Source organism: Pyrus communis, chromosome 15 (assembly GCF_041283825.1).
Source record: "Pyrus communis isolate YQ-2024b chromosome 15, ASM4128382v1, whole genome shotgun sequence".
Taxonomy (NCBI): domain Eukaryota; kingdom Viridiplantae; phylum Streptophyta; class Magnoliopsida; order Rosales; family Rosaceae; genus Pyrus; species Pyrus communis.
The window spans coordinates 15,875,121-16,019,299 of NC_142579.1; the positions used below are offsets into that span (position 1 = coordinate 15,875,121).

A 144,179-nucleotide genomic window follows, 5' to 3' on the forward strand; every position below is an offset into this window, starting at 1 on the left:
CACCATACATTGAAAAAATCCTGATATGATTTGGCATGGACAATGCTTATCCACTCAGCACACCAATGGTCGTTCGTTCTCTGGACATTAAGAAAGATCCATTCTGTCCAAAAGAAGATGATGAACTAGTCCTTGGTCCAAAAATACCATATTTGAGTGCAATACGCGCTTTACTGTATTTAGCACAATGTACTAGACCAGATATGGCCTTTTCAGTCAACTTGTTAGTAAGGTATAGCTCTGCTCCAACAATTCGTCATTGGAAGAGAGTCAAAAAATGTATTGCGATACCTTTGTGGGACAACAGGGATAAGTTTCTTCTACTTAGAGAAATCTATAAATGACCAAGTCATTGTTGGATATGCATATGCTCGTTTTCTCTCTGATCCGCATAAACCCCACTCACAAACTGGATATGTGTTCAAGAATAGAGATACAGTAATCTTATGGCACTCAACAAAGAAAACATTAGTTGATACATCTTCAAATCATTCAGAAATACTTGCTTTACATGAATCAAGTCGTGAATGTTCTTGGTTAAGATCAATGATCCATCATATTAGGAATTCATGTGGTCTATCTTCAAAGACAGACACTTCAACTGTCATCCATGAAGACAATGTAGCCTGTGTTGCCCAAATGAAAGAATGATTCATCAAGGGCTATAAGACTAAACACATATTTCCAAAGTTTTTCACATAAGCTTCAGAAGGCTAAAGTTATTGAAGTCAGACAAATCCGTTCTGATGAAAATCTGGCAGACTTGTTCACCAAATCTTTACCAAAGTGCACGTTTCAGAAGTTAGTTCAAAGATTAGATAAATTTGGAGAATGCGAAATCAGGGGGAGCATCTATGATACATGCATATTGTACTCTTTTTCCTTTGATTAGGATTTTTCCCACTGAGTTTTTCCTATCAAGGTTTTAATGAGGCAACATAAGCGTACTTAACACTATATCAACAATCAAGATAAAGTAGTACTCTTTTTCCTTCACTATGGTTTTTTCCCACTAAGTTTTTCCAAGATTTTAACGAGGCAACTAATGTTGATATGTGGGCATCTAAGGGGAAATGTTGAAAACATTGGCAGTATTGAAAACATTGACAATGTTGAAAATGTTGGCAGATTAATGAATGCCCACATAAATTTTTCAATAACCACGCATAGTAATGTAGACTTTGGAAATGAAGGAGATCATATTTTTCAAATGGTGTAATTAATATGTTTGGAGTTGCTCTATAAATAAAGCGCTCCGACTATTATCAAAATACACAAATAGTAAAGGAAAGATAAATAACATCAGTATCCGTCCCTCTTTTATTTGTCATCCCCTTATGTTATAGTTACAATGTGATATTTTACACCTGTTTCGCTCATATCACTAGTAAAGGTTATCTCTCTAACTTTTACCTATTTATAACACATTTTAACTATTATTATAATTTTTCATATTTATAATTAAAGTATGACATGAATATACTACAAATCTTTTTTTTTTTTTTTTTACAACAACAACAAAGCCTTTTCCCACTAAGTGGGGTCAGCTATATGAATCCTAGAGCGCCATTGCGCTCGGTTCTGTGTCATGTCCTTCGTTAGATCCAAGTACACTAAGTGTTTTCTTAGAGTCTCTTCCAAAGTTTTCCCAAGTCTTCCTCTACCCCTTCGACCCTGAACCTCTGTCCCTTAGTCGCATCTTCTAATCGGAGCGTTAGTAAGCCTTTTTTGCAAACCATCGTAACTGATTTTCTCTCATATTTCCTTCAATTTCAGCTACTCCTACTTTACCTCGGATATCCTCATTCCTAATCTTATCATTTCTCGGATGCCCACACATCCAACAAAGCATCCTCATCTCCGCTACACCCATTTTATGTACGTGTTGATGCTTCATCGCCCAACATTCTGTGCCATACAACATTGTCGGTCATATTATCGTCCTATAAAATTTTTCCTTGAGCTTCAGTGCCATACAACGATCACACAACACGCCGGATGCACTCTTCCACTTCATCCTTTCAACTTGTATTCTATGATTGAGGTCTCCATCTAATTCTCCATTCTTTTGCAAGATAGATCCTAGGTAGCGCAAGCTGTCGCTCTTTGGTACTTTCTGATCTCCGATCCTCACCCCTAACTCATTTTGGCCTCCATTTGCACTGAACTTGCACTCCATATATTCTGTCTTTGATTGGCTTAGGCGAAGACCTTTAGATTCCAACACTTCTCTCCAAAGGTTAAGCTTCGCATTTACCCCTTTCTGAGTTTCATCTATCAACACTATATCGTCTTCGAAAAGCATACACCAAGGAATATCATCTTGAATATGTCCCATTAACTCATCAATTGCCAATGTAAAAAGGTAAGGACTTAAGGATGAGCCTTGATGTAACCCTACAGTTATGGGGAAGCTTTCGGTTTGTCCTTCATGAGTTCTTATGGCAGTCTTTGCTCCATCATACATATCCTTCATAACTTGGATATATGCTACTCGTACTCCTTTCTTCTCTAAAATCCTCCAAAGAATGTCTCTTAGGACCCTATCATATGCTTTTTCCAAATCTATAAAGACCATGTGTAAATCATTTTTCCTATCTCTATATCTTTCCATCAATCTTAGTAAGAGATAGATTGCCTCCATGGTTAAGCGCCCTAGCATGAACCCGAATTGGTTGTCCGAAACCCGTGTCTCTTGCCTCAATCTATGCTCAATGACTTTTTCCCAGAGCTTCATTGTATGATTCATTAGCTTAATACCCCTATAGTTCATGCAAATTTGTACCTCACCCTTATTCTTGTAGATAGGCACTAAAGTGCTCTTTCGCGACTCATTTGGCATCTTCTTTGTTTTTAAAATCCTATTGAAAAGGTTTGTGAGCCATGTTATACCCATCTTTCCTAAGACTTTCCACACTTCGATCGGTATATCATCTGGGCCCACTACTTTTCTATGATTCATCTTTGTCAAAGCTACAACCACTTCTTCCTTCCTGATTCGGCGATAAAAATAGTAGTTTCTACACTCTTCTGAGTTACTCAACTCCCCCAAAGAAGTACTCATTTCATGTTCTTCATTAAAAAGATTATGAAAATAACCTCTCCATCTGTCTTTGACCGCGTTCTCTATAACAAGAACTTTTCCATCCTCATCCTTGATGCACCTCACTTGGTTTAGGTCTCTTGTCTTCTTTTCCCTTGCTCTAGCTAGTTTATAGATATCCAACTCTCATTCTTTGGTATCTAGTCACTTATACATATCGTCATAAGCCGTTAGCTTCTCTCACAGCTTTCTTTGCCTCTTGCTTCGCTATTCTATACCTTTCATCATTTTCATCAATCTTATCCTTGTATAAGGCTTTACAACATTCCTTCTTAGCCTTCACCTTTGTTTGTACCTCCTCATTCCACCACTAAGATTCCTTTTGGTGTGGAGCAAAGCCCTTGGACTCTCCTAATACGTCTTTTGCTACTTTTCGGATACAACTAGCCATGGAATCTCATCTTCAGCTAGCTTTCACCTCTCTATCCCACACACATTGGGTGATTACTTTTTGTTTGAAAATAGCTTGTTTTTTGCCTTTTAGATTCCACCATCTAGTCCTTGGGCACTTCCAAGTCTTGTTCTTTTTTCTCTCTCTTTTGATATGTACATCCATCACCAACAAGTGATGTTGATTAGCCAAGCTCTCTCCTGGTATAACTTTGCAATCCTTACAAGTTATACGATCCCCTTTCCTCATTAGAAGAAAATCTATTTGTATTTTTGACGACCCACTCTTGTAGGTGATCACATGTTCTTCTCTCTTCTTAAAGAAGGCTTTGGCTAAGAAGAGATCACATGCCATTGCAAAATCCAAGATGGCTTCCCCATCCTCGTTTCTCTCCTCAAAACCATGGCCACGATGAAAACCTTCATAGTTGCCGATAGGGCTGGAAAAAATTCTCGAAAATCCCAAACCAAACTAAAAAAGTCCCAAACTCAAACCAAAACCATCCCAAAGTTCGGTAATCCCATCCCGAAAAATACTAAAATTTTTGGTATGGGATTGGTTTCCAAATCCCATTTGTTCGGTAATCCCGAAATCCCCAAAAATACCGAAGTATTCAGTTTTCTATTGACTTTTGGGTTTCGGTTCCCATTTCCCAACTCAAAAAGCAAAGCCTTTTGGCTCCCACTAACAGAAGGCACAAAATAATATTAATAAAAAATAAAAAAAGTAAAGGCACAAAATTCAATTGGCTTTCGGACTTCCCAACTCAAAAGAAGGCTCCCACTTCCTAACTCAAAAGAATGAGCCTTTTGGCTCCCACTAACAGAATGAGGAAGAAGCAAAGAAAGGAATGAGCAGAAAGAGGATGGAGTAACACTCTTCGTGCTGAGAAGCAGAGAGAGGAACGAGCTACTACTGCCGAAAGCTCTCTTGTCTCTAGTATCGACCCATCTCTTTCTCTATCATCTCTAAAGCTTTCTCTGAATTAAGGTTCGAATGAGGATTTACAAATTAGGGATTTACGATTTAGAGCTTTTGATTGTTTCGATTTGGATTTCTTGATTAATTTTATGGGAATTTCTAGATTAATTTTATGGGAATTTCTAGATTAATTTTATGTGGATTTGGTTGGTTTGGATTTCTGGATTTCCATGGTCAATTTCTGCTTTGCATGTTCAATTTTTTTCTGCTTTACATGTTTGATTTCTTTTCTGCTTTGCATGCTCGATCTACATGTTTGAATTGAATTTATCAACTTCTTCCATTAACAAGAAGCCAAATTTCTGCCCTACTGAAATCCCGAATTTATTTCGGGAATCTCAAAATTCCCGAAATAGCGCCCGTGTTCAGTTTCAAAAATAGTTTAGTATCTGTGTTCAATTTCAGAAATAGTATGATACTCATGTTTAGTTTCAGAAATAATTAGTGTTCAGTTTTCATAAATAGTATTCAGTTTAAAAAATAGTGTGTGTGTGATGAACGTACGAGGTCCCGCACATCAGTTTTTTATTACTTTTTATTTATTTTATTTTTTTATTATACTAAACTTTTGTACTTTCATTAAAGTTTAAGTCATTTTCATTAAATAATAGTTTTTTGTAGTTTTTTGTTAACTTAAGGTTAGCCCAAATCATTTTCATTTTTTATGTTCTTATGTCATATTTACTTGAAAGGTGTTTGATCCTAACTTCTTTTCCCCTCACATTTATCTGTTGTTAAAATACAAATACATTCTTTTCAAATTGCTTCTTATACCAATATATAGATCTAGCTGCTCTAATTCTGATAGGTTACAACTTAAAAGTTTTGAATCAATGTGTTTTTCGTTTGTATTTCGTTATGTTTTGTGTGTTTCTGGCAAATAATTATAAACCAGTTATTGCTTTTATGGTGTGTTTTTAAGAATTGAGAAGCAACAGTTATTGCATTTATGGTGAAAGCTCTTTTCATCATCAGAAAAAACCCAGTTTTCGAGACCTCTTTTGCATTGCATTACCATAATGAAAACAAAAAAAAGAGAGAAATTTTTCTTGTGATTTGGAATGAAACTTTCTCAGTGGAAGAAAAGAAATAGCAATGGATTTCTATGAAGCATCCAGGAACAAGAAGGTTCAATCAGATGATGAATTCTTACGTGGTCCAAGGAAATCAAAGGCCCGCTTCCATGATTCATCTATATTGAATCTTGATAGGGTTTGTTGGGTCTTTGCACCGTAGCAAGCAGAGCTTTCGTGGCGGGGTAGTTGTAGCCATGGTTGCACCTGGGTCAACCTAGAAATCTGAGGAATGGTGGATTGTGCTATCTCGAGCAGTTTCGGATTCAATGTGCACCCTGGTTAGTTTTGCTTCAATTATCTACTTCAAAATTGATGGTATAACTAATTTTTTTAGAAAGGTGGAGTGCATGGTGCCAAAATTGGTTTTCATCTTGTTGCAAGAATTGGTGTTCATCTTGTTGCTGGAGATGGCGATGACCTTCCAACAATGGAAAACATATAGTTTGTAATTGTTTTAGTAAAGAGCATTGTAGTATATTCTTGTCAAATTTTGGTTAGAATTATAAAAAGTTATAATGGTTGGTTAAATTCTATTCATGGTCCAAAATTTTGGCTATTTTCTAAATTTCCCCGTGTTTTCTGGATTTGGATTATATTTCCTATGTTACCTATTTTCATTCTTAGCTATTGAAACAATTTCCTACGGTGAAGATTTATGTCACGTAAGAAAATGTTATTATCCTTACTAAAATGATGTTGTGCCCTACCAGAAACAATTCAAGGCATGGCGGTGCTCCTCGTCTCTCTATTTAATTAGAGCTTCAACGACACGGTTGTAGTCGTCATTCTGGGCTTGCTTGCTTCGTGGCGATGTGAAGCTTCTAGTCCACTGCACAGTTTGCACTTAACCCAAATAATTTTAAGGATTCTTCATGCCTTTGGTTTATTGGGCAATAAACAATATCGTTTTGGGTGTGTTTAGCTTATCATCATACGCTTTTCTTACGTGGCATAAGTCAGTACTAACACAACTAAAATGTGTTTTTATATTTAATTTTTTACATAGGCTCACCCTTTTTTTACAAGTTATTTAGCCAAAAATTAATGTGATATTTACTAAATAGTCATAGTATAACACTTGAGTAATCATCAGAACTATCTAAATAGTCATAGTATAGGTGGGGAACCTACGCCTTGTTAGTGTCATTGTATAAGTACAATTTCATTCACTAAATGACACAACTTGTCCAACTAGACGTTGACACGTGGCGTAGGGTTCCCCATTTATGTGGTCGGCTATGCTCCCTATAAATACCTCATTCTACACACTTCTCAAGTAGTTGAAGTTGATTTTTTTTCTTCAGAGAAACTAACTTAGGAATTGAAATTCATTGGCCAAACCCCCCCTTTCACTGGGTGTGTGGCTTTGGTCGCAACCAAGGTGCTTAATTTGTTTTGTAGGTACAATTTTCGTCATCGTCGTTGATGAGGCTGACAACCACCACCCCATCTTACAATTTTTGGGTTCTTGAGCAAAACCTTGCCCTTTGTTCGCCCATCGGTGCAATGATGGTTGAGCGGTGATGCTCGACCTTTCTAGCGACCCAAGTGTTCCCTATGGTTTTCACCGTCTATTGGCTAGTTTTGGACTCCCGTGAATGTATAAAAATTACTCTCCTCTTTGAAATCTACCTCTTAGTAAATTTTGAGTCATCTTGGTGATTGTTGAAAATTCCAGCAAGGCAGGGCCGTAAGCCACCGCGTTCGACCAGTAACCCGACCTTTTCTTTCTGACCTAATTGTGATCCTACGGATTGTTATGAAATTATATTATGTTGTGCATTTTATTTGAGGATCTTAAAAATTTATGTATCGAAAATCTTATGTACGGATATTCTAGATTGGATTACTAGGTTGTTGCCCTTAACCGATGGTTAACTTTTGGTTAACATGTTTCAAATCAACCTTAATTACTGAGATTAGTATTATTAGAGACCCAATGGAGCTTAGTGGGCCCACATTGATTAGCATGGGATGTACCACTCAGTTTGCATGTAAGTGGCACCTTACCGAGATTTAAATGTGTCCTGAACTTCTAAAGAAAATGAAGGATAATGTGTGATTGCAAGTATGCAAAGATGAGGTGATGACCATATTAGAAGTATTCTATAGGACTTATATGTCTGCATGACTAGATATTTTTTTTGTCATGCGAACTTAATAATGTATGTTCTCACAATGCAAATCATGGGTGTTGATGTATGCACTGTTCTAAAAATCGGCCTAGGTGGCTTCCCATGTGCTAGGCAATGGAAGACCGATGTGGTTTAAGCCAAAGTTGGCAAAAAAATTGGGTAGGGGCTAGGTGGCTGCCTAGGCGGTTAGGCGGGCTAGACAGGTTAAGCGGTGGCTAGGTGATTTTATTGTTTTTAATTTTTTTAATTAACTTAGAAGGTTTTCTAACCTCCTAAAAAAGAACCTAGATAACGAATTAGTGAATTTTCAATTTTGGTTTTTGGTTTGAGCTTTTTCTTATTTTTACTGCATTAATTTGTGATGATGGCAATGCCATGATGACTTAAGTTTTAATTTTTAACTTTCCCAAACTCTCAATACAAGTATATTTTTATTTTTTAAAGTATAAGTAGGCACTTATTTATATGTTATATAATAAATTTAATTAAATTCACCTAGTTCGCCTAAGTCCCCGACTAGGCCCCACCTAGCTGTATAGGCGCTAAGCCCCAACCCGCCACTTGACTAGCGCTTAGCGTCTTTAGAACCTTGGATGTATGATGTATGATGGATGACATATGTTGTATGATGGGTGATGATCAACTGCACTATGTAGCAATGTGGTACATGGAGAGTCTTGCTTGGTTAATTTGCAAAGGGGGAAAATATGCATTATATGATATATCCACGATGAGTGATCATTATCTATTATTATAAGAATTGGTCCTGCCTAGTTAATTCGCATTGGGGGACCACATTATTAGATTGTGATTATGGTTGGTTCTGCTTAGTTAATCCGCAATGGGGAACCATATGCATTATAGGGGTGATCATACTTGATATATCAGCGATGGGTGATCACTACCTAGTACTATAAGATATGATCCTGCTTAGTTAATCCGCACTGGAGGGGGGACCACACTATTAGATGATTGTTTCTGGTTCTGCTTGGTTAATCTGCATTAGGGGACTATATATATATTTTAGGGGTGATCATGCTTGGTATATCGACGATAAGTGATCATTGCCTACCTTGGTTAATCTGCATTGTGTAAGGAGCATTTGTGCCTGGTAAATTCGCAATGGCCGACCACTTTCTAGTTGGATTTCGTTGAGTGGTCCAGAATCTTTTTCTCTGTTTAGTTTCCTTGAGTGGTCTGGAATTCCTTTCTTTATTTGGTTTCATTGCGTTGGTCTAGAACCGTAGATTCTTGTGCATAGAAGTTGCTCAAGTTTATACTGGTTTTGTCACTTAGGGTTACAATGCTAGAGATTTGGATTTCAAGTAGGGAAATGCAGCAAACCTTACAGAGGTCAACTTTATTAAACATATTGAAATGATATATGATCTTAATGGTTGATTAATGTAGTTTAAGTTAATATTATCCACCTTTTATTCTTTAGATCGATCATTTATTGTGGTTGTGGAATTGTTGTTAAGTACTCTAGTTGTTAAATGGTTGCATTAAGTTTTCTAGAATCTAGTGAGTCGTGCTCGTTGAGTTTCATTGAGTGATTCGGGAACTCTTGTTTCTTGCCAATTAATGCCTTGAGAAATTGCAGAGTTTAAGAGAAAGGTGAACTACGAATGGTTTGATCTCATCTTTTGGGCACATACACAATCTAACACAAATGTTAGATGCAGCCATAACATAAAAGAAAACAATTTCGCCTTGTGATAGGAGCATATTCATGCGACTTAAATGGCTTGTTCTCGTGCATTTACGTTATGTTTCTTTAGTTATTTTAGTCCTTTATGCTTCTTTTGTGTGTTTTCAGGTTCTAAGGGCAAAGTATGCAAAAGGATGCCTTTTGGAGCCTTTTGGAGCAAATTAGAGTTTGGATTGGATTGCATATGCTTAAAGCCAAGTAGATGGACGAAATTGAAGACCAAAGGAGGCTAGGAATAAATAAAGGGATGAAGAAATGAAAATGAAGAACAAAGAGTTCACATTCATCACCAACACAACCATGCATCCACACATTCTTTATCCATCTTTGCCGTGCAAATCAGCCACATTTTAATCATAAACAACCTAGCTGTCATTCCACTTCATTGCACATGCATTCAATCTTTAATCCACATGCATTCATCATCATTCACCCTAGCTTTAATTCACATGCTTTCCCAACAAATAAAACAGCCATTCCACATGCATTTCCAACCCACATGCACCCTTTAATCATTTAACCTAGCTGTCATTGCACATGCATTCCTTTAATCCACATGCATCTTCCAAAAATCAAATCAGCCACATTCACTTCCCCTTTGCCGTGCAAAACACCTTCAATCTAGTTGTCCCTCACATGCATTCCATCCTTTAATTCACCCACATGCACTCATAATCATTCAACATTCCAGAAATGAAGCCATTCCACATGCATATTCAACCTAGCTGTCATTCCACTTCATTGCACATGCATCTTCAAATAAATCAGCCATTCCACATGCATTCATCATCATTCACCATAATTATTCCCTCACATGCTCTCCCATTTCAGATTGAAGCCAAATTCATCACCAAAGAACCCATCATTGCCGTGCACATTCACCTTGAAATTCCAGATTTCCACAAAGTTTCCTAGCTGTTTTGCACATGCATTCCCACATGCTATTGCAGCCACATGCATTCCCCTTTTGCATTTGCAGCTTTCCACCAAGTCCCTAGCTGTCATATTCCCTCTTCTTCACCTATAAATAAGCATCCATTGCAGCCACAATTGATTGACTCTTCCATATTCAGAAAATCATCAAAACACCACCAGAAATCATCCCCTTGTGCCGTGAGTTCCCTATCAATCCAAACACCATCACTTCCTTCACCATCCCACAAAACCTATCATTCTACATCATCCATAATCCCCAAACTCACCTTAGACCTTGTGCTACAACAAAGAGGAAGAGAAGCGGGCCTAAACGTTAATACAATTCAAGTTTGAGTTGTTGGAATGTTTAGGTGTTTCTTTTCCTTTGAATTCAATGTTTAATTTCAATTCTCTTTGTTTTATACGTATGAGGAACTAAACCCCCCTTTGGCTAGGGGGGATTCGAAATATATGTTTATGCTTGCATTTTGATTTGATTACTTCTAATTACGTTTCATAAGTTGTGGATTCAATTTGTTTAACCGTTTGATTGATAACTTATTTATGTATGTTTATTGAGAGTGCACGCTTAATTTTCATGCATGAATATGACGCTAGAATATAAGTGAGTTTCACCTAATAGTTATGAACTTATATTCACAAGTAGTGGAGGTTGCTTATAAACAATCGCGTTAAACGAATTCTTGGCATAAGTTTCATGCGTATTCCATAGTTATGAATGCCTAGTCGATGTTTATGATTTCCGTTGAACTTAATGATCTTTGTTGAATGTCTTTATCATGCGTATTCCATAGTTAGGGACTTTGATTAGGAATAATTTGGTTGTAATGCGTATTCCATTCAATCCAATGAATCTAGGGAAATCTGAAAGTTAATTTAAGCGGATCTAATTAACTTGGAGCATTGAGAATTCATGGTTTATTGAAATGCAATTGGAAATCTTTTTATTATGCAAGTGTAACATATGTAGGGATGAACCCCTTGGCTAGCATCCATTCATACTTTCATCATATTCATATTTACATTCTGCTTTAATTACAATCTGTTCATTTCGTTTAATTTCGTCAAAACCTAAATCCCCCTTTACTTTAATGTCCAATTTAGTTAGAAATCAATTTAGTTTGTGTTTATAAGTGTTTTGATTCAATTTGTTACACAAATTCGTCCAAATTTACCAAAGTGCTCAAAACTGCCCAGAAAGTGTTTTTAAGGCAGTTTTGAGTGTTTTGGGTGATGTTTGAGTCTTTTGGGTTGTTTTAGTGTTTTAAAGTTTAGTTTTGCATTCTTTGAGTCTAGTATAGTGTTTTATATTGTGTTTTTACGTTTTTGAGTCAAATCCAAGTAATTAACAATCCCTCCTAATCCCCGGTCCAGAACGATCCCTACTTAATACTTATACTACAATTGACAAAAAGAGGGTTTAATTTGTGTGCGTATAAATCTCGCATCACCTTGTTAAACTAATGTTTCATTTTAGTCATGTCTTGGTAGCTATCCGTGTTGGTGGTATAGTTACGCCTTGATATCATGTGTCGGTTTTGGAGGTATCTTAGGATCATGGCATGATAGAAAAAGTTAAGGAACAAAAGCAAGGACCATTCTCTAGCAAAAGAAGGCTCAACACTTAAGACATTCACCAATTTCTCAATTCTGATCCACCACATTCTCTCCGACTTCAAAAACAAACCTTGGTTCAAGCGACCACCACCCATAAAGTAAAACATCATCAGACTAGTCAAACAAAGTACACGCATTCCATCATGGTCTAGGTCATAATACCAATAGTTGCATAAAAAGGAAGAAGTACCTTGAGAAACTGACAAAGGAAGGTAGGTGCAACAAGTACCTAAGGGAGTGTTTGGTATGTGATTTGAGTCTAAAGTTTTTAACTAAAAAAAAATTCTTAAATTTCAAGCTGAAAAAACATCTTTGGTAAGCCCATTTTGCAAAACTAGACTAAGAAAAACTTAGAAGCAACCCATTATAATTTGTGACCAACAAAAGTCAGGTTTTAGGGTTTTTTTTCCCCTGCAATTCATATCTTCGCTCTTTGCAATGAAAGTCTGAGTGACTTAAGCTGCACTAACCACAACCAAGCCTTACGCTTCACCAACCACAAACGACCAAGAGATTGCAGTAGTAGGGTGAAGTTTTTGGCAAATAGCTTTAAGCCTCGAATCTTTGAGTGCTTGATTGAGGACGAGACTAGGCCATTATGTTCATTGCCATGAACTATCAAAGTATTGGGATGTTTTCTTACTACTTTTGACAGGAAAGTTGATTTATGTCTTTGCTTGTTGGGTTGTAAGAAATTGACTTTATTTGTCTGATTGGTTTGATTCATTTGTGTGTTGTGTATATATATTGACCTAACTGAGCTCAATCTAACTCATTTAGCTTGGTAATTAATACTTGCTTATGGACTTCAATCACAATTTGTTAATCTGAAAATCCTTCTGTTTATGTTTTCTAATGTGAGTTTTTTCCAATCTGGAATATTTCAGTCCTACTATCATTTTTGTTATGCTCTTCTTGTGCACTTTTTTCTTGTTAAACAAAATGCCAGCAGATTTACCACTTGAACATTGCATGAGGATATATGTAAGTCAGTTTTAAGCATATAAGTTATTGTGTTTCTATCGTGCAAAGGTGTATGTGAATCTCTGCCAATTCCATTGATGTGTTCTCTTGTTATTGCTCATTTGATGCAATTTGATCACAGATTGCAAGTTTGAGTCTATACCCATAAAGATAATAATGCAATTTTAGCCCAAGAATGATTATCGCAAATTGCAAGTTTGACAAAATAATTTTGGCATTTAAAATGTTTTTCGCCCAGTAGGTGAGTAAAATTATTTTGTAGTAAGGCATTTTGGTAATCAAAGCCAATTTTCAAACATATATGCGTTTGGTTTTCCAAGCTTGCAAGAGATGAAATATTCAAATTTAGTTTTGTTTTGTCTAACTAGATTTAGTTGTATCAAACTAACCTATAAACATGTGAATATTTCTGTAAAATCAAACACTGGAGATTGTTGCTCGAGGTATAGTTGTTTGCCTTGGTAGGTTAACTATTAGCATGATATGTTCTTTTTCAGTCACACAATAATATTTTTCTTAAGTTAGTTTAAACCCATAATATAACAAACAGAAGGTTCTATTTCTATCTTAGCTAAGAATACTGACATTGCCCAGATAGACTTTGTGTTGTAGTCACAATCTTATAATATTCAGACCAGTTAAAGACACTAATTAAGTGTACAGATTAGTTTATGAGTTTTCTGTTTGTTTTGTTTACAAATGTACCGATTAGAATAAAACTTCAAATACCTTGGATTAATACTACAAAGGTTTAGGATACATTCATACATAAAAGCTTGGTGATATGGTGCTTGTGATAATTCAGGATTTTACGTGAAGAAGCCATTGCTCAAATACAAGCTTCTTGTACTTTGATCTTTTACTCAATTTAAACCTTATGTTCGCCTTTAGTAATGGATCTAGATTTTATCTCTCAAAATGGAACGTATCTTTACTTGAGCAAGGACCAAAATATATATGCACATCTCAACATAACCACTTACTCCCATTAAGGATGGTAGTTTGATTGTCAAATGGTGTTAATAAATTTCCAGCTTAATTTTTTGATAATGTAACATATTATATATGATATATGCTTAGCATGTAATATATATATATATATATGCTCAAATTGTGATATATGATGAGGTTGTGATATATTATTGTGCATTATCAAGATGAACGGGTCTAGTAGCCAATTACAATATAATACACCTAGATCTCGATTTGAGTAAAACGAAAACCATAATATATTCGAAGTGATTATTATGACGAGTAAAACGAAAACCATAATATATTCGAAGTGATTATTATGAAGATTATTATGACGATGATTCGGATGTGGATGATGATATAGGATTAGAAGAATTAGAGGAAGAAGAAGATGAGGAAAGTGAAGAAATGGAGATGCAGCAGATGCCTTCGGTGGCCACGTTAGCAAGTAGGGTGGGTCAACGGAAAAAAAGAAGTAATTGGAGTAAAGGGCTAAGTCCAGCATGGAATGATCACTAAGGTAAATGTGATCGATGAATTTGGGGTTACAAGGGCAATAACGGAATGCAATCATTGCAAATTGCAAGTGTCGTCGAAGTCCTCCAACACATGAGACGAAATGTATTCTTAATCATTTAAGGAAATGCCCCTGCTTCTAATCTCTTCGAATGTCCGTATTCAAAATAACAAATGTTGTCACAAGAGGGATGGAGGTCCAGTTGTCGCTCACACTTTCAATAAGAAAAACTTGATATGAAATGTGTGAAGTGGATTATAAAGGCGGAGATGTCTTTTAGGGTGGTTGATCAAGAGGACTTTAGAGATTGGATCTATGACTTGAATCCAAAGTACAAACTTCCTACGCACAAGGTGGGGACGATGGTTTTGGACTTGTTTTTTTTACAGAGAATGGAAAAATTAAAAGTGTGGTTTATGGTTTAAGGATGAGTATCACTACCGATACTTGGATCTCAATCCAAAATATTAATTACATGGTGGTAACGGCCCATTTTTTGGACATAATTGCATGTTGCATAAAAGGATCCTAAACTTTGTCCAAATTACATCTCACAGAGGTGATGTGGGAGGTGTCTAAAGATATGCTTGAATGATTAATGCATAGACAAGGTATTTAGCATTACTGTTGACAATGTTAGTGCCAACAATATGGAGCCAAAAATAGTCGAGAAAAATACGGAGGCGACATTTGGATTCTAGGATGAAAAAGACAAAATTACCCTCGAGGCACACCGAAGCTTCTACGCGTAAGCAGCAGACAATCATGGCTCAATCAAGGTCAAAAGTGATCAAAATAGGTATTTATTCAAAACTTATTTCATCTATCCTCATCAAATCTTCCTCACACGGTAACTCCCAAATTATTTCTTCCAAATTATATTAATTAGCTAATTAATTGATTTATCACTCAATTAATTTATTAATTAGCTAATTGATTGTAATTAACACCAAAAAAACACCAAATGTGGCCGATCCCCATTCTCCTAAAAGGGTCGGCCACACCCCTATAAGTACCACCTTATTTTCTCCAAAAACCTAAGTTGAATCCTCTTGCAAAATTCTCTAATTAAAGATGGAATAACGGAACTTAGTCATGAGATTGAAGGGATACGAAATTGTGTCAAGTTTATATACTCATCCCCCCGCAAGGTTGGAAACTTTTGAGGAGTAATGCATCTTGATGAGATTTGATAAGATGTCGAACATCCCTTTTGATGTTGTCAAAGATGGAATGCCACCTATGAAATGCTTAATAGTACTTTCAAATTTAAGCAAGTGTTCTCAAGGATGGCCGATGAGTGCAACACTTTTATCTGTTACTTTCATGAGGATGTCCTTAAAGAACTTAATGGGGTCACAACCAAGGTGAAGAGGGTGGGTCCTCCGATGGTGAAAGATTGGGAGAAGGCATTGAGTTTTGCTAACTTTCTTAAAAAAATCTATGATGCCACACTGACACTTAGTACAACCCTAACTCCAACATCAAACTTAATACTCTGATGATGATTGCATTCTAAGTGGAGATAGAAGAAAAAAATTGTAATTTATGTAATGCCACTTTGCAAAGTGTAGCTACTTCCATGAAACTTAAATTTGACAAAAATTGGGTGACATCGAAAAGGTTAACCTTAACCTAAGCACTCGACCTGAAGTACAAATTTGAAATGTTAGAGGCAAGCCTAGAGGAACTCTAGCTATTCATGTGAGACAATCTTTTGAAGTGAAGGCAAGTATTAAAAAGAACTTGACCAATTTGTAAAAGGTGCATAAGGAAGGAGAAGTTTCTAGTAGTAGTATTACATGTACCAAAGACCAAGTGTTGTTGTAGTAGATGATTCTTTGAGGGGTGTGTATTGTCTACACACCCCAAATTACTTCTCACACACCTCTTGTTAATTTTTGTCCGTTGATCTTCTTTAATTCATCCGATCAAACGGCCAAAAATTAGAAAGGTGTGTGAGAAATAAAATGGGGTGTGTAGATATCACACCCCTTCTTTGAGGGTGCAAGATGATGATGTTGCTAGAACGATGCAAAAGAAGATCCAACAAAAAAGAGTGGCGTCCGAACAAAATGAGATATCCAATAAAGTGGATATGTACTTTAGTGATCCACATCAAAACCTAAAATATGAGGGTTTCAATATTTTGGATTGGTGGAAAGACAATTGTGAAACATATCCAACTCTTAGTAAGATTGCTAAGACTGTTTTTGCTCTTCCTAGTAACACCGTTGCTAGTGAGAATGCCTTTATTCTTGGTTGGAGAGTTATAGATCCTTTCAAAGCTCCTTAACACCTAGAATGATTGAGGTTTTAGTGTGTACTAGTGATTGGCTAAGGGGAATGAAATGTCCTACAAGGAGCTTACAATCAATGAACTCATATTCTACAAGGAACTTGAAGACTTAGAGAAGAGTAAGTGAAGTATTTGATTTCATGTTTTTATTTTCTTAGTATTCATTATTTATACATTCACTTTCTAAATAGATTGTGATTTATCGTTTAATTTGTTTTAGGGTTGCTTAATTTGGGAGGTGAGGAGAATTAACAAAAAGTGAAATGCCACCTCCTCCACTACCTCAAGTTCAACAACGCCAATCGTATGAATTCATGTTTTGCTTTTGGTTTGTAACGTAATCTAAATTTATTTGGAAGTTTGGTTTGTAAAACTTAACTTATTTCATTTTGGTTGCATGCACTTTTAATTAAGTAGTTTGGTAGACGATTGTGAACTTTGGTCCCATGAACTTAAGCTTAACATTTTGCTTTGTATGAACTTATGAGATTGTGAACTTTGATATGAAATTAGAAACAGGCGGGCTATGCAATTGGTTTTGTACAATTTTGGTATGAACTTGAGCTTATTATTTATATTGTGGACTGGGCTATCCAATTAATGAAACAAGTGGGCTAATAGTTTAAAAAGTTAAAAAATCCAAAAGAGTTTAAAAAGCCCAACATTATCAAGGCCTAATCACGAATTGACCCGAAATCACAAAAAAATTCAGGCATCCTAAAATTCGAGAATCAGTGTTTGGTTTGATTTTGGGATTCGGGTTGAGTTTCAGTTCGGGATCTCGACCCAAACCACCCCTAGATATATTAACAATGAAGAGTATAATTATACATTTTTTTTGGGGGGGGGGGGGGGGGGGTTGGGGGGCGGGGTGGTGGTAATGCTATGAATACCAAAATTTTAAACCAAATTTGCAAATGAAATGACAAGAAATGAGTACATTAATCAACGCTTAACTAATAATCCAATCATCAACAACCACATCATTTGGTTTGCAAATTTGGTTTAAAAAATTTGGTCTCCCTAGCATTATCCATTTTAGAGAAGTGTTATCCATACACCCATTTTGACTTCTCACACATCCTTCTCAATTTTTGGCTCTCGCATAAAATGAATTGAAGAAGATCAATGGCCAAAAAATAACAAGGGTGTGTGAAATTATCACTTTTTTTTTTTGGTACAAAGACAAAGCTTCATTGCCAACAAAATGAAATTTACATAGCAGATGCCCCAAACAAATATACAAAGAAAACATGGGCCTGCAAAACAAAACACCAAAAGCCTAACCAAAAGATTGGGCTCACAAATAGAAACAAACCAATAGAGAGAGAAAACCCTAGCCTCCACTGCATCACCTTCCAATCAGCACGAGCCATCGACCTCATCGATCACCATAAATCTGGTTAAACAACGCCTTAGAGATGAAAGGAATAAAGACTCCATCATTCATCAAAGAAACCTTCTCCGATTGCAGCCACCAAGTAGAAAAAATCAAAGAAGCTAGTGGGAAACCCATTTGCGACACTACCAACGAAAGCAGACCAAGAGAAGGAGGTGGTGCGAGCACTCGAGCCGGTGTGAAACTCTGAAACTTTACACACTTTCTTGATGTACCGCAACAGATTGTGGTTTAAAGTGATTGCAAATCAAAGTTGGTATAATATTGATGAAGGATGGAGCCAAATCATAAAAGATTAAGAAGGATGGAGAAGGGCCTTGAAGATGGAAGGGTAGCATGGATTAGAAAAAAGATAGGAATGGTTCTGAGGACATTGGTGAGCAAGGCCAACGACTTGTGGGGTGGACAGAATACACTGGTGGGAAATGATAGTAGGGGAAACTAGTAGCAGAAGGTAAGGAAGAAAAGCAGAAATAAATGACTGCCACCATCCTTAGGGAGACAGAAAGTTGCCAAGTTTTGTATCAACTCTAACCATCCATATTTTATCTTGTTTGATATGATTATATGTCATACACACTTGTAATTGCATGCAAACATAGTCTTCTTTATAGATTAATTAGAAGTATACACAAATACAAAACAATATTTTATTTTTATTTAAAAAAAAAAAACTGAATGTAAATACATAATAATTTGAAAATTTCTAAGATCTTGCAAAATGTAGGAAATCTGAATTATGTTATGAAACTTCAAGATAATACTGATTTCAAAAAAGCTGAATATTCTAACATTGGTACTAAAGTTTGATTCCGATTTTTTAGGATTGGCATTAGAAACCTCCTATCCAATTTGATAAAAAAAATCATCCTTAAGAATAACCACGCTTATGTGTTGCATTTTCTAATCTCTTATATTTAGTTTTTTATGATCGCAACATATCTAATTCCTTGAAATTTGGAAGTTCCTAATCCACAAGCATATGCATGAAATTTTGTCTCAAAAATTTGGAAGTCGCGTATATGGACACACACATGATTTGTAATTTCTCTTGTGGACCGCGCGAAAGGCTAGTTGGAGGGTAAAATGGGGAACTCCACAAATTATTCATAAACGGGTTCGACTAGGACGCGCCCTAACCCTATTTACTTCTGGTACCTTCTGCTCCCTCTCCCTCTCTCTCTCTCTCTCTCTCTCTCTCTCTCTCTCTCGCGGAGTAGCATTTGAGCAGAATCCATTACAGGCCAACTAAACCTTTCCTCTGTTTCGGAGCTAGCGTGCTTCAACAATGGCGACTCTGATGCAGAAAATCAAGGATATCGAAGATGAGGTACTTTTGCCTGCAACCCCAATACCCTCTCTTCTACTTTCTCTGCCAACGACAAACCCTACATTAATTTAGGGAAGATTGAATACTTTATGTATAGCCTTATCACTTGTTAGATGCTTAGGGTTTCAATGTATTTTTTTCTTTTGCAGTTCCTTTTATTCGGTTTCGAGTAATTAACAAAAAAGTTGAATAAAATGTAAATTAGAAGAGGAAACAAAAATTTGTCAAGTAAAAATTTTATTATAGCATTACCAACTCAACTCTCTCCAATCAAGGAAAACGTAATTTGAAAATTTAATTTATTATCTTGTTTTTGTAGACCTGTATGATTATTGATTAACATGTAAAGTTTAGTTTTGGAATAGTTATAGGTCCAGATTTTGGTAAATTTGATTTCTTGTAGTTTCAATTTTCCGTTGAAATGCGTTTATTGTTTTGGAGGTGGTGTTTCTGGAATCTGGATATGTCAGATTCTTTGAGTAGTAACTAGAATTTTAATATTTCTTTACTTATTAATTGCAGATGGCTAGGACTCAAAAGAACAAAGCTACTGCCCATCACTTGGGTTTGCTGAAGGTGAGTTATATTATTTTTCATCATAATGTTCGTCTATATTTTGCCGTGCATGGTCAAATTTTTTGACAATAGTGATCTATCAATTTTTGCTAGGCTAAACTTGCAAAGCTAAGGAGAGATCTACTTGAGCCTCCGTCAAAAGGCGGTGGTGGTGCTGGTGAAGGTTTTGATGTCACTAAAAGCGGAGATGCAAGAGTTGGTTTGGTGGGTTTCCCTTCAGTTGGGAAATCTACACTGCTGAATAAATTAACTGGGACCTTTTCAGAGGTAGAGAACTCTCCATTTATCTCATTTTACACATGATCTATGCGAGGCAAATAAATTTTTTATTTGAAGAGAGACAAAATTATTTTCCAGAGATTCATTATGTTAGGCATGAAAGCATGTAGATTTTGATTGAGATCACTTATTATGTTTAAATGTGGGTCTCCAATATTATGCCAAATTTGATCTTCTAACAATCTGTGCAGTCTACTGGGACTCATTGCCTGGTCTCCCAGAGATTATTTAGAACCGGTTTCTGTCTGTATAGAGATCTTATATACTGTGGAAATTCGTCATTAAAAGTGTAAAAGTTTATTTTAAGTGATGCTATTTTTAAAATATTAGCTGAATTTTCTTCTCTTAGATGGATTAACTTAATGGGGAATTCAGGTCTGCACTAAAACTAATTGAACATAGTGATAAGCCCTCTTTCAGCCTTTGATCTATTTATTCGACAACTTGGCTCATGGACCATACAATTTGCTCTACTCTGATTGATGTTGTTAGAACAGGATGATCTGAGATTATATAGTGGAATGAGATATATGATTTATGTCCAGTGGGAACGTTCTGCTTTGCTGACCTTCATCTTAACTTTTGTATATAAAAGTGACCCTATAGTTTGTTTTTAATATGTAAATGTGTATATTTAGCTGCCTTAGAGTATACATGGATAAGGAAAAATGACATCCCAAAATTCAGAGGAAACTGAAGACACAAAGATGCCAAAAAGTAACACACTACCCTACCCCATAACCTTCCTCCTCCCTAGATTTTTTGAAAGTCAAGTTTCATTCCATTCACACTGCCCAAAAAGTAGCCAGCCCACAACTCCAAGAATTTTTCTCTCCACTTCTCCAAAAGCATAGTGCTTCTCAACAAGCGTGGAAATGCAGAGTATAGAAATCATCTGTTACACAATCAATTTCTGTTGAAGCTTTAAAGTGGTATAACAATGAAAAAATAGGTGGTCAACAAGTGCAACCTCATTCTTGTAAATAAAGTCAAAAGGAAGATAAGCAAACATAGGGCCTCCTCTGGACTATGTCACAAGTATTGACTGTGTCATGAGCTATAATCCAATCTAGAGCTAGAACATCGTGGGAGAGGGTGAGGTTTTTGTCATCCCCGTGGTCTTCAGTTACATCAGAAGTCAGACATCTTACATTCTTCTTTCCTTCTAGTTGTTTTTTTTTTTCCTTGTAATCAGTTGTACTTTTTTATCAGTGGACCTCCTTGTTCACTGATTTTGTGTACCTTTATTTGGTTGAAAGGAGCTATTTTCAAACAAAGAGAATGGAGAGACAGCTCCCATGCCTCCAGATTATTTAAACTTCTCTGGAAAAGAAAGTTCTTACTGGTTGGAAAAGGATTCAACAGAGATCGACAAACAAATTGGCAGTGTTTAGAGTTTAGAGTCCTGAATCCATTATGGCGTAGAAGTTATATGAATTGGTTACTTTTGGATCATCAATCCTCCTAGAACCTAATATTAATGCAGAAATGATAGAAACAATTTATCCTACCTGGAGCCTCAACCACAATATTAGGGCCCCACCCATTTACAGGTTCCTGATATTCTCTTTGGTCTGATGTCTTCCAGGCTTTATATTGCACTGAAACTCCAGGGAACTGTTTGGGAATGGAGGATTGTATTGAAATCCTTTCGAAATTTGATTCCATTTGTACCTTCTGTATGAAAACTTTGGGGTTGGCGGTTTCAAGATTCCCTTGTATGCTTCTAATGTCTATGTGTGTGATAAGACCTAAATTATTGCTTGCTATGTGAAACCTGAATGTTATTATTGTTATTCTTTCCTTCGTTGTGCAGCCATGCAATAAAATGTAGGCTGCCTACTAAGATATATGCTATCATTGCTAAGAAAATTCTTGATATTTTTTGAAGACCACCTAATGTGTTTGTGTACAGGTTGCTTCCTATGAATTCACTACTTTAACTTGCATACCAGGAGTGATCGTGTATCGAGGTGCGAAAATTCAGGTACTATAACATTTTGCTTTATTTGTTACATTTGCTTATATAATTGGAATTTTTATAATTTAGTTGGTGGTTACAGTTTTGCGTTTTTTTAGATTTGGAATTCTTGTACGTATGTCTGTTTGTTTGTGCGTGTGTGTTTTATAAGCTCTTTCCCAATAAAGAGAAGTTTTTGATATACCCAAAATAGCTGTTCTAGATTTATGATCCATTTGCTCCCTTACAATAAATATTTTTTAATTGTCGCACTTCAATTTGCAGTTGTTAGATCTCCCTGGAATTATTGAGGGTGCTAAGGATGGAAAGGGTAGAGGAAGACAGGTAAAATGTGATATTTATTTCTCATTGTGCTACCGTAACATGCTGATTTATTTAAGTGCACTTATTTCTTATACTCTTTTTTGTTTTTGATGTCTGCATTCCGATGTTAAATCATAGAACCCGTATAATAACATTTCTCCTTTGTCTTTTTGATAACCGAAACTCATTTAAACCTTTTATAACTTCAGTCGTTATCTTTAACATCATCCTGTGTATTTCCTTCGTCCTTCCTCACTTCTTTCACATCTTCCTCCTCTTCTCTCCTTCTCCCCTCTTCCCTGTCACTTTTCCATTAAACAAATTAGAAAAAGAATAAAAGTGTGTCACCAAACAGGCCCTTATTTTATTTTTTTTGGTTTGAACTTGCTGTTTTCTTTCTCTTCTGTCTGTCCTTTTTTCGAGCAAGGATTATATTCATTTTACATCAGTACAATTTTTTTTCAGTCAGAAGCCTCTCATATAATTGTCTTCTTTTTTCTAGCCAAACCATACAGTTTGTATATATGCTTCAATAACCTGTCCATGTCCATGCAAAGTAGGCTATAATTTACAAGGCCGCTGGACAAGACCTGAACAAGGGTGTTTTCTATGAATATAGACGCTTGCCCTAAGAAGCTCAGTTTTCCTTGCAAGAAATTTATACATTATGTTGTTAGATAGACCAAACAACTTTCGAATAATTAGATGACTAATATTGCACCCTTGCATGGATTTACAAGTGTTCTGATGGTTTTTGATCATGCAAGTGTATGGAATGGCTTCCAGAAAGATAGGTTTGCATAAAAATGATCTTGGGTAGTTTATAAGGATCTGGACTAACATACTTTTGCAAAAGGACTTTCCTTATATGTTATGAACTTTTTCTAGTAGTGAAACATGCTTGAGGTATATTTTCATTTTGGCTGTGATTAATGTTGTTATAATTTGTTTGATATGTCGCACTAATGAAGGCTTGAGATATGTCAGAGATTGTTGGAATACAGAAAATGAGTTGTTCTTCTTCCCCTTTTTCTCTGTGCATGGGTGTTCGTTATATGCTTTTAGATTCACTTGTTGAACTTTCATGGCATCCAGGTTATCAGCACTGCTAGGACATGCAATTGCATTTTAATTGTTCTTGATGCAATAAAGCCAATAACTCACAAGCGTCTAATTGAAAAAGAGCTCGAGGGATTTGGCATAAGGTCAGCTATAGCTTTGTTTCTGATCGCTATAGCTTTGTTATTTAGTTACTTCAGTTTAGCAGATCTTAAGGTCATTTATGCATTGGTCAGTATGCATAACTTTCAGAAGTTCTCCTTTTCATTTACATAATTTGAATCTGCTGGATTTTCAAAATTTGGTTGTACCTTTGCTCTACGTTTTGATAACATCATATAAACTCTTTTTGCAAGCCTTCACGTGATACTGATTCAACATTTTTTTAATATAAAAATAAAAATTTGATTGAAATATTCCTGGGATCTACATTTCTGTGGATTATGCGTTGTTGAATTAGCTGGTAAAGGCTTGTCTGGATTTGAAACCTTTTTCATAATGCTTCTTCAAAGCTTTTTTCCCCTTTAGTAAACGTCAGAGGCTATTAATCCTTCCTTTTATCAAATATGGATTGTTTTGCTGCAAACACCATGCCTAGTGAGTTAGTTGACAAAACCTATAAGTTACATGCTGGTGACAGTTTATTCAAGTGTCCACTTATGTACACAGGTAATGCTTACAATATTTTTTTTTATGTGTATATGAGTATATCTAGATGTATGTGCATGTAATCTTTCTCACATTGTCTAGCCTCTTTGCTCGTACATTCTCTTCCTAGATAGTTTATACTTATAATTAGCTAAATGCTTCTTGTGAGCAGGTTAAACAAGGAACCACCTAACCTTACATTCCGGAAGAAAGATAAAGGTGGTATCAATTTCACTTCAACGGTTACAAACACACATCTGGATCTTGAAACTGTGAAGGCAATATGCAGTGAATACAGAATTCACAATGCTGATATCACTCTTAGGTTTGATGCAACTGCCGATGATCTCATTGATGTTATTGAAGGCAGTAGGATATATATGCCTTGCATCTATGTTGTGAACAAGATTGATCAGATTACACTTGAAGAGCTTGAGATTTTGGATAAACTTCCTCACTACTGTCCTGTCAGGTAATCTTTTATTTAATACCATAGTTTATGGTTTCATACTGGATTATTGTAGCAAAATCTTGGTTATTTGAAATTTTTTGATGATCCATCTACCTCTCTTTAGAGAATTTGAACTTCAGTTTATTGTTGAGACATAATACGTTGGAAACTCTAATTCAAAATATTAAAGCCTGTTAGGGGAGTAGGCCTAATGTAATTTTGAAACATTACTGGCAGAGGACATTTTCGATGTTTGAGAACTCTACAATGCATCAGTAAAAAATATTAAAGCCTGTTAGAGGAATAGGCCTAGTGTCGAAACATTGCTTGCAGAGGACACTTTCAATGTTTGACTGCTCTACAATGCATCAGTTATCAGGAGTTTCTATGGAAAACATTGTAATTGAAGCATATATAAAACATTGGAATTGAAGCACATGAAAAACATTGTAATTCTGAATAATGCTTAATTAAACACCAGACTCGGTGTTAAAACAGTTTGCAGTTACACGAAGCATGGCAAAATGAATAAATTTCAATAATAGTGCACAGCTTCTAGTCATTGATCCAGTTGGAGTTGGATTGTGTAGCGCCCATGAATCATTGTTTAGATTTGTTTTTCCTTGGAAAGATTTGTTATTATATTAATGCTTCTGTTTCTTTTTAACTTTTCTTCATTTTCTGGTATAGTTTGGCTGGCATATAATTTCAGAAATTATTGTTTAGTAGTTTTGTTAACTTGTGCAATTTTCCATGACTGATCTGCAGTGCTCACCTGGAGTGGAACCTTGATGGTTTGCTGGAGAAAATATGGGAGTATCTTAATTTAACTCGCATATATACAAAACCTAAAGGGATGAATCCAGACTATGAAGACCCTGTGATCCTATCATCTAAGACAAGGACTGTTGAGGATTTCTGCGAACGGATTCATAAAGATTTTATTAAACAATTTAAGTAGTAAGTACCTCTCTTAAATTTTCTTAATTTTGAACCATTTAATGTTTTATTGTTTTTTAAAATGATATCAAGCACTCTGAAAACGGAGAAGGGTTCTTTAGGCACTTGTGTCAACAGCTGTGCAAAATTAGAGCTTTAAGTAAATATAGGCTTCCATGTTCTTTGGAAGTTTCAACTAAATGGTATGTTACTTCTAGACATTAAAAGACTCTTCCATCTTTTTCGGATTTGAAAATGATAACACCAGCTTCTTGGGAAAGGAAAAAGGTGCTTGTGTCAACTTCCATGCGAAGTTAACGCTTTAAGGTGGACACAGATTTTATGTTTGCATTGTAGTTTTAATTTGGTGGCGGTATGTTACTTTTTGGACATTGAAGTATTTTTCATCCATCTTCAAATATATAGCAGTTCAGAATCTGTTTCTTTCCTTTCTTTAGTGGTTCAAAATCTGGCATTTGTTTATTCCCATTTAAATCTGGTTGCTATACTTGAGACGTTCCGCAGACACTTTTATATGGCTCATTGTTTCATTTACAGTTAACTTTGGTTTCTATTTTGCAGTGCTCTTGTTTGGGGGTCAAGCGCGAAGCACAAGCCCCAAAGAGTTGGCAAGGTTGGTTAGTTAAAATATTAAATATATGCAACACCATGGTCATCTCTTCGACTTGCGACTACTTGATTTATTTCTATTAATGGACGTTGACTGTTAAATAAGATGCAAATTTGCTGCATTGACACAACAGGAACATCTGCTTGAAGACGAAGATGTTGTTCAGATTATCAAAAAGGTGTGATTTGGTGCAAAGTCGGAAAGTCTTATAACCAGCATATCAGGAAGCATCTTGAGATGAAGCTTTTCTTTTCTCCCGACTGGATCATTTGTATTTTGTAGACCGTACAGCACTCCTCCGGTGTCTGCTTATTTGGGGTGTAAGGCTAGCCAGAACTTGAGGCAGTTTGATATTTAGTATCATACTGCACGTCATAAAATTTGTTTAGTTTGTAGTATAAAAAGTATCATCCATTACAAAGTTCAGAGGATTAAACGAAGTTCACTTTTAAGAAAGTAACGGAAGTGAGATGCTCGAGGCGTGATGTTACAACGAATTGTGGATTACTGCAGTAATGCCGTCAATAGTAATAGAGCCTACCGCCTCCGAGGATCGCTTCTGTCTTGGGCTTGGTTTGTTTCCCTTGCTTTAGCTATTTAGATAAGTCGTCTAATTTTTGCAAGTCCAAAGAGCTCAAAAAATGGGACAAGGAAGCTCTTATTTTATGGTAAGTTTTGTATTCTTGGTTTACTGCGATCACAATGTGCGCTACATTTGGTTGGGGTAGATAATGATGGATTAGTCCAGTTTAAGGAATGAAGAAGGGGAAAGGGGTGAAAGTTGATGAGCAGACAGAAGTCACGAGACGAAGGCAAGGAAGTAAAAAAAATACATAATATATAATGGGGTGTGCTATGCACGTACTTTTTTGTACTTCTCACGTGCCCTTTGTAAATTTTTTTATCTTTTTCAATTCATCTGATTTGATGATTGAAAATTAGAAAGATGTGTGAGAAGTAAAAAGAGGTTTGTGGATATTACACCCCTATATAATAACCAAATTGTCTATTTTTCACGTTTTAGTCCATTAATCATTTAAAATTGTTAGCCAATTCGTAAATGATTGAGACATCTAATTGTGGTTCGGTTTTGCCAAAATCGAAGTCGAACCAAAACTTATGTTCGGTTCGATTTTCTTTCGATTTTTTTGGTCTGGTTTTTCAGTTTTGGTTTCAATTTTTTTTTTTTTATTTATAAAACTTGATTTTTTTTTTTTTTAATATAGAATTTAGAAAAGAGGCTTGTATTGGTAGATTAATAATAAGAAAATGGGGAAAGTGGGAAAGTGGGAAGGTAGTTCTACATATAAAGATCATATAAACCAATTTTATTATATTAACAACCTCAATTGCAAAGAAAAATGATAACCATATCCCTTTCAAAAACAAACACACAGAGAAGCTCTTCCAAGTTCCAAAGCCTTATATAACTTTCCTCTATAACCAATGAAATATCCTCCCTAGTTGAACCAAGTATGCTCCTTCAAAACGCCCGAGGCTTTGTTTCAAACTTGGCAACAAAGTTTCACAAAAAAAACATTATGGGCATACATTCATTAAGTAAAGGGATTCAGTTCGGTTTGGTTCGGTTTCCAAACCTCCAAAATCGAAACCACACCAATAAAGTTCAGTTCGATTTGGTTTTTCCTTTTTCAGTTTGGTTTTATTTTCAATTTTTGGTTTTTCGGTTTCAGTTCGGTGTTCGGTCTCGGTTTTTTTTCGGTATTCAATTTTTTGAACTCACCCCTAGCTAAAAAGACTCTGTGTGAGCTCATTGTTCAATTAGGAAAATCTATAAATGGAACAACATAGATCGTGTGGACAGTTACAAAACAATGTAGAACAAGCCCCATAAGTAGTCCCATTATTTTGTGCCTTTTCGTTAAGGCTGTGTGTGTGTGTGTGTGTGTGTATTGTGCCTTTTCGTTAAGATCCGTGTATATGTATATGTGTGTGTGTGTACACACACACATACATACATATATACATATATCGATACCTTATTTGAATTGTCTATGTATCATTCATAGATCATCTTTTCAAAAAATTAGACAAGTCTAAAACCATTAAGATATTCAATTGTAGTAAAGATAATGGACGAATACGTTTTTTTTCAAAGAAACATTAAAATGACTATCATTTAATCTGTCACATGGTTTTCGACTTGAAAACTCTGTATGTAGGATGTTTTTTTTACTCAATGGAAGAGGGGCTAGAAACTATCCAAAAATCCGTCGGAATATTCTTGTCAAGATGCAGCCATTGGTTCTTCAACAAAATGTGACACATGTACTAATATTGATCCTTCTGTACCATACTACTAGTGTCACATCCCGGCCCGGGGCAGACCACTTCCCGGGCCCGCTCCATCACCGTAGCACGATATTGTCCGCTTTGGGCCCCGACCACGCCCTCACGGTTTTGTTTCTGGGAACTCACACGAGAACTTCCCGATGGATCACCCATCCTGGGAGTGCTCTAGCCCCCTTCTCGCTTAACTTCGGAGTTCCTACGGAACTCGAAGCCAGTGAGCTCCCAAAAGGCCTCGTGCTAGGTAGGGATGAGAATATACATTTAAGGATCACTCCCCTGGGCGATGTGGGATGTCACAACTAGTACTGTTGGACCCAATTATCTCACAAACTAAGGGTAGAAAGAAGGATAATGTAATACCCTGAAAATTTTAAAGATATGAATTAGATAATATAATTATGAATATGTGGAGAAAATCGAAAATAAATCAATTTATGGTTATGAAAATAGAATTGGGAATTTTAAAGTTTTATTTCTAGAAATTATTATAATTTACATCGTAGATTTTATCGGTACGTGGGAAAAGAAAAAAAGGCCCTAGTGGTATAACGTAGATATACGAGGACGTATTTTATTCTCATATATCTTGTCGTATTTCTTAGCATAATTTGATAGAATTCAATTCTATGAGTGTGCAGGCGAAAACCGTTCGTCAAACGAAATTATAATGAATAAAATAGAAGTGAACAAAAGTAAAGGCAAAATAGTCATTTAACCATGATTTGGAAAATTCTAGACTTTGGGGTGTTGTAATACCCCACATCATCCAAGGGAGTGGATCCTGTAAGCCTTATATGTATATTCTCATCATTACCTAGCACAAGGCCTTTTGGGAGCTCACTAGCTTCAAGTTTCATAGAAAATCCGAAGTTAAGCGAGTTCGCGCGAGAGCAATCCCAGGATGGGTGACCCATTGGGAAGTTCTCATGTGAGTTCCCAGAAACAAAACCGTGAGGGTGTGGTAGAGACCTAAAACTGACAATATCGTGCTACGGTGGAGTTGAGCCCGGGATGTGACAATGTTGTGGTAAAAATATGCCACGGGAGTGGCTAACAGAAAGAGGGGGGAGAGGGTGACCAATGGGGAGAAAGAATTAGGAGGCGAAATGAGAGAAAAGAGAAACAAAGGATCGGGACCCGGGTCTTGGTGACTCGACCCGATCGGCGCCCATACATGTTTCCGACGGGTTTTCACCCCTTGTTAACGTGAATTACATCAAACAACCACTTGGAAACCCCTCCACGACCTTCCCTTTTCCTATTACATCCCAAAAATATATGGATTTGGAATTTAAATAGAGAGAAACCGCACGGTGGGGTGTGGCGGGTATGTGTTCGAATAAACTAAATTTGAAGCAAACTACATCCATCTCCACCACCATTAGACTCTCTTTGAAGTCTAGAACAAAGCCCAAACAATGGTAGGGGTGGTGGAGCACCGGAGGTGACGTTTTTAGGCCACCCATTTATAGGGTTTCCGACGGGTTCAAGGCAAATTTGGAGCCTTTATAGGCCAAATTGGACTTGGCCTCAGGTATAACGTTTGCTTAACTCTTTGAGATCTTCATTTTTGTAATTTTTGAGAATTTTTAGAAATAACTGAATCTTCCGGCGAGCCAGGGCTGCCAGCTATAGGTGCGGCCACGCACGACCAGGGAGCCGACGTTGCCATTTTTCATGTAAATTTCGATATTCTGAATCTCTAATTGGTAACCATTTGATATGAATTGGATTATGAAGGTTAGTGTTGAATATGGTGGTTACTATAATACATTTGGAAATTGGTAAATAATGAATTGTGAACTACGAATGGCTTGATCGCTGTCTAGGGTACGTAGGCAGTATAACGAGATGTTAGATGTAGCCATAAAACAAGTAAGATTAAATAATTAAGAATTAATTTCTGATAAGGAGTTGAGTTATTAGAAGTAAATTTTGATTTAATAGAAAGCCTAGGCACATGCCTTGTAAATTAATTATGTTTATGTTTATTGAGATGGAGTTAAGGAATTTAAATAAAGAATCGTGATTTAAAATTTCGCGAAATAAAGCAAAGTTTTTGGGCCGTCACCAATATCATTTCCCGAAATTAATATTTTTGAGCCCGAGGCGTGATAGATAATATTAGTAGTTTGAAAAGAAAGCTGGCGGAAAATTCTTGTCACGATGGAAATGTTGCTTCCTCTACAAAAGGTGACTCTTTACTATTACTTTTGGACCCAAATATCTCACAAACGAGTAAAAAGGACAATATTAGCAGTTAAAAAATGATGAAATGTGGTATTGAGTGGGTTCAACAAAAGGAGAAAAGAAAATGTCGTTCATGCAATAAGTTAGTACGACATGATACAAGAAATTGTCCATCAAATCTAAAAAGAAGAAAGATCGAATCAACTAAAGAATGCAAGTCAAATTAACTTTTTTTTTTTTTGTTGATATTTTCCAATGTTAGGTTACCTATTTGTGTATAATATATATATTTTTTTTTGTTATTTGTATCATGGAATGAGGAACAAGAAGATTTGGGCTAATATGTGGAGAGTGATGACCAAGAATATTCGGAGAGTGATGATGTTTAAGTTTTGTAGGATAGATTGTCACTGAGTTGTGCTATTTTGTTGCAGTTTTCACTTTTCATAGTTTCTAAAATTAGTTTTATTTTGTTAAAGTTCATGCTAACAGTGTCTTGGAATTGGTTATTGTTTATTAACATTATTGAGACTTGACAAAGTCGATTTCCGTGAAGCTTTATGAGAGAGAGATATTTGATTTTTATTTTATTTTCATTTTTTTTTATAACCAAAATGCGAAATAAGAATTTTTACCATACTTCTATAATCCACTACAAAAAAGAATATCAGAAATTTATAATAAAATCACAAAACTTAAAAATTCTATTTTAACTTATAATTTATACAAAAAGCAAAAATCCATGATAGTTGGGGTGAAATTGGTACCAAACGGAATATCTTGGAATTAAAAATCCATATATCTGCTTGTCTGACTAGTCAGCAACACCAATCAACTAAGATCAAATATATTAGTTTGCTAACAGAGGAAGTAGTCAATTTACAGTTCAATTTATTGAAGTGTTTCTAGTTAACTAAGGCCAGCTCAGTGAACATTTTAACTCTGACAAGCTTAGTTGCATTGACTTACTATTTGCAATGACGAACATATATCACGAGCTAAAAGTAAGACAAGTAAACTTGAGCAATAAACTGCACATGGAGTTTTTTATCGAAAAAACCCACCTCTGGGTTAAAAAATTAAGAACTCTCCACTAAGTCCAATCCACTAGTGTAAACAAGATTCTTACATAGTACCACGCCAAGCTCAATTCTTAGACCTAGTTCACGGAGCAACCTTACCTTTGTGCAAACTTGCCTTACACGAGAAGGATTTCTTTGGTCTTCATGAAGTGATAGCTTTTCCTGAGCTCTTCACCTTGTGGCACCAAAATGGTGTTGTCTCCAGTCTTCACAAGATGGCAACTCTTCTTGAACTCTTCACCTTGTGGCATCAAGACTAACACACAAACTATGCATAGATGATATGATGATGATTTGTAGATCTGGATTCAAATGTCCAATCAGTTTCTCCATTCAAACAGTTGAAGGAAGAAACTGACGAGAATCTAAAAATGGGTCAGTTCAAAAATTTGAAACTAGAAAAACTTGACCAAAACCATAAATCAAAATCACAAAAACAATGTTACCCTAATATGAAACTATTTAGGTGTTTAGTGCATGAGTGTGATTTTGTGGCTAAGGTTTTTGATGAAGAACTCAAGGAGGCAGCTCAAAACTAAAACAACTCTTTTCTGAAAATGAAATCTCCTAGCCAAGTTGAATTGAAACCCTAGATTGAGTTAAAGCGGGATTGATGTTCAGACAACAAAAGGACTAGAAAAGCCACATGTCATGTGCAAAATCAATCTAGAAAGATCTAGGGTTGAAAAACAATTTTCAGGAAAAAGCTGTTAGATGGCTCATGTGGGTTGTCTTAAAGTGTGTGTGCCAACTTGCGTGAAAGTAGCAAGAAGTTTTGAAGAGACAGAACCACTAGACAGAATGAACTGGAAATAATAGCGTGAAATGCATATGAGTGAACAAACCTTGATGTGAGAAGTTAAGCTCTTGAAATGATATTTCCAGCAACAAGATCTCAAAGTAGAATTTTAACCCTAAATCTAACTAGAGCATGGTGGTACAATTATAGCATTTGAAAAGGGAAGCCAAACAATAATTCTAGACTTCACAGGGTGCGATGGTTGTTTATACTAAAATCACAAAACTTTAAAAAGTTCATTATGTGTAAAAACTAAACCTTTAAAGTTCATTATGTGTAAAAACTGAACCAAATAGGGTTCCTCGAAAAGCCAAAATTCACTTGCTCTTCTTCGGTTCTTTTGTGTAATCTGAGTGAGAGAGAGAGATTTGATTGAAATACTTTTTTTTTTAATTCAAAAAAAGAATTGGCATTAAAACGAAAATCACAAGTACAACCTTTTCCAGTACAATAAAAGTTAAAAGCAAGAAGGGCACTAGTAGGTAAGCAGTAATCCCAAACAAGTGGCGATTCCAAGAAAAGACCAATGTAAGCCAAGACATCCGCGACAAAGTTAGCCTCACGGTAAATATGGTTTCACTCGACTTGCCTGAAGGAGCAAGCAATTGAGAGTCTTTGCATTGAGGAGCAAGCATTTGATTTATTTTAATTCCAAAATTAAAAATCCATGTCAACTATCATCTAAGCCATTGAGTCTTCGCATTGAATGGCTAAAGACTTGTGTCAAAAATTGTGTCAAAAATGTGGTGCCACAGATACGCCCTATATATAGTGGTACATACATATATAGTAATTTTGTACAATTCATATAAGATTACTAGAGCAGTAAAAGCACCAAAGGAAGAAATCTTGCATTTAGAGGCCAAGACAGCATTATTAAAGCAGAGAGCAACAACTTGAGGAAAGTAAAATCAGATAAAAACCACTAATCACCGAATCCGATAAATACATCACAAGCACATCGTTATCGTGCTAAGAAAAAGAAGCCAATACTAGTTTTATCAAGTACAAACCAATGAAAGACATAACAAGGGTAGGGAGCAGTAGAGGTAATCTTCGAGCACATACATCATCAGGCTTTCACACAACAGTTGAAGTAGCTGAAAATGCTCCGTCGAGACTGTTAGCAAAATACAAATATAAAAACACAATTACGTTAATAAAACCCAAATTAAAGATTGAAGTTGTCAACAATAAGCAGCAGCACAATTTATAATCCTTTCCCGTGTAAAGATATATATCCCTCTAAAAAGAAAGTTTCAAATTCAAAATAAGTGAAAGGACACTTGATTACCAAGTAGCTGAGTCAAATCCTTTCCTTTCACCATCACTACTCACTAGGGCCCCGCTTATAAAAAGTTGGATCCATACTAATTACTTTATCAGTTTTCTTTTCTTTGTTTATATAAATGATCGGCCACTTAGTACTACGTTCTAGTCATATTCCTCTTTCACTTGTAAGTGAGAGATCTTAGGTTCGAATATATGAAAAAGAAAAACGATTGAAAACGACATGAATACCATAACAAACAATACCATTGGGATAATGATCCAATAGATCAGATGATGCATATAATCTTGTGTTCTCCCCTCCAAAGTCCAAACACACACCAACAAAATTAAAATCAAAATGGCCGGTGCACATGCACCACTTGGACTTGCGTGTAAGTATCTAGGATCACTCATTCAATTGTTTTTCTAACACACAGAGACAGAATATCTTCCTTCTTTTTAATAAAAAAGAAATATTATTTTTATGGCCCAGACCTAGAGCATTAGAGCACCTCATCTCATGCATGTGCAACCACTAGTCTTTTAGGATGGAATGTATGTATCCTTGATACATGTACTAAGAACATTCTATATTATTTCTCTAAGTGCAACTATCTGAGTTCCTTCTGCCATTTAACAGTAAAGTTGGCACAATCTCCATTTAATCGGATTTTCCCAGGAATTTTCTGTATATTAAACAAACAAGCTTTCTTCTGCAACTGTCTCAGACCATGTGACTGTGCGACCCTCACACACAAAAACACAACGAATTTTGCGTTTTTATTATATCTTAGATGACTCCTACCCTGTATTAAACTCCCAGGAAAAAAGAATTTTAATCCATCCTATGCACTCCTCAGGGGGCAAACAATCTTTTAAAGGTATGAAATTTGGATGAAGCTTACAACAACAACATAGCCATCCCACTAAGTGAGGTCGCTGTATGAATCCTAGAACACCATTGCACTCGGTTTTGTGCCACATCTTCCAAATTTGGATGAAGCTTGAAAATTATTTTTAAAAGTGATCACGAATCATCAACTACGACCAGAATGAACCTCCTTGACCAAATCAGGTGAATTTTTTCTTTAAATATAATAACCACAAAGCCAAAAAATCTTCATGAAAACAGATGCATCAATTCAATGGTCATTGCTCAACCTAACTAAAGTCAGCAATTAGAATTAGGCTTATTGAATTATGTTAAAATAAGTGCATCAAAAGTCCCTTAAGGGTGTGGATTCATTGCTACGTAGCACTCATTCATTAGATTTGATTTTACAACTGTTTACATCTTTTATTTTCAATCTCAGTCATTCATTTCCCGAACCACTTAATGCGACGTAGTCTTGAAGAAAATTTGTAAATTACATGTCAATACTATATTAGATAGCACCTATAAAAGGGTAGTCCATTCCCCAACCCCCACCCATCCTTCAAGTGCCAGTGCTACCACATGCTCATAATTCATAAAGCTTCATTTATAAGTACACCAACTACTCCTGCTACTACTTGTATATGTAGTTGTATATTCAATAATTATATTCAATAATTGCATGTTTAATACCAAGCAAAAATAAAAAAAATAAATTTGAAAGAAAAGGGAAAGGAGTCATACAGTTGGAGAGTGGGAGGTCTGCTGGTAATGGGGTTCATTGTGAACAGCGCCCACATTAGCAGTGTTCGAGGCAACGAGTTCTTCTTCATTTCCAAGACTGGCTCTGGAAACATCTCTCTTGTTTTGCTTCCTCATTTCCCTTATTTTTGAGAAATCAAGAGAATAGTCTGGCACTTGCCCCTTCTGATCCCAGTCCCCGAATTGCGGCACTGACAACCATGGCGCATTTTTCTGCATTCAACAAACAAACAAACTAGTTAATTGACTGACGTTGGACGAGTTCAGATTTTGAGATTTGTGTAGCAGATAGATTATCCAACAACGATAATTAATGTGGCGGCACTGCTCACCATCCACTCATAGGTAAGACTAAAAGTGACTTCAAAAAACCACAATTAAAGTCTCTGTTGGTGGAGGGAAACATGAAACAAAAAATTCAATCACTAATCTCATCAATCACTCCTATGGATTTATTGAAGTGAATTGTAAGAAAGAGTTTGGGGAAGACCAAGCCAACGGACGGCGGACTTTATAAGATTTTGGTTAATAGGATGTGGCCTATGGATACCGTGATACGATATGACACGAGAAAAATCTTTAAAAAGTAGGATACTGTACGCAATAGATATGACAATTAAAAAAAAGTAACTTGGGTAAAGATTCAAACTTTGAAAACAAATTCCTGATTTTCCACTTGCAATTCCAAAATTCATTCACCCCCAAAAATTGTCAAATTGTATACAGCAGGAGGGCTCTAAAGCTGATTGTGACAAGCATTGAAATTATAAAAAAATAAAAAAAACCAAAATTATATAAAACAGGTAATAACTTTGACTGTATCTTGATACATCAAAACCAATTCAACACCCAAGTTTTTCTGATCTGAATTAAGACAAACAAGAACAAGGAAAATGGACCGATAATTAATTCAAACCATATTCATGGATCTAATTAATTTTCTCTCCAATTTCAAGCAAATAAAGAAATTAAACAGATTTCACAACCAACCCCAATCCCCTGGCCGCAATAAATAAAAGCCCAAAAATTGTTTATGCTCTGTTTGGTTACCCAGAAAACGCAGGAAGAAAACAAAACATACTATGTTTCTGAATCCAGAGTAGAGCTATTTGCATACGCAAAGAAAATTAGCTAATTGTGTTTTGCTTTGTTTCTCCTTCTGCAAGAAAAACGAACTCAAACATGCACTCATAAACACACGCCCAAATTTTCCTACACTTTTCCCACAAGTTCATTTTTTCCGAGAAACCAAACAACGAATAGGAGAGAGAAGAAGAAGAGAACCACCTCCTTTCGATCCTCCATGAGATAAAGACTCGTCTCAGATCCTCCACCTTTATAATTGTCAAGATAAATAAAATACAACGAAAATAGTTAAAAGTAAAAATAAAAATAAAAACCCAGAAAAGTTGAGAGCTTTGCTGAGAGGGAAAGCAGAGGAGAGCAGACAGTACCAACATAGCACGGCAAACAAATATATTTATAAGATTGCATTTACGGTAATAGTCCTCTTCTTGCCGTTCATTTACATAAATGCCACTTTCGTGACTCACTTTACTTTATGTCTCTGTCTTTTTTTCTTTTTTTTCTTTTTTTTTTTTGAGAAACGCTTTGCTTTGTGTCTTTCGGCTTTTTACTTTTACTTGCACGTGTACGGATGGAATAAAATATCTTAAAAATCAAATACCAAAACTATACAGAAATTGAACGGAAAAAATATTGAACCAAACAACAACAACAACAACAAAACATTTTTCACTAAGTGGGGTTAGCTATATGAATCATAGAACGCTATTGCGCTCAGGTTTTGTGTCACGTTAGATCCAAGTATCTAAGTTTTTTTCTTAGAGTCTCTTCCAAAGTCTTTCTAGTTCTTCTTCTACCCTATCGCCCTAAACCTCTATCCCGTAATCACATCTTTTAACCGGAGCTTCAATAGGACTTCGTCCAAACCACCGTAACCGATTTTCTCTCATCTTTCCTTCAATTTCAACTACTCATACTTTACCTTGGATATCTTCATTCCTAATCTTTTCCTTTCTCGTGTGCCCACACATCCAATGAAGCATTCTCATCTCCACTACACTCATTTTGTGTACGTATTGATGCTTCACTGCCCAACATTCCGTGCCATAAAGCATTGCTGGCCTTATTGACGTCTTATAAAATTTTCCTTTGAGCTTCATTGGCATACGATGGTCACACAACACGCCGGATGCACTCTTCCACTTCATCCATCCAACTTGTATTCTATGGTTGAGGTCTTCATCCAACTTTCCGTTCTTTTGCAAGATAGATCCTAGGTAGCAAAAGTTGTTGCTCTTTTGTACTTCCTAATCTTCAATCCTCACACCTAACTTATTTGAGCCTTCATTTGCACTCCATATACTCTGTCTTGATCGACTTAAGCGAAGACCTTTAGATTTCAACACTTCTCTCCAAAGGTTAAGCTTCGTATTTACTCATTCTTGAGTTTCATCTATCAACACTACATAGTCTACGAAAAGCGTACATCAAGGAATATCATGTTGAATATGTCCCGTTAACTCATCCATTACCAATGCAAAAATGTAAGGACTTAAAGATGAGCCTTGATGTAACCCTACAGTTATGGGAAAGCTTTTGGTTTGTTCTTCATGAGTTCTTGTGACAGTCCTTACTCCATCATACATATCTTTTATAGCTTGGATATATGCTACTCGTACTTTTTTTTTTCTAAAATCCTCCAAAGAATGTCTCTTGGAATCCTACCATACACTTTTTCCAAATCTATAAAGACCATGTGCAAATCCTTTTTCATACCTCTATATTATTCCATCAATCTTCGTAAGAGATAGATTGCCTCCATAGTTGAGCGCCTTGGCATGAACCCGAATTGGTTGTCTGAGACCCGTGTCTCTTGCCTCAATCTATACTCAATTACTCTCTTTCAAAGTTTCATTGTGTAACTCATTAACTTAATACCCCTATAGTTCATGCAATTTTGTATGTTGTCCTTGTTCTTGTAAATAGGCACCAAAGTGCACTTACGCCACTCATTTGGCATCTTTTTCATTTCCAAAATCCTATTGAAAAGGTCTGTGAGCCATGATATACCCGTCTCTCCCAAGACTTTCTACACTTCGATCGGTGTATCATATGGGCCCACTGCTTTTCTATGCTTCATCTTTTTCAATGCTACAACCACTTCCTCTTTCCTAATTCGGTGGTAAAAGGAGTAGTTTCTACACTCTTTTGAGTTACTCAACTCTCCCAAGGAAGTACTCATTTCATGTCCTTCATTGAAAATATTATAACCTCTCCATCTGTCTTTGACCGTGTTCTCACATGTCCTTCATTGAAAAAATACTAAACCAAAATTACCAAAAATACCAAAAAATCTGGTACCAGAAATCGAACTAAAACTGAAACATTAAGTATGAGCATTGGTATGAAACGTTGGTTGGTTCTGTATGACCGAACCGAATTAAATAGGTATGATTTTAATTTTAATTTTAGTTTTATATGAAACGTTGGTTAGTTCTGTATGTCCTTCTCTCTCTCGCTCGAGTTTGGTTCCAGTTTCGCTCGAGTTGAGTGGCAATCTGTCGTTCGACTTTCTATTTTTCTCCTCTGACAGTTGCATTGCACAAGGTAAGAAATTGCACCTTCATTTATCAACTTTGATTTCGAATTTGATGTGGGATTCTGAAATTGGGGATTGGAATTTTGAAATATTGATTTTGATTTTGAATTAAAATAAGGGATTCTGATATGAAATACGTTTTGGGATTTTGATTTTAAAAATGTGTTTGGGATTCTAATTTCAGAATTTTTTATTATGATTTCGATATGGGTCTCTGAAATTAAGGATTAGAGTTTCGAAATTTTGATTTTGGTTTTGAAATAAAATTAGGGATTTTGATATGAAATATGTGTTAGGATTCTGATTTCTATTAAACTTAGACCATCTCCAACCGAATGGTCCAGAGGGCCGAAAATTGTCCGAAAACCGTCTCCAACCGAGGGATAGGCTAAATGAATGGCCATCTTCAGCCAACCCGCTGCCTAGCCCATTTTGTTTTTTTTGTTTTTTTTTTTTTTTTTTTTGGTCTTTCAACCTATTTTAGGGCTTTCAGGCCCCTTTAGGTTTAGGGTTTATGAACTTTTTTGGTTCCAGCCCACTTTTTTTTTTTTTTTTTTCAATAGCCCACTTTTTTTTTTTGGACCTTTTTTTTTTTTTTTTTTTTCTAATTTTTTCCTACACCATTTCTCACATATTTTTCACCATTCCATACGGTAGCCTTTTGGCTTTCGGTTGGAGATGATTTTTTGTGACAGGGCTAAAACGAGCCCTCTGGCCATTTGGCCCTTAGTTAGAGATGGAGGCAAATATAGCCATGTACTGTTCATTAAAATATTAATATTTTGGAGGGCCTGAGGGCTAGTTTTAACCCTCTGGCCAGCCTTCGGTTGGAGATGGCCTTAGGGATTCTGATTGGGTCATTTTGGTATTGTCGAATTTCAAAAAAACCAAACAGTCGGTTCGATTTCAATTATTTTCCTCTTTCCCAAACCTGTTATTCCTACCATATTTTATATCACATTTCTATATCATCTTAGGTGGCATCTGATGTGGACAACCACATCATTTGAAAATTTTGTAAAACCTAAGGAATGATGGAGAAAGAGTTCTCGTATACCACAATCATCATTTAATTAACTAGTTTTTCTTAATTATTAGTTTATTAAATAATGAACTAAATTTAAAATTCTAAATAATTCAAAAGATGTGGCTATCCACATTAAATTCCGCCTAAGATGATATGAAAATATGATACAAAAAAATGGTATGAATAACATTACTCTTTCAGTTCGGTTTTCGAACTGACCATTAACCGAACCGAACCACCCTTGCTTGTATGGCTTTGCTTTGGAAGTTTTGGCCATCGCTTAGATGTGCATGTGCATGTGCGTTGCTTTTTTTATATTTATTTATTTGTTTTATTAATTTTCTGTGGAACGAAACTATTTTCATTAGAAAAATTTTAACTCTATATTTGAAAAGACATCTACATGACATCAAATATACTAATTGTAAAAGTAACAATCTATCAACTAGTATTACATTTTAGTAATATTCTTTTGTACTTATAAGTGAGAGATTTCATGTTCGATTCATATGAATGACGATGACGTATTATATTTATATTGAGTTCGATACCTAGTTAGTGGCTAACTCATTGTGTAACCAAACTCAATCCCTTCTTTCTTTAGGGTCTAATATCTTTATATTAAAAAAAAAAAAAAATCTTAAAAAGGAAAATCTACCTACATCACCAAATATAAGGGAACTTTAACGAAAAACTCTCGGTACTGTTCACTTTAATGAAAAATCACATTCTTACACTAAAAAGTCAATCTTGGTACTATTCACTTTACCCTTTATTTTGTCCTTATCATTAAAACTCAAAGTTTTCAAGCATTTTTCATTGGTTTTCCTTTTAAACATAATTCAAAGGCCCGTGAATTTATCAAATCTTGCCATGGAAAACCTGTACAACAATTGACGAATGAACTCGAACTTGGTTTCCTATAACGCTCCAACTTGGAGCTTAAGCTTAACCTAAAAATGTATTAGAACAGGCAAAAATAATTTAGAAAATTCTGGAGCTGACATTTGGACTTTTATCTACTATTGCCTAGAATGCCTCATTAAATTGGCGAGACCCCACATTTGTTCTACGCGTAGTTTAACCACTTAGAAAACCCGTTGTCTACAACTTCTTTAAGTTTCTTTGCTCATGGCAAAGAGAAAAGGTAAGGGAATTAAAGGTAGAATTACTACCTAATTCCTATCTTTAAGCTTTCCTCATTGAAGACAAGTTCCTTTACATAAGGAAGCCCCCTCACATCGAATCAAGGATTCTCCAAGATAATCCTTAGAATATTATGAACTAGATTTAATAATATCTACAAGGATTATACTAGTCATGGCACAATTACAACTCCATTCATCGTATGACACAATTTTAGCATCTGGACGACACATGACATGGAAATTCCTACATGCCCATGCTCCCTATAACTGTCACAACTCGTCCCGGAATTTTAATTCCGAGGACGTGAAGTTATGAAAATGCCCTTAAACGGGACTAAGGGGCGTAAAATATGTTGTAACTTGATGATTTGGGAATTGGGTAGGATCCCACCTCCCTCAAATCTCTCCCTCATTCCCGTACCTTGTCTCTCTCTCTCTCTCTCCTCCCTCACAAATCTCTCATTCTCTGTCAGTTCTCTCCCTCTCTCATTCGAACTCACACGGACCACCCACAAACCACCCTAAAACTATACCAACGAAGGATCTAAGACCACCATCGTACTCCTGAGGACCACACGAACACAATGGTACCAATTTCAGGTGAGTTTCACTTCAGAAAACATGGATTTCAATTTCACTGTGCGTGTGCACTGTTCATGCACACGTAAAACTTGATGTTTTCTGGGATTTTGAAGCTTGTAGGAAGCTTGGTGAGGTCCTAAGGAAGCTCGGAGTGCTTCGTTTGAAGGATTTGGACGTCGGGATCACGAACTGTAAGTCCGGCCAAATTTTCGTATTTTTGGAAAAGTTTGATTCCGTTGTTTTTAGGTCCTAAAACTAGTCCAACGTGGTAGATTATGATTAGGGCTTCATTTTGGTATAGATTACGTGAAAAATGGACGTAAGAACAAGGAGAACGACAAGTTCAAAGTTTGGCCGGAGCTTTCGGGGCTTTTTCCGGCGAATCCACGGCGAGTTAGGGGTCGAGGAAGGTATGGATGTGTTCGTCTCGTCAATACCTTCATTTTGATATATAGTACGTCGAAAATGGTTAAGAAATGAAGAAGTTATGACACTTTGAAGTTTACCCAGAAATTCCGGCAAAACACCCACCGCCGGCGAAACCAGTCCGGCGACGCGAGGAAGAAGACGCGCGCGTGGGCAGCGCGTGAACAGGGCGCGTGGGGGCGCGTGAGAGCTCCAAATTGAGTTCTGAAAATTGTCACGCGTTCGTGACGTCGTGTAGATCACCGTGGTATATTCATACACCCAAATTGAGCAACGTATGAGAAAGTTATGGACGAATGTTTGGTGTATGTGCGTTAAATAACGTCAATTTGGTTACTTTTTGTATAGGTGAAAATATTACAGAAGAAGAATGTAACCAATCTAGGGGAGGCTCAGGGACCTATGAGACGTCGATGTGATCAGTGAGTGGGCAGTTATTTTTCAGTATATATATATATACGTATGCTTGACGTATTTTAAAAGAAATACGAATTAAATATCCTGTCATATATGCATCATATTTTAATATGTGCATTACCATAATTATGCATACTGTTGCATGGTGCTGAGGAGGCCCAGGTAAGCTACATTTCAAATACATTTGATATACGTATGAAATACGTTTGGAATACGATTGAAATACTATCATCACATGCATTAGTAGCGGCATACATTTATATATGTGTATTTGGTGCTGTGGACGCACAGGTAAGTGCCAGGTAAGTGGTATTCATGTTTGTATGCAATAGTAGTTTGAGATGCTTAGAGAGCTCATAATCTGTACCCCCGGTGTTAGTGCTCCCGCCCAAAGTTGGGGCATAGCCTTCACGTGTATGTTCACCCGCACCGCATGCTCGCCTTGGATCCAAGTTAGGTGCAAGCCTGTCGTACAGACCACATTAGGTGGTTCCGACTTGTAGGTGACCCGCGATTTATCGCCCAGCTTCACATGATCGTAGCACTAGAGCATACATATATATATTACACCAGCCTGTCGTACAGACCACGTTAGGTGGTTCCGACTCGTGTGCAGATTCAGATGTTGAGTTGAGATTGGAGCTCTATATGCAGCCGTACAGGTCACGTTAGGTGACTCCCGGCTGCCAGATTATATGTTATTGATGTGAATTATGCTTGAGCATTTACATTTATTATGAGATTCTAATGTGGCATATTCTCAAGCATGAATGGCATATTTTGGAGCATGATTGGCATATCTATACATACGTATATATGTTTATTTTCTGGAAAGTATACTTGTTTTACGGCGAGGGGTTAATATATTTAAAGAGAAAAGAAAGTTCTGAATAAGTTTGTTTTGCTGACCCACTCAATTTTGTTTTGCGCCCCTCCAGGTTCAAGAATTGCAAAGGTGTGGTGACTACGAGGAAATTCAACGGAGTTCTGACAGAATGGACCAAATGAGGACTCACCTTCGGGTGTTTCATCTTAGAATTTGTATATTTTAAAGCTTCCGAACTGTGCAAATGGTTACGTCACTCTCACGTGACGACCAGCATGCCCTCCTTCGGGACGGGGTGTGTCAATAACTGCCCCATTCTACATACTTCTCAAGTAAGTTGAAGTTGACTCTCTATAACTCAACCCTAAATCTCACCCTCTTTTCAAAGAATTTGACTTAAAAATTAGAGGTTCATTGGCCATTTACCCCCCTCTCAGGCGCGTAGTTCTTGGTCTTAACCAAATATGTTTAATTTGATTTCTAGGTACAATTTCGTCAAGTTTAAAGAAGATGGATTTTGCTATTACAAATTGGTTCTTTCATTGAAAGCTTGATTTAATTCTCAAAGAAGCAATCACAATTCATTTCTGAATTTCTACTCTTTTGGAATTTCTCTAATGTGCCCAATCTCCGAATATTTTAATTCCTTGATGCGTTTACCCTAGAGGGAGGAATAATGGTCAAAAATTTTGATCCACAACAAACAGCGTTGTTGTGTACATGACATTGATCGGACAATGGAGTTAACAAAGAGGCCCTACCTCGGCCTTGCAGCAAGGGCGACTACCTCTTTTTGTAGGCCTTTGTCACGCCATGGATCCCGGGTAAGTGAAAAAATAAACCCCGCCTCGGCTTTGCAGCAAGGGCGACAACCTCTTAGGATGATTGGCTATGTTATCTTAGATTTCCTTCTAGATAGCCTCCGATTTAATTGAGATTACTCTCCCTACAAGAACTCTGAAGGTCTCTATAAATACTTAGCTTGGGCATTTATTTCTTTAATCAATCACAACTAAAGATACATCTCTCTAATATGATATTCTCTACAAGATTGCGATTCATCATCTTCTCCACAAGAGTCATATTTTCACATATACGCCGCTGTCTATAAGTAGACACGTTCATGGAAAGCCCATTTACTTAACGTCTCGCTATAAGCTATTCGTCAAGGATGGTTTATGATGTTGTGCACATCACACCATTCTTTATTAAAACTACACCAGTGGTTTGGTTCTCCTTATCGAAGATATATAGGCAATCCAACCTAGATTCAACCACACCCCTAGTCAACCCCATCATTCCTTTGCCGGTGATCATGGGTAATTCCAGTTTATTCACGCCTCTGTTTGTGGATGTGCGCAAATTTGTTTCCAACACTTCTCGTTGGGTTCTTTTTTTTGTTTATGAAATTAGAGAGAGATTGAATAATACCAATATGTAGCCAAGATTCCTTCATGATTTGTTGGTTATTTGAATTTCTCAATGGTTGTTAGTTTTATGGCTCTAAAAGAGCAGCAATTGAAAGGGAAAATTGGATGAAAGAGTCACTTGATACTTTTCCTATGTTTTCTAACTGGTCGACCTAAGACTTTAGTTGAAGGCTCATTAATTGATTTGCCCCTTGAAACTAGCTTTGTCTCACTTTATCGCCTAGAACTATCATTTTCATCTCATTTGATCTCAGTTCACCTTTTCACTTAACCCCTAATTTGTTTCCCCAACATTTCTCGCCACAATTTACATGTGGCATGGTAGATATGTGGTGATCAACCAATATTCCCATGTAAGTGCCACGTCACCAAGCATATGGCTTATCTCTGTCTGTGTTAAAATTGAAATACCTGTACTACCTTTTACCTTAACGTCTATTTGACAGAATGGACGAAAATGTATGAACTAAGACTAAATAAACAAATCACCACAGGTGGCCCTATGGTTACCGATAAATTACAGACCTGTATTCCACATGACATATCATGGGTTAGGTTTCTGGCGCTAGTGAATCACACAATGGTGGCCAGAGGGAAGCCAAAGCACCTTTATAAGTCTTCTCGGTTCCCGGGAATGGTAGACTACCATCATCGAATCCATCCAAAGCCAACACTCCAACCACCATGAATCGCTAAATAACCACCCATCTTGTCTCTCTTCGAAAAAATTTCACTCGCACGGCCTCCCACTTACCATCGAATTTCACATCATCTCTCCAGCGATCCGTCGACATTGTGTTGCTCTCCACACCTTCCACTCCCCTGTGCTAGCGTTGACCTCATATGACCTGAATCTGAGTCATATATGCATCTACCACCTTTATAGCAGCCAACCCTGGGGAAGCGATTGGATTAGCGGGGGCGTTTTGGGCGTGCGGCTGGGCTACTTCTACCGATTTGCACCTATTTTTAATCTAAACTTTTATTTTATTTTATTTAAACCTTCTTTTTTAAATAGGGTTTTAATATTTAAAATAAAATATTTAATAATAAATTAACAGAGGTAACCATGTTGGTTAACGATTTAAAACACAAAATACTAAATTAACCAAATTAAAGACACGGAAATTAAATGACCGAACATGTAAAACACAGAGAACATTTTGACGTTGAAATCTTAAAAAACCCCCTAACCATTGAAGCCTTAAAAAACCCAAAACCAGTAAAACCTCACGCCTCCTTTAATATATAAGATATAAGATAAAGATACCTAGACTAGATTACGTGTTGGTTGAATAAGAGGTGTAGAATGTTAGCCAGAAATACGAAAGTGCCCCTAACCTAAAGAGATTGGACGATATCTTTATCCTGTCTGTCTCTCTCTCTCTCTCGATTCCCAATCAGTTCCTGCGTGCCTGTGTTTTCACTCGGGCGCCGCAGCAGCTCCTCAAAGAAACCCTAACCCTAACCCCCAAATCCCTCTATCCGCGACGCCCTGCTCCCCTCCTATAATGGCGAAAAAGAGAAAGCTCAGCTCCACCGAGCCCTCCGAACCCTCCAAAAAGCAACAACAGGTCGTTGAGGAACCCAAACCCCAAATTGAACCAGCACAGGAAGTAGTCGAAGAGGAAGATGAAGAAGTCGAAGAAGAGGAGGAGGAGGAAGAGCCGGAAGAAGACAAGGAAGATGAAGGAGCCGACGAAGAGGAAGAGGAAGAAGAGGAGGACGAAGAGGAGCCGGGCGCTGAGTATAAGGAAACCTATAACGTAACCACGACCTCCATCTCAGCGGCTTCGGATCAGGCCGGTGCCGGTGACGACGACGAGGAGCCGATCCAGAATCTTCTAGAACCATTCACCAAGGAACAGCTCATCGCCCTGCTCCGCGAAGCTGCCGATAATCACGGCGACGTGGCGGATCGGATCCGGAAGGTTGCGGATGAGGACCCAATCCACCGCAAGATCTTCGTCCACGGTCTCGGATGGGACACCAACGCCGAAACCCTAACTGGCGTTTTTAGGGAATACGGTGAGATTGAGGATTGCAAGGCTGTTTGCGATAAGGTCTCTGGTAAGTCCAAGGGTTACGGTTTCATTCTCTTTAAGACTCGTTCTGGGGCCCGAAAAGCCCTACAGCAGCCCCAGAAGAAGATCGGTAATCGGACGACTGCATGCCAGCTGGCGGCAATTGGCCCTGGCCCGGCCCCTAATGCCGCTGCTGGACCTATGGCGGCCCAGGCGGCTCAGTCCCAGCCGATGTCGGAGTACACGCAGAGGAAGATCTATGTGAGCAATGTTGGGGCAGACTTGGATATCCAGAAGCTGCTTATGTTCTTTTCTAGGTTTGGAGAAGTTGAGGACGGGCCACTAGGGCTCGATAAGCTGACGGGGAGGCCTAAAGGGTTTTGCTTGTTTGTGTACAAGTCGGCAGAGAGTGCGAAGAGGGCTCTGGAAGAGCCACACAAGAATTTTGAGGGCCATATTTTGCATTGCCAGAAGGCTATTGACGGTCCAAAGCCGGGCAAGTCTCAGCACCAGCACCAGAACCAGCACCACCACAAGTCACATAATTCCAAGTTTCAGAGGAATGAGAATCCAGGTTATGCAGGTGGAGCTGCATCAGGAATGGGGCATTTGATGGCGCCTGCTAGTGGAGGGATTGGATTTAATCAGGGGGCTCCTGCAGCCCAGGCGTTTAACCCGGCAATTGGGCAGGCACTGACTGCTTTGCTTGCAACACAGGGAGCTGGCTTGGGGTTGACAAATCTTTTGGGGACGTTTGGATCTGCTCCAAATGTGAACCCAGGTGTTCCTGGTGCAGGACATGTGATACAGGGTGGATATGGGAATCAGGCAAGTATTAGTCCTGGGATGATGGGAAGCTATGGAAATCAAGGTGCAATGCAAGGTGGCTACCCTAACCCGCAGTTAGGGCAAGGTGGTTCAGGAAGAGGGCAGCATGGCGTTGGGCAATCTGGTGGCGCTCCATACATGGGGCATTAGGTGCCCTTGAGGTATAACAAATTCGCTCTTTTACTTGGTAATTTGAGTCATTCTCATCCAAAATGATAACAAGTCACTCCTATACTTACTCCTTTTTGGTAGATGGCAGTAAATTTGGCATTTAGATTGATTTTCAAGAACCAAATAAGTGACTTTTCAAAAGCCTATAAATCCCTCCACTATGTAAGGTCTTGTTAATATTGTCTAGCTGCCGCTGAATCTCTTATCTGGGAGTCAGCACAAACCAAAATTGAAAATTTGGGGTGGGTTAATTTCAACCCATTGGTATTTTCCGGTTTCTTCTAGACCATACAGATAATTTTCTCTTGCCTTCTTTTGAATTGAACATCTTGGGCTTGCCCTTCTTGAACTATTTGATAGTGTCTATTACTTGCTTGATATGTTGGCTTTCAAATCTATTGCAATTCTAGTTCTGTCAAATATTACAGAATTTCAGGGTAAAGAGTCACTAATGAGAATACCTTGTTTCGTGGAAGGTGGTTTTTGGCATGCCACTATATAGATCCTTAGGTTTTTGCATAGATCCTGCTATATGTTCTCTTTTTGACATGTATTGTGTCACGTATACGTTCTATCAGTCGGAGTATCTACTATTGAGGTTTAATGCAAATGCTGACGTTTACTTTGTGCTCCATTAAACCAATCCAAAGTCCAAACATACGGATGTCGAGCTTGTACTCATGTTTAACCATTCTAAAACCTACAAAATGAATGCTCATGAGTTCTAAAGCTTATTTTTATTGAGTGGTGCATTATTTGAACAATGTCTTTAGAATTGTTTGACCATTTGAAGGCTCCTTTTTTACCAAGCTCCTAATAATGGATCTCTCCAGATTTGTTATATTTATGTATTGTGAATCACCTGAGTTTTTTGCAGCAAGTTCATATTGGCATTCCATGTGTAATTTAAATGTTGAGACCGGTTCGCCTTTGGAACTTGAAATCTAACTTGTATGCCCTTTAAAGGTATCTTGGGTGCTAAAACCTTCTCTTTTGAAATTATTTTTCACATTTTTTTATTAAATGTGCAGATCCCACATAGGTGCATCAGTCTTTTTGTACTGGTCTGCTGATTCTTCTGAAGTTTAAAAGGAGCTGATGGTTACTACAAAGAGCAGAATCTTAAAACTATTAAATTATATTTCTGTTTTTCTCTCCCTTTCTGTTTTCGCGTTCTTCAAAGTACTGTAGCTTTTAATTTGACTTGTTTGATCAAGAGTTTGAGAAATTACTTATAAATCTATCTGTATTTTATGGAGTCAGCGGGGTTGGACAAAATTACTTTTTTAAATTCCCAAATCCTACGGATTAAATGAACTTGATAATGTAGTTTTTTTTTTTGAACTGCTCATTGTTTACTTTGTTTATCGGTGCTCTTCATTGTTTTTCTTGGTTTTGCATAATTTGTTTTTAATCTATGGCTTCGTAAATTGGAAATTTTAAATTGTTTTTGTGAGTTGGAAACTGGTACTGAATGGCGCTCTGTGAGTTGTGATGTGTCGTTTGAAACGTTTGGGCACCATCAGATCTTAGACTTTTCTCTTAAAGATGGTAACATGATTCAATTGTTTAATGCAGTCCTTTGGCAGGTATACGTGATGCAGGTTCTGCGGCAATAAGTACTACTACGATTACTACTAGCTACATACACAATCTTTACAATAGAAGTGTCTTGATTTAAAAAACTTGTCAGACGTCGATTGATTTTTTTTTATTGAGAATTTCTGTTTTTTTTTTGAAATTTTGATGTCCCCGTTTCTTAAGAATAGTTAAAACTATAAGAAGTATGCGTTTGTGATATACCATCTTTACAATAGAAGTGTCTTGATTTAAAAAAAAAAAAGAAAAAGAAATTGTCAGATGTCGATGGATTTTTTTGATTGAGTAATTTTCATGAAATTTTGATATCCCAGTTTCTGAAGAATGGTTAAACTAAGAAGGATGCGTTTGTGATGAAGTTTTTCTGGAAGCTATGTTTTCTTTGGAACCGAGTCACCTTGAGAGTTACTGACTGAAATTCTAATACTTGAATAGCAGTTTTTTGATATGAGACTCTGACTTGTTAATGGTTTTTCATTGAATTGAAAATTAGTTTTTGACCAATGTGTTATAAAACTGGAACCATTTTCTAACGGTAGACTAATTTATGTATTGTTTAATCCTTTAGAGTTTTGAATTAGGATTTGTGATCTGTTTCAAGTGAATGTTTCTAGTATATTTGTTGGTCGTGTCACCGTGGGTATAGAGCTTGGAGCTTGGAGCTGGTCATGTGGTTTTATCTTCATCGATTGAAACCATTAACATCATCGTAATACCCATGAGCGAAACAAAGTTCCGTGGACCTCAGTATTGGTGATACCTCCTCAGGGACCAATTGATAGGCTTCATGGGAGGAAGGTAAAAAATTGCACGAGGTAATTGAAGGCTTCATATATATTACTATACTTTAGCCCCCATTGATGGCCTTTTTAAAGCTCTGCCGAGCCTAATGAGGAGGGTTTGATCCGTGGATCGCCTGTAATTGTGAAGATGGTAACACCCTTGACTGCCAATGCGAATTCTCTGATTTGAGATTTGTGATCCCACGGGTCAAGTGTAATTGTGAAGACGGTACCTATGACTGTTGATGCCAATTCTCTGAATTGAGATTTGTAATCGTCTCTCCTTTCTTGCCATGGAGAGTGGAGAACAAATGATATATGTGTTGGTCAAATGACCGAAGCAGGCGGCACTGCCCAGTGCCCACATGGGAAGTCCAACTGCCCCCCTTCCCTTCCTCTACCCCCTCCTCTCTAGAAAGCTCCCACCTTCCCCTGCTCACCCTCAATTGTCTCCTCGGCTCGCCATTTTCAGAGTCGGTGTGATGCGTCCTCGGTGTTCATCGCCGCTTCTCTGACTCACCCTCTCTCCTCTTACATTGCCTTTTCATACCCAAGCCTTCATCTCCCCCACCCCTTCCCTCTTCCTTCCTCATAATCCGTCCCTAGCCCAATGTCTGCTCGGATTTGTGAGCTTCGACTGAAATGGATGCCATATCCATTTTCCTTCCTTAGTGACCCTCCACCCATTGGTATGTTGGAATTCTCTCAAGGGCAAGCTTTTTGTGGCTTCGGCTAAAGTAAAGGGATTTTACATACCCCTTTAGCTCACCCTCCATTTGCTACTGTGTTTGATTATATTTGCAGGAGTTGGTGAACATGATTTGGATCCGATGGCTGTCTATTGGTTCGGCGTTTCCGATAACAAAATCTGGTTGTGGTGTGCTTTTTGGTTGCGGGCTTGTAATTTTTGTGTTGCAATGTCTTGATTGAACTCACCACTAGATTGTTTTCTCTAGTGTTGGTGCCTTAGTGGCTGCTGGCAAGGTTGTAGTGGCCGCCGCGACGGTTGTGTTTTGCATTTTTGGAGGATAGGAATTAAAGTTTTAGTTTTTGTTTGTTTGCTTATTGGGCTGAGCTTTTGTGAAGATGAATTTCCAAATGTGTTATTGGTTGCTTTGCTTTCCTTTGGACGGCCTCGTGAACCCTTTCTTATGCTTAATGAATGTTACTTTCCGACCCAAAAAAAAATCCCCCCACTTCCAATTTCATTGATAAGACTCGGACAAGAAAAAGGAAAATTATAAATAAATAAATAAAAGAGGCATTAAGAATTTTCTAAAATTGAATTTTAAATATAAAAAATGACATTGATGATGTGGTAGAAATTAACACACAAATTAAACTTTGTATAGATTATGCGATTGTAGTATGAGTAAGTAAGGATTGTTCTATTCCAAGAATTATAAGGAGTGTTAATTAACACAAATTAAACTTATAAACCTAAAAACTAATTAAACTGATAACAAAACAGTGATTGGGGGATTTTGGACGAATTTAATTAAAACAAAGTAATTGGCAACAAATAAATTAAGTTGTGAATGAAATGTGAATGAAATGATAGTTAAAGGATTCTTCTACACACATAAAACATATGCATACAAATCGATTTCTAGTTGTTATTTCTATAAACCATGAATGATAATGCTGCAAACTAATCGTGAGCAGCACTAATTAACTCACATATTTTCCTAAGTTCATTGAATTGGACTCAGCAACGGAACTAAATTATTCTTCTGAAGTTCCCTAACTATGAAAAGCATGACAGAGATACATCTCGAAGATCATCAAGTTCTGTGAAAATCACAAGCATTGACGAAGTATTCGTAACTATGAAATGCATGATACTCCTGTCAAGAATTTACGTAACTCAATCATGACTAATGACTTTTACTACTTACAAATATAAGTTTATAATGATCAGGTGAAATTCCCTTATGTTCTAGCATTAAATTCCTGCATGCAAACTAAGTATGCATCATTAATAAACATACAAGAATAAGTTCTCTTTAAGGCAGATAAGTAAATCACATTTATGTTTTATGAAACAATAACTAGATGTAATCAATTTATATAAAATATATGATCATGGCTTCGAATTCACCTCTAGCTAAAAAGAAAATTAGTTACATATGTTCATCATAACTGAAAAGAAATCTAAAATAAACATTGAAACTCAAAACAAAGAGAGAAAAAACTCAAAAAACTCTAGAAACTTTAATGGATGAAAGGATTAAGCGTTTTGAGTGTTGGAATGTGATTATGATTCTTCATTGCAACCGGAGATAAGATATGATAAGATAGGATAAGATAATGTTTCAGTCCAACTAGGATTCCTCTTTCTTGTGCAATTCCTTGCTTCCTAGCCTCAACTATAATTTCTCCAGAATTTAGCACACGTTTAACACCTAAAACACCAAAAACGTCCAACCCATATGCTATCCACGCACGCTATCCAGTCCAAGTTTAAAACTGCTCCAAATTGCTCGATTTGATCTCTAATTGTCACAAGTGACCCTTTAACATAATGGTGAAAAGATGTTGAGCCCTTACAATATGGCGTAGGTTCGAACCTCATTGGTAATTAATCTAACATCTAGTCTAACAAAATCTATTATTTGTTAAAAAAAAAAAAAAAAAAAAAACTCTAATTGTCAACTTTATCAATTGAACCTACAATAAAACGAAAATAACTTAAATTATTATAATAAATAGAAATTAATCAAGTAGATGTAAAGAAATAAAATAACAAAATTGCATAAAAATGTTTGTATCAATTAAGAATTTTCTAAAATTCAATTTTAGTAGTAGAATAACGACGTGTTTTGAGGGCAATCCTCACATGATTTACAGGTGGCCTTAGATGATAGGATGGGAGGCTATCAATTTCTCTGAAGAATCTGCCCTTGCGGAATGTGTAATTGTGTACCACTCAAAACTTTCTGTTGCAGCCGCGCGCGTTATCGTTATGTTCAATTTTTATGCGGCTCCAGTATTTCTCATGTTTGTTTTTCTTGACTTCTTACTTTTTATGGGTCCACAATACAAAATCTACACTTGCTACCACAAACGAAAGAACAAACGACATTGTAGAAAACAACGAGATGGGTGGTTGTGTTTCATACAAATGACAATGGCGGTGAGATTAAATTTCCAGATAAAATTTATAAAATAAATAGTATGTTACGGATAGAAAGTAAATACGTTTATCAATGCTTGAGTAATAATTCAACCGTCAATTTTTATTTCATTTAATTTATAAAATTTTGATTACAAATTTAATTTCTATAGCATCATTCGCCATCATTTGTTCTGCGTAGAAGTATATTTCACACAAAAAAGTGACACGGGTAAAATTCCTGACCACTCAACACAAGAGAAGGGAATGGAGGAAGTATGAATTTCATTGTACGGGCATTTAAAACGCCACAAATTTCATTTTTCTATCTTGTTATAATTCATGGTCTGAGTCTGAGACTTGCAGCAAACCGAGAGAGACTCTACCCACCAAAACCAACCATGGAATTGAGCTCTAAGCTCCACCGCCTCCACCTCCGCTCCGCCTTCATCAGCGGCTCATCCCCTTTCGACGCTCGCGCCACCGTTCTCCCTCCCCGGCTCCGCTCCCTTTCTAATCGGATAGCTTCTCAATCACTTAGAGATAGCAACAACACTAACTCCATCAAAACCACTAGTCATCTACAGAAATCCACAACCCCAATTCCTAAATTTGCAACCCCCTTATCGGCGGTGGCTCTTGAAACATCCGTCGCCGAAACCACCGCCAGTGACGACGATGTCGAGTCTTTGTTCTCGGATAATTCCAAGAACGAATCTCAGAACAGACGTGGTAAAAGGAATTCGAATAATTCCGGGGCTTCCAGTATTTCTTCTGGTGTGAAGCTCGAAAATGTCCGAAAGAGCTACAAGGGCGTCACGGTGTTGAAAGATGTCACTTGGGAAGTCAAAAGGGGAGATAAGGTTGGATTGGTGGGTGTAAATGGAGCAGGAAAAACTACCCAAATGAGAATTATCGCCGGTTTAGAAGAACCCGATTCCGGCAATGTCATAAAGGCGAAACCCAACATGAAGATCGCGTTTTTGAGCCAGGAATTCGAGGTTTCGTTGAGTAGGACGGTCAAGGAGGAGTTTATGAGTGCGTTTAAAGAGGAAATGGAAGTGGCTGGGAAGTTGGAGCAGGTGCAAAAGGCGTTGGAGAGTTCCGTTAACGATTTGGAGTTGATGGGAAGGCTTTTGGATGAGTTCGATAAGCTTCAGAATCGGGCGCAGGCGGCTGACTTGGATATGGTGGATTCAAAGATTAATAAGCTGATGCCGGAACTCGGTTTTGCTCCAGAGGATACTGATAGATTGGTGGCATCCTTTAGCAGTGGTTGGCAGATGAGGATGTCGCTTGGGAAGATTTTACTTCAGGTATATTAACATATATCCTACCAATATCGTACATTTTGTTTTGGGTTATCTCTGTTGGCGATGTAGAAAACTGAATTATAACATTTATTATTGCTTGACGTATGCAACAATGTTTTATTACCGCAAATGGTGCGATGAAAAATTGTATGCAGGGAAAATTGCGAACTTGAATTTCTGTATAGCGAGATGCTGTCCCCAACAAATATTTGTTTCATACAACATTTAGCATTTGTTTTTCACAGAACATTTGTTTTCTGCCAATAGGCGTATCACGTTTAATGTATCTTAGAATATGAATTGGTTTAGTTGTTGTTCATGGCGCGATGTTTTTTTATCTTCAGGATCCAGATTTACTACTCTTGGATGAGCCTACAAATCACCTTGACCTTGACACAATTGAGTGGCTCGAGGATTATCTGAATCGGCAAGATGTGCCAATGGTTATAATATCTCATGACAGAGCATTTCTAGATCAGTTATGTACAAAAATAGTGGAAACAGATATGGGTGTCTCCAGGACATACGAGGGAAATTACTCTCAGTATATTCTGGCAAAGGCGGCATGGATTGAAACCCAAAATGCTGCTTGGGAGAAGCAACAGAAGGAAATCGAGCAGACAAAAGACTTGATACACAGGCTGGGAGCTGGAGCTAATTCTGGCCGTGCTTCTTCTGCTGAAAAGGTAAACTGAGGTTTACTGGACTAGAAATTTGTGCTGTGCAATTCTAAAAGGAACTAAATAAACCCATCTAACCTGAACAGTCAGTTACGGTTGGAATTTGTTGCTTCATTTTCTCAATTTAACAAAATGCAACTTAATTGCTTTAAACCTTTTCTTTTCAGTCACGAAAATTTAAGAGTGGTGAGAAATATTCTTTCCAAAAACAAATCGTTTCACTGACTTTTTTGTCAGTAGGCTTGTAGTCTGTCTCATTCAATGGTTCTTGCCAAACTGCACTTATACATTTTTGAGCCAAACAAACTAAATGTTGCATAAATTCTTGTAATTTAAATTTCTATACCTATTAATGCTTGTTATGATACTCAATAGAAATGTAAAACAGATATGATTGGTGGATATATCTGTTTGATGATTATAATTATTTTATTTTGTCATTCTATGTATTGCTCTCTATGGTGGTATTTAATCACATCACTTCCCACTTATCTTACATTCTTTTATTTCTCAAAAACAGAAGCTGGAGAAACTTCAGGAAGACGATCTAGTTGAAAGGCCGTTCCAGAGGAAACAAATGAAGATCAGGTTTCCTGAGCGGGGACGAAGTGGAAGATTTGTTGCAACGATTAAGAATCTGGAATTTGGCTTTGGGGATAAGGTGGGTGGACATACGTTGCTAATAATAAGAAGGGCTACTTTAAACTCTTCACCTGCAAATTTTATTTTTTGTTGAAGAGAAATAAGACAAATTGTATATATTACATCAATCCGTGTTTTGTACCAGGTCCTATTTAACAGGGCAAATCTTACGATTGAAAGGGGGGAGAAAATTGCCATTATTGGCCCAAATGGATGTGGAAAGAGTACGTTGCTGAAACTAATAATGGGTTTACAAAAGCCAATAGCAGGAGAAGTTGAGATTGGGGAGCATAATGTCCTACCAAACTATTTTGAGCAAAATCAGGTGTGTTAGTGTTTCCTTTGATTTAAGGAATACCACGGCAATTCTAGGTTTCGTCACATAAATTTTTATTTCTGTTTCTCAGAACTTTTTTTTTCTTTTTCTGCATTTGACCTATATCCATGTCTTTTTAGGCCGAGGCACTTGATTTAAATAAGACAGTGCTTGAGACAGTAGAAGAAGCTGCAGAGGACTGGAGACTTGATGATATAAAGGGTCTCCTTGGGCGTTGTAATTTCAAATCTGATATGCTTGACAGAAAGGTTTCCCTGTTGAGTGGTGGCGAGAAGGTAAATTTAATAGGCTTGCAAATGAATTTTGTCAGTTCTTTGTACATGTATTTTGTGCTTCCTTTATATCTTTTCCTTCCAGTGAGGTATTGGCTATAATGCGTGTGAAGGTCTGAATTTGTTTTTGTTTATCATTCGTTCCATGTTGAGAAGCCTACATAATACGTGGACTTACACATGTCAAGGTGAGGTGAGGTGAGGATTTTAACAGTTTGTCTTTCACTTTTGTTAGGCACGCCTTGCCTTTTGCAAGTTCATGGTAAAGCCGTCAACTCTGCTAGTTCTGGATGAACCAACAAATCACTTGGATATTCCTTCAAAAGAGATGCTTGAGGTAAGTCTCTCACATTTTTCCTTCCATTCTATGCAATGAGTATTTTGCATTACTTCGGCTTCCCTTACCTATAATATTGTCCCTAATTGTTTCTTTCAGGAGGCAATAACAGAGTACAAGGGCACTGTCATCACAGTTTCTCATGATCGATACTTCATAAAGCAAATAGTTAATAGAGTAGTGGAAGTTAAAGATTGCAAGTTGCAAAATTATGCAGGAGATTACAATGTAAGCACTTTCTTGATCCTCTATGTATTGGCTTAAAAGTGTAGTGTTTGGATTATTCTGGTTTCATTTAATAGTTTCGAAAAAAGAAAATGAGCTAGATTTAAAATTATCTCATTATCTCGAGCTGACCCTTAACCAAATGATGATTCAGGAAATATTTTAAGTTTGTATAACCAACAAATTGATGACTCCCGGGTTGTAGGATGGTTATAGAACATGTTATCATGTGGAAACAAGGGATCCTTTCACTTAATCCCATCTTTCATTCGCAATTTCAGAAGACAGAAAAGTTAGTGCCCATAACATTAGCAGTCGTGATCACATTTGTAGAGTCAAGGGTTCATTAAAAAAATTAAATCAGTTATCCAGTTGCTTATTTGATCAGTGATTCTGACCATGAGGTTTTATGACGCGCAGTATTATCTAGAGAAGAATCTTGATGCTAGAGAAAGAGAGCTTGAGCGTGAGGCCGAGATCGAAGAAAAGGCTCCTAAAGTGAAGGCAAAGTCAAAGATGTCTAAGGTAAGCATCCTTCCATGATGAAACCTGAGAAATTGAAGTGTTTTAGTGCAGCAATCTGAGCCGTCGCTTAATCCACTCGTTTTCCACTGCAGGCTGAGAAGGAAGCTCGGAAGAAGCAAAAGATGCAGGCATTTCAGCAAGCAAAGGCCAAATCAAAAGGAACAAAGAATGCCAAGAGATGGAATTAAGTGAAACCTCGGAGCATCATCGAACATTGTTCATTATTGTCAAGCTAATTTTAGAGATGAAGCGGGCTTTCCCAGTGTATGTATATAACAGTAAACATTATTATTAACAGGATTACGTTTACAGGTTTGTTTCGAAACAATTACGGTGCAACAGAAATCCTTGTACACGAAGCTCGAGCGCTATGTTCAGTAATGGCAAAAAGATGCAATTACGGTGCAACAGAAATCCCTGTTCCTTATTTTAGGACTCAAGAATACAATACTTACCTAGTGAAAGTGGAAGGATAGAACAAAGATTGTACTCTCAACAGAAGCAATAACCTTCAACTTGAACAGAATAAGGATTTTCTCATTCATTTCTACGTGTAATGTAGTGAACAGTCTTATCCAAGCCAATTCTCTCTATCAAACGAGGCTTGCCTATACTGGAATTGGATTGGGCAATAATTAGCAAACAGGAGCTACACCAAATAAGAAAAAAGAAGAAGAATGTAAATATTAAATTGAGGGATCACAAAAGTTAGAGAAGGAAAAGAAACACAAAGATCCTTGGGGGAAACATTTTTTGGCAAAGGAAATGAAAACTAGTTAGGGTTAGAGAGTCAAACTGATAATGTGTTATAAATAGGCAAAAGTAAGAGAGAGATAACCTTTGCTAAAAATCGAAGTGGAATAGGAGCAATATATCACATTGTATATTTTCGTAACTGTATCAGACAATGGATGCAGGTAAAGAGTGGGGAGTTCACTTTTGATCTTCTTGTTGTATTGAGAATATAAACATACCTCTATATATAAAGGTTTTGATCCGATGTAACTTTACATGCATAATGAAAACTTTTCACCTCCCTTAAACTTTTTTCATCCAAAACTTTCAATGGTTGTCATCAAAATTTATTTTGATTTGCTTCCTCGTACAATCATATATTTCACAACATTTTCAACAATTTTAATTAAAACATTGCTGTAAAATCGAAAAGATGAAAGGAGATGGTGTTATCTCTACTAATCTCTACTAATTAATAAAACACTTATTGTTAGTCAAAATCCTATGAAATTACCAGATTAACCCTCTACTTAAAACATAACATGAATAAGAAATATAGGGTATAAATGTATTTTCACAACCAAATTTTACTATTTTTTTCTTCAAAACCTTACATACATGTAATCCTAACATATCTTTAATTAAAAAAAAAAAAAAAAAAAAAAAAAACTTCTCACTCCCACATTCTCTACTACTCTCTTCCTCTCTCCTTCTATTTCAGAAACAAAAATAAAATTTTTTTTCACACACTTTGTGTGCCCATATGCTAGTATAAAATAATCAAACGAAAAGTTGGGGGTGTTGCTAAATTAAACTAGGGCGGGGATTGGGCGGGCCGTATCAGTGTAGGTAAATTATAGCCCATCCAGATAGTCCGCAGCGCAGCCTCTCTCACTCCTCATCGGGCATCAACCATTGTCGCCGCCGGTGTCCTCTGGTAAGGTAACTACTTGTTCGTTTAATTCTTGTTTGTTTAATTCTTCAATTATGCGAATCAGAGACTTTTTGCTCTTAAAAACAAAGGGTAGTGTGCCGAAACTTTGACAAATTCTTTTTACCCAACAAGGTTATTGTCAGGACAGCACTAAATAAATTCACAAAAATTCCAAGGATAAATGGAGTGTTGCGAAGCATATGACATTCTTTTGTTTGTGCTTTGCTTCTCAAACAAATTGTTTTAAGTTGCACTTGAGAACCTCAAATCGATTGTTTTTTCGTTTATATTGGTCATATATAGAATCATCTTCCCGACTTATTGATTTTACTTATTTTGTTTATTTAGATGTATGTGTTGGAATTTGTGTTTTCAGCTCTTTGCTTAATTTGTGTTACCTACAATGACTAATGACCATGGCCGGCCGCTGTTGTTTTTCTTGTAGCTCGGGTGATGGCTGAAGTCCTACTAGGCATGCCGGGACCCTGGGCTGATGATTTTCGTGAAACGTCTGATCATTATACTACAAAGATTGGCGGATTACCTGTGAGGAACTGCTGCTCATCTTCTCATGTTTTCTTCCAGTATATGAGTGTTGGGTTTTTGATCCCCTTTCATTTTCTTTGTAACAGGACTGGCCTCTCCCTGAGAAGCCCGTCACGCCTGATCTGCTTAAGTGCAGTGCATGTCGAAGTAGATTAAGTCTTGTTGCACAGGTTTTACTTTGGAAACTAATCAATTTACGTTTTATGACATATCTTTTGAAAAGATACGGGCCGTGATTTTTAATTGTTTATTTTCCAGGTTTATGCCCCAATTTCCAGTAAAATCATACAGATTGAAGAGCGTGTCATTTTTATTTTTGGTTGTCTAATGCCAAAATGTGGGAGCACTCCTCTTAGGTCATTTTAAAGCATCTGAGTTGATATTAACGGCAATATATAGTAGTGTTGGTGCAAGCGTTGTTGTTTTTGCTTATGATATATCTTATATCATGCAGCTGGCGAGCGCTGCGTGTTCAAAAGCTACACAATGAGGAGGAGGAACCAATTACCTCTTCTCAGGAAGCGGTCCCTTCAACTTCATCAGTACCGGTTTCAAACGCCAGCTGGTGGGAGGATTTGGACGATGAAAATGATGAAGATATAAATCTAGAAGAGTTGGGTAAAGCATTTAATGATGCTGCGAGATTAGCTTCTACTGCCAAGAAACCACATAGAAATGATCACAGTAAGACTTCTACAAAGCCATCTTCTTCAAGTCAGTTGGAAAGAGTGGCAGACGTTGACACACCTGGTATGGATGTCTTTTAGAAGAATAAATCTCAGCTTAGCTTCCCCTTACTTGGCTTCCAAGCTTTTATAATTGTATGTGTTTTTTGGCCACCGTTTCATGAGCTTTCATGAGCTTCGTCTCCTTTGTACATGTACTGTACTATGGCTGTTGCATTTTTCTCTGTGGCTAAAATATGCCACTTCGTTGTTGTTTTGTTCAGACTCTTTTTGGTGGTTAAGTGTGAAAGGTACCATAAAAAAAAAAACACTGCACAAAGTGGATGGTTGGCTACAAATATAATGATGTGGGAGAACGAAACATGTCATTAAATAATTGTGAGATGAATAAGTTCTTTTCTTTTTAAGGGACGAAGTAACCAAAATTAGCTTGCCTATAAATTATTGTAGTTTCTATCCCACTTTGACTGCAACATAAGGGTAAAAATCATCTCTTCATACATAAGGGTAAAAACCATTTGTTCATATAAACTTCTGCTTAATTTGAAAAACCAAGTTTATGTGTGTGTACAACGTGATTCACTTATTTACATATTTATTGTTTGTTGTAAATTCTTATTTCTTTTTCTTAACTGATTCAAATTCTTCCATTCAATGACATTCTTTTTCAGTAAAATCTATGTGCTGGGTTGCCATTTCAGTGTTGTTTTAGGTTTTTTCTGAGGTGTAACTTGTTTAATGTGCTTGTGCAGTGGTGCCTTGTTTTTATGTATACACTCAAAAAGACTCATCTTCAAAGGATCTTACTTCTTTATGTTCAAACTACTCATCATTTTCCATTGCAAAAGAAGGAAATGATATTGAGGATCACGGACAAGATGAAACGTGGGCAGAGGAAGCTTATGAATATGATAAAGCTTTGACAGCTGACAGGACATACCTTAAGTTCAAGAAACGGTTGGATGCACACCCAGAACAATGTTTCAGGTATTGAATTAATGAAACTTAGGATGTTCAAGTAGATGGAAATTAGGATGCGAGTAGTTAGTTGCACTTCATTTGCATTTGTAGCTTGTTATCAAAATTAGTTAAAATTTGTGGAGACTCCTACAATGCGTTTGGTGGTCAATACCAATGCGAGGCTCACTATGATGCAGAAGCACATGAAAATCACTCGGGTTTATTTAACATAATATTGCAGAGCAACACACATATATCAACTCCACCAATTTATTTATTTAATTTTTGTGGGGAAGTGGGAAAACTAGGAAAGAGTGCCGCTTACTCCAACCCCTTGGGGAAAAGTTGTTTTGTTTGAATAGCTATATATGACCATGCCACACACCGTCACCCATGGCCATGTGAGCATGCCACACTCCATCCCTGTTGGTATTTCCATCTGTGGTGTTGCAACAATGTGAACCAATGTCTGGCTACACACTATGCTGAGATGGCTGTATGATATGAAGAGCCCACTCTTTCATGTATTGGTAACGTTCCCTTGAAAATCCCATCTTCGCATGCTTAGTCGTGAATTTCTTCAAGGTCTATTTGTTGCAACTCATTACTAATCTCATATAGGTCTTGAAAGGCTATGGCTCTATGATGTGGTCAATTGGTCATATGATCTTTTCCCGAAATAATTTCATGTAATTGCATATCTCAGATGACCAATTTACCATAATTTTTTCATCTCTCTCTCTGATTTGAACCATAAGGATGAAGTGTCTTGTAGACGAAAGCATATGAGTTGTATCTCTAATTTTCCCTTTTTAAAATCTTTTCTTTTAGGGCTAACCAATGAGGAGTTACTTACTAGCGTACCTGGACATAATTTTGTTTCAATTTCCATGTGATAATGTGTGATTTCAAAACCTTGCGACCACATGTGATTAGAGCTTTTTCCTTTTTCACTTTCCCTTTGGAAAGTAATGCTTGTTAAGCTTATATTCGACCTTAAATTAGAAACTGAGTGTGAAGTTGATGGGAAGCTTGTCTGAGGCTTTGGCATCTTTCATGTCTTTCAAAATTGGCCTAGCAATTATCACCGTTATACTTGGAACTGAGGAATGATATCTATTTTTCAACTCCGCGTTTGTCTTTTTTCATTTCTTATGCTATCTTGTGTACTCAGATATTCATATGGTGGAAAGCCACTCCTGGCTACATCAGCTGAAGGAGATCCGGGGAGATGTAGTCTATGTGGTGGATCAAGGAAGTACGAGATGCAACTAATGCCCCCATTATTATATTTTCTACAAGAAGCAGCTGATGATTGTCAGAGGCAGTCACTGGAGAACTGGAACTGGATGACACTTATGGTATACACTTGTTCCAAGGTAAGTCAAGTATTTGCTATTTGGTCTCTTATTACGTAGGTGCCCTTTAGTTTTATGCAGAAACAATTTGATATTTTGCAGAGCTGCTGTCAACATGGTCAAGGAACGTCCAAGTATGGGAACTGGCTTGTGATAGAGGAAGCTGTTGTGTTACAAGTCGAGAAATCTTTTAATGGGCTAGCTGAACATGGTTATTTGTCATGAATCGGTGCAGTAGATGTAGCCTCTTCATGGTTCTTATACATACATATAAGGGAATATTAAAGGCGTTGTCTCTTGGTTATTGATGGTTGCTGCTATGTGGCACTGACACGGAAGAGCTCTTGTTCTGGACCTTCTGGCAAAGCTTGAAGAATTTCAAATTTGTCCCCGGTTATGCTTAAGGAAGTCTCATTGGCCATTCGAAACAGGCTACCGAGACTGGTGAGATGTGATGCATACATGGTTTGCTTGCTAGAGAACAATTAAGTTTTCCCGTTTCTGAGTGTATGATGCATTAGGTTGATATTTTAGTATTTGCCACAATTTTTCTGCTGAGAGAACGCAAATAGTTACTAGTAAAATCTTGCCGCACGCACACGGTGTTTCAATTGTCTATAGGATTTGTGTACAAATGGAATATGATCCTATAGCGTATATACTTGGAGAGTCCATGTGACAGGATTCGGGTTCGATGTTCTAAACACCCAACTCGGCTTCACTTGAAGCTAGGCCGTAAGATGGGTAGGCAGGTTGGCAAGGATAATTCATCAATTTAAGTCGCGCAACTGACATGTGACATACTATTTAAGTCGCGTGACTGACATGTGACATGCTTTAGAGTGGACTGACAATTTCTAATGGGTTTAAGGAAACTATTTTGAAAAAAAATAGTCGATGGAGTCAACATTTGGGGGGTAAAATGGCAATTAGATTCACAATTTATATGTAATATTAAGGGCTTATAAGCAAAAAAATAACGGTATTAACTTGTAAAGTTTGTCACTTGACAATTTGATGAAACTTATGTGTTTGTTTGCTACCCACTCACAATGGGTGGGGCAGCAGGGAAGGAACTTGTAGTTTTAATCAAGTTTATGAATTTATGTTTTTTCCCGAAAAATAGTTTAAAGACTTAATTTTCACTCTGATAATATTCAATGGCCAAATTGCCAATTTACTGAACAATCGAGCAATATTCTAGTCTAAAATCTAATTTAAATTTCATGGAGATGAATTAGAACTTGGTGACTTGAAACTTCTTGAGAAGAATTCGAACTTAGTTACAAAAAGCATATACATTGGTTAGACAACTTGGCTATGCCCGGGTTCTTTTGTTCTATATGATTAGACAGGAGAAGCTGACTAATTGGACCGATCAATTAACCGAATTTTAAAACTACATCGCATTCAAACCACATTGGGATGGCATTAAGCCTTTGTGACAAAACTCAGAATAATTTAGAACAAATCACTCAAAGGCATCATCACCCACGAATACTAGTCATAATATTCAGTCAACTACATCCATGTAAGATCCACACACACGGTTTGAAGTTGGTGGCTGTTCAAAGACAGCTTGCTTGGCAGTCAAGTTCCGAATATTACAAAATACGCTACCAAAAGAAGTTCGGAATTGCATTGCCATAAATACAGCACCTTTCATAGTCATATGGAACAGAAGTAGCGACAGACACTACTCAAATTTCTTGATTAGCGCCAGGTCATTCAACATTTTATCAATTGCATCATCGTCATGAACCCGTCCTTTTGCCTGCATTAGAGAGGCTCCGTTAATAGATACGAATTAGAGTCAAATAAACCTTAGGCATGACCTACAGACTTCAGAAGGAAATCAATGAGATTTCTTTTTCTGTACTTGAATTAAGTTTTGTTCATTGGAAATTAGCTGACATTAAACTTGCTCACTCCAACTCCAATGGCAACTCAACTGAAGAACCTACATCTTGAATGTTACCTGCTAAAGAACCCTTCTCACCCATCATCTGATTCTATCCCATACGGTCAATTTTTTATTTTATGGCAAACACTACTACGGATTATTCATTGTTTACGATTTGATTTTCCAGAAATGAAGACTCATATAATTTTCAAAATTTTCTGAGAAACAATGTACCATTCATACGAAGCATTACGTATATCCATATTGACAAATTCATAAACACCACTCGCAAAGGTTGGATGAGCGGGATATACCTTTATAGATGGAACCATAGCAATAGCTTCCTCAACAGTTTCAGGGCAGAGATTGCCAAGAACACAGAGCTGCACAATAGAAATTATTCCAGCATTAAGAAGATTTGTGTTAAAAATGCAAAGAAAATTCTCTTTCCGGAGTTTATTATAGGTAATTGGAACTTACCTCGAACTCAGTCAGCTGATATCTACTAAGGATTCTGAATGTTGGTTAAGATTCACAAATTTGAAGAAAAAAGATCCTGCTTTCATGTCAAAAGTAACTAACATAACAACCATTCCTATGACAATTGCCAGCATTGACCCGATTAAGCATCTGAAAGATACAGTACACGTCTGGACTCGCGGCCCATAAGGGTCACAAATACTCTCATCAACAGATAACTCAGCTAAATTGCCCATCAGCTGAAATCTCATAACTCATGAGATAGTCTTTTGTAGATTGCATAATAAATGCTTCGTTTTCATTCAATTACAGAAGTTGACAAACGATTGAACTCCAAATTGCTATGGTTTTACTTTCTTTAACACGAGACGCACAATGGCCAGATAACTAACACTTATTCTGCATCCTAACAAGAACCTAAGACAGGAAACCTTGCAGCCATCCGGCTGATTTGGATTCATAGGGTTGATTAGAAAATTATGCAAACTCGAGTCTCTATCACTGACTCCCAGGAACGCATCAAGGGACATAAGTGCAATGTATAAATGTAGTAGAGTTGTAGCATAACCACGAATGAACAACAAAGAAGATAAAATTTCCATCTTTTACAATTTGAAGGATACTCTCGAACTTGTTTAACAGCGTCGGGATTTTTGTAACGGCTGAAGCGCTTCACATACTGCAGTGACTTCTCAAATACTCTGAGAAAGTAAGGTAAAAAGAAACAACAGATGAAGTAAAACAGACAACATTCTTATCGGAAACCTAATATCATGCTAGATTGAAGATTAAGGATTAAAGATTAAAGAGAGTGAAAGGGGGAAACTGACTGAGAAATTTGGTTCCTGGGATCATCAGACATCTGTTGAAGCTGCTCGAACTTGTGTTCCAGAATCAAAGAAACTTCGCAGTTCATTAAGCATTTTGCCTTCAAAAACTCTGCCCACCACAAAACCAAATCCCACCATTTCTCTAATTAATCTAATCCAACGCGATACATACATACATATATAGATATATATACATAGAGAGAGAACAAGAGGGAGCGGGAGAAAGCTACCGTCTCCGATTTTAAGCTCGGCGGCGTTTTCTTCCTCTTCCCCAGACATGTTTGCGGAGTATCTAGAAAGAAAACACAGAGAGAGAGAGAGAGAGAGAGAGAGAGAGAGAGATTTCAACGGGGCTTAAGCAAAGCAAGGAGTTGGATTAAGAATTTATTGAAGAGGCAGAGGCGGCGTTGGCCTGGCCATCATCTTGAACAAATAGTTTTCCCCATTTACTTTTCCCCATTTACTCTCAATTTTCCGCTGTCGATTCTTTCTTCTTTTTATTTTAAGCTAATTATCCATCTAAATTTTTATTTCAATGCTCTTGCTGAGAATGTAATGCTTGATTAGGCCTGACAATTCTTGACACGATTCAATAACTCGACATGACACGATACGAAATTAACAGGTATTTAGGTCAACACGATAACGAAATTAATAGGTGTTTGGGTCAACACGATAACGAATCGGGTCGTTATCGGATAACACCCCGATAAACACCTGTTAAGATAACGGGATGGTTCGGGTATAGATGTAGGTAACACGATATACGATAAGAAAAATATTAATTTAATAATTTTATAACCCTAAAAAACTACTATAATAATTATATATATATTAATTTAAAAATTTTATACCGCTAAAAACTATAATAATTATATATATATTAAATTAAATATTAAAATTGGTGATCATTGGATTGGCTTAAATGTACATACCATTCAATTTCTTAAGTATTATATGTATAAAATAAATAAATTTAAATCTACTTAATAAATATATATATATATATATATATACATACATATATATACTATTGAACTTGATGGGATACGAACTCTACGAAATTAATTTCAACGATCCAACTGTCAAACTTGTTTGTATATGAATACAATAAATAAACTCAATCTTCAATTTAAAATATTTACACTAGTGGATACCACAAAATCTTATGTTATACTTAATGAAAGTATGAATAAACTCTTAAGTGTTAGTGAATCTATTGATTTAATGGGATACGCATTCTATGAAACTAATTTCAACGATCTAACCGTCAAACATGTTTGTATATATTTCAAGATCGCATACGCCAAAAATTGCAAAAAACAAACATTCAGACATCAAGAAACGGAACAAAACTTTTTGACGGTTATCAACAAAAAATCACAATTTAACGGTTATTTTAACTCCGATTTTGATGATTTTTTACAGCTACACTCCTTGACCCTATATGAATACAATGAATAAATTCGATCTTCAATTTAAAATATTTACATTAGTGGATACCACAAAATTTTATGTTATACTTAATGAAAGTATAAATAAATTCTTGAGTGTTAGTGAATCTATTGTTTTGATGGGATACACATTCTACGAAACTAATTTCAAAGATCCAACCGTCAAACTTGTTTGTATATGCTTCAAGATCGCATGCGCTAAAAATCGCAAAAAACAAACATTCAACGATCAAGTAACGGGACAAAACTTTTCGACATTTATCAACGAAAAATCACGATTTAACAGTTATTTTAACTTCGATTTTGATGATTTTTTACCGCTACACTCCTTGACCCTATATGAATACAATGAATGAATTCGATCTTCAATTTAAAATATTTACACTAGTGGATACCACAAAATCTTATGTTATACTTAATGAAAGTATGAATAAACTCTTAAGTGTTAGTGAATCTATTGTTTTGATGGGATATGCATTCTACAAAACTAGTTTCAACTATGCAACCGCCAAACATGTTTGTATATACTTCGAAATTGCATATGCCAAAAATTGCAAAAAACAAACATTTAAAGATCAAGTTACGGGACAAAATTTTTCGACGATTATAAATGAAAAATCATGATTTAACGGTTATTGTAACTCCAATTTTGATAATTTTTTACAGCTACACTCCTGGACCCTATATGAATACAATGAATGAACTCGATTTTCAATTTAAAATATTTACATTAGTGGATACCACAAAATCTTATGTTATACTTAATGAAAGTATGAATAAACTCTGAAGTGTTAATGAATCTATCGTTTTGATGGGATACACATTCTACGAAACCAATTTCAATGATCCAACCGTCAAACTTGTTTTTATATGCTTCGAGATCGCATACGCTAAAAATCGCAAAAAACAAATATTCAGAGATAAAGTAACGGGACAAAATCTTTTTGACGGTTATCAATGAAAAATCATGATTTAACGGTTATTTTAACTTCGATTTTGTTGATTTTTTTACAGATACACTCCTTGACCCTATATGAATACAATGAATGAACTCGATCTGCAATTTAAAATATTTACACTAGTGGATACCACAAAATCTTATGTTATACTTAATGAAAGTATGAATAAATTCTTAAGTGTTAGTAAATCTATTGTTTTGATGGGATACGCATTCTATGAAACTAGTTTCAACGATCCAACCATAAAAATGTTTGTATATACTTCGAGATCGCATATGCCAAAAATTGCAAAAAACAAACATTCAGAGATCAAGTAACAGGATAAAACATTTCGATGGTTATCAACGAAAAATCATGATTTAACGGTTATTTTAACTCCGATTTTGATGATTTTTTACAACTACACTCCTTGACCCTATATGAATACAATGCATGAATTCGATCTTCAATTTAAAATATTTATACTAGTGAATACCACAAAATCTTATATTATACTTAATGAAAGTATGAATAAATTCTTAAGTGTTAGTAAATCTATTGTTTTGATGGGATACGCATTCTATGAAACTAGTTTCAACGTCCAACCATAAAAAAATGTTTGTATATACTTTGAGATCGCATACGCCAAAAATTGCAAAAAACAAACATTCAGAGATCAAGTAACAGGATAAAACATTTCGATGGTTATCAAAGAAAAATCACGATTTAACGGTTATTTTAACTCCGATTTTGATGATTTTTTACAGCTACACTCCTTGACCCTATATAAATACAATGAATGAATTCAATCTTCAATTTAAAATATTTACACTAGTGGATACCACAAAATCTTATGTTATACTTAATGAAAGTATGAATAAACTCTTAAGTGTTAGTGAATCTATTGATTTAATGGGATACGCATTCTATGAAACTAGTTTCAACGATCTAACCGTCAAACATGTTTGTATATATTTCAAGATCGCATACGCCAAAAATCGCAAAAAACAAACATTCAAAGATCAAGTAACGGGACAAAACTTTTCGACGGTTATCAACGAAAAATCACTATTTAATAGTTATTTTAACTCTGATTTTGATGATTTTTTTACAGTTACACTCCTTGACTCTATATGAATATAATGAATGAATTCGATCTTCAATTTAAAATATTTACTCTAGTAGATACTACAAAATCTTATGTCATAATGATTGGTGAAAATTGAAGATTTTGTAAAAAGAATAACATGCAAGCTTTGAGTTCCATTGACAAGGTTTAAACTTTTGAGAAAGGCTTCACAATCTTGAAAACAAAAACTCTTTCATTTTGCATATCTTTGCACATTTAATATTTTGTAATAGACTAGTAGTGTATGAATGTTTGTTTATTAGACTCTTATTTTTGAGTGTAGATATAGTACTTAAACGACGAATGTGTTTTAATGTTTTGAAATAATATTTATGTGGCAATGTGTGGTATGTGCAAATTTGAAAAAAAATATTTTTCTTAACGGGTCATAACGGGTAAAGTGACCCGACCTGTTAAGGACCCATTAAGATAACAAGTGTGACACGACACGACCCATTAAGATAACATGTGTTACACGAAAACGACACGAACATGACAGACACGACCCGTTTGCCAGGCCTATGCTTGATATTCGAATGAATTGAATAAAGTTATCGTTTGACAAAAATAAAAAACCTTATATCTTTCCGTTGTTTTTATGTAAGGATGACTAGAAATTAAAAAGATGCATAGGAGCAAAATAAAATTATACGTTTCTTTAAAGAAAATTTGAGCATTAGTCTATGAATTTTGATCCAACTGGAGTTTTGGTTCATGAACAAAAATATCATGAATATTAGTTGTTAAACTTGTTATAAGATGGAGCAATAATCCTTCTGAACTTCCATCCAAAATAAAGAGCTTAAAGGAGCAAATAATGGACAAAATTTCTAATGGAGTAATCCAAAATAAAATTGTTCTACATAGTGACAAGTTTGGGGATCATTACTCATCGATTTTTAGTATGGGTACGAAAACTTTAGTTCGACTAAAATTTAGACACCAATACTCCCATTATCTATTTCCCCTTTTCTAATTATCTTTCCACTGTCAAATAAATGATGTATCGTTATCATTAGGGAGCTTTATATATAGAAGCAACAACTTTTATTACTTTTAAGGAACTCCACTAGTTTTTAAACATGTCAAGGAGAGACAAAAACATAAAAATAACTAAAGCCAAGTCCAAAAACAAGGAAATAATGTTTTAAAATACAAGTCATAGCCCTAAGGCTTTAGGGCTGTTAATATAACTCAGCCTTCATAACTCTAACAAAATTAATATATGCCATAAGATCAACTCATCCTCGACTATTTTTGCAAAATCAGTTTTCAAACTATATGTAGAATCAGTTTGTATCCTTTATTACTAGAATCAGAACAACCTGTCCTCAACCATTTTTGCAGAATCGGTTTAATCAGTCATAAACCATTTTGGCAGAATCAGTTCAATCCGTCCTCGACCATATTTGCAGCATCGGTTCACCCAGTCATTGACCATTTTTGTAGAATCAGTTCAACTCGTCCTCGATCATAGTTTTTTTTTTTTTATATGTGCTCTGTTTGGTTGCCGAGAAAGTGAGGAAGAAAGTAAAATACAAAAAGAATTTGCACCTGCAACACGACCCAAACGTCGAATCAATGAAAAAAAATATAAATTGGAATGAAATTGAACTGGATCTGAGAGGCTTCTCGCCGATTGCCAATCTTTCAAACTCCATAACTTCACCTTTGGCCTAATATTTCTTGAAGAGAGAAAGGGAGAGAAAAGAGTAACAAATGAAGTGATGGAATGTGAAAAGATTTTACCATTATACAGGGTATTTTTGTAACTTACACTCTAGAAAAAACAGAAAATTAATGATGTCATCTTTTACATGTGTTAACTGTTGTCCCACTTTGAAATGTTTAAAAAGTGTTATCTCATTATAAAATTAAGTATTAAAATTATACTTTGTGTGTAATTTTTTTCAATAAATAAATGCATTAAAAACATGGCTAACGTTTAATTTATTTTGGTTTGGTGGTATTCTGTCCTTGTACATTAAAGACTACACCTAGCTTGAAGCCTATATTGGGACTTCTTTCGGAGTTTAAAGTGTTTGCATTGCCTCATGTCCCTCTTTAATAATTGCCTTAACTTCTACAGTTTGATTGGCTGAGAAGAGAAAGAAGATGTTATAATAATCTTATCAAAATTTATATATGTTGGGTAATGGTTGGTACTTCTCTCTATATATTAACCATTTCCACCAAATATGAGGACTTAAGAACGTTAATTGTTTCCCCATAGTTTTCTTCACTACATGAGGGGGACATTAGTTGGCTATAATAATTACGAAAATAAATCAAAGAAACCAACCTGGGTTATGAAAGAATAAATTCAAAAGAAAATCAAAGAAATAAATAAGAGAGCATTATATATAGCAAGGTTCTAAAAGGCGCTAAGCGCTAGTCGGGTGGCGGGCTAGGGCCTGGCGCCTAGGTAGCTAGGCAGGCACCTAGGTGGATTTAAGTAAATTTATTATATTTCGTGTAAATAAGTGTTTGCTTATATTTAAAATATATAAATTATATCATAAACTACAAAATAGAATGACATATATTTTTTGAAGTATTGGAACATAATAAAAACATGGGGAACAAGCATATAATGTGTGTTCATTTAAGTATTCAACAAGTCTCTTACAATTTATAGAAAAAAAAATAAAAGTTATCCATTTTCTGTCTAAGTGAGTCACAACCTAGACGGGTCTGGATGGGCTAGGCGAGCCCTTCATCAGGTCTAGGCGCCCTTTCTTAATTTTCAAACGCCTAGGCATTAATTGGGGCATTGGCCAGCCGCCTAATGCCTAAGCGGGGCCAATGAGGCGTTATGTAACAGCCCGTTCCGAAAATTTTAAAAACGTACACGTGAAAAGACGATTTTGCCCCTAGTGCGATTCCTTTACGTTTTGTGGTTGTTTTTGGGTTTTTGTTGGCATGTTTTGGGCCACACACACACTAACCTACACCCACACCCTTTTCCCTGCCTTGTACCCCCTATCCCGTGCCCAGTTCCCTTCCCATCTCCTCCTCCATTGTACGGACACACACACAAACACACCAAATCGTCACAGATCGAAGAAACCAAGTACATATCCATGCTCGTGAGGCTCGTAGGAGTCCAACCATACCCATTTCAGGTAAAGATACCTTCGTTTTCACGTCGCACTCGGGATACCCGATTTTGGGTACTGTTCATGCACACGTAATTTCTCATGTTTTTGGGAATTTCAAGCTTGTAGGAAGCTTGGTGAGGTCCCTAAGAGGCTCGGGGTGGTTCGTTTAAGTGTTTTGGACGTCGGGATCACTAGTTTTGAGGTTGGCCGGAGTTGGGGTGATTTTCCAGGTGAGATTTCGTGGATTTTAGCACTTGAAAGTTGTATGATTTTGTTCCTCTCATTGTAAGCTTCATTTTGGTACCAATTTTGTGAAATTTGGTTGAAAAACGAAGAAGATATCGTGATTTAAAGTTTTCCCGATTTTCCGGCGACGGCGACGGCGTCGGAGCCTCGCCAGAGAAGACGACGGAATATTTCGTCAAAACTGACGGAATATTCCTAACGCCGTTGATGGTTACCGTTAGGGATAACGGAATATTCCTGACGGCGTCAATTGACGCTGTCAGTGTGCCAGGCACGTGCCTGCGCGTGGCCGGCGCGTGGGGGCGTGTGCGACGGTGAAAAATTATTTTAAAAATATGGGGATGTTCCTGAGGTTGAGTAAATCACGTTGGTGTATTCATACACCCCATTTGAGCATTGTATGAGAAGTTATTTCTTAAGTTTGGTTATGTGCTTTAAAATTAACGTTTTTATAGTTGTTTCGCATATAGGTGAATCCTATCCCGAGGACGAGCGTGGTCACTCGAGGCAGGGGGGTTACGACCCTTCCACATACCAGTGAGTGGGCTTTTGGTTTTCCGTATATACCTATATACTTATATTTTCCCAGAAAATGATTTGAACCGTTTATTCGCTATATGCCATATATTATATTGCCGTTTGTTATGCATGGTTACTTGCATTATATATGTGTATGTATTGGTGCTGCGGACGCACAGGTAAGTGCCAGGTAAGTATAATTCATGGTTACATTCAGTAGTGATTCGAGATGTAGAAAGCTCATAACCTGCACCCCCGGTGTTAGTGCTTCCGCCCAGAGTTGGGCACAGTCCTTTATGTGATGTTCACCTCCCGCACCACACGCTCAGCTTGGATCCAAGTTAGGTGCACAGTCCTGTCGTACAGACCACTCTAGGTGGTTCCGACTCGTAGGTGACCCGCGATTATTCGCCCAGCCTTCACGTGATCGTAGCACTTGAGCGTATATATATATATAATATATGGCATATATATATATTACACCCAGGCCTGTCGTACAGACCACATTAGGTGGTTCCGACTCGTGTGCAGGTCTAGTTAGTGAGATTGAGATTTGAGCTCTAGATTCAGCCGTACAGGTCACGTTAGGTGACTCCGGCTGACAGTTTATATGATATTGATGCGATATTACCTGAGCACTTGCATTTCATTCGAGGTTTTGGCATAGCATATTCTTGAGCATGACATATATAGTTATATATCTATTTTCTGGGAAGTATACATGTTTTACGGCGAGGGGTTAGAAGTTATTTATTAAATGGTTTTCGAAAAGCTTTGTTTTTGCCCACTCACGCTTTTGTTTTGCGCCTCTCCAGGTTCTAGTTGGCTAGCACGTTTGGTGGTTTCCCTAAGGATTTTCCCGGCATATCTGACAGACGATCACCAGCGTAAGACCACCTTCAGGTGTACTTTTGTTGCGTCATTTTCTCTTGGACTGCTTTAGGCTTTATGCTCTGAACTTAGCGTCGCACTACGCTTGCACTTGTTGTTATTACTTTATGTAAAACTAGTTTTTATTTATTCGTACTATTTTCCATTATTATTTTATTAGCTTCCGCACTGTGCACTTGGTTACGTCACTTCCACGTGACGGCCAGCATGCCCTGATCTCGGTCGGGGTGTGTCACGCTAGGCAAGGATTTTTAGAACAGAATATAGATACAAAAACTTTTACTATATTTTAAGGAACTCTACTAGTTTTTAAATATGTCAAGAAGAGACAAAAAAGATAAAAACAACTAAAGCCCAGTCCAACAACATAGAACTAATGTTTTAAAATACTAGCCATACCCTAAGGCTTTAGGGTTGTTAATATAACGCAGCCCTCACAACTCCATAAGCCTCACTTATCATCGACTATTTTTGCAAAATCAGTTTTAAAACTATATATTGAATCTGTTTGTATCCTTTATTACTAGAATCGATTCAATTCGCCCTCGACCATTTTTGCAGATTTAGTTCAATCAATTCCATCTGTCCTTGACCATTTTGTAGAATTGAATCAATCAGTCATCGACCATTTTTGCAGAATTGATTCAATTAATCATCGACCATTTTTGCAAAATCTCGACCATTTTTGCAGAATCAGTTCAACTCATCATTAACCATTTTTGCATAATTAGTTCAACCAGTCCTCGACAATTTTTGCAGTATTAGTTCTACCTGTCCTCGATTATTTTTGCAGAATCTGTTCAACCGCACCAAAGTCTGCTACTTCGAGGTCAAGGACTTGGCCGAGAAGTTACCCATGCGTCAATTCGGTGTTTGCCCATTTCACTGGACTCCTTTAAGGGCTTTTTGATTGCTCATCCATATGTGCCTTTTTCCTTTCTAGTTTTTTTTTTAATTTTTTTTTTTTTGTGCTTTGTTTGCCTGCCTAGAAAGTGAGGAAGAAATAAAGTACAAAAATTTAAGAATTTGTACTTGCAACACGACCTAAACGTTGAATCAATGAAAAAAAAAAAAAGAAAAAAAAAAAAAGAGAAATGAGAACGAAATTAAACTGGATCTAAGAGGCTTCTTGCCGATTGCCAATCTTTCAAACTCTGCTCCAACTTCACCTTCGGCCTAATATTTCTTGAAGAGAGATAGAGAGAGAAATGAGTAACAAATGAAGTGATAGAATTGTGAAAAGACTTTACCACTATGAAGGGTATTTTTCTAACATATACTCTAGAGAAAATTGAAAATAAATTTGAAGAAATAAATAAGGGAGCTTTATGTATCAAGACAAAAATTTCTACAATATTTCAAGGAACTCCACTAGTTTTTAAACATGTTAATGAGAGACAAAAACATAAAAACAACTAAAGCTCAGCCCAAAAACATGGTAATAATGTTTTAAAATACCAGCCATACCCCTAATGCTTTAGGGCTATAATATAACCCAACCTTCATTACTCTAACAAAATTAATGTGTCCCATAAGCTCAACACATCCTCGGCTATTTCTGCAGAATCAATTTTGAAACTATATGTAGAATCAGTTTGTATCCTTTATTACTAGAATCAATTCAACCCGTCCTCGACTATTTTTGCAGAATCAATTCAATCAGTCATCGACTATTTTTTTAGAACCAGTTCAACCCGTCCTCGATCATTTTTGCAACATCAATTCAACCCATCCTCGATCATATTTCTATAATCGCTTCAATCAGTCATTGACTATTTTTGTAGAATCAATTCAACTCGTTTTCGACATTTTTGTAGAATCAATTCAACTCGTCATCGATTATTATTATAGAATTAGTTCAACTGCGCTGACGTATGCTACTTCAAGGTCAAGGATTCGGGCGAGAAGTTTGCCATGCTTTAGTTCGGTGTTTGCAGCTTTTGTTGGCTCTTTTAAGGGCTTTTTGATTGCTCGTACATATGTGCCTTGTTTCTTTCTAGTTTTTTGTATGTGCTCTGTTTGGTTGCCGATAAAGTAAGGAAGAAAGTAAAGTACAAAATTTTTAGAATTTGTACCTACAAAATTGAACTGGATCTGAGAGCTTTTTCGCCGATTGCCAATCTTTCAAGCTCCGCACCTTCGGCCTAATATTTCTTGAAGAGAGAAAGGGAGAGAAAGATGTAACAAATAAAGTGATGGAATTGTGAAAAGAATTTAACATTGTAAAGGGTATTTTTGTAACTTACACCGTAGAGAAAAAAAAAAAAAAACTAATGATGTCATCTTTTACATGTATTAACTTTTATCCCACCTTGAAATGTTTAAAAGGTGTTATCTCAATATAAAATGAAGTATCAAAAGCATACTCTATGTGCAATTTTTTCAATAAATAAATGCATTTAAAACATGGCTAACCCTTTAACTTATTTTGGTTTGGTGGTGTTCCGTCCTTGTACATTAAAGACTACACCTAGCTTGAAGCCAATATCGAGACTTCTTTTGGAGTTTAAAGTGTTTGCACCTCATGTCCCTCTTTGATAATTGTTTAAACTTCTGCAATTTGATTGGCTGAGAAGGGAAAGAAGATATTCTAATAATATTTTCAAAATTTATATATGTTGAGTAGTGGTTGGTTCTTGTCTCTATATATTAACTATTTCCACCAAATATCAGGAGTTGATGACATTAGTTGCTTCCCCATAGTTTTCTTCCCAACATGATGAGGACGTTAGCTGCCAATAATAAATACGAAATTGAAAGTAAAATCAAAGAAATAAATAATGGAGTTTATATATCGAGACAAAAACTTTTACTATATTTCAATGAACTCCACTAGTTTTTAAACATGTCAATGAGAGACAGAAATATAAAAACAACAAAAGCCCAGCCCAAAAACATGGAAATAATGTTTTAAAATACTTGTCATAGCCCTAAAGTTTTAGGCTGTTAATACAACTTAACCCTCACAACTCCAACAAAATTAATATGTGCCATAAGCTCAACTCATCTTCGATTTTTGCAGAATCAGTTTTGAAACTATATGCAGAATCAGTTTGTGTCCTCTATTACTAGAATCAATTCAACCCATCATCGACTATTTATGTAAAATTAGTTCAATCTGTCATCTAACATTTAATTTAATAGAATCTGTCGTATGATATTTTTGTAGAATCAGTTCAACCTGTCATCGACAATTTTTGCAGCATCAGGTCAACCCTTCCTCGACTATTTTTGCTGAATCGATTCAATTAGTCATCGATTAATTTTGCAAAATCAATTCAACTCTTCCTTAACCTTTTTTTTTGTAGAATTGGTTTAACCAATCCTCGACCATGTTTGCAAAATCAATTTAATCCGTCTTCTACCATTTTTTCTTGATCAATTCAACCAGTCCTCGATCATTTTTGTTGAACCAATTCAACCCGTATTCGACTATTTTTGTAGAATCAGTTCAATCTGTCTTCGACCATTTTTGCAGAATTAGTTCAACCACACTAATGTCTGCTACTTCAAGGTCAAGGACTCAGCTGAGAAGTTTGCCGTGCTTCAGTTCAGTGTTTGCCCCTTTCGTTGGCTCCTTTAAGGGCTTTTTGATTACTCATACATATGTGCCTTTTTCCTTTCTGGTTTTTGTACGTGCGCTGTTTGGTTGCCTAGAAAGTGAGGAAGAATGTAAAGTACAAAAATTAAGAATTTGCACCTGCAACACGACCCAGACGTCGAATTAATGAATAAGGAGAAATTAGAACGAAATTGAATTGGAAATGAAAGGCTTCTCGCCGATTCCCAATCTTTCAAGCTCAGCTTAAACTTCACATTCGGCCTAATATTTCTTGAAGAGAGAAAGAGAAAGAAAGGAGTAACAAATGAAGTGATGGAATTGTGAAACGACTTTACCACTATAAAGGGTATTTCTTTTACTTACACTTTAGAGAAAAAGAAAAAAACTAATTATGTCATCTTTTACATGTATTAACTTTTGTCCCACCTTGAAATATTTAAAAAGTGTTATCTCAATATAATTAAGTATTGAATGTATCCTCTGTGTAAATTTTCAATAAATAAATGCATTTAGAACATGGCTAACCCTTTAACTTATTTTGGTTTGGTGGTGTTTCATCCTTATACATTAAAGACTACACCTAGCTTGAAACCTATACCGGGACTTCCTTTGAAGTTTGAAGTGTTTGCACTGCCTCATGTCTCTCTTTGATAATTGCCTGAAGTGCTACAGTTTGATTGGCTAAGAAGAGAAAGAAGATGTTATAATAATCTTTATCAAAATTTATATATGTTGAGTAATGGGGTGGTACTTCTCTCTATATATTAACTATTCCCATCTAATATGGGGAGTTGAGGACATTAGTTGCTTCTTCATAGTTTTCTTCACAACATGAGGACATTAGTTGGCTATAATTAATAGGAAAATAAATCAAAGAAACCAACCTGAGTTATGAAAAAATAAATTGAAAATAAAATCGAAGAAATAAATAAAGGAGCTTTATATATCGAGACAAAAACATTTATTATATTTCAAGGAACTCCACTAGTTTTTAAACTTGTCAAAAAGAGACAAAAACATAAAAACAACTAAAGTACAGCGCAAAAACTAGAAATAATGTTTTAAAATACTAGTCATACCCTAAAGCTTTAGGGTTGTTAATATAACCAAGCCCTCACAACTTCAACAAAATTAATATGTGTCATAAGCTCAGCACATCCTCGACTATTTCTACATAATCATTTTGTAAACTATATGTAGAATTAGTTTGTATCATTTATTACTAGAATCAGTGCAATCCGGCCTCCACCCTTTTTGCAGAATCGGTTCAATTAGTCATTGATCATTTTTGCAGAATTAGTTCAACCCGTCCTCGACAATTTTTGTAGAATCAGTTCAATCAATCATCGACTATTTTTGTAGAATCAGTTCAACTTGTCATCGATCATTTTTGCATAATCAGTTCAACCCCGTCCTCGACCATTTTTGCAGAATTAGTTCAACCTGTTCTTGACCATTTTTGTTGAACAGTTTAACCCGTCTTCGACTATTTTTGCTGAATCAGTTCAACCTATCTTCGACCATTTTTTCAGAATTAGTTCAACCATGCCGATATCTGCTACTTCAAGGTCAAGGACTCGGCCGAGGAGTTCGCTGTGCTTCAGTTCAGTGTTTGCCTCTTTCGATGGGACTCATTTAAGGGTTTTTTGATTGCTCATCCATATGTCGTTTTCCTTTCTAGTTTTTTTTATTTGTGCTCTGTTTGGCTACCGAGAAAGTGAAGAAGAAAGTAAAGTACAAAGATTTAAGAATTTGCACATGCAACACGACCTAGACGACGAATCAATGAAAAAAGAGAGAATCGAAACGAAATTGAACTAGATCTGAGAGAATTCTCACTGATTGCCAATCTTTTAAGCTCTGCTCCAACTTCACCTTTGCCTTTTTATTTCTTGAAGAGAGAAATGGGGAGAAAGGAGTAATAAATGAAGTGATGGAATTGTGAAAAGACTTTACCACTATAAAGGGTATTTTTGTAACTTACGCTTTAGGGAGAAAAACTAATGATGTCATCTTTTACATATATTAACTTTTTTCACACCTTGAAATGTTTAAAAAGTGTTATCTCAATATAAAATTAAGTATTAAAAGTATACTCTATGTGTAATTCTTCTTCATCATTACCTTTCTGTCTAGAGGTGGGCACGGTGCTATTTGGTGCGGTTCCACCCCTAAATTGGAACCGGAACCGGAAAATATCAACGGTTCGGTTCGGTACGGTTTTGCTTTAATTAATTACTAGAACTTTACGGTTTGGTCAACACCGGTTCTGATTCGGTTCTTGCCGATTTACGGTTATGAAAACTAAATTATTTGAACACCAAATTATCATGCATTCAAATACATCTTCTAAAACTGATTATATAAAGTTGTATACAACACATCTTTTTTAATGCAAATGTCTTTGGTAGTGGCACCAAGTCAACAAAAAGGGACAACTAAAAGAAATATGCATTGGTGGTTAGTCAACAAACAAAAAAATTGAAGAAGCAAACTGCATGTTTATTTCAGAGAGCAAGCAGCAGCTCCTGTATACAATCAAACAACTTATAATCCAATCAAACAACTTATTTCAGAGAGCAAGCAGAATCAAACAACTTATTTCAGAGAGGAAGCATGGTCTTCCCCAATTTTAAAAGTTTGAAGAAGCAAACTGTAGGTTTAAGTTTAATTATTTAATTACACAACAATTAAATAGAATCTGCTAACAAATATACCCACTTTTTCTGTATAATCATATCATGTAAAAGTGAAAGATTAAGGAGAAAACCCAGCTGAGCTCCAATGCTAATTGCTAAACCTATTATCCAAAGCTACAAGCTGGATGTCCCAAACCTCTCACTCGAACAATTTAACTGAAATGAAACTCTAGAAAGAGATAAAAGGCCATACTCAGAAGATCTTCAATTAAACCATTTTATATCTTAGAGAAACTATTAGGAGGAATCCGATGAAGACAGTCTTCCAATGCTTTTACAGTGAAGTTTTGAAGTCAATTCATGCCATAGATTTGGTATTGATGAACTAATGAGATCTTCTTTTCTCCTCACAGTGAAGATAGATTCTTGATTTTTGTCGTCAGTTGTGCCACTGCAGAGCAACCAAAAAAACAAATTGTTAATTAACCTTCAAATTGTGTTAGAAGGGGTAAACATGCTATGAATGTACTAATTTCAGCATAGTTAAACACTTTATGTTTCCCCATGCAATAGTGTTGTCAATTAGAGTGTTGTTTTTCCTTTAGCTTTTACTGGTGCTCCAGCTTATTTTTTGAAACTTTAGTTGAGATAGGGTGTTATTCATCACCCTCATGCTTTCATCAATATGGCTTACATTTCACATTTTCGTTACAGGCAGCAGAGGGGCATTTTGCTTATGCCTTTCAAGGATGAGAACCTCAAATAGATAAGTGAGTCTGGGAATCTGGTGGATGATTATTATATATAAGACATTATATTTCTTTTGATGTTACAAAATTAAAGAAACGTAAATTGTTTTTATTCCTAAAATTTTGAATTCTACTGCAACTGAAGCTTTTGCACAAACTGAACCACATAACTAACTGAACCAACTGAACCACATAGAAGAAGAGGAAAGTACATAACTTTGAACCCGAGTATAGCAGAAAATGGTCAACTAATTCCTAGCAATTTTGGCAGTACTCCAGGTCAACAAATGGCCCCAAATTAAGGGGGCAGATTAAAGCCAAGGACATTTCCGTAGAATCTATGAACTTAAAACACCCTTATTGAACCCCACATACCATCCTATATACACATGGCCCTAAATGTAGGACAATAGTGACTCAATTAGACAGTGTTAATCACACATATATAGTGCAGGTAAAAGAGAATGGAAAACCAGTGGAACTCAACCATATTCCTAATCTCAAATATGAGAAAAGATAGAGAAAATACTAAGGAGGGAGGACAGAGGACGAAGAGTCGTGAGCTGTCGCGGATGATGGATGATGAAGGCCATCACAGAAGCTGAGGTTATGGGCGAATCATTGATATTTTTGGATGAGAGGCCGTGGTAAGGGTCGGATCTCGAATGTGCGACATGGGGGAATAGGGATGTGAGAGGCGTGAGGCTGTGTGAGTGAGATGAGGGATGGTGAGGTGAGTGACAGAGTGAGTGAGTAAAACCTAATTGGGATGGGATCCAATGCTTTGCAACTTGGTGAAACTAATTTGTCAACCTATTATATCATGACATGTGTGTGTGTGTGTGTATATATATATAACTAATTTATTTATTATTAATAAAATGGTTTGGTTTGGGTCCGGCCGGTTCTTGTTCATTCGAAATCGGAACCGGAACCGGTTTGAACGGTTCGGTTCGGTTTTTGACTCAAAGTTGACTTTTCTGGTCAACGCGGTTCTTTTCGGTTTTTTTTTTCATACGGTTCGATGTAGTTTTGCGGTTTGACGGTTTTTATGCCCACCCCTATTTCTATCGATCTAATATACTTACCATTGTTTCACACAAGTTTTCTACTTCATTTTCATAAGTCTTAAACTTAACTTTTTTTTGTTGTTGTCAATTCTCTTAAACTTACTCAGCACTTAATCTTTCGAATATAAATAGATACAACAAAACCCACTATAATCATCAATAAAAGTGACAATATTTCTTTCAAATTTCAATAGGTGTGCTACCATGAATAATTATCATGGCAGAGATCGAACAAGGCATCAAACATAGGGTTGCAAATGTATCCCTTGCAAATATAGCAATCTTGATCCATTAACACCATAACGTTTGACAAGAAGCGATTTTTCTTCATCGCTTTCCGCTGGCTTTCGAGTTGTAAGCCCTTGGAGGCTTGTCACCAAAAAGTGTTGACATTTTTTTCCACCTCCGAAAGTTTCCTCTGTCGAACCTCTTAAGCTGAACAAAATTCACAGTAAAATCCTTCATTGTTTCCATAGCCATACTGACAAAAATTTGTTTCATAGTTGTTGGAAAATTTAGTGGGTTATGCTAGGATGTGAAAGATAATGTTGCTTCATGGATCTATAAATGTTAACTTCAGACAAGATTTGCTCCCACTATTTGTGTGCAAGGAGGAATTTTGAATATGCCATGTGGATACAATGAAGCTCATATGAAACTTCTCTTCAATTTGAGTTGATATTCAAACTTTTAGAACATGTTTGTAAAGTCTTTTTGTTGAGAATGAATTTCACATTGATGAAATGAGAGACCCTTGCATGGACTTATTAGTTGGGCTACTCCCGCCCATATTGGCAATTGGTTTTGTGGTGGAACCTCAATTTTTTCATGGTAACAGAGAAGGTTGTCCCACGTGCAAAGGCAAACGGCCACATGAGCTTCACGTCATCCCATTATGATATCCGCATGTTGAGAATGAATTCCACATTGATAAAAGGAGGGACCTTGCTTGGATAAGTAAGTTGAGTTACTCCTCATAATACCAATTAATTTTATAACGAAATCTCAATTTTCTTCACTTTTATGAGTTAGATACAAAATATTGACGTTTAAAACAAAATGGAATTCTTTCTACCTTGAAAAAGGTACCACAAAATTTAAATTTCGTAACAGTACTGATCAGCTGTTCGACCCACTGAGCGGTCATTAGCTTCCACTGGTCTGTCGGGTCGTTGGCCTGTCACTTTTCAAATCCCATCGTTTTGTTTTGAAACTCTTTTCTAACACCAAAGTAGGTATACGTTCAAGAATCCAAATTCATCCTCGGGTGAATAGAAAGGAGCGCATACGTTCTAGCTAATATGCACACGTTTGCAGTTCCAAGTTTCGTATGATATTTATTATTATATTTCAGGTATTATATTGGGACTCAGATCAGAATAACATGCTATAGATCCCGAAGATTAGTTATAAATTTGTAACTGACATTCTTTCACAAAGTCAATATAAAATGCAAGCCATAAATTACTAATGCCAAATTGCTGTCATATTATTACATGTCAACCATGATTGACAAGTTCAAATGTGGAATCCTACAAGCAAGAAGCTAACCCCACGTTAGCGTACATGTATCAGCTACAAGCCTAGAAAATGTTCAAATCTCAAACAGCCCAATTGAGCTCCTATTTTAATTGAATTCTTCCAGTTTTGGTGGCATGGACAGTTTCAGCAGAAGAACAGCACTCTTTCTTTTCTGGTTCATCATCGTCTCGCTTCAGATTCCGAAAACAATCGGGGAAGCGCAACCAGAGGTTGAAAAGAATGAGGAAGCAGATCAGCAAACTGCTTTTGGAAGAACAATGCAAGACACAATGTCTATGCTCTATGATACAATCTCTGTCCTGCAAAAGTCTCACCAAAATGCATGGGACAAGGTTAAAACCATCATAAACGACATGCAGTTGCAATTTTCCCCTCCAAATTTAGAGTAAGTCTATTGATTTATAATCTCCAATGGTTCAATCATATTATTATCCAATCTTCTCAAGCATAGCCTGTTTTCGTTTGCTTGAAACTGTTAACAAAATGAGGGATTTCAGACGATTCTCGAAAGGGTTTGTACAAGTTGATATTTTTCAAATATAATGTTGAAAGAGGTTCCAAGTCTGATCCAAACAAACGAAAGAAAAGAAAGAAAGGGGTTTGTGAAGTTGTTTTTATCAGTTTCAGGGGCGGAGACGAGGCAAATGCAAAGGGCAGCGAAGGCGATGATCAAGGGATGGGAGGAAAAGTGAAAGAGGCAGCACAGAAGAGTTTTGAAACAAGCAAACATACAGTGGAGGAATCGGCTAAATCCGCAGGCGAAGCTGTGGGAGGAACGGTGCATAAGACAGCAGAAAAGGTAAAGGAGACGGTGGCTTCTCCGCACGAAGAGACTCCTGCTGCGCATGCAGAGCTTTGATAATCTTTTTTGTTTAATGCTTAAATTAGTCAAGGCGTTTTTGGCTTAAACATTTCTTTCATGCATTGTAAACTTGTATCAATCTGCATTGATTCGGTTTTACGCTTAAGCAAGCAGTGATCTAATGGGAAGCTATTCAATGCATTGATGAACAATAACCTTGTTTCACTTTTTTGTTATATCGAAGGAGATCGAACCATTGACCATCCTAATCGTAACTCATCCCCCGGGAAACAGAAGCGTAACGTCGGGATAAGAATCGAAGTCCATGAGTTGGCGCCCAAGTGGTGAGGGTAGGTGGGGGAATGAGTTAAAGATTAGACTAGATCAAGAGTTCGTTCGTCTTCCAATGTAACAAAAAGAAATTAAAAGTTAGGATAAGAATCTGTTAAGGTCTGGTGATATTTCCCCGCGGACATCCAAAATTTCGCATTACCTGCTGCTGCATTTGGGAAATCAAGAGATTCATATCTTCAATTGAGAAGTTATCCCAATTACATCCCCACAGAACAACAATTTCATACGTTCCATTAACCGTATGAAAATTACAAAAAAATAAAAATAAAAATAGAAATTCAGGGATACGACACTCACCGTCATCTGAATGGTCGGGTGCCTGAGATCCAGTTACACCTGCTTTGGCTGTCCACTATGGCTACTCAAGCATGATAACAAGCAATACATGACAGCTTCGCCGAGTACCTCAATCTACATCAGTTGCAAGCTTAAACTCAAGAACACGCCTATATATGTTGAACAGAAAAGGACATAACAAGGTAATTCGAAAAGCCAACAAACAAGCTTGAGCAATAAAGCAAAAAATTTAATCCAACGGTTGTGAGCTTAAAACTGATACCAAGTCAATGTCAGTCACATTCAGTGAGCTTAAAACCTCAGAAAATGGTAGTAACCGACGCTATGATAATTCAACTTGTAATACACACTTCCCTTCTATATTGAAACTACTAAGAAGAACCGGAAGAAGAGAGTTTAAGACATTCACTCTGGCATCTTCGAAGGCAGATGTCATTCCAGTTAGGTACTTGATGTTGGTTTACGCAAACAGTGCGTGCACATGCATCAGCACAAGCATCCAGCTCAGATACACCGCACACGGTAACACAGCTATCAGGAATTGGATCCTTTGAAAATGCACCTACCTTTTTCAGCATTCTCTTTGATGTACATACCCTTTCACAGACAAAGATCTCATCAGAACTCTTCTCCCTCCCCCTAGCACTCATTAATCTCTGTTCTTCAGCATGCCTTTTCTTCACTCGAAATGCTTGTCCTGCAACCACTGCAGGGATAGCTGCTAACAGGGACCACCACACTTCCACCATCACCACCAATGCAAAGTCAATCTCTTCTTTAGCAGTCTTTAACAGAAATACAAAATGCAAAGAACTTAGTTACTCATTTAGTCATTGTTAGATTGTAAGCATATGCATTCTTTATAAAATTCTAAACGTCATTTCGGCCTAACCGAAACCAATATGTAACTGAAGTCAAGAAATTGAGAACATGGTAAAAGAATCCTTGAGTTACATACATGTAAAAATACAATACCGCAGTTTTCAGTAAAGACAAATTTTGCCCCGAAAGAAGGGAGCAAGAAAACTGCAAACAGAAGTTCAATCTAACCATTGAGATTTCAACAGGAAATGCGATAAGGAATCCAATTTACTGGTTAACCTCAACACAACTGCCAAGAGCCAACCATCAGACAGAACGGTAAAAGGGGGGTGATTTTCACACACCTCTCCTTATTTTTAGCCATCAAATCGAATAAATCAAAAGGAAACAACAAGCATGATTAAACAAGAATGTGTGCGAGACTAAAAATGATTGTGCTTATCATTTCCTTAGGAATCATTACTCCACTATGGTAATGTGAATAGGTTTAACTATATTTCTTCCCTCTATTTTAGATTGGATTTAGTTTTTACTGCAAAATGGGATTATCCAACAATGGAACATTCCAACAACAACGAAAACAACGATTAAACCAAAGAATTGCCCAAAGTAACCCCACACAGAGAGAAACTAACCAAATTCACGCACTCACACAAACGTTTTCTAAGGTTTTGAAACCCAGAACCCTAATATTATCCATGGGATAAAGCAGTGCAATTCCATCTCCATAGCAGATGTTTTTCCTTTACCAATCCACCACACCAATTAACAAGTATCAAACAAATATATGGAAAGAAATAAAAACTCCCAGAGAGCCAGAGGGACATATTTTCTTGCAACATTTTAAGCAGAGCAAACATATCTTATCAGAAAAACCATAAGAGTGATGAAAATTATTCCAAATAATTGAGAATTACATGGGAAGTTGTAATATGAATTCAAAACAACCCTAGAAAATTCTAATTGTTCAAAATTGTAGGGAATATTGTTTGTTGGGTTTTAAGTTATAGGGTTTAGAAGACGGTTCTGGGTTCGGGAAGCATACCTGATGATATTCGACGAGGTGTCTGCTCTTCCGGCTTCAAAGTTTGAGAGAGAGAAAAAGAGAGTATGAAAGTAATGGGCTGGCTAATTAAGTTGGTAACTCGTCGGATCCTTCTAGGGATTTTCAAACCACGGTGATTATACATTGTACATTGTTCGGTCAGAAATCTTTATAAATTTTCTTATTTAAAATTGAATATAAACTGTACTTGACGAAAGTTGGTTACACAATATACGATGATGAGCGAATGTAATTGGAGGATTCTCAAAATCATCACAAAGAAAATCAATCCTTTCTCTAAGTTGAGGCTATTGGAGGTGTGCTTTACTTATTATTAGATAGATTATATTTTACCATCTTAATTTTGGATCGCGTAACAACTCATATTTTATTTTTTGAGTAGTAAAATGTCATGCATTAATTTATGAATTTGTTGTAATGTCAGATATCTATTAGTTAATTTGTTAATTTGACTGTTAAATGATAATGTATCAATATGGATCCCACACTTTTAATAGTAAAATGTCAACGATATGCCACATGAACGATCAACCAAATTAAAAGGGATGTGATATCCACACATCCCTTTCTATTTCTCTCACATTTTTTTTAGTTTTCGACTGTCGAATCAGATGAATTGAAGAAGATCAACAAATAGAAATTAATAAGAGATGTGTGAGAAGTAAAAAATGATGTGTGGATAAGATATCCCAATTAAAATTGTATGAAATTATGAAAATGGTATGGCAGGTTAGCAACGGGATTCGTGTTTCGGTGCGGCGGTGCAGTGGGTCTATCGTCGGGTCGAGCTGTTGCGGTTTCATGAAGATTCAATTTTGAAAATAACCACTGTGAATTGGACTATTTAAGGAAGTAAATGATTCAATTTTGGTTTTGAGGGGTATTCGGTTACGGATTTTGAAAGCGATTCACATAATTTTGGTAATTAAATATAAAATATGTCAAAATGGGAAATATATATTACCTACTCGTTCATGATAATTGATAACTAAACATGCCATTAAACAATCCATACGAAAGCAAGAAATAAAACACCTTAAACAATCCCTTTTCAGCTATTCTCAATCCCACGTCCAATTAGGTATAATAGCGTTCTAAGTAATTAGTTTATTGACTCCAATTTGGGCAACTTACCCATGCATATTCTCTATATATACCACACGAGATGCACCTTTTTTTTTACACCAATCATTTCTTTTACAGGTACCCTAAAACCTCTCTCTATATCTTATTCATACTTACGTAAATTTTATTTAATTAATTTTTTCTCTACTTGTAAGTGAAAGGTCTTAGGTTTGAGTTTCGTGGATGACGAGTTCAAAACGAATATATTCCTCACTCATTAATGTAAATATATCGTTGTAAAAACAATTTCATGCAAATTAAGGTTTTTTTGTCGAATTCTTGCATATTAAGTGACCTGATAAAATAACAATATACAACTCAAGTATTTGATTATTTGAACTTGAATGTAATAAATTTGATTAGATACAATGAACTATAGTACTGTCATCAATTTGGAAAGTTTAATGCAAGTCAGTTTTCTTTAAGTTGCAACAATTTACTTGGGTGAATAGAAAAAATTGTTTCTTTCGTTCATAAAATTCTTGATTAATTTGAACTCGTTTGTTCTTGTTATCACTCTTCCAAGCATAGATTTGAAAGAATGAAGGGAAGGAAAGACAGCAATATTCCAACGATGAAGAAACAAATAAAGAGCAACCTCAAGTATGTACCACGGCAAGCTTCGACAAATACGCAAAGCAAACCACCGCGGCCACCGCCACTCCTTCCTTCGAATCCGACCAGTGGCTGGTCTCAGTGGATGGATGGCATTACAAAGGCTGAGTCTAAAGAGGAGAAAGACAAGATTGATGCATACACACATTATGCCCTCTATGCTCCTAAGAAACAATATGCCGTCTCTGATCCAAAGAAGATTTCAAGATTGCCAACTTTTGAAAATATAGCCCCATGAGATTCTTTTTTATTTTTTTACTTATTTTTTGTTACAAAAAAAAAAAAAAAAAAAAGGGAAGGAGAGGAGAGGAGATTTGAATAAGGGATACTTTTCAATATTGTTAAGAGAAGTACCGTAAAGTTTGTATTTAGGTCACACATTATTGGATGGTGCTAATTCAATTATATTACTAATTAGTCCTTTAAATTAACCACTTTCTTTTAAAGATAATACTTGAGTACACACTAATGAGTACACACATTTTGATTTTGTATAATGATACTTTAACACATAATAGTTATAAAATAATATAATACTTTATTAATGTTTTTTGAGCTTTCTAAAAAGGAACTTGTCATTTTTTGATTGACCAAATTGAAAAGTGATTATGTACTCATTGGTAAGTACCAGTTGTCCCCCTTATTCAAAATAACCGAAAAAATAAAAAAGTACTTTTTTTATACAACGATATAATTACATCAAGGGTGGAAAATTTGGGGTTAAGTTACAGAATGATACATTTATAATAATTTGGTTTAGGGGTGTACTATCCACACACCTCAAATTACTTCTCACACATCATTTGTTAATTTTTGTCCGTTAATCTTCTTTAATTCATCTAATCGGACGGCCAAAAATTAAAAAAGTGTGAGAAATAAAATGGGATGTGTGGTATCACACCCCTTTGATTTAAACTCGCACGGAAATCATACAAGTAATAATTGACTGCTTTTATATGCATCGATCCCTTTGATAATTTCTCAATGTATGAATGGATGATATAAACAATTAAAACATTGGTACGGTTTTCTGTGTTTAATGTATTTTGAACTCTTAATTACTTTGATTCCCATGTTTATTCCATGCCTACAACTACAAGTGACATTTTAATTGTAACATTCTACATTGTTTAGGAGAGCGAATTCTCTAAGCCTTATATGTATATTCCCATCTCTACCTACCACGAGGTCTTTTGGGAGCTCACTGGCTTCAGGTTCCGTAGGAACTCTGAAGTTAAGCGAGAAAGGGGCTAGAGCATTCCCAGGATGGGTGACCCACTGGGAAGTTCTGCTCGCGTGAGTTTCTAGAAACAAAACCGTGAGGGCATGGTCGGGGGCTCGGGTAATATCGTGCTACGGTGGAGTCGAGCTTGGGATGTGGTGGGGGCCCAAGCCAGGATGTGACAATTTGGTATCAAAGCCAATCCCTGGCCGGTGTGCTGACGAGGATGTCGGGCCCCTAAGGGGAGGTGGATTGTAACATCTCACATCGCCCAGGGGAGTGGATCCTCTAAGTCTTATATGTATATTTCCATCTTTACCTAGCACGAGGCTTTTTAGGAGCTCACCGGCTTCGGGTTCTATGGGAACTCCGAAGTTAAGCGAGTAGCGCGCAAGAGTATTCCCAGGATGGGTGAACCATTGGGAAGTTCTCGTGTGAGTTCCCAGAAACAAAACTGTGAGAGCGTGGAAGGGGCCCAAAACGGATAATATTGTGCTAAGGTGGAGTCAAGCTTGGGATGTGGTGGAAGCCGGGTCGGGATATGACATTAATAAGCAAAGATATCGAGCTGTAGTGTAAATATTGTTAATTTGGTAGTCCACAAATATGCATATAGAGCCAATATGTAATATCTTACTACTTTAGTTTCTTATTTACATGACCCTTAAGCCTATAAATAGGCATGCTAAATCGCTAATGCGAAATATAGCACACTCGAAATTCTCTCAGTTTCTTTTGTCTCTCTCTTTATTTCCTATACTTTATCATCGAGAGCTCGATATTATTAATTTTTTATTCATTAAAATGCTATGAACTCGTAAACACATAAAATTTTAGCTTATATCTTTATTTTCTCCAAAATACTTTGTTGTACCATCTTTTGGACTAACTAGTTAGTCCATTGACTATGTAAAAGGGGAAGGACCCTAGTCCTATATAAAAGGGATCTCTCACCCTCATTGTAAAAAGAACAAACCATACCATGACTAATCCCTAAACGATTAAAAATTAAGAAAGGGCATTTGTCTAGCCCGTCTAGGTCATGACTCTCACTTAAACAGAAAATAGACAACTTCTATTTTGCATTTTATTTTTCAATACATTGGAAGAGATATTAGCGCCTAGAGCCTATTAGAACCTCCCTAGCCACTTTACCCTGTCAAATATAACAAGTACCCTTGCATAATGTAATATATATTTACATAGTAAAAACGGAAACTACACCAATGTAGACGCAACACCAACTTGGATTAAAATTCGATAAGCACTCGGCTTGGGTAAAATACTTAAATTTTGGGGTCTCCCAACATGACTGATCATGTACAGTAGTGTAGATGATTTAAGTCTATGTTCGCGAGATTAAACATTCACTAGTTTTAACAACGAGGAAGAAAATTTATTAATGAGGTATTAGAAAACTTATTAACGAAGGTGTTAATCTATGAAGAAGCTGAAGATTGTGAAGAAGCTCGCAAAGTCCAAATGTTGTTGGGATCAGCATGCATCTGATTGTAATAAACTACAGAAGGGCTCTCATGAGTGTGCACTCCTTCATATGTGGTAATAACATAGCTCGCATCATCTCGGTCCCTCTCTACCCTCTTCTTTACATTGCAGCCTCCATTTGAACATTTGTAGTAATTTCTGTCAAATAATTTAGTAAAAGTTAAATTTGTCTCGACAATATATTTGGTATGGGCGAACCTTAGAAATATTTAAAAATTAGACATAAGTGATAACATTTTCTATGAGAAATTACTAGAAATAAGATTACAATTACTATATGGAAGAGCCAACCTTAGAAATATTTCATGAGGGATCCCACTTCCATATACATATTCAGTGCTAGGGTGAAAGAAGAAACTATGGAATCCGGCAATCGGATTATGGTCCCAGTCACACAAATATCCACATACAACACCACTTGTTTTTGTGTATATATGGGGACGATACTCGTGGTCCAGACGCCCGTATTGAATTCAGTTAGAAGTCAATAGATGAGAGATCAAAATCTTAAGACTTTCAACTGACTTTATTAAACTTATTAATATATTGGGTCGTGTACGTTATCTAATATGCAAATGAATGGTATTAAGGACCCCAACATATCGAATGTGCAAACTAATGATGACAACCCAAGCAGCAAGTGATCAATTAACTTCATTATTCCAGAAAATTAAACTGAATTTATATTGGAAAATAATTGAATAGGTTACACATATCACCCTATATCTTTGCATGTATTACACATTAATTGTGGGTTTAAGAACTTAAATCAATGTATGAGTGATATACAAGCAATGAATATGTAATTGTGTAAACGAAGGGTTGCTTATCACATATTCGTTTTCATACTCATACTATATAAGTAAACATGCTCTTAACATTGTCCACCCTACTATCGTCTCCGCCCCTACTCACTCAATGTGAGAGAACTATATTAAAAGTTGGAAAACAATTAGGTGCATGCATGTATTATTACTCTTAACCTCGTCGAATGGTATCAGATAAATAACCACACATATATAGAAGAAAATCTATACTGTAATTGCCTCACAATTATCCCTTTTAAAAGTTATATATGCATATCACAAGGAGCACTATAGGCGTGCGACGGTATACCTCCGATGGCATGAAGAGGTAGAACTGCAGCTCAATCAGCTGTGTAACGATTGTAATATATAATATAAGTACCTCTAATATTCAGGATTTAGCACAATCTGAATCATTAATAAGGAAATGAAGTAAACACGTGCAGTGCTAATCTGAAAATTTGGTACGGTAATAATAACGAATTTTACTATACTAAAAATTTGGTACGGTAATTAGTATAAGATTTTGGTATGGTAACTGTACTAAACTCAACCCTACAGATTTGTATGCCACAGTTGATCATGACTAGCAGCTGTACGCACGTTTACTAGGAGTGGTAGTATAGACAAGGTTATAAAGACTACGAGTTTCAGTTCTCATTAGTGGCTCAAATTATATGTTTTATCTTCGGCCATGAATGAATGTATTGGCAGACAAACATGTACATATCAATCTACGTCGCTTGTCAGTGCGCAAAACTAATTTCAGCTGTAAACTTTTTTACTATTTTTTGTGTATTTTATACATAAAAAGTTTATATTGAATAGTTTTCCTTTTAATTGCAGTGAGACATTTGTGAAAAAAATCAACACCTATCGAAGTATATATGCATGTGGTTACTACTGAACTACTAATCCGACTTTGAAACTTTATCTTTGTTCAAGAATTTAACAACAAATAAATCAGGTGCAATTAATTAACCCAAGGCGTGATCCAAGTTTTTCATTGTTTTATGCACTATCAACAGTATAATATCGTCTCTCTAAAAACAAATGGAAAAGAATATGGGTGATAAATAAATAAAAATAATTGATCGACAAAAATAAATAAATAAAATAATTGATGTCCTCCTATATTTAAATATTAGAATAATTACCTTGGATTTGGGCTGTTTTTGACCGACTTCTTTCCGTACTTCCTCCACTTGAATCCATCATCCATGACCTCCAGCTCCGATTTTGTTCTAAATGCAACTCTGTGATTATCCCCTTCCACCTTATTAAGTTTGTTTCTCCTCACCTCAACATTCCTGCAGTATTTGCAAATTGTAATAAGTCTGATTTCTAATTACTTTCAAACCAGTAATATTACCCCTTAATTTTTAAAACAAAAAAGAAAGTCTCTTTTCTTAGTTACAAATTAATTAAATCTAAAATAATTAAGAGAGAGAGCTTGCTAATTAGCTACTAGCTAGCTAGCTGCTAGTGAGCAAGCTTATAACTAATTATACTTTAATTTTAACCTTATATCCCAAAAGAAAAAGAAAAGCAGCAAGGAAATCAGATATTGATATATATATATATATATATATATCATCACTTACATATTATTTCTTGATGCAGCACCACCACTTGATCCACCAGAGCCAGCACCACCCGCAAAATTTTGGGACGACGAGCCAACGCTTTGCGACGAAGAAGAATCCTGATTATCACGACTAAAATCATACCCATCAAGCATGAGATAGTTAGAAAGCTCATCAAAATCCATCGGAGGCGGATCGACGATGTACTTCTCTACAAAGTGATTAGGGTTAGGGTTTGGATCCTCATCAAGACAGTCCATTATTAAAGCTGACTGGACTCTGGAGGAGTAAATGGTAGTGGAGTAAATAAAATGCTTAATTTGGTTTTATCTTACTTTTGCTAGGCGTGGTTCCTCATATAAATAGTAAACCATACTAATTCTTTTTATATTGTTTAAGTTGCTTTGCTCCTTCGTACAACTTTCCCCGAAGGATGCCATGAAGCTTCTTCGATTGGCCCACGTGGCAGATGTAAGTCATCGTGATGACGTTCTCGTCAAGACGTAAGGTTGTTTTGCTTTTAGGGTATGGCATTTGGGACCCCTGAACCCATAATAATACATGTTTGTTTTGATAGGCAGGAGGACGATTGACGATTGTGGTGGAGGGAACTGAAGGCGGCTCCTCTATTAAGATACTTATCTATACAGTAAAATGATATACTTTTATTTCTTCTCACACGTCTCTGTATTATTTTAGAATAATGTAAGGAAGACTAAATGTGACTAAATTTTATAAATTAAACAATATAGAAATTGATAATTTGATTATTATTTAAGTATTGATTAACGTGTTTATTTTTTATTAGTAATATATCACTTAGTTTTACTTATTTCTTTTTGATAAGTTATGCACTACTCAGGCCTGCCACCTAGGGCCGCTGGTCGTCAGGGTGGAGTCAGGGGTCGAATGACCACTCTGACCCAAATATATGGTAGAGCGGCGCCCATGGTGATCAAGCGCGATAATATCTATGAAAAAAAAATCACAATTTCACTCGACTGTACCACCTACAGTTCCCTAACGACCACACGTAGCACCTAGCCACCACCCCGCCACCACCTTCTCACAATCATGTCCTAACAAATAGTTGATGACTAGTAGTTGAGTGCATTATTTTTGCCAAATAGTTGATTGAAGCATTATTTTAAAAATAATTTTTTTAGTCAGTACGCATACCATATCACTTTTATACAAAATTTATCAAACACTAAAAATTGCTGATTTTGTTCACAGCAGATTTAAAAGTTAGTTTACCAAATGCTAGATTGCTCTTTTTTTTTTTTTTTCACAGCTGATTTCTCCCACAGTTATTTAAATTGTTCTAGCAAGTCAGTCATTTCTCCCATTACTGCACATGATATAAATTCCAAATTCCTAAACAAAAATGTAAAAGCATCTTCAATAATATAGCCAAATGGGTAGGCAAGCTTTATTTGATGAGCCAAATAAATAAATTGTTGCTCCAATAGTGAAGGGATTAGGCAATTAAATAGACAAAATTTGCACTTCTTCCAAATTAGACAATATTGCTTCAACATGAGTAGGCAAACAGTGCCCACATCCTTCTGTTATAAAATATTCTCTGTGGTCCGTCAATTAGGTTGTACCTTTTATCTTTTTGGTGAACAGCTAACAGAATGGTGGAAGAAAATAATGGAGGCAGATTTTCTGTCCTTTCCATCCCTTCCTATTTTATGCGATTACGGTTAAATCACGTTAATATTTTATATTAATTTTTTTATAGAGATAATAAGATAAAAAACAATGAAAATATAAAATGTTAACGTAGTTTAACTGTAACCGCACAAATAAAAAGAGATAAGAAGAGCATCCAAATAGGAGGATAGACAACCTACATAAAAAAATAATTCACACTTTCACCAGGTAAATGAGTAGACAACATGGTACAAAAGTCAGTATGGTACAGTTGTACTTATTTTGTTTTTCTACATCATTGATTTACTGGAAATGCTCTTACAACTGTGATGAGTCAATTGTGCTTACATGTCATATCACTCAAATTTATGTAAGTTTTCCTCTTTTATTAAAAAACGAATTTATATGGCATAAGTACATTATCGGTCTATTAAGGTGACATTACATGTTAATGAAATAAGAACATGTAGACAAATTTTTTTTTACATATATCTCTATTTCATTGGGCACTGAATGTGACGTAATAATTTATCCGTATCATGTAAATTGTTTTACTATTAGCCAAGAGGTTTTTTATTTTTTTTTTAATTTTTTAATGTTTAATTTTTTCTAGTAAACAAGGTACAATTAGCAACTAGCATGGACTATTATTTTGTAGCAAACTAGTAATTAATTGCATGGTGGCCATATATAGTCCGACAGAATTCATAGAGAATTTAAATGCAAAACCAAATAGCTTAGAATAATGATATATGGTCCATCCACGAGCCACATAGTTGAGAACTGGAATCAACAGAGTGTAAACAGAGAAGGATAGGACTGGTACTGCTGTGGCATAATGTATTGGACATGATAGGTTTGGCCATTGCTGTCAAATAATCTTTCCTTCCTATTTTCCTACTCAAACTTTTGATGATGTGGTGAAGGATCTTGTCAATCAAGATACGTCTTTGCAGTTTCCCATCCGGACACGTCAACATTTTATATTAATTTTTTATAGAAATAATAAGACAAAAAATAATAATAATATAAAATATTAATGTGATTTAACCATGATCGCACAAATATAAGGGAATGAAAGTGTATAAGAAGTGGAAGGGTAGAGAAGCCAGGTCTTTTCCCACCTCACTTGCACGCACTCTTTATTTGGGGGGAAGTGATTTGCACACTTTTTTATTTAACTCTTTACACTCATTTTTGTTTTTGAAAATTAAATTGAATAAAAAAAAATAACTAAGATTAAATAAAGGTACATAATAGGCTGAAAAGAGTGTCTGTTTATTATTTCTCATATCCAAAATGATTGACAATAAAAAACTAGGAGGTTTCATATAGATACAAGTCAATAACATTAACATTATCATCACATTCTCAATCCAAATTCTGTGACCAATAAAATATATATATATATATATATAATATATATTCAAATAATCCTAAGTATCTCAAAATATCAACTAATCAACACACTACTTATCCTACGAACTTTGGTCTAACTAACCAGTTTTCATCGGATAATACAACTTGATCTAACAAAAATACTAATTATTGGGCAAAGCTGGTCAACATTTAAGGTTTTGCCAAAGTCTTTCTATGATGAAATAATTTTGGAGGGTAGGAATAAACTCGTTAGGCAAACATTTGGCGGCAAAGGAAAAAAGTGGCATGTATTGTGTAAACTCTTGCCCGATGAACCATAAAGGTTACATTGCTCAAAGGCTTAATTAGGTTTTAGGGATTTATGGTTTAGGGTTTTGTTTCGTCGAGTAAGTGGATATATTCATCAGGCAAAGTGAGGCATGGTTGGCATATTAAATTCCTTTAATGATTTTCGCATTCTACAAAACAAGTTTCCAAAGATTTATAAAAAAATGATTGGTTAGTGGAGAAAAAAAAGGGGTGGGGGGAGGGTCGAAGGATGAATCGCTCCCGAAAAGGAATCTATTGATTCTTTGCCAATTGGTTGGATCGTAAGTACGATCCAACTGTCGAACTTGTTTGTATATTGTAAACACGAAAATTCTGTAACGAATGAAACGAGAATACGTGTACAAAAAGTAGATTTGTATTGATGAATTTGTAGGGTTACAATCTCTGTTTACAACTTTCCTTTGTTTCAATCTTCAATTCAAATTTGATGTAGATGTGTAGGTTGTCGATCCAAGGGTCTTGGCAACTTGATCTCGGGCGAATGATTGAATGATTGCTTCAAGTTCTGAGCTTGAAATGATGCGTGGATGGTCTTTACCTCAAGGTGTGGCAAAGATGATGTTGATGCGGGATTTTGTTGATTCAAGGGTCTTGGCAACTTGGTCTTGAAATGAACGTCATTACAAATTTTGAGCTTGCAACAAAGTCTTGAAGGAATCGGCACAAATGCTTGTTGATTCTTCAAGGGAGTGCTTCGGCTTTGGTCGAAAGAAAGCTTCGACTTTGGTTGTACGTTCTTCGAAGAGAGCTTTGGCAGCGTATTAGTCTTCAAAGATTTGGTAGAGGTTATTCTAAATGTAGAATTTTCGACCTTGAATGTGTGTCTTGGATCCTTGTATTTATAGACTTCCAAAGCCATGCCTTTGGATGGATTTGGCTTTGATTTGTGTCTTGATTCGTCCATGGGAGAATTTTAGGCATGTTTTGTGTCTTAATTTCAGCCACCTTCATCATATTGGCCAAAATTTATAGGGCTTGTTGCCTATTTGTGAGCAATCTTCAATTCTTACTTATTTTGTGAAGATGCTTTGGTTTTCTTTCTGGTTTTGAGAGATTTTGGGCCCCTTGCCGATTTTAAGGGGGATTTTCTCCCTTTTGCCTAATTTTGGGAATGTTTTACACTTCCTTTGCTTGATTTGTGCCACATGTCATTGATGACTTGTCCATTTGTGATGAGTCATATGCCACATGGAGCTTTGTAATTCATCATTTGTATGCAACGAAATTTACATGTCTACATATATACTTCGAGATTTGATAGCCAAAAATCACCAAAAACAAATGTTCGGAGATTAGGTAACGGGACGAAACGAAAACACGATTTAACGGTCATTTGAGCTTCGACTTTGATGGATTTTTACAAATCGACCCTAGAATAGTACAATGAACAAATCCAATCATCAGTTTAAAATATTTACACTAGTGGATACAACTAAAGCTTACATTCTACTTAATAGAAGTATAGAATAAACTCTAAATGTTTGTTGAATCTATTGTTCACATTCTATGAAGCTAGTTTCTATGATCCAATCGTCAAACTTGTTTGTATTACTCTGAGATCTCAGATGCCAAAAATCACCAAAAACAAATGTTGAGAAATTAGGTAATGGGACGATACCATTTGACAGTTAAAAACGAACAATCACGATTTAACTGTCATCTTAGCGCCTATTTTGTTGAAGAATGGTAATGAGAGTAAAACTATACACTGAATTGACCAACGAATTCAATAAAATTGGCCAATGAATCTTTGAAGGTTTACCCGACGACTTCAGGTAATTCGTCAGGCAAAGATGAAATTTTTTTTTCTCCTTTAATTTTTAAATTTAATTTGAAATGGTTACAAGATCTTCAAAATTGATGATTGGATTTGTAACCAATTCAAATTAAATTTAAAAATTGAAGATCTTGTAACCATTTCAAATTAAATTTAAAAATTAAAGGAGAAAAAAAATTTTCATCTTTGCCTGACGAATTAACTGAAGTCGTCGGGTAAACCTTCAAAGATTCGTTGGCCAATTTTATTGAATTCGTTGGACAAACTCTAAAGATTCCCCCCAAATATTTCCCAAAAACTCAAATTTGCCCCCAAAAAAAGGTTACCTGATGAATGATTGTTGGGGCCCAAAAATATCACACACTAATCCAACCAAGTCTCAAGGCCCAATTGTTATGCAAAGCCTACTTTCAAGCCCAAACACGTGCCAAGGTGTGGGGTCGATGAGGAATACATTTGTAAACATGCCATGCTATGGTAATTAAGCCAGATATTCACATAAATCATGCCATGCTCATCCCTATTCATCACGCCAAGCTTCCTCATGCTAGTCGCTGTTAATGCTAAGACCAAGTTACATATTCGGGGCTTGTCAAGTGGATTATGGTGTGGATGGTTTCGAAAGGTTATTGGACCTATGTGGAATTGGGGTTATGGAAGACTTTGGGCTGCTTGGGGGCCCAAAGATCCAAGTCCATACCCTTTGCATTTCACGTAGTTAACCTTGAGAGAGAACTAGACTAGTTTACCCCTTTCCCTAACAAGCTAACCCTCTTAGTTAGGACTAAACTAGATTCTTGCATTAAATGCATGCTAAGCCCAGCAAGTCAGAGATTTGATGTTGACTTTCCCTTCTTAGCTTGCACAGATAACCAATGCGCAAAAGCCATGAAGCGCGCTGCCAGAAGTAGAGTTTGTGGAAAACCACCCTGGGAAAGGAGCACCTCGGGGAGAAACACACTGTAGGCCTCAACAGTGCAGCTACCTTACACCAAAATGGGGATAATAGGAGGGCTAGGGAGAAAGGAAGGGAAGACCAAGCCATAAAGGGAGATTCCCTTGAAGCTTGGAGAAGAACCCTTCACTTACATAAGGAGGTAGAAACCATTTAAGCAGAGATTAGAAGTAACACATAAGAGGTAACACAGAGAGAATGGAGAAAACCCAAGGGAAAGAACCACCCAGGAAATAAGCTAGAGAGTTCCATCTAGCCCAGAAACACACTCCAAGCCATTAGAAATGTCCACAACATTCCATTCCATTAAAGATCCTAGCCATTAGAAACCTTACTATCACTATAGGAAATCCCAGATTATCTAGTCAAGAATGCTATGCAACCATGCAAATTCCTTCTCTCTCATGTTAAACCGATAATCTTTTAGCTTCCACACCATGCTTCACTTGAGTAAGTCATTATCTTGATTAGTCATGCTATCTTCGAGTTGTTGATACTACTGGAGTATTGCTTAAGATAAGCTAACACTTTCGAGATATTCTGGGACTTGGTATGAATCCGAACCAAGGGAGACAAGAGGACGTTCTCAAAGCCCAAATCCACCTCGACCAAAAAGACCCCTAATATAAATTGGCAACTTTGCATCTAATGGCTCCAAGATCTAGAAGAAACACTACCAAGAGTGGCAACGCCTTAGATGCAGATGAAGCTACTTCTTGACTTGACGAGTCTTAACTCGTAGGCAAGCACAGAAGGGCCAGGAAAACCTGGATGAATATGACATATCGGACATCATCGTAACCATTTATGCCTTGGGTGAAGCCCAAAAAGAAATTTTTACGACTGTGAAAGAGTTAAAAAACTCAATCTTGAAGCCAAGTGAGAAGGCCAGTGTCAAAGACTACACGTCTAGGGAAAAATGTTCCCAGGAGAAGTTAGTTGCTGCTCTTGGAAAAGGTCCAGAGAAAACACCATCCTTTGTCACTTAGGAAGACGTCATAGCCATGCTCGAAAAAGAGATGCATAGGAGTTCGGAGGATTGGAAATATGTTCCTGAGCCACTATATCCAACTAGCGTTCTCCAATGCCATACCTTGAGGGATACGAGATTCCCAACCTTGTTTTCTTTAACGGGAGGAAAGGTAGCTTTAAGGAACATATAAGTCGTTTCATTGATGCTTTGGGTCCTGACCGTGCATATACTTGGTACATTACCCTCGCACCAGGTTCTATTCGGTCCTAGGAAGAGCTGGCAGCAAAGTTCTGCAAAAAGTACTTCCAGCATGAGGAAAGGGTCATGACAACTCAGCTCAACAATATGCGTAAAAAATATGGGGAAGATCCGATGACTTTTGTCAAACGTTTCCGAGACCTCGCCCATAACTTCTATGATGAGAATGACAAGGAAGCTCTTGTGGAGATATGCAGTAACGACATTGTCACTGACTACAAAGTATACTTAGAGAACATTGGTATTAGCCAGTTCTCAAGGTTCTTGGAAGTAGTAAGGAAGACCAGCTTGTCAGTCAAGCCTTCTATTAGGAGATCTTAGAAAACTGACAAGAAGGAATCTCATCATGCCCTAGCCGTGGATGACAAATCTGACTACAACCCATGAAAAAGGAAGGAAAATGAGAGTGATAGGGAAACCTGATAGGAGCATATTTAGGCAACTTAGTTGGCTTGTTCTTGTGCATTTACGTTGTTATTTCTTAGTTCTTTAAGTCTTTTAAAGTTATTTTCGTATGTTTTCAGGTTCTAAGGGCTAAAGGAGCAAAGAAGTGCATTTTGGAGCCTTTTGGAGCACTTTTGGGCTAAGGATGGATAGCTTATGCTTGGAGCCAAAGTGTTGGACGAAATTGAAGGCCTTGTAGGCACTTTAGGACACAAAACAATGGCCCTAGCCCAATTACACAACCTTGCCATGGGCTTAACCCTATTTCCCTTCCCTTGCCGTGCAAGGGGGAGCATTTTGGGTCCATTTTATGCACTTAAACTCTAGCCTTTTAACCTTGTAGCCCTATTCTGATTTATTCACTTTCATTCATATTTTATTTCACCCTAATTCACCCTAGCAACCACTATAACATTATTCCATCTCAGCCGTACCCACCAATTCCATTCAATCTTCATGATTGCAGCCACATGTTTTCCCATTCTATCATTTCAGCACATTCACTTCCATATTCCCTCTTTAATCCACATGCATTCATCATCATTCACCCTAGCTTGCAGCCACATGCTTTCCCATTCTTTAAATCAGCCACATGCACCCAAACAAGCCTTTGCCGTGCATAACCTTGGCAATTCCAGCTTTCCACCAAGCAACCTAGCTGTCATCTCACATGCATTCCCTTCATTATTTCAGCCACATATTCTCCCATTCTTCCTATAAAACCATGCATTCCCTCACCAACAAGGAGGACTTGCCTTTGGCCGTGACTTCCCCTTTATTTCCAGCATCTACCCCTTCATTACACACCATCTTCCCCTTAGAATTCCTTAGCCGTGCATCACACATTCATTTCCAGCACAATCCCTTTGTGCCGTGCCTTCCTCCACCATTCCAGAAATTCATACACACTTCACACCATCACACAACCATCCCTCCATACAAATACCACCCCAAAACCTATCCTTAGACCTTGTGCTGCAACAAAGAGGAAGAGAAGAGGGCCTAAACATTCATACAATTCAAGTTTGAGTTGTTGGAATGTTTAGGTGTTTCTTTTCCTTTGATTTCAATGTTTAATTTCAATTCTCTTTGTCTTGTACGTATAAGGAACTAAACCCCCCCTTGGCTAGGGGGGGGATTCGAAATACATGTTTATGCTTGCGATATGATTTGATTACTTCTAATTACGTTTCATAAGTTGTGAATTCAATTTACTTATCTATGTGAATTACATTGATTTGTGTGTGTTGGTTGAGAGTGCACGCTTAATTATCATGCATAAATTGGATGCTAGGATATAAGGAAATTTCACCTAATCGTTATGGAATTATATTCACAAGTAGTAAAGGTTGATGATCTCAATCGCGTTAAGTAAATTCTTGGCATAAGTTTCATGCAATCATAGTAACAAGTGCTTCGTCAATGCTTATGGTTTTCATAGAACTTAATGATTCTTGCTTGTATCTCTATTATGCAATCATGTAGGGGACTTGTGGGGAATGTTTTGGGTTGTCGTATGCAATCATCCAATTCAATAACGTTAGGAAAATCTGAGGGTTAATTAGTGCAATTCACGGTTAATCTGGGGCGTTGAGAATTCATGGTTTATTGAAAAGCAATTGGAAATCGTTTTATATGCAAGTATACATGTGTGGAGATGAACCCCTTAGCTAGCCTTCATTCCATTCATTAAATCCAAATTCGTTTTAAAATCTGTTCGTTTTACAAAGTTTTAAGTTTTGTTTTCAAATTCGTCAAAACCTCAATCCCCCTTTATTTTGTTGAGTCTTAGTCATTCAAATCTGTTTTATTTTGTGTCTTTAAGCATTTGGAGTCATAAACACTTTCAAATTCGTCCAAATCAAGTTCTAGTTTCTGTTTGAGTCAATTTGATTGTTTTAGGCTGTTTGAGTCATAGTAGTCTTGTTAAGAGTCTTTAAGTTTAGTTTTTGTGTTTTTAAGTCAATTTATATTAGATTAGCACCCCTAGTTAATCCCCGGTTAGAACGATCTCTACTTACATCATTACTACAATTCTCACAAATAGGGTTTAATTTGTGTGCGTATAATTCTCGCATCAAAACCTATCCTTTGCTAGCATGCAGTGACAAGGAATTCCATGTCATCCTCAATACCATGTTCACAGATGGGGCCATCAAGCTGCCCCAGCTGTACAAAGCCCCTTCCAGGAAATATAGAAAGGATCCTAGGTATTATTGTTACCATCAATATATAGGACATTCCTCTATTGTATGCCAAACTTTGTGAAAAATTCTCCATGCAAAAATCCGAGAAAGGGACACTAAAGTTGCCATGCAAGACGTAAGCCATAGACACTGACCTTTGTCGAAATGTCGAGGGAAAGAGTTCGCAGTTGTCATCATATGCTATGGAGATGACGATGCCTACCACCCGTGGATCAATTACCCTAACCGGAAGTCATATCGGAATCTTCCGGGAACATTGAGAAGACTTACTGGTGCAAATAAGCCGTAAAGCTATGGCACGCCATGGCCTTAAGCTGAAGGATGGGGAGATGAAGATGCAAATCTCATGGATTTTGCCCCAAGCTTAGGTGATGAAGCCTTCACCATCGATATGCTAGAAGAATACAATGAAGGAAACTTGGAAGAGCAGTTGTTCAACCAGGACATGACGACTGTGAGTTTATACAGCTTTCTCGACATGGAAACCGACGCAGTTGAGCGTTACCTTTCCTAAGGGCAAGGGCCTACTGTAGCGTAGGTCCTCTAGGAAAACCCAAAGTTCAAATCCTTGTTCAACTAGCTTAAATATGGCCTAGAGGCAATGACTACTGCTGCTGAAGCTCTATTGCATGTTTTCGAAGACTATGGCCTTTAATGCTATGCTACCTACCCACATAGGACTTTTCTTGAGAACAACAACGCCATTATCTTCACTGACGAAGACATGAAAGTGGCTTTCCTTGATCACCAGAGGCCATTATACCTAAAAGTGCAGATTAATGACATTATCATCAGGTGAGCTTTGGTTGGCACTGGTTCCTCTGTCAACATTCTACCTTTAGCAGTGCTCACTGCAGTAGGCATCCTAATGTCAAATGTGGTAAGGTCTCAAATTTCTAACAATGGGTTTGGGAACAATAGTAAAAGAAGTATCAGATACATTGAGATTGACTTGAAGATTGACCCTGTCAGGTCTTTTATTAAGTTTTATGTGATTGATATCAATATGGCTTACCACTCTTTACTCGAGAGGCCATGGATAAACAAGCACAGACTCGTGGCCTCCCTGTATGTGCGTTAATGGAAGGATTGGTCTGAGGCCTATTCGCATCTCAGGAAACCAGATGCCATTCAACCTAGATGAAGTTCACTATTCTGATGTCGATTTCTATAATGATTTCTCAAGTGCTGGAAGTGGGGTATCATAGGCCTCAAGGATACCTTTACCTTTAGGAAGAAGTTCGATATCTCAGTGACCAGGAATTCCTAGCCTTTATGAAAAGAGGAAATCCTATATAGCCAAAAGCCAATGTCCTTCCTTACACTCCACCTCAATGCTCTAAGGTCTTTATTCCTGACAGTTGTGTCGTTTACTGTTTATGACGGGTTAAAGGGCCTAACCACATTGTGTGGGAAAGCCCCGAGTATGAAGACACTATAGAAAATTAAAGACATGCTTGCACTTGCTATCGAGGATGGATCCTTGCAGAAAATCATGCTTGGGCCAAAATGCATGCAAGAACGATTAACTGCAGTGGCGGAAAAAAGCTTGAAGAGAAACAACTAGTTAGCCTCCTAGAGGAGTTCAAAGACGTATTTTCTTGGAGCTATAAAGAGATGCTAGGCCTTGATCGAATTTGGTGTGCCATATGCTAAATACATAGCCTGAGATCAAGCCTATAGTGCAGCAAAGAAGGAATTTCCACCTGAATATAGAAGCTAAAATCAAAGTTGAGACAGAAAAGCTCCTGGCAACCGGATTTATATCAAGCACCTTTATTGGCTAGCCAACATTGTCTCAATAAAGAAGAAGAACACTGTCCAAATCCGGATATGCATTAATTACCGAGATCTCAATGCAGCATGCTCAAAGGACGAGTTTCCACTGCCCAACATGGACATCATGGTCGATTCAATCTCAGGGCAAAGCCTGATGTCATTCATGGATGGCATCGATGGGTACAATCAAATCAAGATGTGTGCCAAATATGCTGAAAAATGGCTTTTCGCAAGCCATTTGGAAACTTTTACTACACAGTCATGCCATTTAGACTAAAAAATGCTGGTGCCACCTAATAGCGAGCAATGACATCAGTCTTTCACGACATAATGGGGATGAACGTGGAAGACTATGTGGACGACCTCATTGTGAAATCCAAGACCAGGGAGGGGCATTGGGAAGTGCTAAGGAAAATGTTGAGGAGATGTCGAGCATATGGGTTGAAGATGAACCCCAAGAAATGTGCATTCGGTGTTTCCTCGAGCAAGTTCCTGAGGTTCCTGGTGCATCAGCGCAGTATCAATGTAGATCCAGACAAGGTGTGCACCATTGGAACCCTCAATGCCCCCAACAAACGTAAAGGAGCTGAAAAGCTTGATGGGGAAGCTATCCTACATTAAGTGCTTTATCCCAGGATTAGCAGCAGTAACATGAGCCTTTACCCCGCTGCTCAGGAAAGGGAAGGAATTTGTGTTGACCAAGGAATACGATGAAGCCTATCAACGAGACTAGCAACTAGCCACCAACTTTCCTACCATGAAGGCACCAGTTTCTTGCATTCCGCTCGAGCTCTTCCTAGCCGCAACAAGCACTGCTGTAGAAGCCTTACTTGCCCAGAATAGTCCAGTCGGGGAAAAGCATAAATCTATTATGTCAGCAGACAGCTAAGGGGCACCGAAACCCATTATGAGAAGACATAATACCTTTGCCTAGCTTTTGTCTCTGCATCACAGTGGCTGCACCACTATTTCCTAGCCCACAAGCCACACCTCATGGTAAAGTCTGACCCGGTAATGTACTTGCTCACTAGATCCATATTTTCTAGCCGTTTGGCTCGTTGGTTGCTTCAACTTTCCTAATTATGCTATCGAAGGCTACGCTGTGATAAACATGCTAGATTTGTTTCCTGAAGAAGAATAGGCCATTATTTCCAAGGAAGTCCTTCATGCGCTGCCAGAGATAACTGCCACCATTGTGGAAGAAGAGCTATGGGTTATGCACTTCGATGGTTCTTCCACAACCACAAGAGGAGGGGCTGGTGTTGTACTTGTCAATCTAGAGGGCTAAGCTATTGCCCTATCCTTCAAGCTAAGCTTTCCATGCACAAACAACATAGTCGAGTATGAAGCTTTCGTCATGGGCCTTTCCACAGCTAGAGAAATAGGCAAAAGAAACATATGAATTGTAGGGGACTCGAATTTGGTCATGAGCTGGGTCCAACAAAGCTTTGTAGTGAAGGAAATAACCTTGGCACCATTCTACACTATGGCCGAGAAACTTATGGCAAACTTCAAACAGGTTCTATTGGGACATATTCCTGGCATAACCAATAGATATGTTGATGCCCTAGCCACATTTAGCTTCAAGCTTACCGTCGTCGAAGAACAACTTAACATTGTTGTGATCAGAATGGAAGCCTCAACCATTGATGTAGCCTTCCCGAAGGAAGTGTTAGAGGATGACGACTGGAGGGAAATTGTCAAAAAGGAATTTTCCAAACCAAGCAGAGAGCTCAACATCAAATACCTTAAAGAGTACATCAATGTTGTTGGGACACTCTACAAGCGCCTGTCCGGAGGAGTGTTAACTTGATGCCTTGGACCAAAAGAAACACAAAGGCAGTTGCACGAAATCCATAAAGCCACATGTAGAGTCAACCAAGTAGTAAGTCTCTATCGCCGAAGAAAAGGGTATTGTTGGCTAGAGATGAAGCAGCAAGCCACATGCATCTAAGCCGAATGTCCAAAGTGTAGCATAATGCTTTCCCCAGGAGAGGCATTTGCAGTCTCCATCATTTATGATTGAAGGTCCCATACCTGACATTCTTCATTGATGGAACATTGCCAAGTAATGTTAGGGATGCATGAAAACTAAAACGGACAACCAAGAGATACTTTGTGGATCAGGCAACTCTATACTGAAAGGGATTTAATAGGTAACCATTAAGATGCCTTGGCCATCCAAGTCATGCAAGAAGTATATGTTGGAGAATGTGGAGAACATCAAGGAAGGAAGGAGCTACATAAGCAGCTGCTGAGCCTAGGATACTATTGGCCAACTATAAGGGAAGACACGCACAAGTTGGTCAAGAGATGCCATGCATGCCAAGTCTATGGAAGCTTAATCCACAAGCCTCCAATGCTAGACATGCGCACCTCATGGCTATTCCATACTTATGGTTATTTTTGATATGAACAATCAACTTGGGTTTTAAAGGCCATATATGGATCTTAGTATCCACTAAGTACATCATAAAATGGGTGGAAGTAATCCCTCTTAGGAAAACAACGGGAGCATCATTATCCAATTTCATTAGGGAATGCATTGTTTGCTGATTCGGGATACCTTACAAGACAGGGAGCGAAAACGACACACGTTTTGTGAACAAACAAGTAAGTGCCACACTTGATGGTTACGGGATCAAGCACCACTGCTCCATGCTGTACTTTCCATTGAGAAATGGTCAAGCTGAAGCCATAAACAAGATACCGCTAAGGATTCTAAGCAAGATGATGCACAACTACACTGGGGGCTGAATCACGCATCTCCTAGACGTTCTATAGGCTTATAGAACATCTCCAAGGAACGCTACGAGTTTTTCTCCTTACTTCTTGGTGTATGGGTTTGAAGCTATTGCCCTTGTGGAAATGATGAAGCCTGCTGCAAGAGTTTTGACATTCAACGATGTGGAATGTGATGTCGTAGCATACACAAGTTGGAGGTGGAAATACCTTAAGTTACTTGAGGAAAAAGGGCAGAAGCAGCTAGGAAAATGGTCTTATACCACCAATAAGTTACCAGAGCTTACAACCGCATAATCAAGCCATGCAACTTCAAGGAACGAGATATTGTCTTCAGGAAAGCCGAGCACATAAGGAGGTAGATATCTGGACCTTCGAAGTTTGCCCCACACTAGGAAAGACATTTTATGGTCAAGGAAGCCTATCCGAGCAGTTACTACTACTTAATATTGATCAAGGAAGGTATGCTAATAGAACCTATCAATGCAAAGTGGCTAAAGCCTTATTATTGCTAAAAAAACTCATGGTTATTTTAGAAGAACAAGCTCATTCTATGCAATGATCATCTTGTTTACTCTATGAGGCCTTGTAAAGCCATGCAACGACTGATGTACCCTAAATTTTAATAAAATGATGGAGCATTTTGTCAAAATATTTGGTACATTTATTTCTTTCCATTGGCATGAGTAACTATAAGGATTTCTTCTGAATAAGTTATAGCAGCAATCAAGCTAAGGCTATAAGGAAAGCCCACGCCAAACAAGTTGCCATAAAGACCAAATCATGCTAAGGTTACAATAAAAGCTGTAAAGTCTAGTCTTAAGTGTTTGGCTTTCCTTGTCAAATATTGTATTTGTGTACCACATGCTCAATTTAGTTTTAGACTACATTCTCTGATTATGAGATGCTGCTACTGGGATTAAACATTCAAAGTCGTGGCTCTCCTCAGTTCAAAAGATTTATTCATGCATGTGCATTTCATATCTTTATTTATGTTGCATTCTATCTAGTTTAATTGTCTAATCAGTTTTGCACGCTGACTTCCAATTGTATAGGCACACAAATTAAGATAGCCTACATAGGCTGACTGACTCCTTTCCATTGGTAGTTAGTTTTTGGCCATTGATCTGCCTAGATTTCTTTTGCAGCTGATAAGTGTCCTTAGGACAATTTGGCTAATGGAAAATCTAATTTCCTTAGGTATATTTGTTCTCTAGGGTTTCAGTTTGAACTTAGGGGTTCATAATTTATTTTAGAGAGAGAAAGTGCCTTCAAAGCTTTGAGCTTGCCTCTTTTTTATTTATGGGACCCTAGCTGCCAAACCTTCTTCATGAATTAAACACCCAATTTGTGTATTAAGGTTGCATTGTTTTAAGGTTTTGCATTAAGTTCTTGGTTTGGCTTTAGGCTTTAAATCTACTTTTAGACCAAGCTTTTGGATTCAAGTTAGATTTTTCCTTCAACTGTTTGACTGGAGAATCCGACTAGTCGTTAAATCCAGATTTTATATGCACAACATAACATCATATCATTTCGTGATTTGAGTTGATATCGGTGCCACAAGGTGAAGAACTTAAGAAGAGCTGCCACTTAGTGAAGACCGAAGGAATTCATCTCGCATAAAGCAAGGTTACACAAAGGTAAAGCTGCTCTGTAGGTAAGGATCTAGGAATTGAGCTTGTGTGGTATTTGTATGAACCTTGTTTACACTAATGGATTGGACTCAGTGGAGAGCCTCTGTTTTTCAACCCAGAGGTTGGTTTTTCTGGCCAAAAACATGCCGTGCAATTTATCGCTTTTCAAGTTTAATTGACTTACTCTTTGCTTGTGATATATATTCATCATTATTGGCAAATAGATAAGTTCATGCAACTAAGATTGTCAGAGTTAAAATGTGCACTGAACTAGATCTTAGTTAACTAGGGACAGTTCAGTAAATCGAGCCTTGAATTGACAACTTTCGCTGTGAGTAAACTAACTTATATGATATTAGTTGATGAGTGTTGTTGACTAGTCAGACAAGCACGTATATAGATTTTAAATGGCAAGTTATACCACCTAGTACCAATTTCAAAAGCCCATGCCAAGCAAGTTGCTCAATGGTTCAAAGCAATATCTATGCAACATGCCAAGCCAGCACGCCATGCAAAACCATTTGAGTCAAGCAAATAAAGCTTTTTTTTTTTTAAGAAATCAAACAAATCAATGCCAAGGCTAACAATCCAAAATCAGTGCCAAGCTTAACAATGCAAAATCAATGCTAAGCCTAGCAATGCAAAGTCAATGCCAAGCAAGCTGCTTAATGGTTCAAAGCAATGCTTATGCAACATGCCACGCAATACCATTCGAGTCAAGCAAATAAAGCTTTTTTCAAAGCAATCAAATAAATCAATGCCAAGCCTAACAATGCAGAATCAATGCCAAACCTAACAAGGCAAAATTAATGTCAAGCTTAACATTGCAATATCAAGCTAAGCAAGGAAAAGCTTTCAAAACTAGCAAGCCAATCAATGTTATGCAAGTTAAGCTTTCTTGAGATGCTCTGCTTCCATATGGAAGCTACGACATATTTCCACAAGGAAACTCACTGGCAAACTGCCAAGTGACTGAATCACCTATTTCCCCTAGGAAAGTAAGCAAAAGCTCAAGCCTGTCTCAAAGTCTAAACAAAATTTTATCTAGAAAATTCTCATGCACTCGAAGTAAGAAAAAGCCAATGTCATTGCAAGATTAAAAACATCGCAAGCGTCATGCTAAATTCAATGTTAGAATTCGAAGACAAAAGCAAATGAGCAAAACACAAAGCAAAGCGACCTTATGGCCATTGTTCAAAGAGCGATAAGCTAGCTGTCTCAAAGGAAATTACAATAGAAAGTAAAAGGAATGAGGAAAACAAATGTCTTCATAGCCTGCTACCGCAACATCTCAAAGGTCATGCTCTACCAAGAAAAAAAAGCCGAGGATTAAAAAAATGCAAACTGTTATGCAAATCGGGCAATTGTGGGAAAGGTGAGGAGTAAAGCTCAGAACACCACCTTTCGGAGGAACTGCTAGATGTGCCAGCATGCAACTGATTCACTGCAAGTTGAAGGCAAGCTGTTATTTCCTTGGAGCACCCGTAAACCAATTTCTTCAACTTGAGCTTTTCAGCCTCTAGTTCCTTATGTTGTAGTTCGAGAGCATGCTCTAGTTTGTTGACCTTGATGAATTGATCTAGAATGCCTTTCTCTTTCTTAAGTTGAAGCCCAAACATGGTATCACACAACTTTCCCATTTTTCGACTAGAGACCCCACAAACACACCCAAAGTTGCCACATAGCTCATCATATCCCGCCAACATAGTAACTTGTTCTCTATAAGTTCCAACAGGGAAGTATGCTCAATGCCACAAAGCAAGGTCCCAAGCTCCTCAACCATCATTCCGCCCATAAAAGAAGATAAACCTATTAAGCTCACATCTACATCACCGACACGCCCGAAGAATATGCCCAACGCCTCAGCCAGCCCGGAATGAACTTTTACTCCCCCTGAAGTTAACCCAGGAAGAGAAAACTTCGCCTGAAAAGATCAATTCCTTAATTGAACTTAATACCTTGGCTTCATTGGTGATACTATACTTGAGCTTCCCGAGAGTTTCATGCCATAATGCTTACTCTTCAACCGAAACTTACTCCTTTGGGGAAATAACTTCTAGAGGAGGTGCGACTTCTGGTGGGTAGACATCGTTATCCTTCACAACCTCTTTAGGAAAAGTTATAGGCTCGGGAAGAACACCACTGAGGGCTTGAACACATTCTGTAGCCCCTGTAACACTAGTATTCACCTGCAAGGAAAACACAAAAATATGTACAAATAGGGAACAAATCAACAAGCGGAGACACAAAGTAGCACAGCCAACAGAGGCTATCTAAGGTAGAATTCCAACAAGCTAACATACTTATACATGCACATGGAAAAACACGAAGAAAACATGCTAGGAAAAGTTTAGCTACTCCCTACATGCACATGCAAGCTTAAGCAAAATGCAAAGACTTAAGAAGAAAGTTGACAGTAGCAAAGTCATGCAAGGGCAAACATCAACAAATAATAGGGAAACAAACCTCTGTATCATCTACTCCCAGATGAACGTCATTGTTCAAAAATCCGATGACTTTATCAAGATCAACATCCTCTGTTGCTTTACTGTCATCCTTGTTATTTAGTTCTTCGCCACTGTCTTCACCATTCGTGTCTTTCCCTAGAGAAGTTTGGGGATGTTCTTCGTTTCCAGGGCTAGACTTAGTACTTGTATTGCCACTTTCCTTAGCTTCCAAATCTTTGCTGGCTAACTCACCATCATCGGTTTCACCAGCAATCCGTTCTTCCTTACTCCCAATCGTAATATCAAGGAATTTATGAGGCTTAGGAGTGCTGGAAGAAGTGGATGCTTGAGCACTCCTAGTCCTGGGAGCAGGATCCTTGGCTGTAAAAAAAACTATGGTTAAGATACAACCACAAAACAATAAAAGTAAGGAACAAGGAAGAATAATCCATTACTTATCCTCGACTTTCCTGATGAACCTGCATTCCTCAATTTCTTTGGAGTGAGGGAAGCGTCAAGCTTGTTATTGGGAAGACCATCCTTCACCACTTAAGCCTTGAAGTGCTTCACTGCATCATTTAAGGCATAATATGTAAAACACTATGGAAAAGTATGCAAAGGGAAAATTAGCAAGAAAAGTCAAGTCAAGAAATATAACCAAAACCGTTTTCTTCCCTTGTCTAACAGGCTTTCCTTCGCCAACTCTTGATGCCCTGCTCTTCTTGTTGCTCTAGGAAGAATCATATGAAGCGTTGCTTTTTTAGTTGCAATAATGCATCGGTGCTTCGAATCGGAAGAGACAGTTGTAGGCTCTAACATTAGTATGGGATGGTTGACAGCGTTGGGTGGCGGTTTTTTGTCACCATGAAATTTGGCGATGGTAGTGAAACACTTCAACCAATAAGCAGCATAGCCTTTAGAGATACTGCCTACTCCGGTTCGGTTAGTAACATAGTGAAAATGGTGAAGGCATTGAAGGAAATGGTGTGTACGCAGAACTCCAAAACAAGTTTTAAAAAGAAACCACAACTTCAGCCGGGAAAGATCGCGGCACCCTTTGGTCAAAGTCTAGTTGATGTTGCACGTAAAAAGAGGAATAAACTGCACTCATTTCCTTGCCATTTACTCATAGAAAATGGATTGAATGAGCCATTAAAGGCAACAATGTTTCAGTGAGCCAAGGGAAGTCCAAATTCTCGGAGAGAGGAATTGACGTCACACTTGGATCATCACTACGGACAACATCAGTAAAAAAGATCGTGGATGCAAAACTTTATGGTATCGACACATAAGGATTGAAGATAAAGCTGCTCACATCATCTAAAAGCTCCAAGAAGTTTTGCTTCTTTGTCGGAATCTTCCCGAACCAACAACAAGTCATCGGGAGCTTTTCGAGCGAGTAAGGGGAAGAGTAAATGAAATAACGGCTCTTCACTGCACCGGAATGGTAAAGAGTTATCTTCAGACCCTTGATATATTCCGACAAGAAAATTTGTAGAAAGTTGGCACATAGGGAACTCTTCAATGAGGCACTACCTGCAACTTGCTTTTAAAGGGAATGAAGCTGGTCCAACTCATGGTAGAGAAGCTCAAGGAACAACGAAACCAGCGGGACCACATGGCCATGCGTAATCGCTATAGCCTAGGGAATCACTTGGTAGCTGAAAGTGTCTTTGCTATTGCAGAAGATGAAGTGGCATAGCCATAAACACAACATGGCCTAAAACTGGTAGTTTGGTTCTTGTTTCTTCTGCCAAAAATGATTGATCCATTCACTAAAGCGGAGAGCCTTACTTGGAGAAGTAAGGGCACAATTTTTCAAATTATCAAAAGTATTAGCGTCTTCATGAGGAATAACATAGCAGAAGGGATCCACATTACTTGCAATCGGAAGATGTATAATATTAGCAACATCTTTCAGAATGGGGGTAAACTCTTCCCAAGCATAAATGAAGGTATGGGTCTCTGAGCTCCGTCTCCTAACACGTGGAGAAGAAGTTCAGGCTCAAGGTGAACAACTTGCTTTTTGGTCATGAAAACGACATCCAAAACCTTGACCATTGTCAAGGTCACACATTGGTTCACAAAGCCAAGTTCAGTATCCACCCAATCTGCCTAGCCAATAGCCTCACCGCAGGAGAGCTCAAAATGGATAAGCATACAGGGAAACAACTCACTCTCAATGCAGCACCAGGAAATGTGCTTGGGATTAATAGGAGGGATCGAGTATAATGAAGGCTCCTCATCCTTAAAGACCTTGTTCTGAGAACCAAAAGAAAACAGTGGCTTGCCTTATTGAAGATGACCCTTAGTAGAGGACTTGTCTACTGCAGTTGGAAAGCAATCGTCAAACCATAGGCTTTCATGTAAGCATACACAACATACAAAGCGAAGCATGACAAAGAATTTACCCCAGGAAAGCAAGTAAGCGCGGCTCGGGAAAGCAAAAGGGTACGTTCATAAAATTCAAAGCCTTTCATGAAAAAGTCTAAGGCTTTAACATGAGACTATTTTCCTTACACGCTATCATGCAAAACGCATGTATCTTTCAATACACATGCCATGCTATGAAAACCCTAAAAGATCTAGCCAGGGAAAATGTGCTATGCGTATATCCAAGCAAAAAGAGGCTATATGCAGTCAAGCTAATCATGCCAAGTAGATCAATGTAATTAATCAATCGATCCCACTCAAGCATGCACCAATATACAAGCAAGCTAGGCTCAATGACAATTGCGCAGCATACATGGAAAACAAGAAAGAAATCACAGAAGGCAAACACATAGGATCTCGAAGTAGCAGGATTACTCGATGAGTTGAGTTTGATTTCCCAAAGGAAAGACTTGCACCCTTTGAACATCCATGTTGAAACTCCAAAATCTTTGGAATGCGTAATCAAAAGGAAGAAACACATGCCTAATTTCATCACCAAGGTAAATAGAGAAGGCAGAAAGAGGAAGAAAAATTCAAAAGGGTCAAGGGAAGAATTTCCTTAATTGAGGAAAACCTTGTCGCATAGCATAGAGAAGCACAAACGGGATGACATAACCCAGGGTAGAAAGTAAAGAGGAATTTGGAGAGAGCAGCTATGTAAAATTTGAAGAAGGAAGAAAAATTAAAGGAGAATAAGGAAGAGAACGGACAAATTAAATACTTGACCTAAGGAGAATAGCAGTTTGTAATGGTTACCAAGTGGAGGTGGGGGAATACCTAGAGTTTCTCCATATGATTGGACGTGCATGGAAAGCAGGGGAACACAACGACAAGGAGTTATCAGCTGCCCCGCGGAAAGAGGAATAGTCCCATCAGAAAGCCCACGTCCAAAAAGGAATCCCTTAAGCCTATGGTTGATTATTCAGCCCACTCAAGGTTTGTCATAGCCCAAATAATCAAGGGGGCTAATGTTGGAACCCAAAAATGTCACACACCAATCCAACTAAGTCTTAAGGCACAATTGTCATGCAAAGCCTACTTTTAAGCCCAAACACATGCCAAGATGCGGGATTGATGAAGAATACTTTTGTAAACATGCCATGCTACAGTAATTAAGCCAGATATTCACATAAATCACGGCATGCTTATGCCTATTCATCACGCCATGCTCATGCCTATTCATCACGCCAAGCTTCCTCATGCTAATCACTATTCATGATAAGCCCAAGTCACATATTCAGGGCTTGTCAAGTGGATTGTTGTGCGGATGGTTACGGAAGGTTATTGGGCCTACATGGAATCGAGGTTATACCCTTTTCATTTCCCGCAGGCAACCTTGAGAGAGAACTAGCCTAGTTTACCCCTCTCCCTAGCAAGTCAACCCTCTTAGTTAGGACTAAACTAGATTCCTATATTAAATGCATGCTAAGCCCAACAAGTTAGGCATTTAATGCTGACTTTCCTTTCCTAGCTTGCATAGATAACCAATGCATGAAAGTCATGAAGCGCTCTACTAGAAGTAGTGTTTGCGGAATGTCGCATTGGGAAAGCTGTGCCTTGGGAAGAAGCAAACTGCAGGTCTCAATAGTGCAACTACCTTATACCAAAATAGGAATAATAGGAGGGCCAAAGAGAAAGGAAAGGAAGACCATGTCATATAAAGAGATTCTCTTGAAGCCTAGAAAGAACCCTTCACTTACATAAGGATGTAGAAACCATTTAAGCAGATTAGAAGTAACACACATGAGGTAACAGAGAGAGACGTGACAGAACGCAATAGAGAGAACCACTTAGGAAATAAGCCCAGAGAGTTCCATCTAGCCAAGAAACGTACTTCAAGCCTTAAGCATCATCATCCATACAACTTTAGTAATGCCCACAACCTTTCATTGAAAATCCCGACCATTAGAAACCCTACTACCACTCTAGGAAAGCCTAGATTATCTAGTCAAAAATGCCATGCAACCATGGAAATTCCTTCTCCTCATGTTAGGCCGGTAATCTTCTAGCTTCCATACTACGCTTCACTTGAGCAAGTCATTATCTTGATTAATCAAGCTATCTTCGAGTGGTTGATATTACTGAGGTATTTCCTAAGACAAGCTAAGCTAACTTTTTCAAGATATTCTGGGACTTGGTAAGAATTTGAACCAAGGTAGACAAGATGACGTTCTCAAAGCCCAAGTCCAGCTCGACCAAAAGGTCCCCTAACAATGATTATAAAAGTTCATCGGGCAAAATTTATTTCCCACCAATTATTTTGTCAAAATTAAATATTTCAGACAACCGTTGCCTGACGAATACTTGGGTTCTGCCTGACAAAAGTTTAGGCTTAACATATGTCCAAAATTGAAAAACCTTTGCCCAATGAAACTTCCGTCAGACAAAGATTTAAATGTTATAACATCCGTAAGCCTTGTTCTTTCTTCCTCCTCACGCTGTGAACTTTCTCCTTTGCTCTCATACTTTCCACACTCTGCTCTCTATCTTCGTCTCTGCTCTTTACTTTCTTTCTCAAATTTCTTTCTCTCGACTAACCTCATTGTAAGTGATCTCTTTCTCTTTTATTTTTAATTTTGAACTTAGTTCTAGGATTGTGACTTTTGATAATATTGTGAAATTGTTATAAAAATTTTAGGATTTGATATTTGTGAATTCATTAGGATTGTGATTTTTATGAAATATGTTGTGATTAGTGGGTGGGACGGGGTAGTAGGGGTGGGTATGATGGTGGTGGGGTAGTGAAGGTGGGTATTATGGTGGTGGAGTGTGGGGTGCGGGGAGAGTGGGGGATGATAACACAATATTTATACATTTATGTTGCCCTTATTTCCTAAGTTTTATGCTATGTTTTCTTGTGAAATTGGTTGTTTGATATGTCAAATGTGTATTTTGTAGATAATGGACCGTAGAGATGACTTTGGAGTCTTTTGGTGATTTTAAGGCTAAAATGGATCAAAGTTGGGAAGAACTGAAGTCAAGAAGTATTCTAAAAATCATCAGATGCTAATTTGTTCAATCCGCAATTTAATGGCTACTGTTTGGAAATGAAAATTGGAGCTAGAAGGAGCTGCGCATAACTATCATTTTTTTTGGGTGGTTAGAAATTCAGCAGGACGAACTGGGTGCTGTGCCACATACGTACGGAAATCTCTGGATGTCTAGTTTTGGAAATTTTTTACAGATCATGATTATGATGTTTTTAAAAGAAATTATACCTGTTTTAGTGCAGGGAGGTCAGTTTAGGAATTCTACTCGATTTTGAATAATTAGAGTTCAGTTTGAGTCAGGAAACCGAAGGCTAATAATATTGGGACTCCTATTTGGGTTGGAACTTAACAATGCGACAAAGGCTAACCTAAACTCTATTTTTCTTTCAATGTTTATTAAATGAGGAGGAGGAGCAGCGTTGCGATTGACCTAAAGAGGAAGCTAGAGGCTAAAGGTTCTGTTGCATTTTTGGTTTAAGTTTTCTTGTATTTCTTATTAATATGAATGTACAAGGATATAGGAGTTGTACTCGAGAACCTTAGATCAAATAAGAGACTTTTAAGCCAAATCAATTCACATGCAGTGGCAGCCATTGCTCGATACTCAGCTTCAGGACTAGAGCAGGCAATGACTTGTTGTTTCTTACTCTTCCAAGTGACAATGTTGCCTCCAACAAATGTGCAATAACCAGTGGTGGATTTTCTGTTGATTGCACTGCTTGCTCAGTCAGCATCAGTGTATGCATGAATCTTAGTGGAATGATTATTATGCATGAGGATACCCCTATTGATGGACCCTTTAAGATAGCGTAGGATCCTTTTAACAATATTGAGATGTTCTACTATGGGTGCATGAATTGACTGACTAAGCTCACAACAAAGGTAATGTTTGGACGGGTGATAGTAAGATAGATAAGCTTGCTAACCAATCTTTGATAATAGGTAACATTCTTGAGTGTCTCGCCATCAGTGGTAAGCTTAAGTTTTTTGTCAATTGGGGTGACAACTGGCTTGCAATCAGTGAACTTAGCTTCATCGAGTAGATCCATGACATGCTTACGTTGGTTGAGAAACAAACCCCGTTGAGATATTGCCATCTCAATGCCAAGAAAATACTTCAACTTCCCAAGATCATTGATGGCAAATGTTTGATGTAGGGATGCTTTCAAGGCTCAAATTTTAGATGCATTGTCACTTGTGATAATAAGATCATCTATATAAATAAGGACCACCAACTTGCCACGGGTTCCATTCCGTCCAAACAAGGAAGAATCGGCATTACTTCTGAGAAAACCTTCAATTTCCAACATTGAACTAAGCTTGGCATACCAAGCTCTTGGTGATTACTTTAAACTATAGATAGCCTTGTGTAGTTTGCACACCATGCCATCCTTTGCTGGAGAGTGACTTGGGGGAATTTGCATGTAAACTTCCTCATGAAGCTCTCCATGAAGGAAATCATTTTTAACATTCATCTGGTATAACGACCAACCACAATTGACAGCAACAGAAAGAAGCACACGCATTGTGTTCATTTTTGCCACTGGAGCGAAATTTTCTTTGTAATTAATCCCAAAGGTTTGGGTGAAACCACAAGTAACAAGACGAGCTTTCTATTGAGCCATCAGTCTTGAGTTTAGTTTTGTAAACCCAACAACTCCCAACTACCTTATTTCCTGGAGGTAATTGAACGATACTCCAAGTACAATTTTCCTCCAAGGCTTGAAGTTCTTTAAACGTGGCTTTCCTCCAGTGAGGAATGAGATTAGCTTCTTCAAAAGTGTTAGGCTTTACAAGATTTGAGACTGCAGTAAGAAATGCCACATGAGAATTTGAAAAACTATGATTACTTAGTGCTTCAGAGATGGGATGTCTAGAAGCATAAGTAACGTAGTCTTCAAATTTGGCAGAAGCTTTCCTTTCTTGAGGTGGATTCCTCCTAACATCTTGAGAAGGTTGGTGAGTGAAGGGTTGAAGTGTAGCCTCAAGATCACCATTTCCTTGTGAGTTGGGTTGAGAAACTATTGAAGTTGTGGTTTCCGATATGACTTCTTGGTCTAGATTGTCATTGCCTTTTAAGGAATCATTATGACTCAAAAGCTCAGTGTATATGGGTAATGGAAACTGATGTGAAAATTAACTTGACACACTCAAATTAAAACCCTATGATTGTAGTATATGAAAGTAGGGATCGTTTTAGGCCGGGGATTAGAAGGGATGCTAATCTACTCAAATTAGACTCTAAAACACTAAACTAGACTCAAAAATAGAAAACTATACTTATATGACTCAAAACAAACTAAAAAGACTTAAAACAGCACAAAATAATCAAATAGACTCAAACTAGACACTAAAGGATGATTTGGACGAAAATTACTTTTAACTTGACTCAAAACACTTAAAAACATAAATTTGGACAGATTCTAACTAAAAGACACAACCGAGTAAAGGGGGATTGGATTTTGGACGAAATTAAGGTAAAGACAAGCAGATTAAAGACTCTTAAAAAACTTGGACAAAATTGGGGAAAATATGGGTGAATGGCTAGCTAGAGGGTTCATCTCCACACATGACACATATGCATACAAATTGATTTCCATTTATTATTCCTTTAAACCATGAATGACAACGTCCCAAGTTAGTTGCATCGCACAACTAACCATCAGATTTTCCTTATGTCAATGAATTAGATGGAATACACATCTAAACCAAATTATCTTTCTCAAGTTCCCTTTATGAAACGCATGATAGAGATACATGTCAAAAGTCATTGAGTTCTATGAAAATCATGAGAATTGACAAGGCATTCATCAAACGCATGAGACTCATACCAAGGATTTACTTAACATGATTGTGACTAGCAACCTCCACTACTTGTGAATATAAGTGAATAACTATTACGTGAGACCTCCTTATACTCTAGCATCAAATTCATGCATGCAAATTAAGTGTCGACCCCCAACCCACATACATAAGCAAGTTTTAATAACTTAGATAAGCAAATCACATTCATGCCTTAAAAAACAATAATTGGAGTAATCAATTCATATAAAACATATAATCATGGCTTCGAATTCACCTCTAACTAAAAAGAAATTAGTTCCACATGTTCGCAAAACAAAGATAATTAAACTTAAACATTAAAAACAAAGATAGAATACACTTAGAAACACTTTAGGTGGCTCCTTCTTCCTTCCTTGCTGCCAACAATGGGGATTTGTGGGAATTTAGGCTCTTGAGGTGTGGTGGATGGTGTGGTGTGAATTTGTGGTAGAGGGTGGTGGTTTTTGAGTGTTGTGGCATCATGTATTTATAGGGTGAAGGGGAGGCACGAAATTGGGCTGAAAATGAGAGGAATTAGGACTCTAAATCACCAAAGAATAAGGATACTTTCAATCAGATTCTAAGGAAGACAAGGAATGATCCTTGTGGCAGATTCTAGAACTTCTAGAAGGGTTATGATGCGAACTAATTAAGCACACAAATTAAAACCCTCTTTTGACAATTGTAGTAAAGATGCAAGTAGGGATCGTTCTAGACCGGGGATTAGGAGGGATTACTAAATCACTTGGAAACTGACTCAAAAACGTAAAACAAACGTTAAAAACACTACACTAGACTCAAAGAATGCAAAACTAAACAATAAAACACTAAAACAGATCAAAAGACTCAAAGAATGTAAAACACTTATAAACACAAACTAAGACACTTTCTAACTAAATTGGACACTAAAGTAAAGGGGGATTGAGGTTTTGACGAAATTAAACTAAATGCACATATTGCAATTAAAAGGCAGAATGTAAATATGAATGTGATGAAAATATGGATGAATGCTAGCTACAAGGTTCTTCTCCACACACGTCACACTTGCATACAATTTGATTTTCAGTTGGTCTTTCGATGAATTATGAACCTCGACACTCCAAGTTAATTAGGTCCGCTTAAATTAACCTTCAGATTTCCCTAAAATCATTGAATTGGATGAATATGCATGATAAAGAAACAAATTATTGGATGAATATGGATGAATATGCATGATAAAGAAACAAATTAACCTTCAGATTTCCCTAAAATCATCGCAACCAAATTATTCCTAACAAGTTCTCTATATGAACAGCATGATAAAGAAACAAGTTAGAATCATTACGTTCTTTAGAAATCATAAGCATCGACAAGGCATTTGTAACTATGAAAAGCATGATACTCTTGCTAGGAATTCATTTAACGCGATTGTTTATAAGCAATCTCCACTACTTGTGAATATAAGTTCATAACTATTAGGTGAAATTCACTTATATTCTAGCGTCATATTCATGCATGAAAATTAAGCGTGCACTCTCAACAAACATACACAAATAAGTTATCGACCAAGCAGTTAAACAAATTGAATTCACCATTCATGAAATTCCAACCAAATGTAATCAATTCATATTGCAAGCATAAACATGGTTTCGAATCACCCCCTAGCTAATTAGGGATTTAGCCTCTCATGTTCACAGAAAGAGAAATACAATTAAATTTAAACATAAAGCACAAAGGATTGATTACACCTAGAACTCCCAACGAATCCACTTGAATTTCTGCGCGTCTAAGTCCTCTTTCCTCTTCTCCTTGCTGCGGCAGTGAGGTTAAATGGTGTTTTTGGATGGTTTTCTGGGTTAGGGATGGATTTAGGGAAGTTTGGTGGTGCAGCAATGGTGGTGGAAGGTGTGTGGATGTGTGGAATGGAGTGGGGAATGGTGGAGAGGCTGCGGCAATGGTTTTTGGGTGATGGGATGCACGGGTTTTTGGGAGAGAATTAGGGTCAATGGCTGATGAGTGTGTAGAATGAATGAATGAATGGGAATGACGGCTGAAAGGGAATTAGGGTCAATGATGCACGATTTTGGGAGAGAATATAGGGTAGAATGGTTGCGGCTTAAGGGGGATAGTGTGTATGTTAGTGGCTGAATGAATATTGAATGATAGAATAGACTTTAGGGTTAGGAAAAGGTGCGGCTAGGATATATTTGTGGCTGAATAGAATGAATGGATGGCTACGGATTAAAGGGGGAGTATGGAAGTGTGAGGCTTAGGAGGAATTAGGGTGTGAAAGTGGCTGAATGAATATGAAATGAGAGGTGAATCAATATGAATTAGGGTGCGGCTGCAAGGTTGTAGAACTAGGGTTATTAGGGTGAACGACTGATATGTAATTAGGGTGATTAGGGTTTAGGGTTTAAGTGCATAAAATGAGACAAAACTATCCCCCCTTGCACGGCAAGGGAAGGGAATTGGGCTAAAAGCACGGCATGGGTTGGAAATTGGGCTAGGGCCTTGGTCTTGTGTACTAAAGTGCATACAAGGCCTACAAAGTGGCTAGAAAATACGGACGTTTAGATTAGGAAAGGTTACCAAAACGGGAAACTTAGGGTTAACTTTCCTACTTCAAGTAGGAAACCTTGTTTGAGTAGGATTCCTCGTTTTGGTAAGAATTCATCGTTGGAGTAGGAATTCGTCGTTTCTTCAAATCTTCAACTCATTCATTCCTCTTTCGCTCCAAAAGACTCCAATTTGCATCTTCTTGCACACTTTGGCCTTATAATCTGAAAATACACAAAAATAGCCTTAAACACTAAAATAGCTAAGTAAACACAACATAAATGCACGAGAACAAGCTAATTAAGTCGCATGAATATGCTCCTATCAGGTTACATGTAGCATAAACTTAGGGCACAAAAATAGGGCTTCTATAACATGATTTTTAGGTGATTTAATGTGAAAAGGAGTCCTCTTTGAAGTTGGAATTAAGGTAGGAAAAGATTAGGATAGGATAAGATAAGATAAGGTTTGATAAGGTTTGATAAGGTTTGGATAAGATAAGGAAATTTGGATAATATTCTTTCTTTGTAGCTGATTCCTTATCTTCCAAGTCTTCAATTTAATTCTTCCATATGTTAATCACATTCCTAGCCTCTCTTGATTTTCAAATTCGTCCATCCACCTTGCTTGCTCCATGCATGTGCAATCCATTCCAAGCCCAAAACTGCTTTAAAATGCTCCAAATTGCACTTTCTTGCCAACTTTGTCATTTAAACCTACAAACACATGAAAATAACTTAAAACACTATAATAAATAGAAACTAACTTACTAAATGCAAAGAAACAAGCTAACAAAGTCGCATAAATATGCTCTTATCAGAAACAAGTCACATAAGAGCTCCCCCTCACATGAAGTAGAACCTTTTTTAAAAAAATGGAGTCTTTTCCTCAAAGCGAACATCTTTGGATATAACACATTTGTTAGTGACAAGATTAAAACATTTATATCCCTTTTGAGTGGAGGAGTATCCCATGAACACGCATTTGATTGCCCTAGCATCCAATTTGTCACGATGTTGAGTTTGCACATGTATAAAACAAGGCAACCAAAAACTTTCAATTGTGACAGGTTTATTGGTCTGTCTTTAAGGGTTTCATATGGTGATCTGAAACCTAGAACACGACTAGGAAGCCTATTGATCAAATAGGTGGTTGTAAGGATTGCATATGACCAAAATCTTTTGGGTACATTCATATGCAACATGAGTGCCCGAGTCTTCTTAAGTAGATCTCTATTCTTCCTCTCGGCTATCCCATTTTGTTGTGGGGTTCCCACACAACTTGTTTGGTGAATAATTCCTTGTGAACTCAAGTATTGAGTCATGATATTGGATAGGAACTCAGTGCTATTGTCTGATCTCAAGGTTTTAATAGTTGAGTGAAATTGTGTTACAACCAGCTTATGAAAATCTTTAAAAATAGTTGGAACTTCACTTTTAGATTTCATGAGATAAAGGAAAGTGATTCGAGTGTAATTATCCACAAATATGAAAAAAAATACATGTAGCCCTCTATTGATTCAAAAGTAGGACCCCATACATCAGTGTGTACCATTTCAAATGGTGTACTAGACTTGGACATTAAAGAGCCAAAAGGCAGCCTAGCAAATTTGGAAAAATTATAGGTATCACACTTAAAAGATGGGTGACAAAACATGGGAAATAGTTTTGACAAAACAACTTCAGATGAATGAGCTAGTCTTTGATGCCAAAGTTGTTGATCCTGGGGTTTACTTGAGTTTTCTTGAAGAGGTTTAGGAAGATGGAACTTCTTGCAAAAATAATACAGGCCATTTAGAAAGAAACCTTCACCAATCATCTTCTTGGTGACACAATCCTGAAATACCATATTAGTTGGTGAGAAAGTAGTAGTGCATTTTAAGGTAGAAGCGAGTTGCCCTATGAAGAGTAATTTAAAGGGAAACGATGGAATATATAGAGCACTAGACTCGATGTTTTTTGACATCAAATTTAATTTTCCTCTACCCATCATCGAAACATTTTTTCCATTTGCAATGGACACTTGAGAATCTTTTAAAAAAGGATGAAAGTCATGCAAGTTTGAAACTTTTTTATCATGTGATCAATGGCACCTGAGTCAATTATCCAACAATCAAGTTCAACACTAGTTTGAAGTGCAGTGGAGAAAGCGCATTCAAAATACCTAAAGCTTTATCAGGATGAACATGGTCATGGTCAGCAAGGAACCCAGCAAACTGGCCAAGAAGTGCAGTGTGGTTGTCACTGTCCACCTTAGGAGTTGGTACGACCTCTCTATGTTCTTTGCTTTGAAGATACGCTGCAAACTCGTTGATAAGAGACAAGGGGTTGGTAATGAACTTAACTTAGCCATGGTTGAGCGAGCTCGAGGCATGATTCGCAACATGTTGTGTTTTGTAAGAGGTTATCTGTGATGCTATGAGAGTGATTGACCTAATATTCTTCTTCAACTTAGGTTTCAACTTTGGATGTAGTTCCCAGCACCTTTCTTCTATATGTCCTGTAGCATTGCAATATTTGCACTTTAAGTGTGGATTCTTCCCCTTGTACACCTTGTTGTCTTGCCTATAGTTTGCAGCATACCCTCGAGCCTCATATAGTTTATGGCTTGACTGTTGGTTCATCACCCTTTTTCTTGATTCTTCATATTGCATAGTAGCACAAACATTCTAAAAAGATGGCAGCTCCATACTCATTAAAATGTGACTTATGAGATCTTCAAACTCAGAGCTTAAGCTTCCTAGCAACTGATATATCTTATCTTCCTCAACACATTTGAGAATAATAGATGGATCAATGGTATGCAGAAGATATACATCCAGCTCATTCCACATGGTTTTAAGGACACCATGGTGTTGAACAAAGTTTCTTCCTTCTTGTTGAATACTTGCAATATCTTTCTTCAATTGGAACACACGAGCATAATTATTCTGGTTCCTATACATGTCTTTTACAGACTTTCGTAGATCTTGTGAGGATTAAGAGTAGCTAAAAATCTCAGCCACATGCTTTTCCATGTTGTTGAGTAACAGAGACATGACCAGTTGGTCCTTGCATAACTATGCGTCATATGCTTGGGTAGAAGGCTTGGGTGTTTCAACTCCTCCATTGATGAACCCTAGCCTTCCTCTTCCACCGAGAGCAAGAGACACTGCTCTAGACCATGGGAGATAGTTGAATTCATTCAACAAAACTGAGCATAAACGCTGATTCATATTTATCTCAGTATCTGGAACAAAAGAGGGAAAACTTTGTGAGTTTTCTCCCCCAAGGTTTACTGAGCTTTCTTAAGCCATAACTAGACCTTGAAGATGAACAACAGCGGAAAAAATGGGCAGAGACAGGTCAAGGATGACACTGCTTTGATACCATGTTGCAGTTTTGGTTTAAGTTTTCTTGTATTTCTTAATAATATGAATGTACAAGGATACACATATAAAAAGAAAAGAAGGACCGGTTACATCCAACAGTCTTTAAACTAAACCCTAGAGACCAGCTATGCTCCTTAATTAAAGGAGATTACACCAAACACTAGATATTAGCCATACTCCTTAATTGAAGGAAACCAACTACATAACTAAGAAGAGATTTACACATAATCTGTTAGGAAAAACAAAAGGTGCCGTGCAGCTATGTTGCACACATGATTTCTGGAATTGCATAATCTGTTTAGGGTTGGTAACTCTCAATAGGTTCTATAAGGGCTTTTCAATATCTTTTTCAGACTTTGTATTTATGATTTTCATAACTATGACATTTTGTAATTTGATGGTTATAAGTTACTAAATTATTTACTAGGGATCCGATGTAGCCTTCATGATGATGCTATATCTTAGTTAACTTTATTCTTTTATCAATTCAAAGGTTTCTAGTTTCATTCATTGTACTTAAATCATTCTTTATGTTCATGTTATTGATTAGCTACTTTGAATATGAATTTTTAGATGTATGAGACAAGGTTATAGTAGACACTATATGCTTAGCCTTGAGATATCTCACTTGGATGCATATGCTATGCTAAGACACTTTTTGGTTTTCTTTGTTCTTCTTGAATTTAATGGATTTTTTGTTATTGACTTAGAATAGACGCCATGGTCAAGTTGATGATTAAAAGTACTTGGTTACACCCGGATTCCTAATGGACAATCATAATAAGGAAAGAACGAACCGTATAACTTGAATTGTTCTTACTAAGTTATTTAATGACATAGAATTGGATTGATATGGTGAAGTCGGATACCTAGTATTTTAACCTTTGTTTTCAGAAATTAATTACACAAATTCTCTTTTTAAGTTACTGCACTTTAGATTACTTGATCTTAAATCAACTTCTCTTTGGTTAATTATTTGAATTTCATAGTTCAGTTGTTTTTGTTATTTTTATTTTTGTGGGTACTGCATAATTGGACTTAATTAGGTAACTTTACAAATATCTGTGGGTACGACACTCGTATTTGCTTGCTATACTGTCATATCAATTCGTGCACTTGGGAGAAATATAATTTGTTCATTAGGAGACAAGGTAGTGATTTTAGGTGGGTGGGGTGGGTGGCTATAGGGTGGGGGACATGGTGTAAGGTTTAGGTGTTTAAGGGGACAAGCGTGGTAGGTTTAAGTGGTTTGTGGATATTAGAATATGTAAAAATATGTGAAATTATAGGAAATATGTGAAATTATAGGAAATATGTGAAATTGTAGGACATATGTGAAAATTTGTAGGAAAATATGAATTTGGTAAAAAGGTAGAAATACGTGAAATTGTAGGAAAATATGAAAATTGTGGAAAAATATGAAATTTTAGGAAATGTGAAATTGTGATTTCTTTTTTCACAGATGTCACATCGCTTGATCACCATGGGCACTATCTTCTATTCAAGTCAAAGTGACCATTTGGCCCTTGGCTCCACCTTGGCGGCCATGTGACATCCCACATCGCCCAGAGGAGTGATCCTTAAATGTATATTCCCATCCCTATTTAGCACGAGACCTTTTGGGAGCTCACTAGCTTCGGGTTCCGTAGGAACTCCGAAGTTAAGCGAGAAGGGGGCTAGAACAATCCCATGATGGGTGACCCACTGGGAAGTTGCTTGTGAGTTCCCAAAAACAAAACTGTGAGGGAATGGTAAGCCCAAAGCGGACAATATCGTGCTACGGTGGTGGAGCGAGCCCAGGAAGTGATCCGTGCCGAGCCGGGATGTGACAGGCCAGCTGCCCCAGTAGTGCATAACTTATCCAAAATAAATAAGTAAACTAAATAATGTGTCACTAATAAGAAATAAACACGTTAATTAATATTTAAATAATTGTCAAATATTCATCAACTAATGATGTGTTACCAATAAAAAATTATTTTTAAAATAATGCTTCAAATCAACTATATGGTAAAAACAAAGCACTTTTTTATTTCTTGAACAATCGCTATTATCTACATTAAGGGAATGTGGTGGACTTAGCCTTCCAATGAGTTAGCAATAATTTGGTTCAAATTCATCTTTGACGAGAATTGAATCTAAGACTTTTCACTTACCAATGAAGAGAAATACCATTAGACCATAGTAAAAACAATGCACTTAAATACTAGTCGTCAACTATTTGTTAGGACATGATTGTGAGAGGGTGGTGACGGGGTGGCTGGGTGCTACGTGCTGTGGCTAGGGAACTGTAGGTGGTACGGTGGAGGGGAGTCTGGGGAGGGGAGTCTGGAGAACGGGCGCTGTTTTATTAAAAAAAGCAGAAGTAGACATAAATAAGTAACCACAGACGGACAATAAGCTGTTCGAACAAAACTTTTTTGGGGAATGCATATGCATGTGTTGTTCTGTTTCTCTCTTTAGCTAGATTTGTATGATATGGACCCACCTCAAGCAACCACTGTTTTAAAATCCCACTTAGTGTCGTTATGGTCATGCTTTGGTACTAAGCGGTTGGTCAACATCCAAATTAATTTCTAAGCATTTGAAAATTAAGAAAAGGCTTATAGCGTGCTTAGATCCGCTTAGGTTGTGACTTTCACTTAAACAGAAAATAGATAACTTTTATTTTGCATTTTAATTTTTCCATAAATTGTAAGAGAATTATTTATTATTTGATTGAACACTCATTATATGCTTGTTGCTCATGTCTTTAATATGCTCTAATATTTTATAATTTATGTCATTCTATTTTGCAACACATGGGATTTTACTCTATAATCAACGTCCATGGATTTTTACAATCCGGGAATACAAGTTCACAACGATTAGATGAAATTCCTTTATATTCTAGCACTAAATCCCTGGCCTCCTTAATAGACAGACAAGAATAAATTCTCTATAAACAGGATAAGTAAATCACATTCACATTTTATGAAACAATAACTTGATGTAATCAGTTCATATAAAACATATATTCATGGCTTCAAAATTACCTCTAACTAAAAAGAACTTAATTACACATGTTCGTCATAATTGAAAGCAGCTTATAATAAACAGTGAAGCTAAATAAACACCTGCGTCTTCCGTGGTAAAAACAGCTGGAGTGGCTGTAGAGATATAGAATGGTTATGGCTGAAGGGATTACATAACCTGTGTGTGGTTAAAGATTTTAAGTGATGTAAGATTGAGAGAGTATTAGGATTATACTAGGACTCTAAAGAATTAGTTAGAGAGTGTTTCCAGATGATTAAGACTTTTCAATTCCGTTGGACATAGGATAAGATAATGTGCTTAGCAGTTGCCTTATCTCTTCGATAATGTTCTCCAACTAGGACTCCTCTTCCTTGTTATATTCCTTGTCTTCCAAGCCTCAACTTTATATCCTCCAAATTTTTGCACAAGTTTAGCACTATTTAAACTCCAAAAACGTCCGGTCCTTGTGCATTCCATGCATGCTATCCAAACCAACTCCAAATCTGCTATTGTCAACTTTACCAATTGGACCTACAATCAAACGAAAATAACATAAAACAGTATAACAAATAGAAATTAGCTGAATAAATACAAATAAATAAGATGACAAAATCGCATAAATATTTTCTTATCAATAGGACACTGGAGTGGGTCTAACAACTTGTTTTGCTTCTTATCGAACTTAGAAAAAATAAACACAACGAAGGTCGTGTGTTGTAAATGACCATATATTATTCATGAGCCCAATAACCCTAGCTCATAAAGAAGGACATATTTGTAAAATGGGTGTTGCTTTGGCACAGAAAACTAACTCACTGTCTTATCTTCCCACCTACTTTTCATAAAAAATTTGATACCAATTTTACATTCTTGTAATGACATACCCCGACCCAGAATGTCCACCAAGGCTCCGAATCGACTTGTGTTGGCTGACACCTTGAAGATGACGAAGCCATAAAGTGTAGTGATGTGGAAAGTGTGAATAAATTTAAACCTAAGAGTGCCTAAATACCAGAGTGCATTGGTGAGCGGAAATGAATCCATTCACACGTGACGTCAGAGCATAAGTAAAGTACAGTAAAGTAGGTAAGGATTATACCCTCAGACGTAGCCACTTATACTTAGACTCGTCAAGAATCCTCGTCGATACGAACTTTCAGCAGCTAAAACCTGGAGGGGCGAAAAACAAAAAACGTGAGTGGGCAAAAAAAACAAAGCTTTTTTAAACCATTTCTCTTTCCAAAAAAAATAATAACCCCTCACCGTAAAACCCATATAATTTCCTAGAAAATAGTAATACATACCTATATAGAAATCATGCTCGAGAGTAGTGAAAATCAGGTATAAGCCATGTCAAGTATCTCAACAATAAAATAAGTAAGCTAGGTGAAATAAATCAATGTAACTGATATATCAGTCGGAGTTACCTAACGTAACTTGTACGGCTAAGCCTATAGCTCATCTACTAATTCCTGCACACGAGTCAGAACCACCTAATGTGGTATGTACGACAGGCTGGGTGTGAATAAGTACGCTCAAGTGCTACGATCACGTGAAGGCTGTGCGACGAATCGCAGGTTACCTACGAGTCGGAACCACCTAATGTGGTTTGTACGATAGGCTAGCACCTGACTTGGATCCAAGTTGAGCGTGCGGTGCGGGAGGTGAACGATCATGTGAAGGCTAGGCCCTGGACACAGGTGGAGCACTAACACTGGGGAGCAGGATAATGAGCACTAAATGCATCTAAACATAACCATACTCACCGTAATCACTATCATCGTGGTATACTCACCTGAAACTTACCTGGGCCTCCGCAACATCAACAAATATTATGCATATGTATACTAATGCATATACTAACATGTAATGTAATTGACATGGCATTTAAAAACGTAAATCCATTTAAATAGTTCTGGGAAAATGTAAAGCATATATACGTGTGTGTGTGTGTGTGTGTATATACATATGTAGAAAACCAAAAGCCCACTCACCTAAGATCCGCGCTACATTCCCTAGCACAAATATCGAAATGTCTCGAACGATAGTCGCCTAAAACAAATATCAAACCACGTCTTAGAATCCTTACAAATAGAGCTTGTAATTTACATAAAACACATCCCAAGGACGTTCTACAATGATTTAAGACCCATTGACGAAAAGTCAACCATCAGTCAAAGATTGACGATAGGGTCCACAATCGTACGTAACTTGATCTGGAAGATCCCCATCTCAGATTTCCGATCCGTAACTTCCAAAGATCCACATTATGCTTCTAGAACAACAGGATAAAGTTTCATTACGATCCAACGATTGGATCTCCGCCAATTGCAAGTTCAAGCGGCAGTTAACGTTTTATTTTATAAACTTACAATTCCAAATCGGGAAGATCCGTAAGTTAGATTCCCGATTCGTAAGTTTCTATGGTCCTAAAATATTATGTACTATAACATATTAAAGTTTAGTGATGATTCAACGGTCGGATCGTCGATTGCTATAATGTTCAAGTAGCGGACCTTAACGAAATTTCGCTGGATTCTGCAGATTTTGCAGATTTTTTGGGCAATCTTTTGAACTCCATATCTCACTTGTTTGTCAACCAAAATCGACCCATAATATACCAAAACGAAGCTAGAGAAGTGTATAACAAGATTATACCTGCTTGGAGTCCAAATGGTCGCCGGAGGTGGCCAGAAAATGGCCTGAAAGACGGCTGTCCGCGGAAAAACAGGGAAATTAGACAGAATTTCTGGGCAACCCTTCAACGTCCATAACTTTGTCAATACTCAACGAAGTCAAGTGATTCAAAAATGGAAATCATAGTTCTCGACGACACGAAGAGATTGGTGCCTCACAAAATGGCTATCTCACTGTGATTTGGCCGTAAAATACCTCGAAAGTGGCAGACGTCGCCAGAAATTGGGCAAACTTTAAATCGTTAATAACTTTCTAATTTCTCCACCAAATCACACGATCCAAACATGAAAATTCATCTACACAACATGATGAATCGATTTATACCTGTTTTGAGTTCAAAATATGGGTGGGAATTGTCTGAATCACGTCTAGAAGTCTCGGCCCAAAACCTTGTTCTTCAAACTTGAGGTTAGGATTCGTTTTCGATGAAACAAAACTCAAAACTGGGTTTATGGTGGTGAACACATGCATATAATGGTGGTTTTGATGTTCAACAAGCCGTAATTTTTGGTGATGATGGTGGTTTGTTTCACGGGAGAAAGGGAGAGCCGAGAGAGAGTTAGAGAGTTAGAAAGAAGAGCTATGGAAGAAGAAGAAAAAGAAAGAGAGAGAGAGAGAGAGTTCTAGAAAAGTGGGGGTGGCCCCACATGGCACTCATCCAATGGTCAAACAAAATACCACCTCTGTTTCAAATGGTAAAATACCAAAATATCCTTGATGTTTAAGGGTTTGTAGAATCTTCGTTATAACTCCAAATTACATTCCGCTTGCGCCCACACGTCATTAGCGACGAGTACTACGAGGATACGCAAAGAAAACAAGTTTTACATGACACGACATAGCAATCAACAAAAGTCAACGCATTTGCCTTGAAGGGCATTTTTGTAAATTCATTTATTAAAATTGTAAAAAAACCGTAAAATTGGGAACAGGTCGTTACATGTAAAATGACATCTAAGGACCAAATAAAAAAAAAGGAAAAGAAAAAAAAATAAGGATTCTCTTCTCTGTTCACCATCTCTCGTAACTATCTCAATTCTTTCAAATAAGTATTTTCTTCATCTTCTTTTTCTTTAGTTTATTTAATTATAGATAACAGTTGTTCAAAACATTTTACGAATGAAATAATTATTTAAAATTTTGAAGAATGAAGCAGGAGACAAGAAGAAGGAATTGGGTTTAGAATGGTGGTATTGGTTGCCACGGATTTGGAAATGGGGCCTGAAGATAAAATTTTGGAGTGCAGCATGAGACTTGGTCGTAGGGTTTGGAAGGGGGGGGGGAGGGGGATTGTGTTGGGGGTATGGAGCGAGAAAAGAAAGGAAAGTTGCAACTGCCTAGATACCTAGGAAGTGACCGGATTCTAGAATTCTAACAAGAATAAAAACCAGGAAGGGAGGCCTTGGCGATTAGTGGAGGCTCAGCTAGGCTTATCAGCACTCTAATATTTATTCTTCTGAAAAAGAAAAAAAAAACATATATATATATATATATATTAGAGGTTATTTTAGGAAGAAAGGAGAGTTTCAACTGACTGGAGATCTGGGAAGTGATTGGATTTTGGAATTCTAATCGGAATAAAAACCGGAAAGGGAGGCTTTGGGGATTAGTTGAGGATAGGCTAGACTTATCAGCACTCTAATAATTATTCTTCTGAAGAATTGAAAAAGAATTTAGATATATATTAGAGGTTTTTTTTTAGAAATAATAGTTGGTGAGAAAATATCATTTCAATTTTTAAATTTTTTTTCGTGGATGAAATTATAACGTGGGTTGGGAAATAAGACTAGGGGTGGGTTTAACAACAATCTTTTTTCAAAAATTCACCCAATTAAAACTTTTAATTCACAATATTCATAAATTACATATTAGAACTAGACATTTTTTTAGTAGATCGATAATGCTAGTGGGTAAAATGGTTAGTTATTACGGGGGAGGAGAATTGATGGGTCCAAACCAGCATCAAGATGCATAGACATAATTGTTTTTCACTACTGTCTTAAAGCCACATTTGCAATCTATAGGATACATCAAGAAAACCTTTTTTGTAAAATAAATAGGTTAAACAAAAGACACTCTCTCTACATATAAAGTGAGAAGGGCAATTTAGTGAAACGATTGTATCCTTGTTATAAAACCAATGTGAATGCCCACTGAGAAGGCAACATGAAGGTAAACCCATGGAAATACCCCTTTATCAATGAATAATAGACACAATGTAACTTTATTGCATTGGAAAAAACTATGTTGTGGACCCTCTTTTTAGTGGATTATCTTGGGGAAAGAATGAATATTTGTTTGATGTGTTTGATTCTTTCAATGGTTCAGTTCTCCACCTTAATGATAGCAAAAAGGATTGATTAAATTCTATTGAGTCTGATTCATAGTCATTTATCAAAGAATGATTATGGTCATCCAATGATTGAACAACCGGGAGCAATTTACTGATGATAGTTGACATCATAAAAAGTATTTGATGAATTATGAGTTCAATGCATCATGTGTAGCAGAAAGACGAATATTCCTTGTTCTTTAGATCCCTTGTTTCACTCTGATAGTATAATAAATCGAGTCAATGCAGAGGAAATGAAAACATTTCTATACTATTAATATATAAAACATAATCCAAATTATGGGAATAACTTATTCGACCGGATCTTACAGAGCCTGTTCATATCATACACAACATGATCGGGTTTGATCATAGAAAAAATTCTCTGGAAACGAACTTGAAAGATGATTAAAGTTTAGTATTCACTTGATGACTTTGGTTCCCATTAATGTATTAAAATAACCCATATGATGGGTTTGTCAAGTCATGACTTTTTCTTTTTTATTATTAATTTTGTTATTAATGTGATTGGTGCGGTATAATTACCCATCGTGTGTGCGTGTATATATATTATAATATGAATGGTACAAATTGATCACCCTCACCTTTCCTATATTAAAAAAATAAGTGAATGGTGTGGCATTGTCGCCCTTCTTATAATAACAATTACTATCTAAGTTTTGATATTTATGTGAATGATGTTGAATTAAAACCCTTGTCACAATCTTTACATATTTAAAAACACTTTATTTATAGTGGCAGGTATTACTGCCCTCTGGTTTAATTTATTTATTACACTACATTTTGTTGCAATGAGTATATACCAGAATCCAAAGTTCCTTGCTTAAATTAGAATCTAAAGTTCTTTGATCCTCATCATATAAAAAGATTGGGCCTAATGTTCCTGCATATAAAAAGATCAGACATGAAATTCCTTAATCCTCATTATACAAAAAAAAGGGATATGAGGTTCCTTGATTAAAACTAAATCTTGAAGTTTTTGAATTAATTGAGAGAGCAGCGTTTCCTCAACTAAATTAAAATGACGGCGATAAGCGCCTGAGTCCACATACTAATAAATGAGGGCTAGAAGCTCCTTGATTCAAATAAGTGAGGACCATAAGTTCTTTAATCCATGTACATATTAACTATGGGCATGAATTCCAAAAATATGAACCTAAAGGTTCTAATAATATCGATATTGAGATAAATTTCGAGTACATATGGGTAATGTTTTGACATGAATTTTAAAATATTAATAATGTTAGGAACTTGAACAATTTGTGTGGACATATGTTTATATAGAATGAATTAATTATCTCAAGTTCCATTGTACCTCATTTTCTCCCTTTTAGGAATAAGAAAATGGTGAAATTAGCAAAACTTGATTTGGTTACCATCGACATCTTAGGCAAGAAAGACTTTCATGGACTCATGATGCTAGAGAATTCATGTGGAAGTATGTGATATTAGGAAACATTTTTGCTTAAAAAAGAACTCATTGATTCATATTAATGGAACCAAAAGTTTCCATAGTTCCTACATCTAACAAGTTGAACTATTAAATTCTATACATGTATAAAACCAAAAGGAAGAGAACATTTCTATACATACACGTGCATACACATGAGTTTCAACTACAACAATAAGATAAAAAAAGAAAAAAGGGTGGAGCCTTCACAAAGGTTAATTATGTGAAGCCTTAGTATTTGCTAGAACTCTGTAGAAAGGGAAGTACTGGGTGCTTTTGGAATAGAGCCATGAACTTCTGATGGTCACTTTGAATCTCAATTTTGGATTCCTGTAGTTGGTCGAGCTTTTGTTTCATGTTCGTTGAGTAATTATTCAAGTTTGTGTAACTGTCTATTCTCGTGCTTAAGTCCTCTAATCTCTTGTTTACAACTTTCCACATCAACCATTAATGATTCAACTTGGTGAGTTCAAGTAAGTAGACGTTGGCCCATGTTGGATACATAATTTGCACACTTAACACTGAGAGCCAAAAGTCTTGAACAACCAATTCATGAGACATTTTTGAAAGTTTTTTTTTATTTTTTATTTTTATTTATTTTTTTCTTTGGGAGTGAGAAGGTTCTTAGCTACTACTATGGTGGTTATATCATTCTTCATCGCAGAGTCTCCAACCGTAAGAGGACCATTAGAGGATAAGAATGACGGACGTCATATATTATCGCGAAGAGGCATGTTTGCATCTTCCACAACATTCAAATCAAAACAACGGTTAGATGGGCAACCTATTTCATAAATGATAAAAGAAAAGGAAGTCAGATAAATTAAAACCTTAGGAGTACAACAAGGGCAATTTCCATTGGCGGGAAACCTTCAGGATGGCAGGCAACACAACCACTCGTTCAAAAATCAAAGAGGCACCGCTCTCCAAATTTTAAAAGCTAGATAACCTGAATAAAGTTCATTGGCATTTCTTGGATGCAATCTCAGGTTTCTAGATATCAAGGACAACTTTGTCAAAATATTTTTGACAAAGTTGAAACATGTGAATCTCAACTGCACCATTATCTATTATTGGAAAATTCTTATTTATATCAACCTTCGTCCTTCATGGCAAGACAGACCTCCAAAAAAATGCCTAACTCTTCTTCCTTGCCAAGAATTTCAACCAAGCCTTTCAAAATATTCAACCTTCCTTCTCTCTAAGCATACCTCTTCAACCAAGTCCCTCAAAATGCCCAACTTATTTCGTCCACAAGAAAATATTTTTGATCAAGAAGTTCTACATTAGCATCAAATTCTTATATTGTTTTTTCTTCAAAAGCAAATGTATTTCATGTCATTAGGATCGAGAACAAAAGTATTTCATATCATACTTTTTCCTTTGCCCTTGCAATTGCCTACAAGACAAGGAAAAAGAGAGCAATCAGTCAAAACCTGAAATCAAAATTCTGGTTTGGAACTAGTTGCCTGGAACCTTGCTTAATTGATTACTTTGCATTGCTCTTGAGTAACGATCTTTAACTGTTGTTGGAGCCAGATTTCAAATCACCAATGCCTAAAAATAGTTGATACGATATTGGCTCTTTACATTGAAGTCGCCAAAATGGATACGTCATCGAACAATGATGCTTTGAAGGACCATTCAAAGGGAAAGATTGGACACCACTTATGATGTGCAGAAGACTGAAGCAGAAGGATAAACGATGAACACATAGAAGTTCAAAGGGAGAAAATGAGTGTTTGACTAAGTGAATGGAAGACTAAAGTTCAATGATGGGAATCCTACTTACATCCCCTGCAAACTCTACCTGAGTCTATGATGGCCAAAAGACAAGAACAACTTCAATTATTATTCTATCTCACCAGTTTATATCATTTCAATGATGTACAAAAGCTAATACATTCTTCACGATTACTAATAAACTATCAAATACATTAACAAGTTACAAAGATGTCGCATAGATTGAAGTCTCAACAAGACAATCCATAGACTTGGCACTACTAAATGGTTGCATGCCCGAAGCATGACAATCGCCGCATGGATTCAAGTCCCAAAAAGACAATCCATGGACATTCTTAACCCTAGATTTTTCGGTGTTCTAAATCACGTGGTGCCATTTGTTTGTACAAATTTGAAGCCTAAATGGTAGATTTGGACAGTGTTCCATTAGATTGATGTCTTAAGCTTATTTTAGCTTATTCTTATTATCACAAGATTGATTAAGGATCAAAATGGTTCAGGCAAGGAGCTTATTTGCAAGGGACGCTTTGCTTACTTGTGAGTGGACCCCTTCGAAAACTAAAACGTTTTTACGTTATATATATATATATATATATATATATATATATATATATCTGTGTGTGTGTGTGTGTGTGTGTTTAAATATGCTTAATATGTGGATGCATATTTATATGTTAGTCTCTGATCAGACTTGTGTTGATATTTGATAATATCTTTAGATCATTCGCAATCTATTTTCACCACATGGTCATCATGTGATATGTCGTATAGCTATCTTTGGCTGTAGATTTATTTGTAGGTTATATTTGTCCTAGTGGGCGCTAGGGTTGATGATTATTACCGGTATTGAGATTAACTAGTTGATGCTAGTATATTTCCTTTGCTATACTTATGTTAGTGGATGCTAGAATGATTGATTAATGGGAGGTATGATTTCTGGACTTGACTTGATGGTTTTTCGTCAATATTGATGAATGAAATTTTACTATTATGGTAGCATTATATTATATGGTTTTTTGCTATATATGTTTTCAAAACAGTGGTTATTATGTTTAATGATGATTTTATAACTGTGATAAAACTGGTCCACTCATGTTTTGTCTTATCGACCCCTTCAGGACATAATGAGACTAATGAGAACATCGATGGGGATGAGTAGGCTTAGCAGTGAGGCTTTCATCCTCTGGACTTTGGGTGATGACTCATTTACTACAGTTTCATCTTGGCTGTAATAATATTTGCATGATCGTACTTTTGATTATGCATAGCACTGGACTCTGTTGTATTTACTGTTTTGTGAAACTTCTAGCTGCTCTGATGTGATGTGATGATAACGAGGTTGAACTCGAGATAATTTGTGTCCCCAAGTGGGGATAATGATAAGTACTTTTGTAGTAGCTTTGGATTTATAATTTTAATGAACATCTTTGGTTCAAATTCTTACACATCATAAATATCTTACTATAGCTTTGTCATTAAGTTAGCTTGTGACGTCATCTCCAGATAGGGTCATATGGTCAATTTAGTGTCGGCCAACACATCATGGCCTCGTAACTTCTGTAATTGGGTTTGGGTTGTGTCATGCACTCCTATAAACATGATTTCTCATTGTGAAACTTGGTCATTTAAATGGAGAATTATATACTATATGAAGGTTTATGAATTGCCTGAAGCAATACCTTTATAAGTAATTCTATCAAGTATACATAGAAGCAAATTGCTCTGTATAAATTCCAAATGAGAGTGTGTCATGAAGTGTAGAAAATCTCTAAAGGATTCAAATTCTTGAAGTAAGCCCTAGGTGGTATAAATTGCCTTAGTGAGTAATATTGTCGACGAAAATGTACTTGCGAAACAATTAACACCTTTGATCAAAGAGCAAAAGGCTAACGCGCCCACAATGAGGTGGGGAAGGGGGCTTGGCTAATGGATCTTCGATGCCTAAATTAGTTTCTCTAACAAAAGTGACTATTTAGGGTTTTCTACATGTAGAAAAGCTTACCCAATTTTGGTGTAGAAATAGGGTATTTATAGCGAGGGTAGCCGGCCCTAGGGTTGAATTTTTGTGAGAATATTCCCAAGATATTGTGTATATAATATCTTGGGATAATGGTGGAAATATCCCAAATTAAATGTGAATTGTGTTGTAGGCCTAATTTACTGAATCATATAAAGGACAGAGAGAGATGGGTTGCGGCAATAGTAGAGAGAAAGAGAGAGATGTGTAATTGTGAGGTGTTTTCTATTCCACCCCATTGTGCCTTTATTTATAGTAGTAGGGAAAGTTAATTCCTTACCCTAATAGGATTGCAACTCTAATAGAATATTAACTATTAAAGGGAATATTCAAGATATCCCTAGATACACAAGTACTTACACAATCATATTCCTAATCTAATAGGAGTGCAACAAATTGGGATTACTTACTCGAAAGAGTTTGTCTTCAATTGGGAATGTATTAAAGATAGGATTTGGTATTTAATCCCTATTTGTCATACCTTTGACTTATCCATGCCACTAGCAAGCGAGTTTTGAGCAGTCGTAGTCAGCTGCTTGAACTTCCAGGGATGTTGAGCTGCATATGGGGACGTGTGACATCCTTGTGTATTTAATAAGGGTTGTGGATGCAAATTTCTTCCTTCTTGTTCTTGATAAAAAATGCATCTGCAAAAACAATTAACACCTTAGGTGAAGGCCAAGAGCCTCATGTGCCCATGATGAATGAGGGGGGCTTTGGTCGAAGAACCTCCGATGCCAAAGTTAGAATTTTGCGGGAAAAGTGTTTGGAGAATTTAGACAATTTTGCAAAAGGATTCAACTTAGGTTTTTTGAGCAATGAAGTGGTATTAATAGGGGTGTGGCCAGCCCCCTTTGGAGAGGTGGGAATCAGCCACATTTGGTGGTTTTTGGGTGTAATTGCAAGATATTATGTCACCATCATATCTTGCAATCAATTAGGAAATAATTAATTAGAAAATCAATTAATTAATTTAGGTAATTAATCCTATTTTGAATGAATATTTGATGGTTACCTCGTGGGGATGATTTGATAAGGATGGATGAAATAGGTTTTGAATAAATACCTATTTTGATCACTTTTGACCTTGATTGAGTGATGATTGTTCGCTGCTTGCGCATAGGAGTTCCAATGTGCCTCGAGGGTAATCTTGTCTTTTTCACCCAAAAATCCATGTGTCACCTCCATATTTTTCTATTTATTATTTTGGTCTCCACAAATGCCCCCACACTTGTTAAGCTACTCGCAGGAAAGGGCATCAGGTGTAGAGATTTTCTTGCTTTAGGAAACGTAGGATTGTTTCCTATTTTGATGTAGATTCCCTCTTAATTGGAAATTAGATCCTTCTAGGAAAGGGAAATAAATCACTTCTAAAGTCTATTTAAGTCTACCTTAAGTAGATGATTAAATCAACTTTAGAGAGCAATTTATTCTACCCTACAAGAGAGAGAAAGCTAGAAGATATATGTTCCCCCTCCCCTAACAATCTTCTACACTTGCCCGTGCAAAGGATCGTCTTTCGTTATCTTCTTCTTAGATAGTGTTGTCACGGGCAGCCGTCGGGGTGGAGCGTCACGTCGGCTGGCAGGGGCCAAAACTCGGCTTGGCATGGGCCGATGAGGTGTTGTGGTAAGGAATACTACTTGGGCTGCTCGGCTTAGAGCCAAAGGCAGCTTGTGCAGCTAGGGCTGCGGATTGAGGCGCTAGGGTGCAGTGCTAGGCGAGCCGCATGGCTCATGTTCTTTGGGCTCTTAGACCTAACGCGGGCTAGGTCGGCGATTGAGAGAAATGAAGAGGTTGCAGGCCTTATGGGCTGCTATAATGTTGGGTATACATGCATTTTACCTGCTGGTCTGAGAGAAACAAAATGAGGGAAAAACCAGTATGGGTTGAGCTTGCTTGCTGAGTACCGTGAATGGTGTTGGCTGCTTAGTCCTCTTCACCAGAAGAAAGGCAGGCTGCTCCCGAGAGAAAAGGTAAAGAGGATCAAGGCGGATGCATTAGCTTGTTTGATTGCTGTCTTGGAGCCTAATATGATGAAGGTGGAAAGAAGAGATCTTCCATGCTTACTCAAGAAATGCTGGTTGAGAAAAAGCTGAAGAAAAATAAGGTTGCTAGATCTGAGCTTGCTTAGCGTAGAGGTCCTATCATGCCTCAAGTGCCAATATTTGTACCAAGACGTCCGTTGGGAGCTAAGTCCAATTTATCTTTGGAGAGGCTTGCTATTATGAAGAGCGATAAGGTGGACTTTGCTGCCAAAGTGATGTCAAGGCCCATTCCCCCTACTGCTGAGACTGATTCGCCTGTTGGGAAGAAGGAGTTTGCTTGCGTGGGTAGCTGTGAAAAATCCACTAAGCTTACTTCTGGGGAGGCGGCTGTGATCTATGCGCTTTTGAAACTAGATCTGCTTGAAGACATGGATGCTTGTGCCAAGTTTGTTGATGGTGTTAGATGGGTTGTTTGCCCAAGTTCCTTTGCGAAGCATATGACCAAGTATAGGCAGATTGCCCTACTTGCCATGATGTAGAAGACAACTATTCTGGCAGCCGAGTCTATGCTCATTGACGAAAAGGATACCATGGCTGCCAAGGAAGTGGCAAAGGCTATGGCAGCCGAAGCTTATTCTTCTGTTGAGAAGATCAAGAGGTTGGAATCTGAGCTCGTTGCTTTGAAGGGGTCTAATAGATCTGCCAGCACTTCTCTGCAACTTGAGACGCTCGCCAAAATATCATTAACTTGAAGACTAGGCTTAACACAATCCAAGTTAAGTATGAAAGTACGGAGAAGGAGATCAGATGTTACATACCTTAGATTCAAGATCTTATGCGTGCCATTTCCGAGCTTCGTTCCCACTGCTTATGCAAATGATGAAAAGTTGATTGCTGCTTATAACCAAGTGATCCACTTCAAAAAGGTCATTGATAAGCTTGAACCCCAAGTGTTAGAACTCCAAGGTATGTTAAAGATCAATGAAAGTTTGAAGAAATAAGTGGATGAGCTGCAGCGCGTCCGTGTTGGTTTACTCGAGGAGAACGTGCAACTAAAAAGTGAGAAGGCTAGGCTTGAGGCTTCAGTTGTTTAGAGTCATGCTGATTTCTACAAGCTGGGGTATGTAGATTATCTCTTTGGTAGGCCGTTTGACTTCGAGTTTGCTGGGAAGACTTCGAAACCTTATCTGTTTCTCCGAAAGACTTGCGTGTTTTTACTTTTGAGGCCTCCATTGGTGAAGTAGTCAAAGAGGTTGATGCCTAGGTTGAAGCAGTTGGGGATGAAACGCTAGATGGTGTCGCGGCTGCTGAAGGTATGGCAATCGAGTAGTCGTAGAGTGTCCAAGCTACTAAAGAGTAGTCTTCTATGTAGTCTTTAGGATTTTCTTTGTTTTCCTTGTTGCTTTTACTTTTCTTGAACTTCTTCGGTCTTTGCTAATAGTTTATCAATTTTGCTAGAAAATTTAATAAACTTGCTTGCTTCACTTTTCTCCATCTTCGCTTCTTTTGTTCATGCCCTAACCTTTAGACTTTATAGACTAGTCGTAGGCTATAAGCAGACAGGCCACATGGCTTATGCAATCGTAGGTGTTGGTGTAGAACTTTACAAAGTTGTTAGCCATCTGGTTGGCAGCCAAACGCCTTACTTATAGAAGCAGACAAGTCTGCATAGCCACTAGGTTGTTAACCTTGGCTTTCTCTAATTCTGTAGGTTGCGTAGCAAGTATTACAACATTTTAGGACTTGGTGTAGGTCGTTCCGCG

General features: G+C 37.0%; 9 protein-coding genes, 2 long non-coding RNA genes and 1 other non-coding gene across 22 annotated transcripts; 8 read left to right on the forward strand and 4 right to left on the reverse strand.

Moving 5' to 3' along the window:
* The first annotated feature begins 19,267 nt into the window (after window positions 1-19,267).
* LOC137743590 (developmentally-regulated G protein 3) lies at window positions 19,268-27,009 on the forward strand. Of its 2 annotated transcripts, XM_088686408.1 has the most exons (11): window positions 19,268-19,285; window positions 19,322-19,451; window positions 19,974-20,027; window positions 20,121-20,294; window positions 22,222-22,293; window positions 22,552-22,611; window positions 23,686-23,795; window positions 24,470-24,769; window positions 25,517-25,708; window positions 26,270-26,321; window positions 26,452-27,009. In XM_088686408.1, the coding sequence occupies exons 2-11, from the start codon at window positions 19,410-19,412 to the stop codon at window positions 26,500-26,502; spliced, it is 1,107 nt and encodes a 368-aa protein (XP_088542534.1). In that variant the 5' UTR covers window positions 19,268-19,285; window positions 19,322-19,409; the 3' UTR covers window positions 26,503-27,009. The 2 variants fall into 2 exon arrangements, with proteins under 2 accessions (XP_088542534.1, XP_068339618.1); XM_068483517.2 differs by lacking the exon at window positions 19,268-19,285 and having other exon boundaries at window positions 19,292-19,451.
* Window positions 27,010-33,598: 6,589 nt separating this feature from the next.
* Window positions 33,599-37,065, reverse strand: LOC137709808 (uncharacterized). Its single transcript, XM_068448795.2, has 3 exons — window positions 36,898-37,065; window positions 35,593-35,823; window positions 33,599-33,822 (listed from the first exon to the last, which is right to left on the reverse strand). Exons 1-3 carry the CDS (start codon window positions 36,913-36,915, stop codon window positions 33,775-33,777), a joined length of 297 nt encoding a protein of 98 aa, XP_068304896.1. The 5' UTR covers window positions 36,916-37,065; the 3' UTR covers window positions 33,599-33,774.
* Window positions 37,066-41,884: 4,819 nt separating this feature from the next.
* Window positions 41,885-43,878, forward strand: LOC148690577 (uncharacterized). The gene is made up of 6 exons (XM_088685200.1): window positions 41,885-42,010; window positions 42,106-42,183; window positions 42,294-42,402; window positions 42,503-42,665; window positions 42,767-42,840; window positions 43,774-43,878. Exons 1-4 carry the CDS (start codon window positions 41,995-41,997, stop codon window positions 42,603-42,605), a joined length of 306 nt encoding a protein of 101 aa, XP_088541326.1. The 5' UTR covers window positions 41,885-41,994; the 3' UTR covers window positions 42,606-42,665; window positions 42,767-42,840; window positions 43,774-43,878.
* A 2,490-nt stretch (window positions 43,879-46,368) lies between these two features.
* Window positions 46,369-49,914, forward strand: LOC137737172 (UBP1-associated protein 2A). 3 transcript variants are annotated; one of them, XM_068476574.2, is made up of 2 exons: window positions 46,369-48,104; window positions 49,146-49,372. In XM_068476574.2, the coding sequence occupies exon 1, from the start codon at window positions 46,603-46,605 to the stop codon at window positions 48,091-48,093; it is 1,491 nt and encodes a 496-aa protein (XP_068332675.1). In that variant the 5' UTR covers window positions 46,369-46,602; the 3' UTR covers window positions 48,094-48,104; window positions 49,146-49,372. The 3 variants fall into 3 exon arrangements, with proteins under 3 accessions (XP_068332675.1, XP_088541631.1, XP_088541632.1); XM_088685505.1 differs by lacking the exon at window positions 49,146-49,372 and adding an exon at window positions 49,693-49,914 and having other exon boundaries at window positions 46,450-48,104; XM_088685506.1 differs by lacking the exon at window positions 49,146-49,372 and adding an exon at window positions 49,704-49,914 and having other exon boundaries at window positions 46,462-48,104.
* Window positions 49,915-50,215: 301 nt separating this feature from the next.
* Window positions 50,216-51,618, forward strand: LOC148690578 (uncharacterized). Its single transcript, XR_015956552.1, has 2 exons — window positions 50,216-51,184; window positions 51,300-51,618. It is a non-coding gene; the product is annotated as an uncharacterized LOC148690578 (long non-coding RNA).
* Window positions 51,619-53,827: 2,209 nt separating this feature from the next.
* ABCF5 (general control non-repressible 5) lies at window positions 53,828-58,266 on the forward strand. The gene is made up of 9 exons (XM_068475456.2): window positions 53,828-54,926; window positions 55,268-55,609; window positions 56,124-56,264; window positions 56,391-56,570; window positions 56,702-56,857; window positions 57,090-57,191; window positions 57,291-57,419; window positions 57,837-57,941; window positions 58,034-58,266. The coding sequence occupies exons 1-9, from the start codon at window positions 53,889-53,891 to the stop codon at window positions 58,127-58,129; spliced, it is 2,289 nt and encodes a 762-aa protein (XP_068331557.2). The 5' UTR covers window positions 53,828-53,888; the 3' UTR covers window positions 58,130-58,266.
* Window positions 58,267-59,447: 1,181 nt separating this feature from the next.
* Window positions 59,448-63,744, forward strand: LOC137745769 (programmed cell death 2 C-terminal domain-containing protein). Of its 5 annotated transcripts, none has more exons than XM_068485781.2 (8): window positions 59,448-59,613; window positions 60,056-60,156; window positions 60,243-60,326; window positions 60,415-60,512; window positions 60,611-60,906; window positions 61,595-61,829; window positions 62,977-63,181; window positions 63,263-63,744. In XM_068485781.2, exons 2-8 carry the CDS (start codon window positions 60,064-60,066, stop codon window positions 63,383-63,385), a joined length of 1,134 nt encoding a protein of 377 aa, XP_068341882.2. In that variant the 5' UTR covers window positions 59,448-59,613; window positions 60,056-60,063; the 3' UTR covers window positions 63,386-63,744. The 5 variants fall into 5 exon arrangements, with proteins under 5 accessions (XP_068341882.2, XP_068341890.2, XP_088542180.1 ...); XM_068485789.2 differs by having other exon boundaries at window positions 59,468-59,618; XM_088686054.1 differs by lacking the exon at window positions 59,448-59,613 and adding an exon at window positions 59,625-59,700.
* An 873-nt stretch (window positions 63,745-64,617) lies between these two features.
* Window positions 64,618-66,841, reverse strand: LOC137745784 (DNA-directed RNA polymerase II subunit 4). Its single transcript, XM_068485800.2, has 6 exons — window positions 66,604-66,841; window positions 66,374-66,482; window positions 66,167-66,244; window positions 65,544-65,577; window positions 65,378-65,446; window positions 64,618-64,934 (listed from the first exon to the last, which is right to left on the reverse strand). Exons 1-6 carry the CDS (start codon window positions 66,650-66,652, stop codon window positions 64,857-64,859), a joined length of 417 nt encoding a protein of 138 aa, XP_068341901.1. The 5' UTR covers window positions 66,653-66,841; the 3' UTR covers window positions 64,618-64,856.
* A 6,326-nt stretch (window positions 66,842-73,167) lies between these two features.
* Window positions 73,168-74,710, forward strand: LOC148690579 (uncharacterized). The gene is made up of 3 exons (XR_015956849.1): window positions 73,168-73,225; window positions 73,712-73,778; window positions 74,576-74,710. It is a non-coding gene; the product is annotated as an uncharacterized LOC148690579 (long non-coding RNA).
* Window positions 74,711-84,117: 9,407 nt separating this feature from the next.
* Window positions 84,118-87,670, reverse strand: LOC137715022 (uncharacterized protein At5g64816). Of its 3 annotated transcripts, XR_015956128.1 has the most exons (4): window positions 87,534-87,670; window positions 85,929-86,451; window positions 85,667-85,780; window positions 84,118-84,512 (listed from the first exon to the last, which is right to left on the reverse strand). It is a non-coding gene; the product is annotated as an uncharacterized protein At5g64816 (transcript). The 3 variants fall into 3 exon arrangements; XR_015956127.1 differs by having other exon boundaries at window positions 84,118-85,780; XR_015956126.1 differs by lacking the exons at window positions 84,118-84,512; window positions 85,667-85,780 and having other exon boundaries at window positions 85,875-86,451.
* On the forward strand, window positions 84,327-85,251 carry LOC137715007 (uncharacterized). Of its 2 annotated transcripts, none has more exons than XM_068454209.2 (2): window positions 84,327-84,598; window positions 84,835-85,251. In XM_068454209.2, the coding sequence occupies exons 1-2, from the start codon at window positions 84,327-84,329 to the stop codon at window positions 85,070-85,072; spliced, it is 510 nt and encodes a 169-aa protein (XP_068310310.2). In that variant the 3' UTR covers window positions 85,073-85,251. The 2 variants fall into 2 exon arrangements, with proteins under 2 accessions (XP_068310310.2, XP_068310318.2); XM_068454217.2 differs by having other exon boundaries at window positions 84,841-85,251.
* A 4,075-nt stretch (window positions 87,671-91,745) lies between the features above and the next one.
* On the reverse strand, window positions 91,746-94,770 carry WRKY51 (WRKY DNA-binding protein 51). The gene is made up of 3 exons (XM_068454375.2): window positions 94,433-94,770; window positions 93,986-94,138; window positions 91,746-92,160 (listed from the first exon to the last, which is right to left on the reverse strand). Exons 1-3 carry the CDS (start codon window positions 94,672-94,674, stop codon window positions 91,956-91,958), a joined length of 600 nt encoding a protein of 199 aa, XP_068310476.2. The 5' UTR covers window positions 94,675-94,770; the 3' UTR covers window positions 91,746-91,955.
* Between the last annotated feature and the right edge of the window lie 49,409 nt (window positions 94,771-144,179).

Bases quoted from the DNA above. Each gene is read 5' to 3' on its own strand.
- LOC148690577 (XM_088685200.1), top strand. The intron at 42,184-42,293 runs GTAAGTCCGGCC...ATTTTGGTATAG, and splicing joins GGACGTCGGGATCACGAACT to ATTACGTGAAAAATGGACGT. The intron at 42,403-42,502 runs GTATGGATGTGT...AAGTTTACCCAG, and splicing joins CGAGTTAGGGGTCGAGGAAG to AAATTCCGGCAAAACACCCA.
- WRKY51 (XM_068454375.2), bottom strand. From the start codon at position 94,674: ATGGACTGTCTTGATGAGGATCCAAACCCTAACCCTAATCACTTTGTA. The intron at 94,139-94,432 runs GTAAGTGATGAT...CAAATACTGCAG, and splicing joins GCTGCATCAAGAAATAATAT to GAATGTTGAGGTGAGGAGAA. The intron at 92,161-93,985 runs GTAATTATTCTA...ATTATTTGACAG, and splicing joins AAAAACAGCCCAAATCCAAG to AAATTACTACAAATGTTCAA.
- LOC137743590 (XM_088686408.1), top strand. From the start codon at position 19,410: ATGGCGACTCTGATGCAGAAAATCAAGGATATCGAAGATGAG. The intron at 20,295-22,221 runs GTAGAGAACTCT...GTTTGTGTACAG, and splicing joins TAACTGGGACCTTTTCAGAG to GTTGCTTCCTATGAATTCAC. The intron at 25,709-26,269 runs GTAAGTACCTCT...TCTATTTTGCAG, and splicing joins TTTATTAAACAATTTAAGTA to TGCTCTTGTTTGGGGGTCAA.
- LOC137715007 (XM_068454209.2), top strand. From the start codon at position 84,327: ATGGACAGTTTCAGCAGAAGAACAGCACTCTTTCTTTTCTGGTTCATC. The intron at 84,599-84,834 runs GTAAGTCTATTG...TGTTTTTATCAG, and splicing joins TTTTCCCCTCCAAATTTAGA to TTTCAGGGGCGGAGACGAGG.
- LOC137737172 (XM_068476574.2), top strand. From the start codon at position 46,603: ATGGCGAAAAAGAGAAAGCTCAGCTCCACCGAGCCCTCCGAACCCTCC.
- LOC137709808 (XM_068448795.2), bottom strand. The intron at 33,823-35,592 runs GTATGACTCCTT...TTTTGCTAACAG, and splicing joins AGACCTCCCACTCTCCAACT to TCTCGACGGAGCATTTTCAG.
- LOC137745784 (XM_068485800.2), bottom strand. From the start codon at position 66,652: ATGTCTGGGGAAGAGGAAGAAAACGCCGCCGAGCTTAAAATCGGAGAC. The intron at 65,447-65,543 runs GTAAGTTCCAAT...TCTATTGTGCAG, and splicing joins ATCAGCTGACTGAGTTCGAG to CTCTGTGTTCTTGGCAATCT. The intron at 64,935-65,377 runs GTATATCCCGCT...TCTCTAATGCAG, and splicing joins CTATGGTTCCATCTATAAAG to GCAAAAGGACGGGTTCATGA.
- LOC137745769 (XM_088686054.1), top strand. From the start codon at position 59,664: ATGCGAATCAGAGACTTTTTGCTCTTAAAAACAAAGG. The intron at 60,327-60,414 runs GTTTTACTTTGG...TTTATTTTCCAG, and splicing joins GATTAAGTCTTGTTGCACAG to GTTTATGCCCCAATTTCCAG. The intron at 60,513-60,610 runs GTCATTTTAAAG...TATATCATGCAG, and splicing joins TGTGGGAGCACTCCTCTTAG to CTGGCGAGCGCTGCGTGTTC.
- ABCF5 (XM_068475456.2), top strand. From the start codon at position 53,889: ATGAATTTCATTGTACGGGCATTTAAAACGCCACAAATTTCATTTTTC. The intron at 56,571-56,701 runs GTGTGTTAGTGT...ATGTCTTTTTAG, and splicing joins ACTATTTTGAGCAAAATCAG to GCCGAGGCACTTGATTTAAA. The intron at 56,858-57,089 runs GTAAATTTAATA...CACTTTTGTTAG, and splicing joins TGTTGAGTGGTGGCGAGAAG to GCACGCCTTGCCTTTTGCAA.